This window comes from Neolamprologus multifasciatus, chromosome 3 (genome assembly GCF_963576455.1).
Source record: "Neolamprologus multifasciatus chromosome 3, fNeoMul1.2, whole genome shotgun sequence".
Lineage (NCBI taxonomy): Eukaryota > Metazoa > Chordata > Actinopteri > Cichliformes > Cichlidae > Neolamprologus > Neolamprologus multifasciatus.
The window spans coordinates 38,856,378-39,000,556 of record NC_140441.1 but is presented as its reverse complement, the minus strand read 5'-3'; the positions used below and the strand labels follow the sequence as shown (position 1 = coordinate 39,000,556).

The window sequence follows — 144,179 nt, the reverse complement described above, 5'->3', positions numbered from 1 at the left end:
GATTCATGTGCTGAGGTGGGGTTTTTTTCTGTTCTCAAACTCGTCTCCCTGTTGGAGCTCAGTCTGGGGAGAGCTCTTTTTTCTCCTCGTCTTTCCTCATGTTGTGCATCTTCCATTGTTATACCTCTCTGACTTGTCTTCCCCACGTGATGTTTGTGTAATGTCTGTATGGTCGCAAGGGGAAGATGGCACTGACAAGGCCGGCAGCCTTAACCCAATTTCCTTCGGGGCCAACCTTCGGGATCAATAAAGTTTTTATTGAATTGAATTTACAATTATGGTCAGTTCACTTTCACCATGATATCAAAGCACAACAGCATCATCAAATTTCAACCTTATTCAGGTGTCAGGTTGGAGTATAGGACTCATAAAGCAGCTGACAGGTACCTAAGAGCCAAGCAGGCTGTGACTCAGCAAGGCCATTTTAACACCTCCTCTATGAGAATGACTTTCTAGGTCTGATATGCACACTTTATAATTTATTTCACCACTGCAACTCCTTTTAGGACCCCTTTGTCTTTATGTTGACATAAAAAGCATACAACTACAAATCAATTTGTCTGTCTTTATATGGCATGATCCCAACATCAGCATTGATCCAGAAGTCCAAATGAATTCATGGATGAATGTATTATTCAGCCAGATAACAAATTAAATATTTTATTCAAATGTGGTTATAAAAGTAGTTTCTCTAAGATTAAAACAGAAAAGTTCTATTTTAGCAGCTTTTCCATTTCACTATTTTAAAGATCAAAGATGAAGTAATTTTAACACTGATCAGGCATTCACAAACATTTATGTTTACATGGTGGACACAACGCAACATACTAAGTTAAGCATGAAATATAATTCTTGTGAAATAATTTCTTAACTTCAGTTTTGAAAGCTCTTCCTTCTTCAGAGTGTTACTCAGGCTGTTGGCTAATTGATGATTCCATGATAATGAGTTTTGCTGCCACGAAGATATGCTCTACTTTTATGCTTTGCATGGTAATACTCACGTACTGTAAAAGTGGTTTAAATTTGAACCATTTTGACATTTAAAAGCAGTAAAACGCACCTTAAGTCTATATATATCTCATACTGCCATAATCATGCATATGCTTTGATTTCATTTTTACATGTCTACAAATACAACTACAACTAAGTGCTTGTATAATTTGTGAAAGAGGCATCTCTGACTCTTGGTTCCCAGATACTTTTATTTGACTATCTTTCTGGATTTACCTCGTGGATAAAATGTGGATCTACCAGCACACCTTCTCCTAAGTATACTCTGATCTCTGGACCAACTGTGCTCCACACATTGCATAACTCTTATAATAAACAGTTCAAATTTTGTACAGTTACTGCATTAGAGCCATTTTTTTCTGGAAACCTTAACAGTACCTATTAAATATATTCGTACTGAGATGTAATGCAGATGGATGCTTGCCTAAACTGTCAGATAGACAGAGACCACTTTGCTGTATTAAAAGCATAACTTTTACCGAGCTTGTTCCTCCTTTGTTGTCTACGGACTGAAAACCTCCAAGGTGAAATTATGATTTTCATAGATTTTAACAACTAATTTTGTGCATTCTGGTGAATTTTTATGCTTCACTTTGCATTCTTCCTTAATCCATTTCAGGGAAAATGCCTCTACTAAAGTGGAACAAAACAAGGCATCAAGTAGAATTTCAGTTATACTGGAAATAACTTCACTAAGGCTCTCAGGCATTTTGTACTGCTTTTAAATAATCATTAGCATTTTTTGTCATTTCATGCCTGTGCTGAAATAATTTTTATTGTTTTATTTTTCCCTTTTCCTGTTTTCAGATGTGAAAGTTACCATGTAACTCGTCGACACTTCTACAAAGTCTATAAATGATTAAGACAGCTTGGCTTAACTAATAATCATTATAGGGCTTCTGTTATCAATTATTTTTGCAATTGAGTATTCTATTGATTATTCCACTGAATAATTGAGTACTCAGACAAAAAAATACTTCAACACTTAAAATTTTATTTAAAAAATCTAATCTAAACTAAGACATACAATAAAATTGCCTGTACTCTGTTTTCCTGGAAGGCTTTCTGATATTAATTGGAGGCAAAAAAGGAGTTCTGACAGGTAGGAATGATTTGTGATAATGTGTTTTTTTGCATGTGTGTGTCTAAGTGTGAGTTACCGAGTTTGTCTATAAGCAGCTAAAGGAGTACTGGTGGCTGCAATGAAGAAAAGCGAGCATCCACCTGAGCTGACTGACTCAGTTAGAGCTCCAACTGTTTGTTTGATTTCTGCGTGAAATCGCAGTGTTAGTGTAGCTCCATGCTACAGTATGACAACCATAAATCATCATCTGCTGTTAACAGCACTGTTTATTTAAAAACTGGAGGCTCTGTTGTATTAATGTTGTCACACATTTTATTCACACACACGCTCCTAAATGAATCATGTAATTTAAGGGGTAGTTTAATTGGTTCAGGTAGTTCAAAATTTTGTCAGTAATCACATTTTTCCTGGTTGAGAGCATAGACAGAGTGTGATTAAAAATCACTCAATGACGATGAGATCAGAGTCAGCGCAGACTGTTTTGATTGAGGTTTTTGTTTGATTGAGGTGAAGAAAGCTTAAAAAAGTCCGATCAGACTTGGTTTGCTTGTAGGACTCATGAAGAAGCTGACAACTACTTACAGGCCAAGGCTGTGGTTCAGTGAGGCCATGAAACAAGACATAGAAAGGCAGCGAACCATTATTTCCACTTCCTCTATGAGAATGACTTGATGAGGTCTGACATGTGGTTTTAGCCTCAGTTCTTTTGCACTTTATCATCCATATCATCCATTCTCACGTATTGCTCTCAAATGTCAAAAAGGGTAAAATTTGACATTTGAAAACAGGAAGAAAAAAACTTGGGGGATTTTGATCTTATGGTCAAATGGAAGAAGAGCTCTCTGCTCTAGAAAATTCTGGTTCTGACATTAAATAGATAGAATAATTGGTGTATTTATTGATCAGGAAAATAATTGTACCCTCACTTTTCAAACTTGACACTAATGATGTTGACAGGCCTAAACAGGTCTTTGAATGTACAAATTTTAGCAGTGTTACCAGGGTAACAGCTAATCATGTTTAATGTAACATACAAAACAAAGTTTTTTTCCTCACAGATATTTTTATTGAATTGAAGCAATAAAGAAAAACAGATACATGCTGAATTATTAAACAACAAACACGTAATTTTCACAGTGATTGTTTAAACTGAAATACTAGAATACACATTAATGACACACTCACATATCTTATAATTGCTTTGATCAGTTTATCCCCTAGCCATACCACTTATTACCCCTATCCATCAGGCCAAGTAGGAAAAAACAAACCAACAAACAAACAAAGCAAGAAAAAACAGAAACAAAACACACACACAGACACAAAACATTGCAGATTCAACAGGACAAAGCAGAATGCTGTGACGAGGTCAACCGTGCATCAGCCTCCCCAGTGGTGCCAAAAAGCGCAACTAATGGATTAGGATCCAAGAATTAGGGACAAGGTTTGAAATATATCTCTCCAGAATCCTTCAAGGCTAGGGCATACTCAGAACATATGGATAAGGGACGACTCTGCACTCCCACACTTATCACAAGTAGGGTCAACATTCGGATACATACGAGATAGTTTAACTTTGGAGAGATGGAACCTGTGCACAACCTTAAATTGTAAAAGACAGTGGCGGACACATAGGGATGTGGAGTTAACTAACTTGAGTATTAAGTCCAATGTATCCATAGACAATGACTGATTTAAATCTTGTTCCCAGGCCGTTTTAATCCGATCTATCGAAGAACCGTTCATGCTCACCAGCCTGTCATAGATAAGAGAGATAAACCCTTTATGTGTTGGAACTACGGTAAGGAGCATATCCCCTGGGCTTGCAGCTGGTGCTACTGGGAAGTTTGGAATCTGAGATTGGAGGAATTGTCTGATCTGCAGATATCTGAAAAGATGTGTATGTGGGAGATTAAACTTTTCAGAAAGCTGCCAAAAAACATTTCATTGAAACACAGTAATGCACCTGTCATGCCAATCTCGAAATGTAGGATCAGATAATGATGGCTGAAAAAAGGGTTGGAGAAAATTGGACTCCGAAGGGAGAAGCCTGTTAATCCAAAATGCCTCCTCATCTGAGCCCACTCTCTCACCGTGTGCCAGACAACTGGATTATCGATTGTCTTGTTCGGGGGAAGGGGGAGTGAAGATCCAATCAGGGCCAGGACAGAAGAGCCTGTGGTTGAGTTCAGCTCCATGAGCACCCAGGACGGGCAATTACCTTTGATCTGGAAGTAAAACCAAGATATAATGTAGCGCACATTTTCTGCCCAATAGTAATATCAAAAGTTAGGCAGTGCCAGGCCTCCACAACTCTTGGGTTTTTGCAGTTGAGCTTTGTTCAATCGAGAGTGTTTACCTCTCCATATATAAGATGACAAAATTGAGTCCAAGGAATCAAAGAAGGATTTGGGGATAAATATTGGTAACAATTGGAGGAGATACAAAAATTTAAGAAGTATATTCATTTTGATTGAGTTGATTCATCCCACCAAAGAGGTGGAGAGAGGGGACCACTGTGCTAGATGTTTTTTGTATTATTTAAAAGAGGAAGGAGGTTTGCATTGAAGAGAGCATTGCTTCCTTGTAATTGTTACACCTAGATATGGAAATTGATTTCCTGCTATTTTAAAGGGGAGGGTAGTATAGTCATACCCTGGTGCCCCTCCATCCACAGGAAATAACTCACTTTTATATAGGTTGAGCTTGTATCCTGAAAACTGGCCAAACTGGCGAAGTGTGGATAGCATTGCAGGTATAGATATTTTGGGGTTTCTAATTTTCTGCTTCTAAATTCAGATAAAACTGAGGTTATTGTACTCGGCCCTGAAAATCTTAAAAATATGGTATCTAACCAGATTTTTATTCTAGATGGCATTACCTTGGCCTCCAGTAACACTGACCTTAGAGTCATTTTTGACCAGGATATGTCCTTTAATGCACATATTAAACAAATATATAAGACTGCGTTCTTCCATTTGCACAACATCTCTAAAGTTAGAAATATCCTGTCCCAGAGCGACGCTGAAAAACTATCATGTACTTCTAAGCTTGACTACTGTAATTCATTATTATCAGGATGTCCTAAAACCTCCCTGAAAGCCTTCAGCTAATCCAACACTGATGTCTTTTGGTGGCCCAGATCAGGTTTGCCAGAGGTAATCCACACATGGGCCAGCACAGTACCACCAGTGTCTCTGCAACTGGCCTTGTGTTGGCCCATGTGTGCGCTACCTCTGGCAAACCTGATCTGGGCCACCAAAGGGACGTCATTCTTTGCGCTATGTGGGCCATGTATAAGCACGTTGTGTGGGCCAGATCTGGGCCATACCAGTTTTGCTATGTGGGTATGCAACAAATCATCAGTATGTTACACGTTCCGAGGCATGAGAGCGGGTTGGAATGAAGCTATAAATGTGTTTTCCATGTGACATAAAAATCAACCTAACAAGGTTAAAGTTAGGGTTATGGTTAAGGTTATGGTTAGGGCTGCAATAGAAAGCAGCAAAGAGAATAGAAAGTGAAACGCATAGAAAGCCATCTATTCAATTCAATCAAGAATCCTTGCGTCTCATAAAGACAGGCCATGAGAAATCGTATGTATGTTACATGTTGGGAATGGGAATGCTCTGGTCTTTCAGATTTGGGTCCACAATAATCAGCTCCCACAGCAACACTTGACAGATACTTGTTCATCAGTGTTATTTTCAGTCTTTCTTTAAGTCTTACTTTTATTTAAAAATAAACTCCATCAATACTTTGTACCTCAAGTTCTTATGAGAGAAATGTCATTAAATTTATTGCAGTATGAGACCGTTTTCTAACTAATGTAATTTAATTTAATTGGTTTATTTTTTTTTTTAAAGCTGTACAATTATTTTTTAAATTTTGCAGGGTTTTAAAGATGAAGGAGAAATTAAAGTTAAATACTCATCAGGAATTCAAAAATATTGCACATGGTAGACACAATTGGGCATACTGGGTTAGGCAGTAAACCATACATCTTGTGAAATAATGTTTGAACTTCAGTTTTGAAAGACTTTCCTTCTTCAGAATATGAGTAAGGCTGTTGGCTAATTGATGATGCGATGATAATGTCTTTATCTGCCAGTCACAGGCTTAGATGTGCACTTCTTTTTTTCAACCTAGTTTGACTTTTGAGAACAGTAAATACTTTAAATATAACCTGTTTACACAAAAGTTGATTACATATCCTTACGTGACCAAAATGTACACAAAACAACATGTTCTAAAAGAAAAAAAGACCTTTAAATATTTTTAAATTTGATGCTTTCATAAATGTGTATGTATGTGTTTCATTTTATTTTTCTTTATTTATTTTCCCTTAGATCTGGAAATGTAAGTATAGTTTGGTGCTTGTGTTTTCCTACATGAAGTAGTTTGGGGATTTTGAGCTAAAGGTCAAATGGAAGAAGAGCTGTAGAAAGGTTTGAACAGAACCAGGAAATATTTATGTTTTAGCAAGGTTGGTGAGGTTTTAACAAACACTGATGTGTTTTGAAATTCACAAGGCTTGTGAAATAATGCATGAACTTCAGTTTTGAACAATGTTTGAAAAGTTGTTGCTTCTCCAAAATGCCGATGCTAACCATGAAAATGAGTTTGGCCATTCTTTACTTGGTTATCTGCATGTGTCTGTATGTGTTGTATGGTCAAGAAAACATAAAATACAGAAAGATCCACCAAGCATCAGGTCTACATGACAATTATTTTCAATATTTTTTTTAATATACCAAATAAAACACTCAGGGTTCATAAGAAATCCAAATACCTTCATAAATAAATGTGTTATTCAGCACAGATAACAAATGAAGCATTTTTCAAATGTGGTTATAAAATGTAGTTTACATACATGAATTAAAATGGACTTATATCCTCTAAGTTCAGTATGTTGCCCATGCTCAACATTAATTGTGTTAAACAATTATTTTTATATGAAATTAAAAAATACATTTTTAACAGCACTATGAAAAACATCTGAACTTTTGGTGTTGACTGTCATGTCTATTTTATTTATATTCTATGGAACATTTAAACAACAGAAGTTGGCCCAAAGTGCTTAATAAACAGGCACATTAACATCCCAGGTCCCAAAGAACCCTATATTTAAAATATATGAACTGCCAAAAGTATGGTGTGCATTTAAGGACATCCTAAGGTCTCAGAAAAACATCGTCAAACATCAGATCAAACAACCTCAGACTTCAGACCATAGACAAAATTGCATCATGTTTATCTGAAAAAACAAACAAACAAAAAAACAAAAAGAATAAAGGCATTAGACTAAAAGGTCTCAGGACAAAAGCCATTAGAGTAATTTCATATTTATGTCTAACTCTTATGGTTGTGGGCTTTTAGTCTTAATTTGTTTTGTCTTGATGTTAAATTTAATCTAAATATACCTTATATATTTGTTTTTTATGTAAACATTCATTCAGGTCACAGACTTAAATATGCTCTTCTAGTAAAATACCTTAAATATAATTCTTTTCAATGAAATTATGTATCCTGAAGTGACCCCAAATATACAAAATAATCAATATGGTCTAAAAAACCAAGCAAGGTTATTGGGGTTTTAGTAAACATTGATATGTCTTGAAATTCACATAATGTGAAATAATGTCTGAACTTCAGATTCAGACACTGTTTCAAAAGCTGTCACTTCTGTAACAGCTAGGGCTGATGGTTAATACGGATAATAACCATGATAATGAGTTTATCTGCAATTTAGACTTAGACATCCTCTTCTTGGTTATCTGTTTTCGTTGTATGGTTAAGAAAACATAAGACAAATGAAAGATCCACCAAGCATCAGACATTCATGGTCATTGTTTTCTGAACTGAAACAGGTGGTCCAGTCTTAAAAGATTACTTAAATGCCTATATGACCCATGTAGGATTTACTGATAGGGGACCACTCATAAGTAGCTGATTTTTACTTTGAATCATCTCTGAATCTTGTTTTATTATTGTTTTATTTCCAATACAATACTAAAAAAGAGACAGGACTGGCATATTAGGAATATTGTTGGTGGATACCCACATAGTGAGAGAGTTGAAGAGTGAGTTATTTGGGACTATTGTCTATGGCATTAACTGCCCTATTACAATACCTACTCAATAAACCGTGGTAAGAGCAAAACATCTGGCACTTAAGAGTCTATGTGAATGTTACACTGGTGTCAGATTTTTAAAAGAGAGAGAGAGCTATTGCTAGTGACATTACTTGCTGGTAGAGACACAAGACCCAATGATGTTGACAAGATTAAGAGAGAGGGTTCAGGAGATGGACGGTCAGCCACGTTCACCTACCCATAGAATGAAGGAAATGGCGCTGCAGCTGTCTCTCTGAATTCTCTCCAGCTTTGACTAGACACGTCACGTGATGTAAACAAACATGGCAGTGCACTGGGCAGCTTGCTGTCCCGGTGACTGTCCTGGTAACTAGACCGGAACGTAACGCACACCGCCTGGTGGAGAGGTTTAATAGGACACTGGCCAAGCAGCTAGCCATCCTTACCTCAGAACACCAGTGGGGCATCCATCTTTCCCTCACCCTCATGGCCTACAGGTCAGCAGTCTAAGACTCCACCAAATGCACACCTGCCCTGTTTAGGGAGAGAGCTGAGTATCCCTGCCAGGCTGGCTTTCGTCAAGCCCCCTGACACACTGGAGGCACCACCAGGCCTGGACTACTCGAGGAAGCTGCAGCTGGCAAAGGCAGGACTGCGTCAAAATAGAAATTCCAACAACACTACTAAGGGGAGGCACTTCCATGATGGAGAGCTGGTGTGCGTCCAAAGAGAGGAAAAGGATGTTTTTTTAAACTGGATAGCCACTCAATGGGGCCCTGCAGTGTCCTGGAATGAGTTGGGGAAGTAGTTTACAGGGTGCAGTTGCCTCCTAGAGGTGGAAAGTGGTGTTGCACAGAGACTGAATGGCCCCTTATAGAGGACATTCTCTTCCTCCTTTCCTTGAAGCATTTGTGCAAAGCCCCCATACCCCTCTACAGATGGACTTCCAGCAGGTGCTGCCTTCCCCTCCTTCAGGTTTTCCCCTCTAATCCGTATAGCTATTTCTACCTCTCAGAGACTCAGGAGACCTAAGAGCCAACGCAGACTACACCCCCAGCTCAGAGAATGTGTTTTCACTCGAGGACAAGAACTTATTGTTGGCGAGGCAGTGTAATGATCCTTAAGGTGATTTTCTTGTGATGTGTCCACTATTTCTGTTGCACTGTCTCCACTGCATGAAAAAACACTGAGTGTGTGCTGGATGGGGGGAGAGTTAGTTACTGGAGCTGGAGAGTTAGTTGTTTGGGAGGATTCTCCCCAGCATTAGCTGCCCTCAGTAAATTGTACGACCACAATAAACTGTGGTAAGAGTAAAATGTCTGGTCCTTGAGAGTCTATGCGAACGTTACACTGGTGTCAGATTTAATGCATGTCCATTTGTGTGTCAAACACTGTCAGCTTTTAGATGGTATTTAATGCTTTAGTGTCACAATAAGTATCATTACATGTCCTTTCCTATATCAATTAAATTCAAACCAATTTAATTCAATTCAGCTGTACGTAACACAAATGACTGTACCAGTCACCCTAAGATGATTCAAAACAGCTGTGAACTGCTGAACTTCCATAACTCGTTTTAATTTCCTATTCAGAAACTATCTCAGAATCTACTAACAACGTCTTTGAAAATTTCTAAACTGTTTCTGCCTAAAAAAAAGGAACTTAATGACATCCTGTGGCTTAATGTGGCTTCTGTACATTGTTACCAGTATATACTTGTATATATGAACTTTGGTTGCTTATGTTTATAGGACCACCTTGTGTCTTCCTCTTATATATTGTATTTTCCCTTGCTGTAAGAGCTCTGTAACACCAAAATTTCTCATCCATGGGATAATAAAGGATTATTCTATTCTAATGATAAAAACTTGTATGATGATTTGGAAAAAAAAATGATATTGGCCTAAATTAATCTTAAACTGCTAAAACCCAAAGGTATCCTTTGGTGATCAGTCCTTCAGCAATCCAAAGGAAACATCCACTGACAAATGTGAACGGTTTAACTATTTCTTGAAAGTGGAAAAATGGAAGTACAAAAAAAAAGAACGACAAATTCCTTCACCTTTACTGAACCCTGAGCTGTCTATGTTTTTTTATTTTAAGAGATCACAATTAAAGAATTACATAAGATAACATACCACCTGAATTCCTCCACCTGTCAAATCAACACCACTTCCACTAATTTGTGAAAGATGTACCTCTGATTGTTGGTCTGCAGTTCCCCTATACTGTAAAATTTTCATTGCCTACTGCCTCTGTCTCAGTGTTTTAAAAATGCAATACTTAAACCTTTTCTAAAGAAAACTGCACTGGTGTCAGATTTTATGATTGATATATTATTAGGGACCTTAAAGCTCCCCTAAAATAGGGTGAAATATATTTTTTCCCGAAAATTAAAAAGTCATGCAACATCAACGGCCCCATCATGTGCCCAAATACTGATACTGCAAGTTATCATGCAGGTAAAGTAACAAACTATATATCTTCTACTTAATGGAACAGAAATCTAAGTGAAAATAATGTGGTAGAAATAGTGTTTCCAATGAGCCAATCAAACAGCCAGGTTCAAGACTGTATGAACTATGTAGTTGCAGACATGTTTATTCATTGTGATAGGTAAATATGAAGTTAAGCATTAAGCCAAAGACTAGTGTTGTTGACTAATTTAATTCATAATTTGAATTAACACTAATTGGCCTTACTTCAGTCCTCTTTTGGGAGGACCCAGAAATAGTGATTATGTTGCCAGTCTAGATAGGAGCCAGGAACTGGAGCCATGATATTACATGTGTCTGGATAGTTAAAATATATATTTTAGAAACAGGAGCTCACAAGGAGCTGTATTGCAGTATACTGGTATTTGGGATGAAAAAATGCCCCTGCAACATTTCAGGGGTTAATGACCACTGTCCTTGGTAATGTCCCAAACAGTAACACCAAACTGTACCTTAGGAAAGAGTCTTGTCGTGGCCAGGTTCGTCCAACTGATGCTAAGGTCTTTGAAAACATTGAGGACAGAAAGGTGCGTGTGGAAAACCTAAGAGAAAATTAAAGAAATGAAAGTTCATAAATTCCAAGATTGCAAATTTATCTAAATGTGTTCAAATCTGAGGTTGAACTGTTTTATCGCTGTGGTGTATAAAAACCAACTGTTTATCTTAAACAAAGTTACTGTGACTCTCTGTATGGCCTGTAGGTAAACTTTAAATAAAAAACTAAATATCTGGTCAGGAGCCTTTTTGTCAGTTCCTGCTGCCAACATTTTGGCACTCAGCACCCTCCATACTCTGGCTCCAACATGATTTCTTTTTAACTCTGTTACATAGCAGTACTTTTTTCCTGTGTTTGCAAAATATATTCAATATCATTTTTTTCTCTATTTCCCCTCACCCACAGTTATTTTTAGCACAAACAGACAACTACATGCAGATCATTTTATTATTCAGAATATATTTTCGTATTCATCATATCGGTTAGACTGATATACTAATTAAAGTATTGAGTGTGATTAGTATTATTATTACACATCATATTTAATTATACTTTTGATTAAATTAAAAAAAAAATAATTTAATTTAATTATGAGCAAAAACACATGTAGATAAACTCTCTTTTAACACTCAGCATCACTTTACCCAAGTATGGATGGCATACTTTAAGGTGGCTGCAGTTAAACCTTTACTCAAAAAGCCATCTCTAGACCCAGCAGTCTTAGCTAATTATAGGCCAATCTCCAACCTTCCTTTCATATCAAAAATCCTTGAAAGAGTAGTTGTCAAACAGCTAACAGATCATCTGCAGAGGAATGGTTTATTTGAAGAGTTTCAGTCAGGTTTCAGAGTTCATCACAGCACAGAAACAGCTTTATTGAAGGTTACAAATGATCTTCTTATGGCCTCTGACAGTGGACTCATCTCTGTGCTTGTCCTTCTTGACCTTAGTGCAGCATTCGATACTGTTGACCATAATATTCTATTAGAGCGATTAGAACATGCTGTAGGTATTACAGGTATTGCACTGCAGTGGTTTGTATCATATCTATCTAATAGACTCCAATTTGTGCATGTAAATGGAGAGTCCTCTTCACACACTGAGGTTAATTATGGAGTTCCACAGGGTTCGGTGCTAGGACCAATTCTGTTTACATTATACATGCTTCCCCTAGGCAGCATCATTAGAAGACATAGCATAAATTTTCACTGCTATGCAGATGACACCCAGCTCTATCTGTCCATGAAGCCAGATAACACACACCAATTAGTTAAACTGCAGGAATGTCTTAAAGACATAAAGACTTGGATGGCCACTAACTTTCTGCTTCTTAACTCAGATAAAACTGAGGTCATTGTACTCGGCGCTGAAAAGCTTAGAAATATGGTATCTAACCAGATTCTTACTCTGGATGGCATTACCTTGGCCTCCAGTAACACTGTGAGGAACCTTGGAGTCATTTTTGACCAGGATATGTCCTTCAACGCACATATTAAACAAATATGTAAGACTGCGTTCTTCCATTTGCGCAACATCTCTAAAATTAGAAATATCCTGTCTCAGAGTGACGCTGAAAAACTAGTTCATGCATTTATTACTTCCAGGCTAGACTACTGCAATTCATTATTATCAGGATGTCCAAAAAACTCACTGAAAAGCCTTCAGTTAATCCAAAATGCTGCAGCAAGAGTACTGACAGGGACTAGAAAGAGAGAGCATATTTCTCCTGTTTTGGCTTCCCTTCATTGGCTTCCTGTTAAATCCAGAATTGAATTCAAAATCCTGCTCCTCACATACAAGGTCTTAAATAATCAGGCCCCATCTTATCTTAATGACCTTGTAGTACCATATCACCCTATTAGAGCACTTCGCTCTCGCTCTGCAGGCCTACTTGTTGTTCCTAGAGTATTTAAAAGTAGAATGGGAGGGAGAGCCTTCAGTTTTCAGGCCCCTCTTCTGTGGAACCAGCTTCCAGTTTGGATTCAGGAGACAGACACTATCTCTACTTTTAAGATTAGGCTTAAAACCTTCCTTTTTGCTAAAGCATATAGTTAGGGCTGGACCAGGTGACCCTGAATCCTCCCTTAGTTATGCTGCAATAGATGTAGGCTGCCGGGGGATTCCCATGATGCATTGAGTTTTTCCTTTCCAGTCACTTTTCTCACTCACTATGTATTAACAGACCTCTCTGTATTGAATCGTATCTGTTATTAATCTCTGTCTCTCTTCCACAGCATGTCTTTTATCCTGTCTTCCTTCTCTCACCCCAACCGGTCGCAGCAGATGGCCGCCCCTCCCTGAGCCTGGTTCTGCCGGAGGTTTCTTCCTGTTAAAAGGGAGTTTTTCCTTCCCACTGTCGCCAAAGTGCTTGCTCATAGGGGGTCATATGATTGTTGGGCTTTTCTCTGTATCTATGAAGCGCCTTGAGGCGACATTTGTTGTGATTTGGCGCTATATAAATAAAATTGAATTGAATTGAATTGAATTGAATACTTTAATTTCATTTTTAGATAAAGATGAGTTAGGGCAGTGGTTCCCAAACTTTTTTTGTTAGCCCCCCCGCGTGTCCAAGCGTTTTTCTTTTTTTACCCCCCCCCCCCATGCAATAGCTCTGCTTCTCTAATTTAAAGTAAAGTAATTCAAAATAATACCACAGTTGTGGTACTAGGAGGATGAGGGGTAGCACTGGCAGCCGAAAGTATTTTCATTGACTAGGGAGTTTACAGAAATGGGGATTTTATATTGATTGTTCTCTGTGTGCAGAGTAATTACTCAATATCATCCCCCATGCTAACGCTATCCTCAAAAGTGTGGGATGATTCTCTATGTCCTCATGGGTAAAACCTTAGAATTGAAATAAGGAGTATATTCTGTTTCACATGATCGTATGGAAGGAATGGAGTCACCTTAGACAAGCTTACTTGCTTCTAGTCGCCACTATTTTATGCGCAGAATTAGAGTAAAATCCTTTATTCCCTCAACTATTGTTTCTTGATCTGTGCTTTGACAGGCAGCAGTGTTTTTGATTGGTGTTTAAAAATTGCAGGTTGTATGAGTTACCCCCTCTAACTGCATGTTTGTGAACTTTGGGAGGAAGCTTGAGTACCCAGACAGAACATGCAAACACCACACACGTTATCTGTGCCAGGTGGTGGATTTGAAAGTGGTGAGGCAACAGTGCTAAGCACTGCACCACCATAGTTAGTGAGATCAGGTTGATTGGTTAGTATCACATCAAAATCCTGCTGCTCACCTTCCGAATTATTAACAATACATCTCCAAGCTACCTCATTGAGCTACTTAGATTATACACCCCTACTAGAGCACTAAGATCATCTTCCCAGTCACTTTTGTTCTGTGTTTTTAATGCCATCTAACATGCTAGCATGTTGGTACTTTGCCATAGCCTTCATCCTTCCCTCTTACGTCATCTCACCCTCTTGTATGTTAAGCACTTTTGTACACCACTGGTTTTAAATGTGTTATATAAATAAAGTTTGTTGTTGTTGTTGGTGGTGATTCTAAATTGCCAATAGGTGTGAATGTGAGTGTGAATGGTAGTCTGTCTCTAGCCTTGCGACAGACTAGCAATCTATCCAGGGTGTACCCTGCCTCTGGTAGTTGGGATAGGCTTCAGGCCACCCATGCCCCTGATAAGGATAGCTAATAAGAGAACAGACGGAAATAGGTTTTGTGTTGTTTGATTGTGTAAATAGGTTGTGTGGGTAAGCTGCAAAGAAAGTCACCTAAATCTGAAAAAGGGGTGAATGTTGTTCCATTTAATGAAATATGCACATAAAAATATGCATTTATTTGAAAATCAGGATGTTTACACATGGATTTCTTTCATGTTTGGCAGTAGACCAATGAAAATATAACATACAACAATGACTCACAGGCCAATTTGATTCAATGCTTAAGAGTTTAATAATGGAGGCGAGAAAGAAGAGTTCATGCAGTCGAATGAAGTTTTGCTAAAAGCATTCTTTCCATTACACATTCATTTTGATGCTATTAAAAGAGACAATCCAGCTCCAGGTTACGTCGTTTGCCGATTCATTCCTTATGTAGCATTACAGCAAAATAAAAGGAGTAAAGATATAAAAAGGATTCTTCATTATTATTCAAAAAATGATTTCATATGAAGGCAATAGGCAGAGTGTTACAGGTATAGCTCTAAAGAATGTAGCATCATGGGCAGTGTAGTCCGTGCTGCAGGGAGAATGGGCTGCCATACCCGTTATGTGTCTGTGAGCAAGGGAGGGAGAAAAAGGAGAGTCGAAAAGTACGAGCTGTCACCAACCAGAAACGGGAGCTGGAAGCATGTAAATATAATAATAACCACTGCAGCCAAGAAGAGTGCCTGACGAGCCCAGTTGTAAGTAAGCTATTAAGACTCGACTGTACACCGTGTTCGTGTTTTCCTCCAAAAACAATAAGTTCAGTTGGAGCAGCCTTTCAATGCCTCTCTCTGTCTCTTGCTAGCAAAGTTGACCCAGACAGTAAAGCTAGTTTTCGGCTATGAGCCCGACACAGAACCCAACATATTAGCCAGAGGTCCTTTTACTACGGTTCGGAGCCGCGGACCTGGCCGGGGTAACAAGAGAGTATAAACAAAAAGAAAACAATTTTCATTAGCAGTCAAAAACTAATGTGTACACTTGTGTCTGCATTTTTATTTAATTAAATACAAACAAAATCATAGCAGAAGTGCTGCCAGGTGTCTGGCCAGAAAGAGAGGACCAATTTGTTTATTTGGCAGTTCAATGAAAGGCTTCAGTTGGTTAAGAGTAAGTAAGAAAATTGCGTTAACATTTGCAGTTTTGTCTTGTTATTGTCATATGAAGGCTGTGTGCAGGCAGGAGTGGTGGACCCAAAGTGCAGACTCACGGAAACAAAAGGAGAACTTAAATACAGCTTTAATGCTGAAAACTGGTTGCATAACAATACAAAAATAAACTAATCCGGCAGGCTGACAGACAGAACACACAGTAAAAGATGATGGTAGATCGTGACACTGACACAGAGAAACACAGGGCTAAAATACACAGAGGGAGCAATCAGGGAATGGGTAACAGGAGGGAAACACAGCTGACCTAACAAAACTCAGGCCTAACCAGATGGGGGAAGCAAAACCAAATACATTAACATAAAAAATGGACTTTCAAAGTAAAACAGGAAACATAACACAGAGACACAGACTTGACACGGGGATACAGCAGACAGGGGAGACAGCACGTATGGATCACAGTCAGAAAACCAGAACTCTAAAACTCAAACAAAACCCACACAGAGAACCTAAACTAAGAATAATCCTATAACACATAAGACAAAGCTAGAATATAATGAAATAAACTAAATCAAAGAACCAAAAACCCAAAACACAGGGTGAACGACCCAGGCACCCTAACAATATTTTAAATTTGAAAAAGCAAACAAAACTGATTTTAGGAAATATTAGTGGGTGTTTTCTGTTTTGTTTTGTTTTTTTCTGTACGACTTGAACACTAAAGTGGCCCTCCAATGAGATGAAGGTGCCAGCAGTGGCTCATTTTGAGTTTGAGAGCCCTGGTCTAGAGCATCCAGGAGTGAAAGACATGAGCAATGATTTTAGAGAAGCAGCAATTCTAAACTGAGAAATAAAAAATTGAAGATAGCGTGGACATCCCAAAAAATTCATCCAATATGAGACTGTGCAAAGATCAGTGACACTGCAAAAACGAACAAAACAAATAACTTGAAAGCTTCACTGCAGGCCTCAGTTGGCAAATACACTGAATGGATTGTTTGGCAGAGTTGGCAGGAGAACAATCCCTCTCTACAAAGGATATAGCATCATGCCTTAGATTTGCAAAGTTGTATCTAAACGAACAATAAGATTTCTGGAACACGGTCCATTGGACGGAAAAGAAAAACAATTGCGGGTGTCTTGCCATACTGCACAGCACTATGGTTGGTGAAACCAGCTCCAGGTCCGGGCAACAGCTTTCAGTCTGTAGATCAGATGGAAGAAACTGTAAAAAAATTGAATAATTCTGTTTTCTGTTATTAATTTTACAGGAAAAGAGTACGAACAGTAACAACTTCTGTTTAATCACCTGGCAAAATATTTATTCCATTTACAGATCAAACGGGACCCACAACAATTGAGAAGAGCAATTACCTAAAGTAGGCAGGCGATGTAAATGTTCTTTTATGTCTTTAAGCTTAACCTGGAATTTACTTACAGGTGCATCCTCATTGAGAATACTGTATTAAAAACATGGTTAGCGACAAGACTGATATATATTCAAATAATGTTTGTGGAAATGCACAAAACAGTAATAAACTAAGACAAAAATCTTGTCACATACACTCTTAACCCTAGAACACTATCGCTATAAATAGTAACACCATCACTAACGCCGGGTGATTTTTACCCAATATAATATACCCAACAAAAAGTACTTGTCATCAAAATATATGAAATATATGACAACACATGACAAATTAGAGTGGTTTTTTTTATTTTCAGTGGGCCATATCTAACAAAATGGAAAAAAAGTTTCATGGGGGGACCCTAAAAAATGCTCCAAAATTTCTGGAAAATTAGCAGTTGGAGAACAAAACAAATCCTAAACAAAAATATAATGATGCTGGAAACTTGGTCTTTGGTCCACCCATTCCTGGGATATTTGAGTCTTCCCTGGTGAAGGCACAGTCTCCTTGACACGCGAACAGCTGCAGGAGAGAGAAACAAAAAATGACATTTTTTGAGTGGGTAAAAATGACCAGTTGACTAAAATATTTTTTTTACCATGTGAATTCCCTTGGAAATCACCACTTGTTGATATTTATTCATAACTACTGCACTAAATAAGGATAACATGCAAATTCCAGGACCACTCTTACTTACCTATTCCTTATATGCAGTCAGTACACACAGGGTAGTAATGGCGTGGACACACCGGTCGACGGCAGACATGGCACCTGTATCGTGTCTTCCTGTCCAAGCCTGTGGGGCAGTCAGCACACCTCACTAAGGGACCACTGCTTTCTGCTGCCACTGGTCCTGCCTCACCTTCAAGAGTGCCAGGGGTAGGGATGTCGAGCACGCTACAGATCAGGACTCTGAGTTGACGTGACAGATTTGAAGAGGGGAGCCTCTGCTCTGCCCATGGTTTGATGAGTGCCAATGCCAAAGCCTGCATATAAGGCCTCCTCTGCATTTGGTTTTCACCTCTCTTCATTCCATTCTCATTGTGAATGATCCATGAGTTTATCACACCAGCATTGATCATGCCATAGAACACACAAAGGGGCCATCTCTTGGTTTTTCTTCCACAACCATAGTGAGCGCACATCTGGTCAAAAGTATCGACACCTCCCTTTGTTTTGTTGTAAAATTCAATCACTTCAGGCTTACGAGTGGGTCCTATGCTTGGTTGTGTATGCATGGATGACAGGAGCAGTACAACCTTCTTTTTTGAAGCTTTGTCAGGGAGGAAGGACACCAAGGTTAGTTCTTTGGTAAAGAGAAATGCACTGGAGCCTGGCGCGTGATTTTCTTTAACTTTCACCACTTGTGGGATCTCCCTTTTGTTTGCTTTTATTGTTCCCACTAAGGTCATGCCACAGCTAGCTACATAACATAGCTTTTAGATTAAAAAAAGAAAAGAAAAAGAAATCTAATCAGCTAACAATTGCCAAGTTAAACAAACCTTACCTAGGTGTTACTCACTAGCTGGGATGCCAAAGACACTAAACCTGCAACAGGGTGACAGCTGTAGTTGAAGAGGGACAGTAAATATGGTGAGCCTGAATGTTCTCACCCTTGAAATGTGGCAAGATCACCTGATTTTATACACTAACACTATCACCGGGTGAAATCCACCCAAAACCTACTTTACCCTCTATCACTATTGCTGGGTGAAATTCACCCGAACACATGCCTGTAGGAAAAAGTGGGATTTGGGGTAGGGAAACACCCACGCCTTCAAAGACGTCAAAGACAATGCTGAAGCTACCCAGGGACCCACCACACTCAGAAAAACACAACATATTGAAAATTATGTAAATACATTTGCTCGGGTGAAAATCACTCGGCAATAGTGTTCTAGGGTTAATCTGGCATATCAGATCCAGTGCTTTGTGAACTGTGTGCTGGTTGGAGGCAGAAGCCTTGGCAGAACACAGGGACACAGGGAAGTGGTGAGCCTTCACTTCCACTTCCTCCTTAAGAATGACTTGGTGACTTTCTATATCTGACATGTGGCTTTAGTCTCAGCTGCGATGCATTTAAGCATCGCAGCTAATTTTGGGATGCTTTTGCATTCATGTTGAAAAAGAATTAACAACAAGAAATAATTTTTTTTAGTTTTATATGACATAAAGCAGCCATATCATACTAAAGTAAGGTTCTTTAATGTCCTTCGGAGAGGTTTTAGTTCTTTTCAAAGATTTGGTTCTTTTTGGTCTGCTCCCTTAGAAGAGCCAGCTGGCACAGCTCTCAAATGGCTCTTCATTTAGTATCTCTCAGCGCCTTCAAATACAAAGGATGCATGTGTGACATGTTTATTCAGTGTTTTCATAAATGTCTTACTTTTTGCATTTGCTACTGCTGGTAAGAATAGATATGGTGTTTAAAGATTGGACAAATGTTGTTAGCCATTTTCCATTTTTGGAGGAGTAATTGGCTCCTTACCCAGTTTCTCATTAACACTTATCTGTTTGCCTTGGGTCATTTTTTTTGGAATAAATGCACTCATTTTCCTAAATGTACAATTCTTATTGAATTGCTGAAGGCCAGTGTATACCTGCAGTTTTCGGCAAGACAATGGATACTATAGAAGTAGTCAAAATGGGAAACTGCTCTAGGGTCAGTGGCTGGAGGAAAAGAGCAGATCTCCTCCAGCTGTATGGACGAGTGAGTGTATATGTTTATTGTTGACCCTGCTCTGATTGATTTCAGTTTATACATTTTGCACTCAGCTTTGCAGTCTTTGTCCTTTCTGCAACAACAGAAGGGCAATGTTTTTGAATTGAGTTCCTACTTTCTATTCTCTTAACTTTCTCCTAACGTGGCTGAATTTAAATCCAGGTCCCCAGCTCTCTATCTGTGCTTACCTGGCCTCTACCACTACACTACTTGCATGGATTCTCCACAGAGCTGGCTCACCTCAACGGGAGTCGGCTTTTCTCACACGCTGCAACAACAGAATGGCACATCACTATTTTATGAACCCACATTGAACTTGAAGTAAAGAAGTGGGGAGAAAAAATAAGAAGAAAAAGTGGGAGCAACTGACACAGGCTGCATTCTGGTTGATGCACAAGCACTTACCAAAAGAGAAGAACAGAAGACAGAGAAATGACACAAGACACAATATTGGAAAGCACCAGAGTTTAATAATAACTAATCATGGTAAGCACATCAGCAGCCTATAGTAGCATAACTAAGGGTTGAACTATGATCCCACAATCAAACCTCCAACTGTAAGTTTTACCAAAAATTTGTATTTCAGACTGAATTTAAAATACCTTTCCTCGCATACATTGTTGGGTTTTGGATGGCAGCTAATATGGGAAAAATATTATGTCATTCTTTTGTTCCTGTTAACACTCATTACGATGTTGTGGCTTTTTAGGGAGCTTTTAGTGACCTAATAATAATAATGACTTTTAACAATCTAGAAGTAATGAGTGCATGAAGTAGCTCTTTAGCATCACTGTAAGACAGGGATGGGCAACTCCAGGCCTCAAGGGCCGATGTCCTGCAGGCTTCAATTATCACTCTGGGTCAAGACACCTGAATCAAATGAGTAGTTCATTACCAGGCCTCTGGAGAACATCAAGACATGGGCTGTATCCCAATTCAGGGTCTGCAGCCTTAAAGGCCGCATTTTAAGGCCGATTACGTCACAGTGACGCGACGAAGGCTGTCCCAATTCGAAGGCTGCTCGAAATGCGGCCCTCAAATGCGTCCTTCATTTCCCTGAATTTTAAGGATGTGGCGGTGTAGACTTCGTGGCCCAACATATCCCAGAATGCATAGCGCGGCGGTGGCGATAATTTTGCCGAAAAAAACGGCGGATGAGGGGCACCCGAAGAGTAAACTTTAAGTAAGTACTGAATATTATGTCACTTATTTATGTGCAAATGTTTAATAATGAAGAACATTAAAACATAACTGTTGGCCACATGTCGGCAAAGTTATGTGACATTAGTGATGTTTGTACTAATTTGGTTTTAAAGCCTTTACTTTAAAATATACGCTGTTAAATAGCTGACCTTAATCTTACAGAGAATGATCAAAGCTCATGTAGAAACAAACAAACAAATGAACAAAAGATTTTCTCCTTCATTTCTGTCAAACAAAGCTGTATGAAACGTTTCCAGCTGTTAGTATCATGGTTGCTAGGCAACCTGGGCAGCGCAACGGAGGCTAGACGTCCCATCTCACAAGCCTCGCACTTCTGGCCTTAGCGGTCTTTAAGTACGCGGCCCTTGAGGATCGTTGAGGCTGCGTACTTTAAGGCTGCAGACCCCGAATTGGGAAACAGCCATGGTGAGGAGGTAATTTAGTCATTTAAGTCAGCTGTGTTGGATGAAAGACACATCTAAAACCTGCAGGACACCTGCCCTCGAGGCCTGGAGTTCCCCCACCCCTGCTCTAAGATATTTCAGGATGTGTCTACTATTACTGATATTTGTCAAATGAAGCAGTCCTACATATTTAATGTGTGTGTTGAAGGACACATCTTGGCCAGAAATGACTTCAGGACTTTTCACCCTGTTACTGAAAACCATGGTACTGTTATCTGTATGCAGCTAGATACCATTGCCTCTTTTTCACTCGTACCTACCCAGCTCGACTCGACTCTAATCAGTCATTATAGCAATGCGGCTGAAAGTCCTGTAACATCATTTGTGCGTGACACAAACACAACACAACCACAATGGACATTGACAATAAGTCATAGAGTGAGCAGCAGGTACTATTGCCTCAGAGTTGTAACCACAATGTTTAAGAGGCACAAAAAGAGACACATATGAGTCATCATCTTATCATGGTGGATGGGTTGAGTGTCCCAGTGATTCCAGGGTTATGTTGTCAGGGACGCTCGCCCTGGTCTCCCCAGGTGGATTTGTCCTGTGTGAGGAATCAGAGTGATTCAACTAACCTCTATTAGTCCAAGGGGCCTAGCCAAGTGCAGCCATAAGATAAGGCACAGGCCTGCCCTCCTGAAGGTCAACCACCTGCAAAAGTATATAAAAATCACATTTAGAATAAAATTATTAAAATAAAAAATAAATAAATGAAGCTTAACCCTTTAAAGCCAGTCAGAGCGGCACGCTCCATTTTGTGTAACTATTTTTAAATCCCTGTAGAACCTGAAGCACATAAGCTAGCGCAATAATTTTTTTTGCATATGAAACCGGAGGAGTTGTACTTACATTTTATGCCATCAGCTTGTGCTAGGTCACGGTTTCCTTCCACATATAGCTATGCAAAAATTGCATAAAAAGCGCTTGCAGGAACAAAAACATAATATTCCAGAAACACGCTTTGCCGATCCAATCAGCTGTTCGTAACACTTCCTACATTGAAACAGACGTCAGCGCGAACGATCGCATGTCCACCATTTCCTGGCCGAAACCGGAAGTGACGTCATTTCGTGGAAAATGTAGTTTTTTACTTGTAGGCCTTAAAAGCCTATACTGGTGTTTTTATAAGTCATGTTTGACTTTATGCTTTTCTGAATAGTTTCTGGGATGATTAGAACTCGAATTGCACTGCTGGAAATAGTTTATTTTGATGCACATGCTGTTTTCTTTGCAAATTTGCATCATAGGATTGTTTTTTTGTTTTTCCTGCAGTATATAAAAGTTGATGTATCTGTATTTGCAACTTTTTTGTATTTAAAGTTTTAAGGGATAAGCCTCTTAAATTTCTCTAAGTAGAAATATATGTAAAAAAAACAAAAATGATTTTCAATTTTTTTGTAGTTTATTACACTTTTTTGCAATTAATGTAGTTACCATGCACTTAATGCATACATATTATTAAAATATGGGCTATAACAGTTGTATTGATATAGCAACTTGAAATGCTCCCACAAATGTCACTACAGCATGTAAAAATATAATATAAGCTCTGGCGGACTTGGTTCTATAGTAGGTCTTAAAGGGTTAAAGCCAACTCTCATCCTGTAGCAAATGAAAAGAGGTGGGTTTAAAGAAGTGACTTAAAGTGGACAGTTAGGAAGCCTGTGTAATATGCAGTGGCGGCAAATTCCCCAACTTAGGTGCTGCCACAGCAAAACCTCTGTCCCCTCTGAGCTTTTGTTGTGTCCTCAGCACATTCAGGAGCAGCTGTTCAGTTGACCTGAAGGACTGGGAAAGTACGTGCAAATGTAAGTGCTCAGAGAGATAGGGTCGGGCAAGACATTTTAAAGACTTAAAAACAAAATAATTATAAATGGTAAAACAGAAGAAAACAGGCCAAAACTCTCTTCTGTGTATCAGTTAAAAGTACAGCTGCATTTTGCACCAGCTGCAGACAAGACAGGGAAAATTGGGAGACACCAAAAAAGAGCACAGAGGCACTAATAATGGCAGCACAGGAACAAACTCTGAGCACAAGATCCATAGAGGCTGGGGTCTATCATAGCAGGCAAGACTGTGCAGGCTGTGTAAAGATGCCCCTGAGCCAATCTAGAACATAACAGCACAGTGTTAGATGCCAGCAGTTAGGGTATACATGTAATGCCATAACCAATTGGCTGACATAGTATACAAGAACATCTGTGACGTGTATGGCCTCGATGTCAAAATGGGAAATGCCTCCTAGGGTGGTTGACGTGCAGATACAGACAAACTGGTGATGGCTAACCAACTGGACATAGTAGTTGTGGACAAACAGAGTAGGACAGCTGTAGTTATAGACATAGCGATCCTGAATGACAGCAACATCAGGAAGAAGGCACATGAGAAGCTGTAGAAATACCGAAGGCTCAGAGAAAAGCTTGAGAAGATTTGGAGGGCGAAGGTAATAGCAGTCCCAGTGGTAATCGGAGGTGCGGGGACTCCCAAGCTAGGCGAGTGGCTCCAGCAGATCCCAGGAACAACATCTGAGGTCTTTGTTCAGAAGAGCGCAGTCCTAGGAACAGATAAAGTATACATTATTATTATCATATTATTAGATACTGCGCAGGACCCTCAAACTCCCAGGCCTCTGGTAGAGCCTCGAGCTTGATGGATAAAGACTGCCTACAGCGGTGAGAGGGGGAATTTCTTTTCCTATACTTCTAGGATAAAGTTACTGCTGTTCTGTCCCCTTGATGGTTTTGAATTTGATGCACTACTCAACTGAGTAGAAAGGTGCTATATAAGTACTAGTGCATTTTTATTATAATGACAAATTTCTGAACAATTTTGGTTAATCAGTCATGAAAAACACATGGTTGGAAAGACAAAGGATATTGTAGTTTCCTTAGCACCTCTGCAAACATTAGATAAACTTTACGTTGTGTGAGCCTTATAAAAAAAACCCAACAACAACAAATAAAAATTTCACCTTTCACACTCTGGAAGTGTTTTTACAAACATTTATTTCCTGTGGTTGAATCTTTTAAAGATGATATGTTAGACATGAAGCCACAACTCTTGTGACATAATGTTCGTACTTCAATTTTGAAGGATATTTCTTAAGAATACAACTGCAGCTGTTGGTTAATTAACAATACTATGATAGTGAGGTTATTTGCAAGTAAAAGACTTACATGCTTTCCTTGGGTATTTGTATGAATTTTACATGAACCCTGGCGTATAACTAGGGATGGGTACCGGTATCCGGTGCCATGATGGCACCGGTTCTGACATAAACGGTAGTAACCAGACCGAAAAGCAGCGCACATTTCGGTGCTTTTTTTTCCTGAGATGTGATACGCTTTAGATTCTAGCCAATCATTTTACGTTTCCGAGGATAGTAGGCGGGTCCAGGTACGTACGTTCTTTTAGAGCAGAGCTACAGATTAAAAATGCCAAAGGCGAAGCGGTCAAAAGTCTGGCTGTACTTCACAGCAAAATATGCAAACTCAGCAACAACAAGTGCTTTAGGCTGATACTGTGATACTGTCAAAGGAAGTAACACCTTAAATCCGATGAAACACCTGGCGACGGATAGCGTTTTTTTTAAAAGCCGAGAAATGCGCTGTATTTGATAGCTTGCTGCGAGACCTCACACCGTGCACATCTACTGCGGGTGTGGTGCCTGTTATCGGACCCGGAGTTAGCAACATCCCCCAAAAACCCAAAGAGGAGAGTCCTGGCCCCTAGCCCTGCCAGTGTAGCAGAAATGATGACGGATGATGATGGCAGCAGCAACCGTTCTTCTCTGCGTGAGTAGCTTAATGTTGTTCGTGTGTAATTTACATTGAGTAGGCTAACCACGTTATTACATTAATGCATGTAAGGTGAACTAGCAAACACCGTCGTAGTTACATGCAGCTGTCTTCTTGTCTGATGGCAGATACTCCCTTCACCCTGGCCAAAAAGGTTAAAATGACCAAAGAAAAAGTGGAAAACAGTTAAACATGAGAGGTTTTTGGACAAAGTTTATGTTTTTTCCATTGTTTAAGCACTGCTTCCAGCCAAGAGTGATACCATATATGCCCCATAGCTGCAGAAAAGGCTAACATTGTTATGTTTTTACAAAAAAACAGCTGAACATGAGAGGTTTTTGGACCAATTTTGTGTTCTCCATTCTTTAAGCACCGGTTTGAGCACCGTTTAAGCACCGGCACCGTTTCAAAAATACCGGTTTGGCACCGGTATCGGATAAAACCTAAACGATACCCATCCCTACGTATAACACAGACAGACCTCTAGATGCATTTTAGTGAACTATAGTTAGAGTGTTTGGAGCTGAAGGCTGTTTTTCCGACTCAGACCAGCTCACGTTCAGCTCTCATCTGACACTGCCACTCCAGGCCCCTGCTGCTGCTGGAAAGAGGGAAGACGTGGTTAGCATGATGCAAATCAACTGTACCAGCCAGCCTTCCCCAGCACTGATCCCTCAACCCACTGCTCCACCCCTCCCCTTCGGCTGAGCCACAAACCACAACCCGTCACATTCAACTTTTACATACGTGCTGAATGATAATTGACCTGTTTCATATTTTGATAGCATAAAAATTACCATAATTATTATTACAGTATTTTACCATGAAATGTGATGCCTTTTCCTGAATTGACCCAAACTCCACCATGATAAGCATTTTTTGTAGCTGGTCACCAGGTCTGCACACATGTCGTGAGGCATTTTGGCTCAGTCCTCTTTACAGAAACTCTCTAAATCTTTTAGGTTTCTTGGCTGCTGCTTGGAAACTCCAAGCTTCAGCTCCCTCACCAGAAGTTTTACCAAGTCGAAAGATTAGCTATTCCACTCTATGAGCTTAATGTGATTCATTTTTAGCTACTGCTTACCTTGCCAGTATGTTTTGAGTCATTTTTCCATCTCTGTGTGACTGTGGGGGTGGTCTTCTTTGGGTCACAGTCCACATTACGTTCCCTCCAAAGCTGTTTGGCATGAATTCAACCTGCATTTTTGTCTTCTTCTAACCACAGCATTTTTGATATTCTGTGTCTATCTTAAAATAAGAGAGAGAAATGAATCTACCATAAAATTAGAAACCATAATTATTTCCTCCATTTTAAGGAACTGGATTTTTGTTCATATTCTGGTTCTATCTTAAAAAGAGAGAGAGAGAGAACTGAAACTACCATAAAATTAGAGAGATGAATTATTTTCCCCACTGTAAGGAACAGTGGTTACACACATTAGGAACAATTTATTGTCTGCTACCTGAGAGCTAACTGAGATTAAAACAATACTCAGAAGTGGGATTTGGTTGTGGTTGTTGTTTTGGTGGTGTTGCTGGTTTTCTACTATAGGTCTCGTCCCAAAAGCACACACATTCATGCAGCGCTTTTATCTATGTCTAAGTGCAATCTAGCATTCACACATGCTCTGATGTATGCATCAGAGGCAACTTTGGGTTCAGTATCTTGTCTGTGAATACGTAAAGCGTCATCCACCAACTTTCCAGTTGGCAGATGACCTGCTCTACCACCTTAGCCACAGCTGATCCAATTTTTTTTGGCCCAAATGTTTGCTGGTTGACCAAAAATTCTTTATTGTTAATACTATAACATTTTGTTTGTTTGTTTTCTATTATCTATATGTCTTAGTTTGGACAAAAACATTTTTTTTTGGAGTGGCACAAATAATTTGTGTGCCTTCTGATATGATGCAGCACACCTGATTGTTCTGTAAATAGTTTTAAATGGTTATATAAAAAACGGCTGCATTTTATGCTCTGAGTCAATAAACTTAGCTAGCAAAGGGAGGCATCCACACTGAAGCCGAATCTGGAAGGAGGTGCCCTTACCTCTACCCTTAGCTGTCAGTGGGTTTCTTTGTTTGTTTGTTTTCCAAATAAGATCAAAACTCAAAAATGAAAATCTTTCATCTTGATTTTGCTCCCTGGCAACTGGCAACGACTGCTAGCTACGGAGCCCCGCAAGGGACATGGGAGAAAAAAAAAATTAAGACGGACTTTTGCGAGATCTTGCGAAACAAACTCGGGATCTTGCAAAAGTTTTGCGAGATCTCGCAAAAGTTTTAGCCGCATTCTTCGGAGGCTGCCAGCTCGAAGCCAACCAGGAGGTCGAGGCACGATGTGCCGGGAGAGCGGTGTTCCTCCCAGCTGTAGTAGGTCTTGACCTCCCGTTAGCTTCGAGATGGTGGGTGTCAGATCTCCGAAAACGTCGGAGCACTTTTGCAAATATGTGATGTCTTGTAAACCGAGCAGATATCTGACGTTTACACAACTACATTCACGCCTCAAAATATCTTAAAAGTGTATTTTGTGACCCAGAAAGAGTAATATTACAACTAAGTAGCTGCCGCCATTGTTGGAATTCAACTTTTGTGAGATCCCGACTTAGTTTTGCGAGCTCTCGCAAAAGTCCGTCTTCATTTTTTTCTCTCCCATGTCCCCTGCGGGGCTCCGTAGCTAGCCGACATAAAGCTGTAGGTAGGCTTTAGGTTTTAAGTGAAACTGGAAATTGGTAATTGCTTTGCTTTGGTCAATAGATTGTTGCAGTTCCTTGTTGTTTATAAAATATGTCCACTGACTTGAAAACACTGCAACTACAACCACGAGATCCAGCATTAGAGAAACTGTGAGGCAAACCAGGCTACAGTCCCATCATGTGGTAAGATACCTGTATTGCAAACTACCATGCAGGTATAGTCACAATTTGGATTTTTTAGGAAAATTTAGGGGTGTGTGTCATTGTTCCTCAAATGTTGATTCTGTGTCGAATTTTATTTTTTTTTAGTTTCTGTCTCAATGTTGTTTCCTGTTTTATTCTTTATGTACTTTGTAGTGAATTTAACTTTCGTTGTCTTGTTATTTCTGATGTGTTCCCATTGCATTTTCCACCTTTTCCCTCTGCCCTCATTACCTGGTGTATATTTATTGCCTCCACTTGTCCTTTGTTGCAGTCTCCTTCAGTTCTGTGTGCTCCATTGCTCTGTTTCCCTGGATTCTTAGTTTTGTATTATGAAAGACTCCAGCATGAAAGCTGCTTTGAGTTCATTTCTTGACTCATGAGTCCTGGTCCTAATCCTCCCTGCCACACAGTTGTTTCATGGCATTGTTATTGACACATGTGCTGCTATGGGCAACTGTAGCTAGTCCTCACCTCCAGTAATTTGAGTTACTGTACTGGAATTATTTACCATGTTTGTGCCTTTTTATTGTCTTATGATTTTTCATTTAAATGTGTTAAGCGGCCATTTACATCACTCTGGTTTAAAAAAACAGGTTGTTTCCTGTAATTTTGCTAAACAACATGGAGGATTTTACCAAAAAATGTTGTGGAAATCATGCCAACAAAAAAGAAAGTTTTGAACCCAATCTTAAAAGTAGAGAGGGTGTCTGTCTCAAACTGGGAGCTGGTTGAAAGCAGGCATGAAAACTGAAGGCTCTTCCTCCCATTCTACTTTTAAATACTCTAGGAATAACAAGTCAGCGCCTGCAGTCTGAGCGGGAAGTGCTCTAATAGGGTGATATGGTACTAAAAGGTCATTAAGGATGACCTTATAGTACCTGTTTATTCAAGAGGAGAAGGAGTATACATTCATCTCTGGATTTAGCAGGGAGCCCGTGAAGAAAAGCCAATTGAGGAGACTAACAGGGACTAAATATATATTAGTCCCTGTTAGTATTCTTGCTGCAGCAAATTGGATTAACTGAAGTCTTTTACAGTAGTTCAGCCAAGAAGTAATAAATACATCAACTCCCGAGCCATAAGAGAAAAAAAAGGATATAAATGAATGGTGAATGACCCTGTGTACTGTCATCATCAGTCTCTCAAATTGTTTGTCCCTGTCGACATGGACTGGTGTCAGTTTGAAACGTTGAAACAGATCGCTATGTCTGTTTCCCTACAAGTATGACACAGTGCCCTAGGTTATTTATTAATAAGTAAGCCAAAATGCAGAAGAAGTCTGCGTGAAAAACTAAGTACACCCTTACTGCTGACTGATGATGATGTACAACAGAGCTGCCTGTGTCCCGTTTTTCAGTTTAACTATCATCAGCACTGTGTGAAATCAAAAAATATTTATGCTCGTCTGGCCATTTTTGCAGCGAGCGGTTCGGGTTGAGGGGAGGAAGACAGGACACTGTACACTATAAATATAAAATTTTATTTATTATTTATATGATTACAATTATCTTTATCCAGTAACATCATATTAAAACATAGAGAAGTGCAATTTTAATGTATATATAAATATATATGCTTGCCTACAAACTATGCATGGTAGCTGTTTATGTGTGCCAAAAGGAAACAGGAAATCATGGTCATGGTACTGTGCACACAGCGGTTGAAGCATGTTCTGGAACTGAAACCATGTGCATGATAATAATTTTATAATACTGGTACTTCTCCAGCCAGTTTTTTTTCCTGATAACAAATAGTATATGTGATTAAATTTAAGTTTATTTTTCTCTTGATACAACTTAGCCTAATATAATTTTCCAATTTTAGTTCAGAAAGTCTGAAAACAGTTAAATAGTACATTTGAAATATATTTTTAAACTTTTGCACTCACAAGGTTTCCTCCCAAAGTTCACGCTCACTACCTCTTTTCACACTTGGTTCCAGCTGTCACCCCTGAGATTTATACTTCCTCTTTATGAAGTCATAAAACACTTTAACTCATCCTGTTGTCTTTAATGAGTTTCAGCAGTCAGCTCGGCAAAAATATAAGGTAAGACTTTGACAAACTTCTGACAGAATCCTAAGACAAACCATGAAAAAAACTTTATGCTGTAAAGTTTTGCTGATTTTTACAAGATTGTTTCAGTTTTTATTTTTAATTTTGCAGCAGCAGTGATGATACCATACACTGATTGGCTCTGTCACAGATAGAGAAAAAAGGGGAAGAACTTGGGCTGAGTGCTGTAAAAGGCTCAGTAAAAGCTGTTTGCACACCAAACTAAGGTTTGCTTAATGTCTCATCCACCACCTTCCACCAAAAGATAAATATTAAAAATAATTTTATAGTGACATACTGCAGAGTAGCTGCATTTAATGTGAAAGTTGTGGTTCCGAAAGTGCATTTCTATCACCGGGATTGAAAAAGAATAAGAATAATAATAAATTAGAAATTAATTAGGACTTTATTGTCAATATTCAGTCCTATGCAATGGTTTCTGAGTCACCTCATTTTAAAAAAACAAGAAGAAAAAATGAAGAAGAAACAGGTTCAGGGAAGCAATACTGTATATAATCACTTCTGTTTGTGTGTTTGTCTGTCTGTCAGTTTTTTAGCAGTCTAGCATCCACAGTTTTCAAGATATCGCTCACAAATTTAGTATGGTAGATGGTAGATACCAACAACAGCTCAAGCTAACTGAACTTTGGTGAAAATCGGATAAAGGTCACACCAAATGTGAAAATCAGTATAAATGTTATAATACCCACACCATTTTATGGATCGTCTTCAAAGTTCACGAGCACATGTTTAGTCCTAGGGGACACGAGTCCCTGGGTTGACTAAGCATTTGACCATAACCTTCATTTTTAGCACCCAAAGTCAGAGTTAAACTTGAAAAAAAAAACATGTACAAGAAATGACATTGAGAACTACATCATGTGTAGGGGCATGGGGAGTTATGGTCTACCTGAGTGCTCTTGTTGAAATGTTCAAATACAACTGGAAATACAGTATATTAGGCAAAGACGTTTTAAAAAAAAAACCTTAAAAATTAGTATTTGGCATGACCTTTTCACAGTATCAAAAACAGGAAAAAGTTCCATGTGATGATATCACAAGGTCATTTTTAAAGTCTGCAAGTGAAATCAATAGAGAGCGCTGCAAGTCCTTCTGTGATGAACTCCATGAAGACGGGGCAGATGAGATGAGCTCTGTATGAACAGGTGAATCTAATAAAGTCCTGAGTCATGACTAAACTGCTTCTGTAACATGCAATCTGACAAATAAAAGGGGAGAAAACCAGAAACAGATTAATATATGAAGATATGAATGAACCATCCTGAATAAGGACAGTGGGGACAAGTCAACAGTGGTGTGTTAAAGGTTTACATCTGGTTATAGATTTTAATGCCCCATTATAAACACAATCCAAAGGATGAAGAGAATAAGTAGATATATGTAAATTATATCACCATAATCCAGGAGGGGTAAAAAGTTGGCAGCAACAAGCCTTTGACTTGCAGTGAAAGATTTCATAAAAAGAACTTCAACTTAAGCCTCGGTTTGTTTATCAGGCGGTCAATATGTAGCTTTAAGGAAAAACTATTATCAATCACAATACCTACTGTAAGTATTTGTATGAAGCCACAGTTTCAACACAAATTGTCTTGAGCAAATACAAGAGAGGTAAGTACTGCAGGTATGCTGTTTCTATTTGAGAACAACATGATCTTGTTTTTTTCAGCAATTAAAATCAGTCTGAGCTGACACAGCGGTGACTGTATAAAATCAAAAGCCAGCTGTAATTGTTTAAAAACCATCTTGATGGTTTGAGCACAATAAATAATTGTATCATCTGCATAGAAATGTACAAATGCATTAAAATTATGTCACAAGCCATTAACATAAATAGTAAATAATTCCAGCCCCGGGACAGAATTCAAAGAAACCTCGAATTCCTGCAAAAATCCCCGGCTATGATATTTGTTTTGCTGTGATGAAACATGACCTTCACTGCAGGATGTGAAACAGATTTTTGCCATATTTATGTACATCTGTTCAGATCACATTTAGCCCCGGTTTCCTGTCCACAGCTTTATATCTGTGCTCATCCGTGAATGCAAAATCTTGATACAAATCATATACCTTAAACAGATTGACAGGCCTTTCTTTAGAACCTCACCTTTATGTTTAAGCTGTGGCGGACCACCAGGTGGCTCCACTCACACCCAAGTTGAAGGGAAGTGCTGGGGTGGAGATTTTGGCGCTTACTGTATGTGAAGTTCTGAGAGTCAGTTAATAAAGTTGGAGTGAGACACTGAGACCTCTCCTGTTGTCATTACATACCTCCACAAAGCTAGCTTTTAGGCTTGGTGAAGGTGTTGATCCCTGTTTGTGTGTGTCCGCATTAATTTGCAGAACAAAAAATTGATCCTAATGGGATATGCAGCCTAGTTTAAAATTTGCAGTGGTGTATTTGGCTTTTTGGACCCACCTTTACATCAATTTACATACTACATATTTCTATTGTAACATTTGGAAAATTCCGTATGGAAAAATAACTTTAAAAAACAATTACAAATATCTGTGTTATATTTTATACAATTTTCATTTTACATTGAAACATTACATAATATGTAAAAATGTATGAATCGAGTTGTGATTAATGTATGAAAAATGCACAAATATTAGACAAGCATTTGCAATTTCTGGAGTGAAAAGTGCAAACGTTCTTTTTCCCATGGGATGAACTGCTCTATAAATGTCTAAATATAAAATGCTGACAAGCCAATGCTTTGAGATGATATTTGTTGCTTCCTGCTCTGATTTCAATGCACTGGCTTTGTTCAAAGAAGATCAATACCCTGGAGCCATAAGAATGGAGGCTGTTATTTGCAACATGACTGAAAACTTCATGTGCTTATGCTTTAACGGATGAAACCATTAGGTGTAGGGTGTGTGACAAGCTGAAGACATCTCTGTTTTCTGATAACACCTTTCACTTTGGCAGAATTGTGTTGTGAATGAAACTTTTTAGGCTTCCTCTTTGAAATTGTGCTTCTTCCCTGTTGTTCTTTCACTTCTGTGTGTGGGTCCTCTGCGTTCTGTATGACTCACTTTCTCCCTGATTTATAAATCCTCTCAAACACAACTTCATGTCCTTCACTGATTTCATGCAGCATGAGACGTCCAACCAGCTGCTCCTCTGCTCTCTTCTTCATCCTCGTCCTCCTCTTCCTCTCTGAGAGCTGGGGCCAGAGGTTGAAGACAGACGACAAGAAGCCATCCTGCGATCACTGCAACCAGCAGCTATTCTGTAACTGCTCCCACAGTGGATTCACCAGTGTTCCCACTGTAACAGGCAGTGCCTTGAGTCTTGATCTTTCCTTTAATAAAATAACAGCTGTGACGAACGATGACCTGACGGGCCACATGCAACTGAAGGTTCTTGATCTCCACGGTAACACATAAAGTATTGATTGAGTGGGTGTTGGTGGAGGGGCAAGCTGTGGTGATGAAAAAAAAGTGAGAGGAATACCAACAGCTAACCATAAAAAAAATGTTCTTTTGACAACATTTTATTTTGAAAAGTGAGACTATTTCAACCTTTTTATCTGCTTTTTCTGTAACTAGTAGGATCATCAGCATATCCCAATGGACAAAATACTGGTTTTGTCTACTCACTCTGTATTGTGCAGGTATTGCTGCAAGTTAAAATTTGAGAAAAATCTTCTTTTTTTTTAAATAATGGGAGTCAGTTGGATTTGTGGTTGCATGTTTTAGTCATAAGGGATGTAATTTGAAGCCAGAAGTCATGTTGTAGTGATAGTCCGACTGGGTGAAAGTCTACCAAAGTATATACATTTGGATGTGTAAATTATGCACCATGCCATGAAACCTTGTCCTGAAATTTACTTTAAAACATTGAAAAGGTGATTTCAGGTTAAGTGCATGGCATCATCACACCCATAATTGAAGATAAATCCAAATCCAGTCTTGTTATCCATTTAAATATTTACTTTACAACAAAGTGTGCCATGAACAAGGGCTCCCAATGACATTATGATGTTTTGTAACAAGTCATTACAAATCCTTTATCTGCTACAGTTATTTTTTACTTGTTTGTTTTCCAGTTGCTACAAACAAGACTTGGCCGAGCTCTGGGATTTCAATTCAGTGTTTGATTTTCATCAAAAATGTGTTTACAATTTGTTTTAAGATAGATGTTACTATCCTCCAGGCAATGGCTTAGCTGAGATCCATCCATCAGCTTTTGACTCTCTGTGGAGCCTGGAACAGCTGGATCTCTCTTACAACCAGCTGACCATGCTCAACCACAAATGGTTCAGCAAGCTGGAAGCTCTGCAGCAGCTCAACCTACTCAACAACCCATACAGGTAATAAGCTAAAGGTACCAAAATTGTGACAAGACAAAAAAAAAAACCCCAAAAAAAACGTAAGTTATTATTATCATTATTACATTATGGTTATTTTCTTTTCCTCTGCTCTCATCTAGTTACCTCGGTTCTCCTCCAGTATTTGGGGCCCTAGTCAGACTAAGGAAGCTGGCCCTTGGAGGTCCTTCTCTGGAGGAGCTCAGGAGAGGAGATCTGTCTGGAGTCACCCAGCTGGAGGAGTTAACTGTTCATGCAAACAACCTGACCAGGTTTGCACGGGTTTTGATAGTGGTGTTAAGTTACTGTATTTACTAGTGGTGGTAGCTTCAAATTAGTATCCTTTATTCTAACTGCCTTGAGTCTTTTTTGATTATGGTTAACTGTAGTGAGGCTATGAATACATTTTTTATAGGTGGCTATAGATGGCTTAAAGTAAGTTACTTAGTAGGTTAATGAATCAACACGCTTTATGAAACCGTTTCCATCTCAACTTCAGAAATGTGTGTCAAATTAATGAAGAATAACTAAGAGACATCTTTAAAGACTCCTATTTATGGCATAACTCTTTTATATATAATTTCAGTTATATATAAAAGTTACTTTTTTAAAAAGGTTCTTTAAAATGTGTTGGTTATGGTCTATTTTTATGGATTTTTTATCCTTATTTGGGCTAACAACACAACACTTCTCTATGTGCTTTTACTAAATATACAAATCAATATCTGATGCTGTTATTGTTGTGTATACTGTCTTCCTTTTCACATATCCTCAACATTTAGCTTCTGTATCTTGCTTCTGCAGCTATGACGCTGGTACATTAGCACACATTTGGCCGCTAGGTCATGTCACTTTGAGTCTCCATGGTCCTTTTCTAACAAATGTGACCTTGGCTGGGTCTATGATTGATGATGTGTCATATCCTGAGACACCCATCATTCTGAAAGACATCAATTTGATTGGAGTTCAGTCTGTTCAGCCCTTTAGTAAGGCAGCCAAAAGGAGGATCAGGTATGGACATCACTTCTACTTGGGTAAAACTAATATTCTAACAAACTGGGAAACAAACCAACCTATTCTTCCTCTGTGTTGTAACTCTTCAGGTATTTGACCCTACATAATATTTCTGTGTCTGACGAGGCTATTGTTGACTTCCTGGTGGTATTAGATGGAGTTCCACTGACCAAACTTACCATAGAAGATGTCACACTGATGGGCGAAGGCTGGTAGGAAAAAAAGCACATTATCTTTGTGGCATATGTCCCAGTTAGCAACTTTGGTTCAAAAGAAACGTTTGTGTATTATACAGGAAATTGATAACAATGAACTTGTCTTTTTTGGTTGGGGTTAGGTGGGGGAAAGCTAGCCAAACTGATCACAGAAGCATAGATGAGTTCTACATCCGTAACGTTGTAATTCTGGATGTCTACAAATTTACCTCACTTCTACAATTGGGTTTTCTGCTGGAGTATCCAAGAAGGGTGTCTGTCATAAACGCCAAGGTAAAAATCATTTTCTCAATATGTTACTGTTACTGTTTCCTAACTGCGGAAACAGACAGCTTAAATCTCTGAGACAGCTTTCTGTATCCTTCCCCTAAACCATGATGGTGAACAGTCTTTGTCGTCAGGTCATTTGAGAGTTGTGTTGAGACCCACATGTTGCTATTCTTCAGAGAAAATTAAAAGAGGAGAGAAACTTACGATTGACAATGTTCCCTCTGCAGGCACGGTCTCTGCGCACAGAAAGTCTGCGTTGCGCGAAAGAAAAAATTTAACCTGAATTGAAAATAAAACTTTAACAATTCTGTTTTGCAGTGTTAGTCAGTGAGTGACTGGCTGCTTCTGTATGGGATTAGAACGATGCCACCTTATCCCATAGTCCAGCCAATGATGCAAATCACATTCGTATATACGCAGCTAATCAACATCGACAGGCTATGACAGCATCCTAATGTGCCGACACCGGAGTTTTAGCTAGCAAAGCGGCGTGGCTGATGTGGAGTGAAGCCACGTTAATGACAACGTGTACAACCATTGGAGATGTCGACCAATCAAAAAATGATATGGCAAGTTGTTAAGAAACGGGGGAAGTTTTAGGAGTGACGGTGGTGTTTTGAGATGTGAGAGATTTGCGACGTTTAGCGCAAATCTTGTGTAGTTAGTGTGTAGTGTAGTCAATAGTTTTGTTGTGTGTGTCAGAACAATAAGGCGACTGCTGAATGTTACAGGTGTGATACATCTGCTGTTGTCAGGCCTGCAGGTATCAGGCTGTTGTTCTCCTTTATCTCATAGTGGACAGAAATTATTTTTTGGAGTGGCACAAATAATTTGTGCGGCATCAGATTTGATGCAAAACAGCTGATTGTTCTGTAAATAGTTTGAAATGTTCATTTAAAAAACGCCTTGGCAGCATTTAAAAAAACAATAGCTGCAAAAAACTTTGTTGTTTGCATAATTGAGTTACTTTTTTGAAGAAGTAACTATATAATTAATTGCCCAACATTGGTCTTTATATACTGTATTTTGCAGACAGAGAGTTACAGGACTCTTTCCCAGACCACAGACTCATAATACAAGTCAGAGCTTTATAAAAAAAAAAAAAACGGAAGAAGAAGAAGAAGAAGAAAGTTGTGTTTTCAAAATTCAAAGTTATTTTTACTTCCAATAGTGTTAACATACTACACAGGTCAATGACTACATTTTTGTTTTACATTTTCATTGTCAGTGGGCTAAAGCAGTTAATTAAAAGTAGTCAAACATAAATGTAAATGCTGTAATTTGATTATTTTAATAAACCATGTAACTTTGATGGATTCGATGCTGGCGTGACCACAGTGCACACGTCTGCTGTCGCTCACAGTGGTCCAAGGGACCGCTCAGGGAGTTTGTGTGTTCGCTCAGACACATGAAAAATTAGAGGGAACATTGACGATTGACCCTCTTAAATACTCGTTCTCATTATTGGATTCACCTGTGTATGTAGGTCAGGGGTCACTGAGCTTACCAAGCTAATTTGAGTTCCAATAATTAGTTAAAGGTTTTGGAATCAATAAAATGACACGAGTGCCCAAATTTATGCACCTGCCTGATTTTGTTTAAACATTTATTGCACACTTTCTGTAAATGCAATCAACTTCATTTCACTTCTCAAATATCACTGTGTGTGTCTTCTATATGATATATTTAACCTTCTAGGACCTGGCGTCCACATATGTGGACATCACATTTTGGGATGTCTAGACGAAAATACTTAATTTTTCTCTACAAGGGCCTGATATCCACTTACGATGACATTATACTGCCACTGTTCTATCAAAATTTAAAACCAATGTCCTCATAGGTGGATCTCATTTGTCTCAGAAACAAAAATTAGGTTAAAAAAAAGAATCTGGTAATTCTTTGTTTTTACATTCATCAGGTCCCAATCACCCCAAAAGCAAAGAAAGATTTAAAATGCATGGCATGAAAGAGTTTGGGTCTTAGGAGGTTAACTGACATTTTTAATTGTAACAACCAACAATTTATACAGAAAAATAATGACTATTAACAAGATTTCCCAAACTTTTGCATCCCACTGTAGTATGCTGTGCCAGTCTCTAAAGTGACCAGCTCTGTAATGTATGCTGCTTGTGTAACATTTTGGAGAACAACTCTATGGAAAATATTGATTAGTTTACCCCCTAGAGACATTTTTTCAGGATATCCATACAGTGATCAACTATGATTTTGAAAGCCTTGAGTTCACTGTTTTCAGTTGAAGATGGATTTTTTTAAGCTGACAAAAAAACTAGTCAGATGAAATTAAAACAAATCTGTCTATCGGAACAGACACCTAGATGGTCTGTTTATTTTGTTACGTATCTTTAGGTCATCTGTGAGTTTGGCTTTTGTGGAGTTTGTGTGAAGATGTGGATAATTTTCAGATCAGCATGTATTCAAGATAAAGGTTTTAGCTTACAAGTTTTACTTGTATATACTATTTATACATACCATAGATGAAGATGGCCATTTCATCTTGTTTTTTTTTTTCTCTGACCCTAGTGCAGTTGAAATCAAAGCCAGAGATTTGTTGAACTATTTACTGATATTATAGATTGTATCAACACATCCCTTTCATTTTAAGTTTTCCTTACAGAGTCAACCTCTTCAGGAGACATAAAATCAAATTAAGGATACTTGCAAACATGTTTATAATGGCCTGCAGGGTAGTTGGATGTTCTTTCAAGTTTCTACATGAAACTTTTTTACCTGATAGTTGCTACAATATACTTTGTTCATAGACTGTTTTCTGCATTGTTCATGGAAATGGAAATGATTGCAAAAGATGACCCAAAGATGGCATGCAATATTTACATCTGTCCACCCATTTTCTTTAATTTGGCTAATCCAGGGTCATGCAGGGGCCCGAAGACTATCCCACCTTATAGGGTAGCAGGGTACACCTGAGACAGGTATCCAGTCGGATGCAAGACTAACAAAGAGAGACAGATAACTATTCGTTTTCACAATCAGACCTGTGGCCAAATAAGAATCAACGGTTTACCTAACATGTCTGTGGACAGATGTTGGAGTTGTAATGCAAACTGGAGGAAAATACTAGGGGAGACACTAATGGAACTAGTCTCTCCCCTTACCTTACAGCTTCCCACTTTGCAGTCTTATTAATAATAATAATGGATTGGATTTATATAGCGCTTTTCAAGGCACCCAAAGCGCTTTACAATGCCACTATTCATTCACTCTCACATTCACACACTGGTGGAGGCAAGCTACGGTTGTAGCCACAGCTGCCCTGGGGCAGACTGACAGAAGCGAGGCTGCCATATCGCGCCATCGGCCCCTCTGGCCAACACCAGTAGGCGGTAGGGTAAAGTGTCTTGCCCAAGGACTCAACGACCAGGACAGAGAGCCCGGGGATCGAACCGGCGACCTTCCGGTTACAGATACGCTTCCCAACCCCCTGAGCCATGGTCGCCCCAATTGATGAGTTTTGGTTCTTTCCTTTAGGTGTTTGTGATGCCTTGTCTTACGTCCCATCTGCTGAAGAACCTGCAGTATCTGGACCTGTCTGACAACCTTCTGACGGACCTGACTCTGGAGGAGACGCTTTGTGGTACAACACAAACTTTGAAGGACATTCGAGTTTTAAACTTCAGTGGAAATGCTCTGAAGGTGAAGTATGAAACTGAAAATCTGCGTTACCTACAAGCATTCAAGAATTCTGAGGATTGATGACGACAAGTACTTTCCATCTTTCATTCCCCATTTCTGTCCAGTCTTTGTCCACTGTGAGCCGACTGGTCACAAAGTTCTCTAAACTGACACACCTGGACATTAGTAGGACCGGTTACAGCTTCATGCCCTCAAGCTGTCCTTGGCCTTCCACCCTGCAATTCCTAAACATCTCCGGGGCAAAGTTCACAGCCATTACCCCCTGTCTACCCCAAACCCTGGAGGTATGAAGACCATGTATTGACCTGGCAGATTGACCTGGCAACCTATTTTTTTTCCTTATGCTTTATTCTTTACAGGTGCTGGATTTGAGCAACAACAACCTTAAAGATTTCACTCTACTTCTGCCTGTACTCAGGGAACTGTATCTCTCTGGCAACAAGTTTCTGAGGTTGCCCTCTGGGCTATCCTTCCCTAATCTACAAACCCTGACCATCCAGGTAATAAGTCAGATCATATGTTTATGCTTCTGATCCTCTTAGTGTGTCCATTATGATACACATTTTATTTCCACAGTCAAATACCCTGAACATGTTTGGCAAAACAGACCTCCAGTCATACCAGCGACTCGATAACCTCCAGGCTGGTCAGAACAAGTTTGTCTGCTCCTGTGACTTTGTCAGCTTTGTCCAGTTGGAACTCCGAGGAGGTGGAGGTATACAACTGACAGATGGAGTGGACAGCTACATCTGTGACTCCCCTTTCTATCTACATGGACAGCCAGTGGATCAAGTCCGACTCTCAGTTGTCATGTGCCATCAGGTTTTGTTTGTGTCAGTGAGCTGTGGCTTGGCGTTGTTTGTAGCCACTCTGCTATCTGTGGTGCTGTGGCGCATCCATGCCTTTTGGTACCTCAAGATGATCTGGGCATGGCTCAAGACCAAGCGTAATTCTCGACAACGGCAGCAACGCAGAGATGAGGCAGACACAGAAGCCCTGATATCCTTTGATGCCTTTGTTTCCTACAGTGAAAGAGATGCTGGCTGGGTGGAAAAATTTTTGGTACCTGAGCTAGAGGAACCAAGGTAAGTTCATCAGTTTTTGTGATATTATTTGACATAATTTCAGCCAAAGTGTCCACATTGTCATTACTGTGTTCATCAGTGAATAAAGGTTTCAGTGTAGTTTTTCTGAACAAATACAACTATCTGGCATTTTTAAAAGGGTAGTTCTGACATCTGACAATGAAACTGCTCTCTGTGTAAATGCTGCATGATATAGGTAACTAGAGCTTTGGTTTGTAGCTGGCTATTGTTAATGACGGTTAAGAAGACGAAATTGGGTTTCAAACACAATTTAACCTAAATAAACTGAAACACTTCCAAACTGGGTATATCAACCTCTTTAAAAAGCTTCCATTTTCTAATAACCTAAATTTTGGGGTGATGTAGAACACTTGACATGGAAGATCTTTGATCAAGATCTGAGTCCAAAACAATGTGTTATTAAAGCAAATTTAATCCAGTTTTTAAAATTCTTGCGTTAACCATTTTTTAAATCATACAGATTTAAACTCATGAAATGATTGTAAAACTTTTAAAGTATATTAATTATTTTTGATTGTGCAGTCTCTGGCTTATACGCTGTTTACCAAATTAGAAAGTAGAAAGACTGAAAGCTGCTTTTTTTCTTCACTTCAACAGTGAAGGCAGCTCTGGGACTAGGTCGACATCCCACCGGCCGTTGACTCTCTGCCTTCACAAGCGGGATTTCCTTCCTGGACAATGGATTGTGGACAACATCATGAATGCTATCGAACGCAGTCGGAGAACTGTCTTCATCCTCTCCGAGAATTTTGTGCAGTCTGACTGGTGCCGCTATGAGCTTGACTTCTCTCACTTCTGGCTTTTTGATGGTCATGCCACTGGTGAGGCGGCCATTTTGATCCTACTAGAGCCATTGTCCAAGGATGATGTCCCCAAACGCTTCTACAAACTGCGCAAACTGATGAGTTCCACCACCTACCTAGAGTGGCCACAGGAGGAAGAGAAGAGGGAGGAGTTCTGGAGGAGTCTGCGCAATGCTTTGAGAGGAAATGATAACTAAAAGAGCAGAATATAATAAAGAATGAGAAGAAAAAGAAAGAGTTGGACAATAAGGGATCCAAGAGAGGGATAAATAAAGTCAAAGTAAAGCTGTAGCATTTTAATTCACTGATATCCAAGTCATCATTACTGAAAATCACAACCCTAGCTCCAAACCCCAAATTTATTCCTGTGTTTTGGAGAAAAGCAAAAAGGATGGGGTTGTGGTTGTTATCAGTTTCTGTCAGTCCAAGGAGGTGGCCTCCTCCACCAACTAGGACATCATTGTCACTAGGGATGGGCATTGGTAACAATTTAGCAATCCCAATTCTTGTTTCACTTATCAATCTCATTGTCTCCAATGTGAGAGTCACCACCATCTCTAAGCAGCATATCAAAGACATTAAAATCATACTAATTAATTACATGCTGTATGCTCAAATGTTTGTACATGTCAGAGGCATTTTCCCTCTTTGTTGTGATCAGTTTTGGGATCATTACTCGAAAAAAGTAATTATTGCACATATTGCAAAGAACACTTTTCTTTTAAGTAATGCAGTACATTACTTCATTACAAACAGGATAAAGATGCTATACTACTCATTACTTTAATTTTACTATTTAAAATTATCTGAAAAACACTTTCACATTATTACCGTTCACAATATAAACCTGAGGCTACAGCCCTAAACACCAACACAAATCCCTATCCTCATGACACATGTAAGCTTTCTCTTAGAATTTATGTATGAACACAAAGCAAACAGCACAAATCAAAGATGAAACCAGCACAAAGAGTCTTAAAGTGATCGCCTCAATGATTCTATTTTAGAAACATCAACAGGTAGAAACACTGGGTTTTTTTACCTGTTGAAGTTCAGCAGCAGCTGGCTTCACCGCAAATGACACCTCACTTTAGCATGGTCCTGAGCGTGGGTCAGCATTTACTCAGCTTTAACGTCACTCTGGGTTCTTGCTATCTTAGAGGTAGCATGCTGCCTGTGCAGGTGCATGGGATGAGCCAAAGTTGTGTTAACAGTATAATGCTGTTGTTTCTCTCCTGGAGAAGTCTCCAATTTACCATCGTGCTCTCATCATTGAATGCTATAAAAATAAAAGTAATGCCCATTTCCACACTGTAAACTCCTCTGACATACAAACAGAAATCAGCTGATCGTAGAGAGAGTGCAAGATAAGCAGGATCGATATGCAGGCAGACTAATGATTCAAAGGAATTAGTTTACAAGGAACCGGTTCTTGGTTCTCATCCCTAATTGCCACAATATTCGTCATTTCATCCTGCTGAAGTAGTGCTAGCAGTATTCTGTTCGAAGGTCAAAATTAAAGCAAAAGGCCACAAATAGATGGTGAAGAGATGTCTCAGTGACTCAAATAACATGAGTGGAATACTTGGCCTTTTAAAAATTGTAAACATTTATTACGTTTCTTTTGTTTTTACAATTGTACACATATAGTAATCGATATGTGTACCATGTGTTCCTATTTAAGTCAAGAATCAACATGGACCTTTTGCTTATAATGTGATGAAATAGACACTTGTGAGAGCAGGTGGTTTATTATAGCCTGATGAGTTGCAGATTGCAGCAATAACGTCTGAATCAAACAAAGAAAAGCGACACACACTGTCTTTATAGTTTTGATTTCATTAGATTTTTTATCATATTGTCTTCATTTATGAACCAAGTTTACAGTAATTAAATTCAGGGATGTAATGATAAAAAGATAAAGGTGTCAACAAATATATTTGTTGAATAAACCATTTAGGTCAAATGTCCCAATGTAATCTGTTGTTATTTTTATACAGTACATTTTTTAAGGCCCCCCCCCCCTTTTTTTTTTTTACCAAACCAATACTTTCTTCCTCTACCTTTTTCATATGTCTATAAGTATTGTTTTCAATCATTTTTATTCTGAAAAGAAGTTCAAAACGTACATATTTGCTCGTGAAGAATGTAATTTACTTAGGCAATTGCTTCCCGCAAAACACATTTTCTTCCTCATTTTAAAACTTAAAGCATGCTTGAGTAAATTTTCTATTAAAGTACGATGCTGTCAACTTAACATTAAACACTGAATGAACGTGTGCCTCTGTAATACTTTAATCAACAACAAATTCTAATAAGTCAAAAGCAGGGTGTTTTTTGTTCATTCAGTGCTTAAATTTCAAACTATATCAAATGTTTGGATTGTAGATGTGTAATATTGAAATATTTCATCCAGAAAAACATAAAGTTAAACCTTTTGGAGCTGTAAAGCTTTTAACTGTAGGTGTGTTAACCACGATGCTTTGCCAAACATCACAATAAATTATTTGTAATAAAGACAAATTACAATAAAATGAAACCTATAAAAACATACATCTATTTTCATTATCTTGCTGTTGTTTTTATTCGTCATGTTCATTCATCATCTGTACAATAATTTACAAACAGAATATCAATCAAAATATACTTTAGGAAATTTGGCTCTAACACCAAATGAAAGCAACCTTCCTTTATGAAAAAGAGGAAAAGTCACATGAAAAACATATTTTAAAGGAAGCTCAGCTCAGTGTTCAAACCTAAAGTCCAAAATGAAACAAGAACTGAGCCTAAAATGTCATATTAAAAACAACAAGAACTAAAAAGAGTCATGTTTTCATGGTCCTGGATCTTGGACCCAGGGTTTATGAGCTTCTAAGAATCTGTTTTATTTAATGTATTTATTTATTCATCTATTTATTTATTTTGCTTTTAGTCATCAGTCGTGTTTCTTTATTCTTCTTTCTTTGGTCCAGTTAGTCCAGTTGGTTGTTGTTTGTTAATTAGATTTAGTTTCTTGTGTTTGCTTCTGTTACCTTTAACCTCTGAGATGTGCTTTGTATAATGTTTAATCTTTAATTTGGTTTATTATCAAGTGTCAAGTATTCAGGTTAGTGTTCTTCTCAGGTTGTTTCCTGTTTTACTCTGTAGGTTAGTTTTCTGTGATATCTTGTGTTACTTTACTGCATGTCTGTCATTCACCTGATTGTTTCCAGCTGCTGATAATTAGTCTGAATCTCGTCTCTCACGTGTTGTTGTGTTTACAGCCTTAGTATGTCTCTGTTGTTGTCGTGGCATCTGTCATGCGCCCCTTTTTAAACTTCCTGGAGGAATCTCCTTTTTTTCCTGGATTTTGTTATTGGTGAATTTTTACAGAAGTCTGTCTCCTATGGCTGGCATGTGGATGCTGTCGGTTCACAATCTGTATAATATTTAGTCTCTAACTTGAATACATCACAATCAGACTAACAGCATTTTTGAGCATATATTAAACAGCTTTGGTAAGACAAAAAACAACAACAAGCTTTTAAGCAGATAAACTTAAATATGGAACAAAAATACAATTTATTTTTTCACAGACACAGACTCACAAACTGAGAAGTTCACTATTACAATTTCTTGTGATGACTAAGTTGGTTTGAATAAATCTGTACCAAGGTTGTTATAGCAAACTAAAACTAGGTTTTGGGAATAATTACAATTAAAATTACATCTTTATTGTTGTTGAATATATGTTGAGCTGCTTCTTCCTGGTACAGTTGTTTGGTATGTGGATGGGTATCTGTCGAGAGCCACGTCTTTTAGTGTCCGGGCAAAAATGCGGACTTTGTCTTTCAACAGATGGACTTTATCATAAAGACAATTTATGTTTATGGTAGGGTGTTTGGCGAAGTGGACATTGGGCAGCTTCTCACATTCTTTTTCTAGTCTGCTGTTGATCTTGTTGATGGTGTCACAGTGCATGTTTTTCATTGGAAGCAGGGCTGACATGACCACTCTGCTCTCGGGGAAAGTGTTGGAAGCTTTCTCTATGACTCCTTTCAGAGATTCTGACAGTCTGTCCTGCTCTTGCCTCAGCTGACTGGAGCCAGTGTGGATGATGATGTGGGTTGGAGTTCCCAGATGCTCCTCTGACAGAAGCTCAATGGCTTTTTGAGTGTTTGGACAATCAAATTTAGCCACTTTGTCTCTGGGGAAAAGTTTCTTCTCACGTATAAATCTTCCATTGGAGTCAATAAGGATGACGATGTCATTCTGGGCCCTCTCTTCTGGTTGTGAGGAGTCATGGTTTTGACCTATATGTGACCTTAAGAGCATCTCTCTCAACACCTGGATCTCTCTATCTTTTTCACAAAGCTGTTCTTGTAAAGCTTCTACAGTTTGTTCCTCTGTTTCTTCTTCACTTGAGTCTTCCTCATCAGTCTGGTCAGCATTGCCATTAAATGGAGGGGCAGCTGTGTCTTCACCGCTCTTATGAACAATATACAACAGCATCATTAATATAACATGCAGACGGATAATTACTAATTACTAACACAGTATGTGTGTGCTACAAGGCTGTAGTAAGTAAGGGTTGCTGCAGCACCCCCTGTTGGATTGCAGAGGATTAGCACGGCCACAACTACTTACTATAAAGACTGAATATGGAAAAGCAGTTAGTTTTCTTATCTTATTCTGCTATATAATTTTTTTTTTTAGGTCAGGCATGGTTTGCCTTTTGTCCTCTCTCTCTGCTTTCTCCCCTTCCCTCGTCCCCCACTGGTTGCAGTGATGCCTGCCCCTCCTTAAGCCTACTTTTGTTTTTCCGTTAGAAAGGATGAAAGAGGTTTTAATAGGTTCTATCATTAAGTGTTGATTCATATGGGATTGAGAGATTGTTAGGTTTTGTTTCTAATATTGTCGGTACTTTACCTTACAATAAAAACCACCTTCAGGTGACTGGATTGGTGCCACATAAATAAAATTGAATTTAGATGTTTCTTCATGAAAATATGAGATCATAAACTTAATTTATTGTTTATATTATAATTTTAATTGATTCATTGAGAAATTCTAAATGTCTGTTTACAGCAAATGTGGCACGTGACTGAACACTGTCTAAAGTCTATTTGGCAGTATTACGCTGTTTAATCACAGCCTTTTGGTTAGAAGGAGCTGAATACTGCTGTAATAATCCTCAGTATCTATTTTGCTAAAACATTTGCTATTATTCCTCTTCTGAAGGAGGAATAATATTAAACACTCAACAAAAACCATAAGAAGCTGCTAATACATGATTTAGCACATACAGCCACTTACCGCCATCTTGATGCTTTCCTCTTTTGAGATTTATTCTGAAAGAGAAAAATCATGTTAGAGGACAGCTGGAGATACTCTCTCGTAGTAACACAACACAAGTATAAAATATACTGGAGGAGTTATGTTATAGTACAAAAAAATCCTCCTCTTCAGACTCAATTAGCACGTTTCTGATCAAATTTCAGCCCTTTTAGAAACAGACTGTTCACTAGACTGTGGAACCCACCCCACTTATGTTATTAGTCATTTCGATTTAATGTTAGCTCACTTTACCTTCCTGACATAGACAGATGTGGAATAATAGAGAATAAGGTTCAACTCGGCACACAGTAACACAGAAAACAAGTCATACTTTCTGTTAAATGAAAAAAAAAGGGCTGACAACAGCGAAAGTAACTCAAAGAAAAATATAGCTGGAGGGTTTTTTTCTGCACTGGAGCAAACATTTTTGTTCTATTTTTAGATAACATTTTTGAAGACATTTAGATTCTACACCATCCAATTATTCATTAAAAAAGAAACAACATGAGCGTCTTACCACAGCTTTACTTGAAGAGATCAGACAGGACAAGGCAACCTCAGCTGACACCGCTTGACTGACTTTCAGGTAGTGGTGGTGGATTATTTTACCATTTATCGGCTGATGGCGTGGCCCTGACTTGTTTTGCAGGTTCTTTTGTACTTACCCAAGAATATTTCGTGCGCACGTCTTCAACAAGTTTTTCAGCATACCAACAATAGTTATAGTGACCAAATGCTTAAAAATGAAACTGAATGTGCATTACAGTCACACAAAGCAAGAACTGAACTGAAGAATTGCCTATGGTGGCAACCAGTACATGCCCATGCTACAGTATTGTTTGGCCTGTGATTCCAGTTTATTGCTAGGCAACACGATGATGTCATAATATATAAGACATACAGAAATAAAATTGTCCAAAAAATTGGTCAGTTTAGCAGGCAGATTGCTAAGCAACATGATGATGATGATTTATAAACAATCTGGTTTATAGTGCTCTGCTTTCATTTACATTTGACAAATACTGAAGGTCAAAAGGTCTCTTTTAATGCATGTTACATGTTGATACTCTCTTTAGTCTCAAGTATACTATTGGCAGAAAATCACTTATGTTAATGTTGAAGTGCAAGATTCCTTTACGCCTCTTCTAATTAGCACATTGGGCAACAACAACCTACATTTGTTTTAACATGTGACAAGGTATAAATAAATAACATTACATGAACCTGACCTAAAGTAAAGCAGATCCAGTGTAGCAGGTTTCACAGCTACACTCACAGCAAAGAAATGAACCACATCCTTATTACAGTAACACCAGTGAATTTCCAGTAAATGCCTGTTGAATACTTACAAAATATTTAAAGACCAATCCCTTAATAAAATGTGTTTTAGTTGTAAGATAAAATAAGATGGCCTTTATTAGTCCCAAAGTTGGGAAATTCACATTATTAGAGCAGCAGAGCGGACAGAGCATGAATAAATAGACAAAGGATAATATAAGAACTATCATAACTACACATAAGCAACAGAAGCAACAATTCCAGTAAAGTACCATTCTTCTTTTGTTTTACACTTTCTTATCATCTGTCCTGAGACTCTGCTTTTTTGCAGGTACATTTATTGTAACCCCCCCCCCCCCCCCCCCCAAAAAAAAAAAAAAGTATTATTTTGTTTTGCAGCCCCTCAGTGGGGTTAATTCTGGGAAAGGGAGTCCAGTTCTATTTGGAAAGGTTATAATGTAACATCAAGGCAATGATTGATGTCCACTTTGTTAAGAAAGTGTTTGAAGAGGGAACTGATTGACCCACCACATAAAGAAAAGCTAAGAATGGTCAAGGGAAAATATTGCAGAATTTCGAATCTTGAGAGTTCACCTGAAACCTTGGCTGATTGTGACCTACACCCGTTTTCACACCTTGGCTCGTGTGATTAGGATCATTAAGTCCCTCTTGGGGGCACACTCCCATAGGCCTTAAATCTGGGACTTTCCACTATTTGATCCTGGAACTGAAGAAGGTTCTCGAATGAGAGGTGAAACATCTTCAAGCAACTTAAAGAAGTCCAGACACTTTTCTTTCCAAGCTCCTTAGACTACGATGACCTGGATGACTGAGAACCTTCACAGACATATTGTGGAATCTATTCATCCGGACCTGCAGGTTGGTGAAACCTGCAGGTCCGGATGAGACTGAAGTCACCTGGATGTCTGACGAAACGTTTACCCAATACAAATTATTTTTACTATATCAAATATTTTAGAAGTCAGACAAGTATATCAGAATATCTCATTCTATTCTAATCAGCATTAAGTATAATTAACTATCAACAAAATCACATATGACTTTATGTTTTATAGCTCCAGATTTTGAGTTTTGTGTGATTCTGTATTTAACCACTCTTTCATTTAAAATAATGTATAATGATGGGTTGGTGACACATTTCTTATCTTCATCACATTCCTACAGATGCAAATTCGGACATTAGAACAGTGGTTTTCATTACTCTAACTCATTTCTTATTTCCCATATTCACCAAACTTATAGTTTGACTTTTCTTTGATTAAAAATAAAGATGATTTACAACTAACAGGAAAATTTCTGTTTTAGCACTCTGATCATTTTTACCACATAAGGATGGATGTTAAGATCATCAGATGTGATGTCAGGAGAAAGCCAGGGGGCTTTAATCTCTTTGTCTCACCGCTCTCAACACTTGGGGTTTTCAAATGGTATAGAGGAAGCTGTTGAAATAGTTGAAAAAGTAGTAAACATTGGAAAGTTTGCACTGTCACCTTTTCTCTGTCTACTTCTATTTCATCAGTGAGACAGCAAATTTTAAAAGGAAACTTACTAAGCCCGCTTTTAGCGTCATTCCTTCAGCACTTTGGTGGTGTTTAAGTGAAACCTAAATATATATTAAAAAAATAAATTTACAATGTTTTTGTGCTTTCTCTTTTAGTATTATGTAACAATATAAAGGCACAGAGAGCAGTGAAATAGCTTTGATTGCTTACAATGAGAACATTTTTTTTTGTGAACATCCAAAAGCATTAAGTCCTTTCAGATAGATAGATAGATAGAGAGTGTATACAACTATGTATGATTACATAGTATATTGGAAGCAACATATAAAGGAATTTTTGCATAGAACCTGTATCGTATTTTTCGGACCATAAGGCACACTGTTGATTTTTGAGAAAATGAATGAATAATGTAGCAGCTGAGCGAAAAAAACAAACAAACAAAAGAAATTGCTCAGTGCTCAAAAATACTTCAGGGCATACAAACAGGGTATTTTACTATTAAAATATCCTGTGGTAATAAAGTTTATTCCACAAAGTAGGAAAGTAAAAGAAAACAGAATTAAAAGCCACAAGTAGGTGTGAAAAAAATGAAAGTTTGATTTGATCTTGACATAATTTTCACAAGACATTACACAACATCATATCTTAAAAGCTGTGGATGCTAACAGACAGACAAACAGACAACCTGAACCAATTGGATACCGCTGCCTTCAGCGAGAAAAATACTCTGGTATGTACAAAACAGAAGATAGAATTTTATTATTTCTAATTACTATAATCATTCAGTCTCTTTATAACTATATATGTTTTCCCTCTTGCTGGAGGATTTTTAGATCTGGCTACATAACTAAGCTCCAATGACTCCTCAGAATCTGCTGGCTCAGCCTCGAGTATTTCAGTCTCACTCCATTTTATCCGAGCATTCTTCCAACAGTGCCTCAGGTATGTCTTGCTTTGACCCCACAAAAGATGCAATAATGTTTTCTAGCTGTGGATTTCCCTTTGCCTCCTCCTCAACTCTTTCCACCACCTCCCCATAGCCCTCTTTCTTCAGATTATCCACAAAGTTTTCAAATAGAGTGAGCAGAGGAAAGGCATACTTGAGCACACTCTGATTAGGCTTTAGAAGCCCAAAGAAATATCCACCAGTGTGCAAACCAAACACTTGTCAATGACCATCGAAAACTGGGCAGCCAGAAGAGCTGTGATACATGAAAAAGTTGTAGGTCACATAGATATTTTCAAATGGGTTATTTTTGATCACCTGATTGACTTCATAAAGAGTGATGAAGTATTCCTTGATGTCCTCACAATTTTTATTAACAGCCTCCTCTCGTCTGTCTTTCTCAATGATACATATAGGATCTATTTTTTTCACTCCTCCTCCTGGGTGTCCAACGATACAAGCCTCACCGTCTGAAGGTACAGGTCCAAATCTCTTGAGGAGCCCTGGTGGCACTTCCTCTGTTTCTAGCTTAAGTATGATGTAATCAAACTTCTTGTTGCCAAAAAACACCTTGGCATTAATCTTGTTCTTCTCTGATTCGTGTTTTTCAAAGTTAAAGACAGCAGTAACATTTACAGATTCATGACAATTAGGTAATTTTGATTGAACCCAGTCTTCAAATAAGTGGGCATTCGTCAAGACATAGTTGTCAAAAGGCACAAAGCCTGTGCGATGCTTTATGGAGGAACCAGTTATGAGACAAACTGACTTGCTCAGCTTTAGCAGCTCCCTGACTTTGTGAATTTCACTAAAAGACTCCTGGATCTTTCCAAAGTTCTCCTTCCTCAGGTTAAATGCTTCCTGTAAAGAATTCCCAGGGAATCTACTTTCCATGTGTTGTTTCAGAGGTGGACACTGGGCACGCAGTAGTTCATAAATGCTCTCAATGCTGCTGCTGCTTTATTTGGCTGCTCTTTTTAGACTGATTCCTGTCCGCTGTGCTACATTTAGATATAATTTTAATCCTTGCACTCAACAACAAACAGATTTTCCCCAAAAAAGAAAGTAACTTCAAGAGCCAAAGTTCATTATATTTCTTCAGGTCAATATATAGGAAGCAATTAGGGGTGACGGGAGGGCCACAATTTTGAGACCCCTGATTTAAATGGCCTTTCATGCTCCACAGACTGATGGTTTTGACTCCTCTCAGGAGATTTGTGGAAAAAAAATCCTACACTTTTATATTGATAAAGAATCATCTGTGATAGTTTTAGTATTCAGAGGTCTGAAATAATTATAATTTTTTTCTAATAAAGTACTTTTATTTGCTCTTCTTAAGGTTAATGCCAAATGACTTGAGTTAAAACATTAGTATCCAAAGTGAGGGCAGATTTTTTAATTTCCCAGAAATTCTATAACATCTGGCCCCCAAGATGTCTGATAGTAAACCGAAAGTACATGTGGAATTATTATTTTTTTGGTGGGTTTTCTTCACTTTTATATAATATAATTTAGGCTTTCTGCAACAGTTTGGTTGGATTAAGAACAATAAAAAACTGCTGTTGGAAAACAGTGATTTCCATTAAAATAGAGTGTGTATGTATGTGTATGTATATTTCCTGATATGCAAAGCGATAACATCACAAAAATGTGATTTGTCAGTTGCAGTGATGGTTTATGGCTGTAGCTAAGGTTGGTCACCTACTAATTGGAAGTTTTTTACCTCAAGTTGCTCTCTGATGTATGAATGTGTGTTAATGTTAGATACAAGAACTTGCCTAGAAAGAGCATAGAAAAAAGTGCTTGGAGGCAAGTTGTATGAAATTCTTTGATTGCTCAGAGTAGAAAAGCACTCAATAAGAACCAGTCCATTCAAATTTGCCGTTCAACACCAAAATAATAATCACATAATTCTGAACCTGAGTCTGTTTGGCGCCAAGCCCTTCTGTGTGCAGTCTGGATGTACTTTATTCCCCATTCTTACATGGCTTTCATTTATCCAAAACACACTAGTTTAGTTCACTAGTTTATATATATATATATATATATATATATATATATATATATATATATATATATATATATATATATCAGTTTGTAATAAATTACATGTGACTAAATGACATGTGACTGATTAAATGTACCTTCAAACAAAAGGAAAGCTGCACCAAACTTAAAATCAAAGTACAAGTGTGTAAACAAAGATGGGGAAACATGATGTGTTTGTCCGCTGGAGCTCTCTGCAGAACACAGTAACATGGTTAACTAGTGGAGTGCTTTGATCCCACTCTGTCATGTTGTTGTGTTTTGTGGTTTGAGCATTTGAGATGTAGCACAACAGCTGCTGTTTTAAACATCATATATGGAAAATAAACTTAACTCAACACATAGACAGTAGATTGACACAAACATGTAGTAGATGTCTGATACCACTGGAGTGGAACCTGCCTCTCATCATATAACAGCTGGGATAAACTCCAGTGCCCCTGTGACCCTGATAAGGATAAGTGAAAGAGAATGAATAGAGAGATGGATGTAAGCACATCGCATCAGGCTCCCTCGTGTGGCCATTTAAACACACTGCAAGCAACGTCCTCCATTAAAAGATAAAGCATGAAATGACAAGATGGGACTACACAGAATGATAACCAAACTGTTTACATTGTGTGGATACAATGTTTTAATGTCAAGCATCCATTCAATGATAACAGAAAAAATGTACACGTTGTAATTTCAGAACTTTTCTGAGAATCATCTTTTTTTTAATTTCTTTTCTAACTCAGAAGATAATTTCAACCCAACTTTTTTAGTTTGTTCGCTTCTTGTAGACACTTTTCTTCTATTTTTTCTTCTGCTTTTTATGTGACTCCAGGACATATGAAATATTTTTATAATGAGAAATTGCTGTTACTCAATTTGAAGAAGCACTGACAAAAGGTATATATAAGCAACTGTGTGAAATGTCTAAAATGTTTTGTCTGTCGTTATTTAAACAATATGATGTTTGAAATCTTTATAAAATATTTTTGGTATCGTTTTGCTACTTCCATGCTTCTGCCCTCTGTTTCACACTAATCCAAAGAGGCATTTGGCTTGAAAGTTTATCACAATTTAAATATGTTTTATAGAAACATTTCCCCACCATGGAGCCAATTTCTTTTGAAAAGGCAAAAGTGCGTTGACAAATTACTGGTAAGAAATATTTTAAGATTGAAAGACTCACAAAGACACATAAAAGTCTTTAAATCAGTGCAGACAATATACAGATTTTTATCATGTAAAGAACCTTCCTCATGAAGCGTTGTAGTTTGTCATCGACTTCATCTCAACTTTTTACCACACAGACAAGAAACTGCTCAAACAAATACAAAGCGAAAAAAAGTTATATTTTTTACTGTAACAACCACAAACATGTTTAATGAATCATATTTCATAACTTTAAATGCAAATATTAATTGTCAATTTTAAAATCATATGCACAAGTTTTGCAAACAGTAAAGTTATTTGCAGCCATTTACCTTTGACCCTTTTTAATAACCTTTTCAAACTATTTACAGAACAATCAGCTGTTCTGCATTCAATAAGATGCCACACAAATTATTTGCGCCACTCCAATATAATAATTTCTGTCCACTACAAAGGAGAACATCACAGCCTGATACCTGCAGGTCTGACAGCAGCAGGTGTATCACTCTTGTTTCTACCGGGAGACAGCAGTCACCTCATTGTTCTGACACACAACACAAAACTATCCACAACACTACACACTAACTACACAAGACAACACATTAACTACACACTGCAAACACGCTAAACGTCAATCAATCAGTCTCTCTCAGTCGAAACGAAACGAGACTATTGAGGAAAAAACGCCGCGTATATATTGTTTATCATGACTCTGGTTTTACGTGAACTATCAACACAATTTAAAAACTGGTATATATCACCTTGTTGCTTTGTCATCTTGAAGTGGTCATGTGATTGGCTTACCACGACTACATTATTCTTCCTCAGTCAAACAGCAGCACTCATGCGATTGTTTTGCCGCCTTAGCTCCAGGTGTTGTGCCAAAAAATGATCGTCTGCCAGAAAGTGATTGCCGTCCGCGGGAGTGCGCAGCTGCTTAAAGCTGTAGCGCCCAGATTACTTACGTGCCATAAGCTGAACACAGCTTCAGCCGTCTGTTGAAAAATAGTAATGCGACCGCACCGCATTTTCTTGTTAGTAACGTTAACGGCGTTGTAACGATAGAAATAGTAATTAGTTAGATTACTCGTTACTGAAAAAAGTTACTTGTAACGCCGTTATTCCCATCACTGGTATTTTCCAACATCAAAATAACAAATGAAAAAAGAATATGTATCGAAACGTAATAGCAAAAAGTAATAAAAGACATGCAACTTAAACTAAATGCATAAAATATTGCCCTTATGCTGAAGGATTTTCTAATCTGAAAAACTGTCCTCCATTTGCTCCTCAGGAGCCTCCTGCTTTATGTTGAGCACCTTTGTCAGCAACTGTCTTTTCTTTGTTTGCTTTTGCTGCCTCCTTCACAAATTTTTTCAACAGTTCCTCATTTCTACTGTTCTTTAGATTACTCACAATCCTTTCAAATATCATAGTCAGTGAATGGGCATACTCAATTACACTCTCGACTTCTTTTATAAAACCATAGGTAAATCCTGCAGTGTGCAAACCAAAAACTCTGCCAAGACCGTCAAACACCGGAGAGCCAGAGGCACCGTGATACATGAAAGTGTGGAAGGTCCCTACTTCTCCTGCTTTATGTCCACCCTGCAATATGTTTTCAATGCCTTGCTTTCTGACATGATCACTGAGCGAGTTTATGATAAATGGGTGTTTGTACTGACTTAAATGTTCATCAATAGCCTGCCCTCTCTTCTCTATCTCAATGATAAATGTAGGATCCATTTCTTTCACCCCCCCTGCTGGGTGTCCAATGATGCAGGCTTCACCATTGGCAGGCAGTGGACCAAACTTGCTGAGCAGCCCTGGTGGGACCTTTATCTTCTGTGCTGTCTTTTGCTGGTTTGGTTTTGAGCCTTCAGGGTTGAGCTCCAGAACTGCATAATCTAGCTCAGCATCAAAGTCAATGAATGTATTCTTTGCTCTAAAGTAGTAGAAATTTGCTTGTGGCTCAGGCTCCTCATAGTCAAAAATAGCAAACACTTCTACATCCTGCTGCAGCTCCTTTCCTTCAATGTAACCTTTAAACAAATGTGCGCTAGTCAGGATGAAAGTATCAAACAGCACAAAGCCTGTTCCCACACAAACAGCTTTAAAATTGATTTTGCAAACTGACTTTCCCAGTTCTAGCAGCTTCCTGACTCTGTAAACTTGGCTGAAGGACTGTTGGATCTTTCCAAAGTTTTCCTTCCTGAGATTCAGTTCTTCCTGGAAAGAATCACCAGGGAATCTACTCTCCATCCATCGTTTCAGATCTGGAAACTGCTCACGCAGTTGTTCATAAATATTGTTTCTATCAACATCAATGCTGGTTTCTTTCACTGTGGTTTTTACACGGATTCCCTCCTGTCGTGCTAAATAGATAATCTCTGACCCTGATCTTCTTTCACAAATACTTTGAGAATTATTTGATGGGCTTTCTTCAAGATTTTCATTTTCTTTTCTTTTTTTAACCTTTGGAAGGCGTATCTTAAATTCTTTCTGGTGTAGTTTTTCTACCTTTTGTGTGCATACAGTGAGGCGTTTTGGATCCTGATTGTCAGACAGCTCAAAGTAACCAAGGTCATCAATGAAGCGACCGTCTCTCTTCAGAGCCTCAGCCACAGTTATTCCCTTTTCTCCATAAACACAGAGGTTCTTGAACTGTTTTACATCATTATTTTTAAAAAGTTCCTTTGTTTTAGTGTGTAGCCCACCAACTGTGTCTATAGAGAAGACAGAATAGTGCTCTTTTTGATGCACTATTTTGGGATGTTGGACTTCACCTTCAACTTTTTCTGTTTTGTATAATATGATCAGACACTCACCATCATCAATACAAGAACAAGGGAAATGTGTTGCAACAATTGACTTCTTATCCTCTTTACCTAGCTGAATGATAGTGTTCTCATCTGCCCACGTAATCTTCTCATTGCATTTCTTGTTTGATTTTATGGCTTCTAGAACTGTGCGGAGCTGATCACACTGAACAGTATATTCATAACTATCTTGACCAAATTTCACTGTGAATTCATGTGAGTGTGGGACCTAGAGGAAATTAAAGAGATGGTTAGAAACAGAGTGGTGCTTAAAAAGCAAGGCAGAGCAGAATACTCATGTAATGTAACAGGATATACTTACAATAGAATCACAGTCATTTTCCTTCTTCACACATCGTGAAACTGGTGTAAATCCCTGCACAAATGACCGATATTAAGGTGAAATATAAATGAGGTGAAACGTCTCAATGAAGTCCAGACACTTTTCTTTCCAAAGCTCCTTAGACTATTTCATATTTAGTTGATTTTTTTTTTAATGGAATCATCCAGGAGCTCACCTGGGAGACTGTCACTTCTTCTGGTTCTGTTTTCACTCTGCTGCTGCCACCAGCACTGTCCTGATGAAGAAAGATGCACAAACTTCTTAAGTGGGTTAATGCAAGTGACAAATATCAAGGTAATAAATGACAAAGCAAAACATACTCTGCCTAATAATTCTGTAATGTGTTTGTTGTTACAGAAGAGCATAAGGTGTTACAAGTGTTTTGTTTGATAGAGGAATGTAATGGGTGCAATGTAGACTTTTTCAAATTGCAGTGATTGCAGACATCAACAATTTAGCTTTCTCTATGACTCTTTAGAAATATTCTGACAGTCTGCTCTGCTCTTGCCTCAGCTGACAGCAGCCAGTGTGGATGATGATGATGATGTGGCTCGGGGTTCCCAAATGCTCCTCTGACAGAAGTTCGATGGCTTTTTGAATGTTTGGGCAATCAGGTTTAACCACTTTGTGATTGAGGAAGAGTTTCCTCTCATTTATGAATTTTCCATTGGAGTCAATGAGGATTGTATTCTGGACACGTTGTTCTGGTTGTGATGGGTCCTGGTTTTGCATTCTGTGTGAACTTAAGAGCTGATGTGTCAACTGCTGGGTGTCTGTGTCTTGTCTGCTGACCTGTTCCTGTAAAGCTTGTTGTTCTTGGCTTGAATCTTCCTCCAGGGCCTGGTCAGTGTTGTTGCTAACAGTAGTGGGAGCTATGTCTTCACCGCTCTTATAAACCATATACAGCAGCATCATTAATATAACATTCAAACTGATCATTATGAATTATATGCACTATGACACACAAAACACAAACCATATGTGCGCTGCAAGGCTGTAGAAAGAAAGGATTGCTGCAGCACCCCCTGGTGGATTGCAGAAGACTAGAATGCCCGCAACTACTAAAGGAAAAACTAAAGGGACTAAAGGAAACTATAAAGGAATGAATATGGAAAACAATTTAGTTTTTCTTATCTTCCATATTCTTCTATATAAATTATTTAGTTAGGTCAGGTATAGTTTGTCTTTTGTCCTGTCTCTCTGCTCTCTTCTCTTCCATCGTCCACAACCAGTGGCAGAGATGGCTGCCCCTCCATAAGCCAATTTCTGGAGTTTAATAATTTAATAGGATCTGTCATCGAGTGCTTATTCTTAGGGCATTTGTTGTGATTTGGCTCTATATAAATAAAACTTAACTGAATTTAATTGTTTATTTATGGAAATATAAGATCATAAGATTAATTTATTATTTATAGTCAGGGCTGCACATAAATGGTCCGCAGGTGCGCATTCGCCATCAAAATAAAAGAGGCGCACCAGATAAGAAGTTGGAACGCGCGTTTGCGAGGTTCTGGAGGAGGACAGACATTTGTTCAGAACTCTTAAAGATGTCGAAGAAGCAAGCTCCATAAGCAATTACTTTGGTGTTCCTCCATCGAAAAAGAAGCGTGCATTCCCGGAAATTCTGAGAATACCCGCTTCTTTTGCGCGTATTCCGAGAAAAGATGAAAACAATTTTTTCTTCTCTGTCCCTGAACTGCAATTTGAGCTGAAACTGCTGGGTAAACAGTTTGGCTGTATTTGCCATCATACAAGGGTTTTGCCAAAGACTGGGAAATGGTCTACCTTTGAGTTTGAGATCTGTGGACTCAGTTGTCCACTCTTTTAAGAAACAACTAAAAACTCATCTTTTTAGACTTTCAGAAAACACTTTTTTTATGGTGCTGGGGGGAGCTACGCACTTTGTTATTACTGTATTAAAGGTGCTACATAAATAAAATTTACTTATTTTAATGCACAACCACTTTTTGTTTCAGCTTCATCATACGAAACTACTAATACATGATTTAGTATATACAGCTACTTACCGCCATCTTGATGCTTTTCTCTTTTCTGATTGTTTTCTGAAAGGGAATAATCATCTAATGAGGATATGTGGGATACTAAAATATTAACACAACACATTTCAAAAGTAAAAAACAATCTCATTCTCTTCATAATTACACTGAATCACTTCCTTTCTAATCAAATTTCCTCCCTTTTGGTAACACATGTACAGATTGGTCTATGGCAGGTTATTACCTTCATACTTTTTACAAGACTGTGGAGCTCTTGTAAAAAGTTTTTTAGTCATCTCCATTTTAGTGGACCTCTTTGCTAAACACAGCAATAGAATATTTATTTGCAGATGGAAGAAAATCTAACTTCAATGAATGAGGGCTGTTATGTTGGTTGCACACAAAGTTTTATTAACTTTGTAACAGCAAATAGTTTTGAGTATTATAACAATGCAAGCTCACTTTGCCTTCCTGAAATAGACAGATATGTAATAGCAGAGAATAAGGTTCAACAGGGAATGGGAAGGACAGCTACAGGCAGAAGATGGAGAACCGGCTTCAGCAAAACAACGTTGGTCTGGAGAGGCCTTAGTACCATCTTGGGCCACAAACATCAGAACTCTCTGCCCAGGAGGGATGTGATGTGGGCAAATGAACTGAATCATTTCTTCAAGAGATTTGATTCATCCATGAGGCAGTCTCCAACATCGGCTGCAGACTTACCCGCCCCCACTGCTGCTGTTCCACCTCTGACACCTCAGCCACTTCACACCTCTTGATTTTTCAATCATGCGACCGTTTTGGTGATTGGCCCGATTTTGGCCTTCATCGTGTGTCGTGCATCGTGTAGTATATGTGGGTTAATGAGAAGCGATTAACACCTCACGACCAGCTCCCGATCATCAATCGCTTGGCCGGGAGGATTTCCTCATTATGACCGTCGTAAGGGTGTCACCGCAGCTGCTCACACTGCGCACGCGCAAACACATAAATGTCGGTGAAAACTCTAACAGCACTGAGCAGCTCCTTCAGTGGCTGCGGCACCCACGATGTGGGACGGAGAGATTTCGCAGGTCTTTCCTCCCCACTGCTGTCAGACTCCACAACAAAGACTTTTGCAGCTGATCAAACACACACAACCCCACACATGTGCAATAAGACTAAGTGCAATACTCTTTTTCTGACAAAGTTGTATTTTTACTCAGTTGTATACAGCATTTGTATTCTGTTTTTATCCTATCGTATATATTATTTTATTCTATACAGTTGTGTACAGTATATTACTCTTATTGTATTCCAGTTTTCTCTAAATTTTGCTATATAACTTTGCACTGTCCACTTTATGCTGTGACAAGACGAATTTCCCACGTGTGGGACTATAAAAGATTATCTTATCTTATCTAACTCAGCCCACAGTAATACAAACCCCCCGCAAAAAAGTCAGTTTATGTTAAATGAAAAAAAAAGGCTGACAACATTTTTAAAGAGAACGTAACTCCAATATATAACTGGAGGGTTTATTCTTTGTTACAAAAAACTTTTTTTTTTTTAGTTTTAAGATAACATTTTTGAAGATATGCAGATTCTCCACCATCCAATTATTCCTAAAGAAAGAACATGAGCATCTTACCTCAGCTTCACTCGAGGAGATCACACAGGACAAGGCAGCTTCAGTTGACACGGCTTGACTGACTTTCAGGTTGTGGTGGTGGACTATTAAACCGTTTTCGTCACGCCTTTCTAAATGTTTCCACAGACTTTTCCTGTTGTCCACAAGTAGAGCTATGAGCTATGACCCAACTCGTTTTGCAGGTTTTCCTGTACTTACCCAAGAATGTTTTCTTGCACGCACCTTATCCAAGTCTTTCAGCATACCAACAATAGTTAAAACCTTTCAGTCTATTCATAGGTGGTTGCTAGGCAACATCATAAAATTAGTACCTGTAGGGATCATCTCCGATGCAGCTGTGAGTCAAGGTAGTGAGACGATTAAGTGCTAGTTAGATGTAGCTACCTGGATCTAGCTGCAGTTGGGTTCGTCATTGTGTTGTTTTGATGCCTTTAAAGCGTCGGTCTAAGATTACGGTGAATTTAGCCAGTGGTTAAGCACAGGCTACAGCTAACTGGTGCCTAAGCTAACCAGCTGCTGCTGTAGGGGCCGTTTTTGCCTGGTTTAATACCAGCATCCGCCTCCGATTATAAATACTGGACTCGATCTTGGACTATGACAAATGTAGCAGCGGATGAAAAGACCAAACAGGCCCTTGTCATGATATGAGTGAACAGTAGACTATGTGCACGTTAGCGTATGCTACTTCCGGTGCGGAAACTCCTGTGGGGAGCTTTGTTTCCAGTGTCCTATTCGCGCCCTGTTTACGGTCCAAAACAAGTTAAGCAAATGAATGAATCAAGCGGCGATTTGAAATACAAAAAGAAAAGTTTTGTTTTGGAGTTCATTGTCGTAAAATCAGAAACCAAGCCAATTCTGGGAATTCAAACATGTGAAGAAATGGGACTCATCAAGAGAGTGATGGCACTGAATAAAAGTGATGAAATGGACATCTTCAAAGAATTTTCTGATGTGTTTGAGGGCATAGGTTGCCTTGAGGGAGAACACACCATTCAAATTATTGATGGTGTGGCACCAAAAGTTCATCCACCGAGAAAAATCCCTGTCACAAAAACTCAAAGTAGAACTGGACAGAATGGAAAAAATGGAGGTGATTACAAAAATTGAAGAACCTACCCAGTGGGTGAATCCAATCGTCATTGTGGAAAAGGCAACTGGACGACTGAGAGTCTGCCTAGATCTACGTGATCTCAATACAGCAGTCATGAGAGAGCACTACCAGTTGCCAACAGTTGAAGAGATAACGAGCCGACTGGCAAAGGCCAAATACTTCACTGTGCTGGACGCAAGCTCAGGATTTTGGCAACTTAAATTGATTGAAGCCAGCTCTCGTCTCTGTACATTCAACACACCTTTTGGTCGTTACAGATTCCTTCGCCTGCCTTTTTCGAATTAATTCAGCTCCAGAAGTATTCCACAGGACGGTGAGGCAGCTGTTTGAGGGGATTGATGGCGTCGAGACGTACATAGACGACCTTTTGATCTGGGGAGAGACGACAGACTGAGGCAAGTGCTTGAGAGAGCAAGAGCAAAAAAAATTAAGCTGAACAAGGACAAATGCAAGGGCCTGGAGGAAATTAAATACCTTGGCCACATCTTCTTGGCAGATGGTTTGAAACCAGATCAGAGCAAGATAGAGGCAGTAAAGAAAATGCCTACACCAGAGTGCAAAAAAGATGTGGAGCGATTTCTGGGTATGGTGACATACCTAGCAAAGTTCATTCTAAACATATCACAACACACAGAGGCATTACGTGGCCTTACCAGAGATGATGTTGCATGGCAGTGGGAAGGTGAGCATCAGCACGCATTCAACAAATGGAAAACAATTCTTACTGAAGCTCCTGTGCTCAGATACTATGATGTACAGCTTCCAGTAACACTATCTGTTGATGCTTTTTTTTTCTTTTCTTTTTGAAGTCCCTAGAATAAATGTATGGTGGATTTCTATCAGATTTAGAGGCATTTAGGTTCGACAATGACCCTCCAGGGCACCTCAGCATTTTTTGAATCGTCCTTCTTTATTACATATCTGCCTCTAGTGGTTGGATCGGGAACTTCCATCTGCAATTATCAGTTGTAATGGCAACCGGCACACATCATCTCTTACTGGCCAAAAAATACTTGTTGCCAAGTCATAAGGATGTATAAATTGAATTAAAACATCTGGCTTTGGTTCTCAAACAGCCTTCTACTTGATCCAAATTTTAAATGTCTCCTCAAATAGTGATGTTCGAAAACACAAACACTTCAATGTCCAACAAGAATAGAAGGGAGGAGCTGTAAAGGTTTTTTATGTGTGTGTGACTGCTGTTTAAAGTAAATCTAAAGTGAAATATTTTGGCCAGTGAGATCGAAATATGTCAGTACAACACAAATGGGAACAAATAAAGCACCTGCAGCTCACGGACAGATCAGGGTTTTTCTAATCTAGATTGTTCTCTCGTTGCTCCCCTCGATTATGTTCACATAATGTCATAAAAAGTATGTCATATTAGCTGTTCCTGATTTCAAAAATACCCACAGATGCATTAGTGGATTACTTTGAAACTGAAGAAAACTCAAAGTAGGATGTTTTTTTCTTAACGTTTGTGGGACAGATTAATACGAACCACCCAAGAAGCATACTGGGAATATTTTTCTCCATCTTCCACTGCGATGTTAAACCTGACCAAATGGGCCTGTAGTCACATTTTCCATGTTTAAAAAACAATAATAGCCTGCTAAATCGTACAAACTAGCATCGATTTATTATATTTATGCCTTCCATGTTTACACTGACAACAGAATCTATTGCTTTCTAAACCAAGCACACATCCACACATACACAGAGGCATACTGTAATCACAGAAGACAGTAAAATGGCAGGGCTGCATTCTTCCTGCCCTGCTGAGCAGAGCAGCAGAAAAATGTCTTAGATCACTGTACTCTGACATGTTTGGCTGACCCGATAGGAATCCGCTGATAAGAGAGGAAAGATGCAACACACTGAGAGCGCAAAGCCAACGGTGTGCAAAAACACAAGTGTCACGTTAAACAGAAACGGCACAAATAAGCCTCTGTGTCTAGCACGTTAGAACTAAAATCTCCTACGTGTGATGCTATTCCGCCACGTGAGCTACCACATGCTATGCTATGTTGCATTCTGCACAGTTTTTCCTGAGGGCTATCTGTGCGAGATAAGGCCAAATGGCAGTCAGGGGATGGTGAGTGATTGAATGTGTGCTTATCTTTTTACATGAACAGTGTGTGAGGATGTAGAGAGCAGTGAGGGTTGAGAATGATGATGGGATATGTCAACACAGTCAGCTGCCGACAGGGAGGCGCAGACCTGCCCAGTGAGACGTGGCTCCTCAGTGTCTCCTCAACTCAAATTCCAGCCAGCTCAGATTGTTATCAGATCTGAAGATACCCTCCTACTCAGCCTTTTTCTTTTCTTTTTATTCCTGAGCAAGATATGCCATGCATAGAAGACATGTTAATCATAAATAGTTCTTTGAGTTTTAAAAATATTGGAATTTAACAGAAGAACAAGTTTTGGTGTGAACCTTACAAACAATGTTTGTTATCCAGGTAAAGAAAATGTTCTTAATACTCCACCTGTCATGTGGATCTGAAAGATCAGACCTTATTGAACTTGCCTGAACTGTCCAAACTGATCACCAGCATGAGGAAGTGATCATCAGCCTCTCTAAATGCTTTTCAATTCAATTCAATTTAATTTATAAAGTTCCAAATCAACAGTCGCCTCAAGGCGCTTTATATTCTAAGGTTGAGATGCTACAACAACACAAAGGAAACTGAGAAAGCCCCAACAATCATATGACCCCCTGTGAGCAAGTGCTTTGGCAACAGTGGGAAGGAAAAACTCCCTTTGAACAGGAAGAAACCTCCGGCAGAACCAGGCTCAGGGAGGGGCCTTCCTGGGGTGAGAGGAAAGAGAAGAGAGCAGAGCCAGAGATGAATAATTGTGTATAAGCGCACAAATTGAAGACATGACTGAAGAAGAAACATTCAGCGCCTAGACCTTATGCAGAGTAACTAAGGGAAGATTCAGGGTCACCTTTTTGATAAATTATAACTTTATGCTTTATCAAAAAGGAAAGTTCTAAGTCTACTGTTAGAAGTAGAGAGAGTGTTCCGAATTCAAAGGTTCCACTGAACCTGAAGCTGAAGGCTCTGACTGAAATCTGGAGCAAACACAAGCACGCCCGAAGTGCTCTATTAGGATAATATGGAGCTATGAGGTCTTTAAGATAGGGAAAGTCCTGATTATTCAAAACAAATCTAAATAAAAGTATCTTATGCCACATGTCATTCATTATTTTTAAGAAACTTGGAAAAATATTATTAATTATTAATAGGGATTAATAACCAGTGTTGGGAAGGTTACTTTTAAAATGTATTCCATTACAGATTACAGAATACATGCCCCAAAATGTATTCTGTAACGTATTCCGTTATGTTACTCAATGAGAGTAACGTATTCTGAATACTTTGGATTACTTAATATATTATCATGCTGTTTACAACTACATGAATGTACTATTGCTGTAATTTATTACTGTTACTGAAGGTCCGCGGCTCCGAACCGTAGTAAAGGGACCTCTGGCTAATACGTCGGGTTCGTGTCGGCTCGTAGCCGAAAACTTTACTTTGTTGTCTGGGTCAACTTTGCTTGCAAGAGACAAAGAGAGGCGTTGAAAGGCTGTTCCAACGGAACTTATTGTTTTTGGAGGAAAACACGAACACGGTGTACAGTCGAGTCTTAATAGCTTACTTACAACTGGGCTCGTCAGGCACTCTTCTTGGCTGCAGTGGTTATTATTATATTTACATGCTTCCAGCTCCCGTTTTTGCTCGATGACAGCTCGTACTTTTCCTTTTTCTCTCTCCCTTGCTCACAGACACATAACGTGTATGGCAGTCCATTCTCCCTGCAGCACGGACTACACTGCCTATGATGCTACATTCTTTAGAGCCTGTAGCATTCTGCCTGTTAGCTTAGCACAGCAACAACAACAAAAAGGCACTCTCTCACCAGGAAACACGCAGAGAGAGAGCGTCACCCTGTAACCATGGCAACCATAACGCTGCCACCTGGAACAACAGAACGTAGCTGTCAAACAAAACCCAAACAGTCCTGACCCGCCACAATATGAAACAGGGAAGTACCGCCCTGTAATCCATTTATTTCAACAAAGTAACTGTATTCTAAATACCACCTTTTTAAACTGTAACTGTAACGGAATACAGTTACTCATATTTTGTATTTTAAATACGTAACGGCGGTACATGTATTCCGTTACTCCCCAACACTGTTAATAAGTGACGTCATATTCAGTACTTACTTTTGACAGTTCACTCTTGGCTGCTCCCTTCTGCCGTATTTTGCGGCAAAATTATCCACACCCACCACCGCGCTATGAATTGTGGGATATATGGGACCACGAAGCGTGCACCGGACCACGCTTGATATTTGGGGAAATCGACGGCGCATTTGGAGTATGCATTTGAAGTACACTTCAAGCACAATGAACATGGAAACAGACTTTCAAAATAGACCAGGAAATATGGAGAGACATAGACATGACAACACCGGCTTGACAACAAGAAATACAAGTCATACTGAGACAGAGGACAAGAACAGACTCACACAAGGGGACATAGATGAAAACCTAAACTAGAATAACAATTAACTAAATCTTAATTGATAATGATAATACCAATGCAAGACTTAAAGTATTTTCATTTCAGCTCACAAATTCAAATCAAAAACATGACTGATGCTAACAAAATCTATGAGGAGGGAAGTATGAGGGGAAAGTGGTCCACCATGTAAAGAACAGCAAAGAAAAGGTCAAGAGAAAATATTATCATATCTAACATTCACTTGGATCAGGCAAGTCACCAACTCTTGACATGAGTGTTTGTCAATCAAAATTTATCCAAATTCTTTAAAAAAAAAAATTAAATGAAGTCAAACATACCTCGTGACTAATGGCTCCTCTGTGTCGCCCACTCACTACCCCTCCAATATTACCAGTGTTGGGGAGTAACGGAATACATGTACCGCCGTTACGTATTTAAAATACAAAACATGAGTAACTGTATTCAGTTACAGTTACCGTTTAAAAAGGTGGTATTTAGAATACAGTTACTTTGTTGAAATAAATGGATTACACGGCGGTACTTTCCTGTTTCATGTTGTGGCGGATCAGGACTGTTTGGGTTTTGTTTGACAGCTACGTTCTGTTGTTCCAGACGGCAGCGTTGCGGTTGCCATGGTTACAGGGTGACGTTCTCGCTCTGCGTGTTTCCTGGGTGAGAGAGGCCTTTTTGTTGTTGTTGTGCTAAGCTAATAGGCAGAATGCTACAGCTCTAAAGAATGTAGCATCATAGGCAGCGTAGTCCGTGCTGCAGGGAGAATGGACTGCCATACACGTTATGTGTCTGTGAGCGAGGGAGGGAGAAAAAGGAATGTAAACATAGTTTATTTTCGAGTTAAACATCTAAGTGGTTCAGAGAGTGTAGCAAACTGTGGTATGAACCTGCTACTGAAACCTACCAGTCCCAGAAAGCTTCTCACCTCAGTAGCATTCTTCAGTTTTCGGGCTTCCACCACAGCTCTCACTCTTTCTTCAGTTGGGCCGATGCCTTTCTGTGTCAGCAGTATTCCCATGAACACGAGTCTGTCCATGTTGAACTGACACTTCTCTGAGTTTAGTGTCAGGCCACAGTCAGAGAGTCTCTTCATCACAGCATGCAGGCGCTTATCATGGGTTTCCTGGTCTGGCGCGTGTATGATTACATCATCTGAAATGTTCTCAACTCCTTCAATGCCAGCTAGTGCATTGGCAATCTCATGCTGATATTGCTCACTAGCTGATGAGACTCCAAATATTAGCCTTTTGTACCGGTATACTCCGTTGTGCACTGCAAATGTAGTTATCTCTCTTGACTCCGGGGTAAGCTCTAGCTGATGGTATCCCCACTTGAGATCGAGTTTGGTGAAGATTGCAGAGCCGTTTAGTCCTTGCAAGATTTCATCCACAGTGGGTATGGGGTATCTTTCCCTGATTATTGCCTCGTTTGCTTTTCTCATGTCTAAGCACATTCTGATATCATTGTCACATTTCTTTGGGAGTACCACTACAGGATTTACCCAAGGTGTAGGTCCTTCTACACGTTCTATAATGTCCATGTCGATTAGTTCATTAATCTTTTTCTCCACTGCATCCCTCAAATGATAAGGTATGCGCCTCAGTGGCTGTGCTACTGGTTTCACATTTGGATCAATGTACAGGCTGATCTGTTTGGTGTTTAGCTTTCCTACTCCTTTGAACACTTTTGGATACTTTTCTTTAAGAGTGTGCTTTAAATCTGTGACAGCCGCCACATTTTCACCTATTTTCAACACTCCTAACTTTATGGCAGTCTTTTTCCCCAGGAGTGGTTCACCATTACCTCTAATCACAATAAATTCAGCCTCTTCAGTCCTGTCACCAATCTTGATTTCACATCTGAATGCACCTTTAACCGTGAGTGCCTGTGCTGAGGAATATGCATATAAATTCCTCTGCTCTTTGGGTACATATGAGTGACATTTTATCTTTTCAGCTTTTAGCTTTTCCCATATGTTTTCTCCCATCACATTACTTGTAGCTCCAGAGTCAACTAACATTTTCAACTCTATTTCCCCAACAGAAAAGGTAAGTTTCTCAGGTACATTATCATCATTTACAGTAAATGCATAATCATCTTGCTCAACAGCATTCACATTTTGTTTCTTTTGTCTTTTGGTACGACACATTTTTGAAAAGTGGTCCTTACCATTACACTTGTGACATGTTTGTCCTCGTGCTGGGCATTTGGGATCTTTGCCCATGTGGTCAGTATAACCACACCTGTAACATTGTCTGTCTGTTTTATTATCATCTCTCATTTTTCCTTTTGGTCTGTTGTTCTTCTCTTTCTTTGCTGTAAAAATCCGGCTGACCGTGTCCTCTCCTTTCTTTTCCCCGGCGACACTCATCGCCGCCATCTGCTCCTCCACGCGTTCGCAGTGTGAAGCCACCTCCAATATGCGAGTTAGGGTTAAGCCTGGACCCTCCTCAAGCAGCTTTCTCCGTACATATTCAGAAGTGCATATACTCAGGATAGCGTCCCGTATCTGGTTATCATTGTCACCTTGAAAGTCACAGTCTTTTGCAGCTCGCCTTAAACGTGTACAAAATTGTTGCACAGTCTCACCTGCTGTTTGGGACAATTTGTGGAAAGTTTGGCGTGCGTATGCTGCATTCACTTGAGGAACAAAATAAGTGTTGAGTGCAGTCACTGCAGCGGTGTAATCCTTTGCCTCTCCCGTCTGTGGTAGAGTGGAGAAGACGTCCTGCACGTCTTGTCCGGCCAAGTGCAGTAGAAGAGCGCGTCTCCGCTGTCTGATTGCGTCTGTAGCATTATCCGTCAAAATAAGACCTTTCCCATCAGCAAACAACTCGAAGGATGTTAACCACCGCTTCCATCTCGGTCCGAGCGTAGCTGGATCAGTGTAGCAGGCGAACGGTTGAATACCCGACTTTTCCATGTTAGCCCACAAGTTTTTCGCTAACACCGTGCCGCCGCTGGGTCTACTTCTCACAAAAACAAATCCAGGTCCGTGTCATCCTCGTCGCCATTGTTGTGTGCCCACCTTATTACTAAATTAGGTAGAGCACTCTGAATTGAATCAGGACATAAAGCACGGTCTTTATCTTGCTTTATTGAATACTGTCCATCTAACAACTAGCCACTTAACGGGGCCTCCTTCGGACAACAACATCCGGTTCAAAGGTCATCACATTAAGACATAGCCATATCAATACATGACAGCATTTAGTTGTCAAGAAACAGGAGGAAGTTTTAGGAGTGACAGCGGTTTTGAGATGTGAGAGATTTGCGACGTTTAGCGCAAATCTTGTGTAGTTAGTGTGTAGTGTAGTCAATAGTTTTGTTGTGTGTGTCAGAGCAATGAGGCGACTGCTGAATGTTACAGGAGTTACAGCAGTGATACATCTGCTGTTGTCAGGCCTTCAGGTATCAGGCTGTTTTGTACATACATTAGCCGCACCTGACTAAAGGCCGCAGGTGTTTCAATGTTGACTTATCATATGTAAGAGAATATGCACAAAGGGAATTGTCAGGAAAGAGATGGCTGTTTGGAGACACACCCCTTTTACTAATATTTTGAAAAACAAGTTATGGGTACATATTTGCATAACTTTTTAGGTATATGTACAAGTAGCGGTAATTACAAGTACGAAACATGTACTGGGCTTCATAAACGAGTAACAAATGTAGTATAACATTAAAGAAAAATAGATTCGGCCTACCTTTTAGGCTCAGGTGCAGTGACACGGCTTTAACAAGAAGAAAAGTCAGTCATTCACCACCATCTTTCTCTTCTTCCTGCGCACTAAAACCACCAAAGTTCTCTTCTCCAGTGTCGGAAACGAACAGGCTCAGGGTGGCTTCGTCATCCACTCTCAGCTTCTCTCCTTCGTTGTCACTTTCAAAACCAAACAAATCCTCGTTGTCAGTGTCAGAGTCGAACACCCTCTGAAGGGCCGTGGCGGTGTCCTGCTCTCCATCATGCAGCAGTCCAGCCCTTCGAAATCCGTTGGTGATCATGGATGTTTTCACACTTTTCCACGCTGTCAGAATCCACTGGTGGAGTTGAGCATAACTTGCTTTTCGCAAGTTTATCGCCGCTCGTCATCCACGCCTCCCGCTGAACGCGTAGCGCTACTTTGAAGTTTGTTTTTCGCGCTACTTCGTACGGCACTATGTTGCCTGGCGGACGGACATGTGACCAACATACCACTCTTGACACTGTGGGTCTGATCACATGCCCTTCCGCCAGGCAACGTAGTGCCGTACAACAGCGGAACAAATAAAACAAATCCTCTTACGATATCACAAAAATCATGGACAATCCATAGAAAAGCCGCAGGGTTCAAAGCTTGTGCAAAAAGTAGCTGCTTATAGCCCGACAATTACGGTATATAATTAATTGCCCAACATTGGTCTTTATATACTGTATTTTGCAGACAGAGAGTTACAGGACTCTCTCCCAGACCACAGACTCATAATACAAGTCAGAGTTTTATTAAAAAAAGAAAGAAAGAAAGTTGTGTTTTCAAAATTGGAGTTCAAGTTATTTTTACTTCCAATTGTGTTAACATACTACACAGGTCATGAAGATTTTTAAAAATTTCATTGTAAGTGGGCTAAAGCAGTTAATTAAATGTAGTCTAACATAAATGTAAATGCTGTAATTTGATTATTTTAATAAACCATGTAACTTGGATGGATTAGATGCTGGCGTGACCACAGTGCACACGTCTGCTGTCGCTCACAGTGGTCCAAGGGATCGCTCAGGGAGTTTGTGTGTTTGCTCAGACACATGAAAAATTAGAGGGAACATTGATGGGGTGGATGCATCCATTATAAACAACTTTTGTTCTTTAGTGAGTGAAATTGCAAGCACAGCTAATGTAAAGCTCCAAAATAAGCATTTCACAGTTAGTTTATCATTTTCAACTCTGCACCACTCCTCATGTCTCTCATCAGGGCCCTGTGAAGCAGTGAGAAGTGCAGTGCAGGCCCTGCCTCCAGCCAAAGCAGGCATCTGGAGCCATGCAGTCACGTGCGGTTTGTAAAAAAAAAAAAAAAAAAAAAAAACTTTCAGTGAACGGCTCTGCCCCCAGCCAGCATTCATACACAAAGGCAGGGGTCACAGGGCTGTATTTCACCATTGCATAGTCACATTCTGACTATGTGATTGTAATGCCATCGTGGCAGGAGATCAAATTTATGTAAAACTATGTTTTAACTTTTGGCCCTGACCGTATATACAGGACAGGGGAACGGCGAAATTCTCCCTTTGAACATGTCCTGCTGCAGAGACAGAGTGGGTGTACCTTCTAATGTTGGCTGGAATTTCAGGGAGGGTGAGAGCGTAACACAGAGTGGCTCCGGAGTCTACAAGAAATTCCACATTCTCACCGCTCACAGACATTGCATACATAGGCAGAGATTTAAATGTACATATTTTTGATGTGTTTTTGATGTGTTTAAAAAAAATGATGTGTTGCTTGCTGTGTTCTACGGAGAGGGGAGGGGAGCTGCTTTCTCTTCTCTCCACCCACACTTTCAAACACCTTTCTTTTATCATTCATCCAATGCTCATCAACCGACTTAACCCCTTTATTTGTCAACATTTCTTTTTCTTTCTCACAACTTCATGCCTTCTTTCCACATTTTTTACCATCAAGTCAAAGATTGGGTTCTCTCCTTGGCCACCCGGTGGAGCGTGCGCCACAGTCCACGCCCCAGCCCTTAACTCCGCCGTGCTGATTGTCTTGGGATCCCATGTTATTCGCCAAGCATCCTTTGCCTTCCACGGACGAAAAGTGCTAAAACACCTCCACCCACCGCCTTCATCGGCGCTTAAGTGTCCTTCTGCAACTCAGCTGACGTCCCGTGAGCCACTGCACCAGGGGCCATTAAATCCTTTATCTAGTTAAGACGTCAGGAAATTGCTGCGCTCTTTAAGCCCAGCCCTTCTCACAACTCACCTACCCCTTGGCCAAACAAAGAAATCTAGTGACCTATAGACATACACAAATACACACATAGGTTGGACACAGCTCACCGGTGCAGATTCTCCCCTAGTTCTATAGGATGATCTTGGTGTGTCACTAGGGTTGCCAACCGTCCCTTAAAAAACGGAATCGTCCCGTATTTAGAAACAAAAGTACACGTCCCGTATTGAGCTGAAAAGGGACGCACTTTGTCCCGTAATACAGTGAGAATCAAAAGTAGTCTATAAGTTTTAATGTAATTAACGCTTTGTTTGAAAACATAATTCCCAGCCCCGCTCCTGCTTTGTGACCAATGAGCTGACAGCACACTTATGACAATTCGAGTATGACAATTCAGATTACCGCTCATCTCATTGGTTGAGGAAAGGTCGCTTGCGGAGAAAATACCGGAAGACAACAGATGACCACAACAAAACGCATGGCTGACAGGGAAACAAACGCCGACACTGCGGTGCAAGTCTCAGACGACAGTACACCTGAAGCTGGGCAAACACTGTGCGATTTTCAAACTGCACGATTGGCTCGCATGGGTTATAAGTTCGTAGGTCACGATGCAGGGTCTCACACTATACCGCCCGATGCTCTGATGCGACCTGAGTGCTCACACTGTGCCTCCATAAAATGAAGGTTATAACAGAAATTCTGTCGCTCGTTCTCCCTCTTTGTCTTTCACTCACACAGACACACACCACCATCAACTTTGCTAAATTGCTAATGAAAAACACTGATCAGGCAGCTGTGATTGAGCAGCAATGTAAATCCGACTATTTTCACGGTTGTTGTGGTCGTGATAATTTGGTGATGCCACTTTGAAAAGGCTCGGATGAGCTTTCCAAAGTTCTACAAGTTGTGCCTCCATCGCTTGTGTCCAGATCACACGCCGCACAGCCGTGCTGCTCCGTCTTTTTCACCGACGTTTACGTGTTTGCGTGTGAGCAGTGTGAGCGGCTGCGGTGACACCCTCACGAGCGATTGATGATCGGGAGCTGGTCGTGAGGTGTTAATCGCTTCTCGTTACCCCACGTATACTACACGATGCACGATGAAGGCCAAAATCCGGCCGATCACCAAATCGGTCGCACGACTCAAAAATCGGCTCAAAATGGGCCAAAAATCACACAGTGTGAGCCAGGCATTAGACCAGCAATGTTTGTTCCTCTCAGAGAAAAAAAAAAAGGCTACAAAAGTACAGGGAAGAATGGGAAAAGGAAAACACCTGGCTGGAAAAGTGCACGATAACACCTATAAAGCGCACTGCACTGTGTGCCGGCGCACTTTTTCCATAGGCATGCTTCTAATGGTGGGCACATGAAGAACATGAGGGGCGTGAAAGCTCGGGGAACCCTTAACCAATTTTTGTCCACCAGTCCACGGCAGAAGCAGATATGGTATGTAAACACTGGTTTGTTTGTTTTTAAACCCTCTGGTTAAGGTTAAAATGGGCATGTGCAGTGAATATCAGCGCTATGTGGCCAGAAGTGTGATAATATAATTTATTTTGTGTAATAAACAACTGCAAGGATAGATGATTACAACAAATAGATGAGTAATACATAAAAGTAATACATAGATGAATAATGATGATGAGTTTTGATGCGTAATCATGGGAACAAGTGGGTTTACAAACGGGAGCAAAAGCTGAAATAATGCCTCTGCTGAAGCCAATTGCACTAAATGCACTAAATGTGCACTGTTACAAGAATATTTTTCTTTCTATTGTTTTCTATTGATTTATATAATTTTAAGTTAAGCAGGACAGAGTTCTTTTAAAGAAAGATTTACTTTTATTCTCAAAAGTTAAGCATGACAGGCTTCTGTTTAAGAAAGAGACCTGTTTTATTGTGTTAATGTTGTCATTTTGAGCTAAAAATAAATGGCTAAAAGATTTTAGTTTCCCATGTGTTGATATCACAAAGAATATGCATCTACTTAAATCAAATTCAAGTCAAATGGTTAAAAAAATAATTTCACACACAAAAAAAGAGCTAAAAAATTCACCACACTGGGAAGGGTGAAGACAACTGGGTCGCCCGGCCTTGGCCACGAGGTGTCCCTTATTTATTTCTCAGGGAGTTGGCAACCCTATGTGTCACTGAGGACTTGCCCCACAACTCCCCCTTTTTGAAGTTTTGGTGAGACTGAGCATTGACTTTGTTCCTCTGGGTGATCAGCCGTCTTTGGGGTCAATCCTCAGTGCCCACTCTCGGAGCATCCCGTTCGTGAAACCAAGCTGGTTGTGGAATTTTGTAAATAAAGTCTGCAACACGGAAAGAGCTGTGATCAAGCCATTTATTACTGTGCAGGAGAGCCAACACACACATCAAACATCACAGTTCAAATTCATGCCAGCTCTGCCCTTGGGATGTCTCAGCTCCTATTTTATACCTCCTCCCCACACACAACTCTCTGTATCTTTTAGTTACAACAGGTTTCTTTCCCACAGGCTGTGGCTGGGCAGAGAGCAACTCCCACTATTGTTTCCCAGGAAGCTCCTGGCACCAGTCATCTTGGGAATTTCGTCCTTCCATGCCCTAACAGTTAGCAGATAACATAGCAAAACATCATTAGGCCTAGCTAAGCAGTTCTTTATGAGGTCATACTGACACACACACACACACACACACACACACACACACACACACACACACACACTCCTAAGCATCTCATCTAAGCAAACAAAGGTTATACCAAATCCTTCAGTGAGATTCTAAACGCATAAATATAAATTTAAGGATAATCTAGAATTTTCCCAACAATTGAAAACTTCAAATGTTTAAAAAGGTAAAAATTAACTGACAAAATTATTGTCAGGAAACATTTTAAGATAGAGAGTGGAACTGTTTTACACCCTGTGTTGCTTCACTTCTCATTTATTAACAACCAAAATCTTTACAAAAACATTCAATTTCAATTCAATTTCCAAATTAAAGCAAACATAACAAATAATGAATATTGTCCAACATCAAAACAGAATATTAAAGTCTAACTTCACTTGAATACATACCAGTCAGGTTACAAGCATTAAGAATTACAGCATCTTAAACATCTACAGTAATGCCAAAAAAGCAGAAAAACAGTTTTTCATTACAGTAGCTGAGCAATAAAACAAACAAACAAACAAAACAAAAAAAACATGCTCACAGCCACTCAAATAATCTTAAAGGGTCATAAAAGCAAAAAGTTTACCATTTAAATTTGTTATGATGACAAAGGTACATTTATTGATTCTGTCTTAAGATTATTATAAGAAAGTAAAATTAATTTAAAAAACTAAAAAAATAGGCATGAAAACAACAAGGTTATCAAGACTTTAGATGTCTAACAGAGTACTCACCACCTATGTAATAGTAATAATAATAATAACTGATACTGAAAGCTAAACAGAATTAAAAATAAGAGTTCAAATCAACTCAATTACTCCATTTCCTCCTCAGAATCTGCTGTATTACCCTGAACACACTGCAACAGCTCCTCAGGCATGTCTTGCTTTGGCTCACACAACAGACGCAATAATGTTTTCTAGGTGTGGATTTCCCTTTGCCTCCTCCTCAACTCTTTCCAACACCTTCCCATAGGTTCCGTCTTTCTTCAGATTATACACAAAGTTTTCAAATATAGTGAGCAGAGGAAAGGAATACTCAATCACACTCTGTTCAGTCTTTGGAAATCCATAGAAAAATCCACCACTGTGCAAACCAAACACTTGTCCATGAGCATCAAATACTGGGGAGCCAGAAGAGCCGTGATACATGAAAGAGTTGTAGGTCACATAGATATTTTCATACGGGTCATTTTTGATCGCCTGATTGATTACACAAAGAGTGATGATGTATTCCTTGATGTCGTCTAAATTTTTATGAACAGCCTCCTCTCGTCCCTCTTTCACAATGATACACGTAGGATCCATTTTTTTCACTCCTTGTCCTGGGTGTCCAACAACACAGGCTGCACCATCTAAAGGTACAGGTCCAAATCTCTTGAGGAGCCCTGGTGGAACCTGGCTCTCTGTTTCTAGCTTAAGTATGACGTAATCTAACTTATCATTGCCAACAAACACCTTGGCATTAATCTTGTTCTTGTCTGATTCTTGTTTTTCAAAGTTAAAGACAGCAGTAATGTTTACATGTTCATGCCAATTAGGTAATTTTGAATCAATCCAGTATTTGAATAAGTGGGCATTTGTCAAGACAAAGTTGTCAAACAGCACAAAGCCTGTGCCCTGCTTTATGAAAGAACCAGTTATAAAACAAACTGACTCGCTCAGTTCAAGCAGCAACCTGACTTGGTGAATTTCACTAAAAGACTGTTGGATCTTTCCAAAGTTTTCCTTCCTCAGTTTCAGTGTTTTCTGGAAAGAATTTTCAGGGAATCTACTTTCCATCCATTGTTTCAGATGTAGAAACTGCTCACACAGTAGCTCATAAACCTCCTTATGTCAATGCTGCAGCCTGTTTCTTTCGCTGCCGTTGTTATACTGATTCCCTTCTGCTGTGCAAGAGTTAAGACTGATCTTGTTTCTCTTGTGCGCTCTGCATTATTTGATGCATGTGGAGGATTTTGCAGTTTCTGTTGCCCAGGGATGGCTACTTGATTTACATCTTGTGTTTCTGCATTGGCTTTCTGTAGACGATATATCTGGAATTTCTTCTTGTCCAGTCTATCAATTTTGTCTGTGCACTCAGTCTTACATTTGTCAGTGATGTTGATCAATTCAAAGGAGCCGCGGTCATCAGTGAAGCGGCCATCTCTTTTCAGAGCCTCTTCCACAGTTATCCCGTTCTCTCCGTAAACACAAAGATACTTGAACTGATTTAGTATTGTGAATTTGAGATGCTTGTTTGGTTTTAGGTTTTTCCCTCCGGTTGTATCAATGTAAAAGACAGAATAGGAATCTTTTGGACGTATATCTCTGACATCTTTGGGCTCCCCTACCTGTTTATTATTTATACTTGATATGTTTAGGATTTCACCATCACTGATACAAGAACAAGGAAAATGTGTTGGAATAATTGTAATAATAATAATAATCATAATAATCATAGTAGATGTTGTTGTTATACTGGACAAGGGCCGTGCAGAGATGTTTAAAGGGCCGGGTGCTCAAAGTTAAAAGGGGCACACAAGAATCTAATATGGAATCAAATCATACTATATCACTGTGATTAGGTGGGGATAATGCAAAGTAAATGTAGCCTGTGTTTTACCTGATGGGGTACAATATTGTTGTTGAGCGGCTGCTGCTGCTCCTGCTCCTGCTGCTGGAGGGCAGGGCTGTGTTCATCTGAGACTGTAGACATTAAAAGGTCCATAGGAGAGATGGTAGCTGATTAAACAGGTGTTATGAGATAAAAATAAAATGCAAAGATTGGTAACACTCTTTTCCTCTCTTCCTCCTTCTCCTCATTTCATCTATCACTCTCCACTTGCTGTCCAACTGAGAACAAGGCACAGTTTGCTAATGCATTTATCTATTATTTTATTATCCACACTTAAAAACTCTCGCACCTAATTCGAGTGTATTATAAACAGATAAATATGAAGGCATGCCGGCTCGGACGTCGCCCGGATCAACAAGGTCCGCGTCAGGTGTTGAGGAACCAGGGCACCCTGACGAGAAGTGGGCTACTGGAACAAGAAGGCATCGGTGGGCAAGAGACGAAAACAGGGCGTTGTTGGAATGCTACTACGCAAGTAACCCCGGCGGAAGGGGCTACATGAATAGGATGAGGGACCTATGGATTCTTCGATACCCAACATCCACAATGACGGCGAAACAACTAGTAGCTCAGTGTTCCAACATTCGAAAGAAGGGACTGAGATTGACGAGGTACAACATAAATGCTACGGCAAGGAGGAGTCAGGACGCCAGGTCAGGGGGGAGATATCATCACCACCACCCGAGATTGGGTACATAGCCCCAAGTGCGACAGGAGAAGGATCGTTGAGTGCGAGAGGAACTGACCTGAAAGATAGGATCATTGCCAAGCTTGAAACCTGGACCCCCCGTAGCCGGTTACCAAGATTGCGTGAAGTACCCTCAGAAGGTCTGCTAGATGATGTTAATGCAGCACTACGGACGATACCTACAGCCACGATTACCGACACTAACAAGCTGATCTACAATACGGCAGCAGTGATCAGTGAGATGCTTGGCTACAAGTTGAACAGCCACAAGGGAGTGGAGGCAGTACCCTCCATGGAGAAGGAGGCTAGACTAACTAACGGAAAGGTGCGACAAAGAAGGTGCATAAGAAATACCTGAGGCCTTGGAAACTGCCAAGCAAAGACTCACAGCCTTGGCCAGCCGCTTGAGGAGGTACACCAGAGAGATAGAAGGAAGGAAGGAAGAATAAACCAGCAAAGGTGTACTCTCAGTGGCAAGGGAACAATAATAAGAGAACAGCACCACCAAGGCTGGAGACGGAGCAATACTGGAAGAGCATATGGGAAGCTAGTGGATCTGAGGGCAGACCATAGCGACCTCCCTGAACAGGGTCCAGTAACCATCACAGTGGCAGATATCCAAGAAAGGGTCTCCAGTATGAAGAGCTACTGGTAGACAGAACAGTCAGCCGAGACTGCAAGACCAGACTAACCAACCTGTGCACTGCCTGGATTGATTACAAGAAGGCCTATGACTCAATGCCCCACAGCTGGATACTGGAATGCCTAGAATTGTACAAGATCAATGGGACCCTAAGAGCCTTCATCAGGAACTCAATGGGGATGTGGCGTACAACACTAGAGGCCAACTCCAAGCCCATAGCACAAGTCACCATCAAGTGCGGGATCTACCAAGGAGATGCTCTGTCCCCACTGCTGTTCTGCATAGGCCTGAACCCCCTCAGTGAGATCATTAACAAGACTGGCTACGGATACCGACTACGGAACGGAGCAGTTGTCAGCCACCTCCTGTACATGGATGATATCAAGCTGTATGCCAAGAGTGAACGAGACATCGATTCACTGATCCACACTACCAGGCTATACAGCAATGACATTGGAATGTCGTTCGGGCTGGAGAAGTGTAGTCGGATGGTAACAAAGAGAAGGAAGGTAGTCAGAACTGAGGGGATTGAACTACCAGAAGGCAACATTGCAGACATAGAGGACAGTTACAAGTACCTGGGGATCCCGCAGGCGAATGGGAACCATGAAGAGGCCGCTAGGAAAGCTGCAACCACCAAGTACCTGCAGAGGGTCAGGCAAGTCCTGAGGAGTCAGTTGAACGGTAAGAACAAGATCCGGGCCATCAACACGTACGCCCTGCCCATGATCAGGTACCCTGCTGGAGTAATAGGCTGGCCAAAGGAGGAGATAGAAGCCACTGACATAAAGACAAGAAAGCTCCTTACCATGCATGGAGGGTTTCACCCCAAGTCCAGCACCCTCAGGCTGTACGCTAAGCGGAAGGAAGGGGGTCGGGGACTGGTGAGTGTCAGCACCACAGTCCAGGATGAGACAACGAACATCCAAGAATACATCACGAAGATGGCCCCAACTGACAGCGTGCTCAGTGAATACCTCAGGCAGCAGAAACCCAAGAAAGAGGAGGGAGACAGGCCCCTGCACGGTATGTACCACCGGCAGATAGAGGAGGTGGCTGATATCCAGAAATCCTACCAGTGGCTGGACAAAGCTGGACTGAAAGATAGCACAGAGGCACTAATCATGGCAGCACAAGAACAAGCTCTGAGTACAAGATCCATAGAGGCTGGGGTCTATCACACCAGGCAAGACCCCAGGTGCAGGCTGTGTAAAGATGCCCCAGAGACAATCCAGCACATAACAGCAGGATGCAAGATGCTAGCAGGCAAGGCATACATGGAACGCCATAACCAAGTGGCCGGCATAGTGTACAGGAACATCTGTGCCGAGTATAACCTGGAAGTCCCGAGGTCAAATGGGAAATGCCCCCAAGGGTGGTGGAGAATGACCGAGCTAAGATCCTGTGGGACTTCCAGATACAGACGGACAAAATGGTGGTGGCTAACCAACCGGACATAGTGGTGGTAGACAAACAGAAGAAGACGGCCGTAGTGATCGATGTAGCGGTTCCGAATGACAGCAATATCAGGAAGAAGGAACACGAGAAGCTGGAGAAATACCAGGGGCTCAGAGAAGAGCTCGAGAGGATGTGGAGGGTGAAGGTAACGGTGGTCCCCGTGGTAATCGGAGCACTAGGTGCGGTGACTCCCAAGCTAGGCGAGTGGCTCCAGCAGATCCCGGGAATAACATCGGAGATCTCTGTCCAGAAGAGCGCAGTCCTGGGAACAGCTAAGATACTGCGCAGGACCCTCAAGCTCCCAGGCCTCTGGTAGAGGACCCGAGCTTGAAGGATAAACCGCCCGCAGGGGCGTGCTGGGTGTATATATATATATATATAGAGAGAGAGAGATATATATATAGTAATAATTTTTTAAAAAATCTATACACATAAAACACACACATTTATAGCTCATCCAGAATACTGTAAATACTATGGCCACAAGTTTGCATCATGGTGCTGATCTGGAATCCTTCCTTATTATTTAGTCCTAGTGCTATAATAATAAAGTAAAAATAATACAAAAAGTATTTTTGATGATGCAGTTTCTTTGACTATCCACTCTGTGCAGGCAGAAAGCCTATTAAATGTTAGAAATGTAGAGTTATAGTAATCAGCATTTTGTCATATTTGAAATATAAATCTAATATAATGTACATACTGTACAGACTTAATGTACAGTCTGTTTTTTATATCATAATTACAATAATTCATAATTATGTGATATGCATTTTAAATAGTTTTTAGTAAAATATAAGCCCCCCAGAAAGGCAGGGAAAGCTGTGTAACCTGCTTTAAAACTAAATATATCCCCTAAAACAGTGGACAGAGCTACAGACCCATGACAGTCCTACCCAGTTAGCTAGCAGCTATGACCAGCACTACTTGTGTAGATAAATAAAAAGACAAGTAATGTTTTTCGCGCTGCTCATTTGTTTCAATTCATTAGGCCCTGATGAATCTTCACGTGGCATATTACAAAGTCTGTATTATTAACTCTGTAATTAGGCGCCATTCTTCTTATTTTGCGGCACTGTTGTTCAATCGGGGAACGCTCTCTGTTGAGGAGAAAAGCATGAATTTGTTTGTATACGGATTATCCATTGTTTAAATGTCCCGGTAGTCGAAAAGGAGGCACAGCTGTTGAGAAATGCTAGGAGCTAACTGGGCGCTAACCGTATGTCGCAATGTTGGCAAAGAGAGGAAGTGACGTAACATTTGCGCATGCGGGGTACCGATCGGGTAGTGGCCCAATGGACGCCGCGTACAGTATTAACAATTTGAACCATTGACGGTAGAAAATACGTTTTCTACCGTCAATGGTTTGAACGCGGCACACAATGACGTGTCCTTGGGCGACGAATTGAAACAAAGGTCGTGTCCAAATTCATGGGCTGCATCCTCCTGAGGCCGCATTTGTAGACCGATTACGTCACAGCGACGCGCCGAAGGCTGTCCAAATTCGTAGACTCCTCCGAATGCAGCCAACAAATGCGTCCTCCTTTTCCCCAAATTTGAAGGATGGGTCGGGTGTGTCCTTCTTGGCCCACCATATCCCAGAATTCATAGCGCGGCCCAGCCAAGCTCCAGTTTCCGGCAATGGCGGCCGCTACTAAGTTTTAAAATTACTCTTATTAATCTTTCTGGGTCACAAAATAAACTTTAAACATATTTTCAGGCGAGAATGTGGGTTAGCTCGTTGATAATTAAAAATGAACACAAAAAACGGAGAAAGATTTCGGGGTCCATTTTCGATTTTCCTGCCGTGGCGCTGACAACCGGAAATACTCTGAATTAAGGGCGGGAGTAGATCGAGAAGGCTAGACTGTCCAATTCCATAGCCGTTTACTTCCGGCTATGGACCCGACCTCCTGAGGACCCGGCCCACGTAGACCGCGAAGGCCGGGTCCTCAGGAGGATGCAGCCCATGAATTTGGACACGACCAAAGCCACACTCATCACTGGTCGGGATCGTTACCACGCTTTCTTCTTTATGGATGAGCGATACATTTTTTTTTTCAAATCCTAGAAGACCGATTGAAGAGCTCGGGCTCGTCTTACGCTCAGATCCTAGTTCACTTTGACTTCATCTGAAACTTGTAAACGTAAAATTTGCTTCTTTTTTTTTTTAAAGCTAATAATTCTAAAACAAAAACAATAAACAAAACTATAACAATTGGTTATATCAGATGTAATTTATCTGACTTTATAACAGAGGATAATATCCAGCATAGTAAAATAAACTGAGTGAGTTTGTGTCTGGTAGAAAGGCACAATAGCAGCTAAACTTCCATGCATGATCGGTTCCTACTCACCAAACTACTGCTGGGACAGAGATCTGCTGACATCTGGAAGGAAGCAGAAAGCAACTGAATGATACTGAGCGGAATGAATCCGTGACCAAGAAAGACTTACTCACATGGTAACCTATTAGCCAACCACATGTGAACATGTGTTTTGGGGGCGTTTTTAGTTAGCATGTTAAAAGCTGGATGGGTGTAGGAATAATCCCACAGTTGAGTTAAATAGGTCACGAAACTTTCGTGACGAAAGTAATTTAAGCTTCTTACTATTTGCACATGTTGGTGTCTCTTAGAACCATTGGTCTGTAGTCCTGTGTGCGGACAGGGGTGAAGGAAGAGAGGGAGATATTGCATGATATTATAATGTATAACCCTCTGTAATAGGAATAAATGAATCAGTATGGTATTTTCCCTCATTTACATGCTGTTTGATTGGCTGCAGTGTCCTGAGAGAACCTGGCACTCTGTGTACATATTTCCCTTGGATGTGCTTGAACCCTTTAAAGCCTGGTGTATTAAATTTGATACAAGTTTTTTGTGACTTTGAATAAATTGCAATACATTTTGAAGGAAATGTTATTTTAAATTCTAGATTTAGCAAATATGATACAAATTAAAAGTACATTAACTAAAATGAACAAAAGTATAGTAATTACAATTTAGAGAGTGCCAAGATGAGTAAACCTGATGAAACTTTACACCAAAACAAATAATGTATTAAGAGCAGAAGGAAGCATGTTGCTGGGTTTCGTAACAGTCCCTAGTCACACGTATTCAACAAAAATACAAAAGTAAAAATACAAAAAGTGTGTAAACAAAGATGGGGAAACATGATGTGTTTGTCCGCTGGAGCTCTCTGCAGAACACAGTAACATGGTTAACTAGTGGAGTGCTTTGATCCCACTCTGTCATCTTGTTGTGTTTTGTGGTTTGAGCATTTGAGATGAAGCACAACAGCTGCTGTTTTAAACATCATATATGGAAAATAAACTTAACTCAAAACATAGACAGTAGATTGACACAAACATGTAGTAGATGTCTGATACCACTGGAGTGGAACCTGCCTCTCATCATATAACAGCTGGGATAAACTCCAGTGCCCCTGTGACCTTGATAAGGATAAGTGAAAGAGAATGAATAGAGAGATGGATGTAAGCACATCGCATCAGGCTCCCTCGTGTGGCCATTTAAACACACTGCAAGCAACGTCCTCCATTAAAAGATAAAGCATGAAATGACAAGATGGGACTACACAGAATGATAACCAAACTGTTTACAATGTGTGGATACAATGTTTTAATGTCAAGCATCCATTCAATGATAACAGAAAAAATGTACACGTTGTAATTTCAGAACTTTTCTGAGAATCATCTTTTTTTTAATTTCTTTTCTAACTCAGAAGATAATTTCAACCCAACTTTTTTAGTTTGTTCGCTTCTTGTAGACACTTTTCTTCTATTTTTTATTCTGCTTTTTATGTGACTCCAGGACATATGAAATATTTTTATAATGAGAAATTGCTGTTACTCAATTTGAAGAAGCACTGACAAAAGGTATATATAAGCAACTGTGTGAAATGTCTAAAATGTTTTGTCTGTCGTTATTTAAACAATATGATGTTTGAAATCTTTATAAAATATTTTTGGTATCGTTTTGCTACTTCCATGCTTCTGCCCTCTGTTTCACACTAATCCAAAGAAGCATTTGGCTTGAAAGTTTATCATAATTTAAATATGTTTTATAGAAACTTTTCCCCACCATGGAGCCAATTCCTTTTGAAAGGGTAAAAGTGCGTTGACAAATTACTGGTAAGTAACATTTTAAGATTGAAAGACTACAAAGACACATAAAAGTCTTTAAATCAGTGCAGACAAAAATACAGATTTTGAACATATAAAGAACCTTCCTCGTGAAGCGTTGTAGCTTGTCATCGACTTCATCTCAACTTTTTACCACACAGACAAGGAACTGCTGCGATGCTTCACTTCCCATTTATTATCAACCAAATATTGTTTAATGGTGACTTTTCAAAATGAACTCAAACAAATACAAAGAAAAAAATTAATCTGTATTTTCCAACATCAAAATAACAAATGAAAAAAGAATATGTATCGAAACGTAATAGCGAAAAGTAATGAAAGAAATGCAAATTAAACTAAATGCATGAAGTCTGTCATTGAACACGGTGTGACCCAGGACCACGACACAGTCTTTATGAAAGAAAGGAAAATTTGCACTTTTGAACTTGTGTTCAAAAATGTGGTAACTTTATGTTTAGACTTACTGAATGAAACGCGAGTGAGTTTTAAAAACATGCAGGAAGTTTAAAATCAAAAATAAATTCCATTTTCAAACATCAACAAAAATCAAAAACTGTAAAACTGACAGTCTCTGAGTACATCACAACCACATTAGTTTCATCTTCAGAAGCAGAAACATTTTCTGTTATTACTAACTACTGAAATCCTGTTTAGAATTTATTGATTTTATCAACCACAAGTTAAGAGCTAACAATCATATTGCCCTTATGCTGAAGGATTCTCTAACCTGAAGGACTGACTTCCATTTGCTCCACAGGATCCTCCTGCTTTATGTTGAGTACGTCTGTCAGTAACTTGTTTCCCTTTGCCTCCTCCTCAACTCTTTTCAACAGTTCCTCATTTTTACTTTCCTTCAGAGTATTCACAAACTTTTCAAATATCATAGTCAGCGAATGGGCATACTCAATTACACTCTCGACTTCTTTTGTAAAACCATAGGTATATCCTCCAGTGTGCAAACCAAAAACTTTGCCAAGTCCATTAAACACCGGAGAGCCAGAGGCACCGTGATACATGAAAGTGTGGTAGGTCCCTACTTTTCCTGCTTTATGTCCACCCTGCAATATTTTTTCAATGCCTTTCTTTCTGACATGATCACTGAGCGAGTTTATGATTAATGGCTTTTTGTACTGACTTAAATAATCAGCAGCAGCCTGCTCTCTCTTCTCTATCTCAATGATAAATGTAGGATCCATTTCTTTCACTCGCCCTGCTGGGTGTCCAATGATGCAGGCTTCACCATTATCAGGCAGTGGACCAAACTTGCTGAGCAGCCCTCGTGGGACCTTTATCTTCTGTGCTGTCTTTTGCTGGTTTGGTTTTGATCCTTCAGGGTTGAGCTCCAGAACTGCATAATCTAGCTCAGCATCAAAGTCAATGAATGTATTCTCTGCTCTAAAGCAGTAGAAATTTGCTTCTGGCTCAGGCTCCTCATAGTCAAAAATAGCAAACACTTCTACATCCTGCTGCAGCTCCTTTCCTTCAACGTAACCTTTAAACAAATGTGCGCTAGTCAGGATGAAAGTATCAAACAGCACAAAGCCTGTTCCCGTAGAAACATCCTTAATAAAGAGTTTGCAAACTGACTTTCCCAGTTCTAGCAGCTTCCTGACTCTGTAAACTTGGCTGAAGGACTGCTGGATCTTTCCAAAGTTCTCCTTCCTGAGATTCAGTTCTTTCTGGAAAGAATCACCAGGGAATCTACTCTTCATCAATCGTTTCAGATCTGGACACTGGTCACGCAGTAGTTCATAAATCTCGTCTCTATCAACATCACTGCTGGTTTCTATCACTGTTTTTACACGGATTCCCTCCTGTCGTGCTAAATAGATAATCTCTGACTCTGATCTTCTTTCACATTTCCTTTGAGAATTATTTGATGGGCTTTCTTGCAGCTTTTCATGTTTTATTTTTTTTTTATCTTTTGGAAGGCGTATCTTAAATTCTTTCTGGTGTAGTTCTTTCACCTTTTGTGTGCATACAGTGAGGCGTTTTGGATTATTATTGTCAGACAGCTTAAAGTTGCCAAGGTCATCAATGAAGCGACCGTCTCTCTTCAGAGCCTCAGCCACAGTTATTCCCTTTTCTCCATAAACACAGAGGTTCTTGAACTGTTTTACATCATTATTTTTAAAAAGTTCCTTTGTTTTAGTGTGTAGCCCACCAACTGTGTCTATAGAGAAGACAGAATAGTGCTCTTTTTGATGCACTATTTTGGAATGTTGGACTTTACCTTCAACTTTTTCTGTTTTGTATAATATGATCAGACACTCACCATCATCAATACAAGAACAAGGGAAATGTGTTGCAACAATTGACTTCTTATCCTCTTTACCTAGCTGAATGATAATGTTCTCATCTGCACACTTAATCTTCTCATTGCATTCCTCATTTGATTTTATGGCTTCTAGAACTGTGCGGAGCTGATCACACTGAACAGTGTATTCATAACTATCTTGACCAAATTTCACTGTGAATTCATGTGAGTGTTGGACCTAGAGGAAATTAAAGAGATGGTTAGAAACAGAGTGGTGCTTAAAAAGCAAGGCAGAGCAGAATACTCATGTAATGTAACAGGATATACTTACAATGGAATCACTGTCATTTTCCTTCTTCACACATCGTGTAAATCCCTGCACAAATGACAGATATTAAGGTGAAATATAAATGAGGTGACATGTCTCAAAAAAGTCCAGACGCTTTTCTTTCCAAAGCTCCTTAGACTACGATGACCTGGATGACTGATAAGCTACACGGACATCTCAAAAACTTACAAGCGTATTTATTACTCCATTAGCTATTTTCACATCGACATAAGACCTCACCTGAGGGGATTTAGGTCCCTCTGGCTGCATGCTTGCGCTGCTGCTGCCACTGGGACTATCCTGATGAAAAACAAAAACAAAAAAAGAAAAGCACAGATAAAATTATTTGGCTGATAGATACAGAGTATAAATGGGGAAGCGATAACACTGCAGCATTGTTAGCTTTTACTTACCCTTTGCTTAGCCAAAAAGTCCCTAATATCACCTGTGTTCTTTGGCCGTTTGGGAGGCATTTTCTCCTGAAATCATGACCATAAAAGCAGAGTATGTCAAGTGCTTGTTCTTAATGGGGGAAGCAAGTCTCTGTTTTCTACTCTATTCTTCAAGGAGTGATGAGTTCAGAAAAATAATTAATATCTAAAAATATCCAGAAATGAAAAATGATGAAAATGCCTGTTGACACATATCATGAGCAAATACTTAGAAAATGTCACAATGCAATCAAACTCAGTTGAAGCAAACTCAGTTGGTTTTTTCTCCAACTTTCTCCAAGCTCAGGCTTGGCTGCTTTTGGAAAATACACTACACAAGTAGCAACAAATTGCCCGCCAAAAGTCAAAGCTATGTCACACTTCTAGTTACTCTTGAGCCATGCCTCTAAACTAATCAATATAGAGCCCTGCCCAGCAGCTTAATATGGTTGCTTAGAAGGACTTACACGAAAAGAGGTACCTTTTTGTTTCTCCCAAAAAGGCCTAACAGGAACATTTCTTGCTCTAGGAAACCAAAATACGGCATCTTCATACTCATTTTTGCAAGTGTTGAATTTTATTTTTTAACAAACTAGATGTAGCCTGTCTGTATATGGGTATTATATACCCATATAATTTATATGGGTATATATGGTATACATATACTCCAACAGGTATAATTTCAAAATTACAAGCAGAAAAAACCTGGACTAGCTGGCTCATTGATTTTTCCTGTGATTAGCATGTTTTAGCATGTTAAGACAAGACTGGTCTAATAACTTTATGTATACAGATGTCCCTGGTGAGTGTGTTTGATGAATGAATGAATGAATGAATGAAAGCTTTATTTGTCACACACAGGTTGCCCTGCTGCGAAATGGGGACCCCCCCCGACCTTACACACAAGACACAAACATTACATGGGGTTACAAGTTGGAGATTGGTAGCGTTACAGAAAAACACCGAAATGTCCACACAACGGGGAGGTACAAGAGGAAAAAAAGAGACCTCCACTCATGCTGTGCTTCCATGGTAGGACAGCACGAGAACAGGAAACAAAAAAAACTCCTCTGCACAAAAAAAGCACATGAATGTCCACGTCACAACATTATTAAGACATAACAAGCCACAGGGTTGGGTAGGGGATGAGGAGTAATCCCAGGCAACACAGCAGCAATCCTGCAACGGCGCCGTCTCTGCAGCGTGGGCCCAGACCCGCCTCGTGTTCCCGGGGGACAACAAGCATCGAAGGCGTTGGAAAGGGGGGGGGGGGGGGGGGGGGGGGGAGATGAGTGAGTGCTTATCAGTGTAAGTGTGTGTGTGTGCGTGTCCATAGTTCAGCTGAGACAGTGTCCTTCGCCCTATCAGGCTAAGTAAACAGTCCTCCAGCCAATCCAGGTGGCCTTGCATGGGATGGGGAGAATAGTCATCACACAGTCGTTATCAGGGAGTGTTTGTCCGGCTTCAGCCTTGGGCCTGCAGCTGGCGCCGTGGTGGTGTCTGCATTTTGATCCCGAATTCGTTGATTTTCTTTCCAAACGAGCAGCTCACGAGAATTTTCAAAGCTGATCTTTAACACTCTGATGCTGGTCTCTCGATCTCCCGTTGGAGAGCCGCGAGCCTCCCCATGATGGTATCAAACTTCTGATCCGTGGTGTTGTCATTCTTTTGATTCTGAGACCTCACAACTGCAGTGATCCGTTCTGTGATGTGATCCAACTTTCGCTCAAGGTTGTCATTTTGAGCAGGGCCCTCTCTGATGTATCCCACCATACGCTCAATGGAGTTGTTTTGAACCTTCACAGCAGCTGTAAGCGTCTCCAAGGTGTTAACCATGCTGCGTTCGTTGTGAGAGGTCGCGCCTCGATTCCAGCGGGCAGCCTTGGGGGGGTTTGAACAGCCGGTTCCGCTCTCTTATTTCTCCGATAAGTTAGGGCCATGCCAGCTCCGATCAGCAAGAACCCCGTTATCATGGTTCCGAATAGCTAGATATCTTCAGCGTCCTCGATCGACAGTCCCGCCAGGCACACGAGCCTCCATTTCTGCCACCCGTCCATCGTGTAACCGGCAGGGAAAGTCCCTCCAGGGCACTCGGGCTCTCCCGAGCCCAGACTTCTCGTTGAGAAGAGGGTGTCAATAGCATTCAGACCAGTTGATCAAATCCATAATTCTCTTTTAGGTTTTAGAGAACGACAGTGAGAGACTGTTCCAGGGAAAGTAATACACATGAGACAGACAAGGACACAAGAGGCTAAGCAGGGAAGATAAGGGTAAGGAGGAGAGGAGAAAAATGCGACCGCCTTCGCTGAGAGCCAAGAGAAGCAAGTAAAACAAACGGCTGAAGGAAGCTCTTTGTTCTTTATCGTCTCAATGGTTTGGTTTAAAAAAAAAAAAAAAAGAATGCCCCAGTCAGTTATTATCATGAATAGTCATGCAGATAGCTTAGGTTTACTGGCAAAGGTTTTGGGTGAGCTCATTGTGAAACCTGGCCCCATCCTATCATGCGAATTCCTGAGGTCAGATGGTCCAGGATGTGAGTGGGCGTTAAGGCGTCTGGGAAGGGATCTCAAAACTGGTTTATAGATGGCAGAGAGTTGGTGTCGTAAACCACCGCCTCTGTTCAAAGATGGTCGCTCACAGTGGACATAAATGGCTTCTTTTACACGAACACCAACTGCCTGCCTTGTTTGTAATCTCATCACTAAATCCAGCATCAGTGCATTCATATGCATAAGATGGAAAACAATTAATTCTTACAAATGCAGGCCAAGAGTTGTCTGCTGATAGTAAAAATAGTTTTATTAACCTTTTACTACCCACTGGGTCCCTGGTGACGTATCTAGCCAACTCAGGTGCCAGTGATTCTAAAAATCAAGCATGTAAATTCTGCTAACTCATTTTGCCTTCCAGACACTATTTTTTAAAGACATGCAAATTCTTCAACTTTCTATTAATCATTAACAAAAACATAAAGAAATTTAATATTTAAGTAACTTTTCTTTAAGTTTTCTTAAAAATATATAACTTTAAGTTATTGTGGTGAATGGTTTTTCCAAATCTCGCTTCCCCAGCAGTGTAACAATGAGGGACATTTTGATATTAGGACCAACTTGTTATGCTAAATATTGTAGTGATCTATAACGGTCAGCATCAGCAAGTCATAACTTACACTGAATAAATGCTAAAACTTGAATAATAAATGTGCATTAGTCACTCAGGATGGAAGAACTACGTATTCTAGAAATAAAGAGACAAAATAAAAGACAATAATAATGACAGGTTTTTTGTCTGTTTGTGTGATTTCTGGCTTTAACATTACGGGGTTTTCTGTCTTTTCTTCTTTTTTTTAATATGCAGAGATAGTTTAACATATTTCCTAGAATAGGGTCCTGTTTATTTGTGAAGTGTCAAAAAAACTACAGCAAAAACATAATAAATGCGATGAATATCAAACAAAACCTCAGTGTCGACTATATACATTTAATTTTGTGAAATATACTGGAATATTTATAATTAGATTTATTTGTATTTATTAGAGATATTTTGTTATATTTTGTAACTGTATCAATTAACTAATGATTAATTATTATTAATAATAATGAATCCTAAAAATAATAATTACACATGGAATTATTTGGTACAGTTTTTTTGTGCGGCTCCTGGAAAATGTGAAACTTCCCAGAGTTTTGGATGCCAGGGGTTTAACAGCCATCTGTATGTGCTTATAATGACAAAATTAGAATAGCTATTTGCTTAAAAGAGATTTGCTAAGCGCTAAGGTATTACTGAGGTCATAGTAGGCGGTGTTGTTATACCAGACCTCAGATATCAAAAACATTAAAAACCTAAAGATTCATAAGGGTTCACCTGAGAGTTAGTATCTCCTCGTGGCTGCGTGCACACTCTGCTGCTTCCAGGAATGTACTATAAAAAGATACACATAAAAATGAACTCAACCAGAATGTTAAGATCATATATTAAGAAGTATAAACCAGCAGAATTATTAGCCAAGATGTTACATTTTTCTTTATGTATGTAATGCATGTGTTAAGTTGGAGTTTCATTTCACAGACATTTTATTGACTTCCTGGTTGACACTCCAAAGGCACACAGTGAGCAAACAGACTGCTATAGCCCCTCCTCTCAAACCTAAAGGACTGTTTGAAGAGCTCAGATGTGTCTTACACATAAAAGCAACTCAGATCCAAGTTCACTTGGACTTCATCTGAAATTTGTAAACTTGACAGTTTTTTCTTAGAGGTAATAATCCTTAAAAAACAACAACAACAAAAAACTATAATAACTGGTTACTGGTGACTTTATAACAGAGGAAATTAGATGACCAAAATAGTAACACTAACTCTCTGAGTGAGTTTGTGTCTGGTAGAAAGGCACAACAGCAGCTACACATCCACAGACGATTGTTTTTTACTCACCAAACTACTGCTGCGTTGGAGAGATCTGCTGACTTCTGGAAGGAAGCAGAAAGCAACTGAATGATACTGAGCGGGAGGAACTTGTGACCAAGAGAGACTTGATCTCATGGTAACCTATTAACCAATCACATGTGAAGAGGTCTTTTGGGGGCGTTTTTACTTTGTGTGTTAAAAGCTGGATGGGTGTAAGCCCACAGTTGAGTTAAATGAATCACAAAAGTAATTTCTACTTCTTACTATTGGCACATGTCTGTGGCTTTTACAACGACTGGTCTGTAGTCCTGTGTGCGGACAGGGGTGAAGAAAGAGAGGGAGATATTGCATGATATTATAATGTATAACCCTCTGTAATAGGAATAAATGAATCAGTATGGTGTTTTCCTTCATTTACATGCTGTTTGATTGGCTGCAGTGTCCTGAGAGAGAACCTGGCACTCTGTGTACATATTTCCCTTGGATGTGCTTGAACCCTTTAAAGCCCGGTGTATTAAATTTGATACAAGTTTTTTGTGACTTTGAATAAATTGCAATACATTTTGAAGGAAATGTTATTTTAAATTCTAGATTTAGCAAATATGATACAAATTAAAAGTACATTAACTAAAATGAACAAAAGTATAGTAATTAAAATTTAGAGAGTGCCAAGATGAGTAAACCTGATGAAACTTTACACCAAAACAAATAATGTATTAAGAGCAGAAGGAAGCATGTTGCTGGGTTTCGTCACAGTCCCTAGTCACACGTATTCAACAAAAATACAAAAGACTTATTCATCAAGATACTGATCAAGCGGCAAGTTTATTGCAAAGGTTTGCTTTTTATTGCAACAATAAAAGACCTCCTTATCTTGAAAAAAGACATTTGAGGCACTGAAATATGGACTTCACAGGACCAGGGGTTTACTATCTGGCGTGGCAACACGTTCTCACTCCCAAAGCATAACATTTTACACTAGGTGACAAATCGTCAACATATTAAGTTTTCGGGCACCCAACGCGTTCCTACATGAGGACATGGGAAAAGTGAGGAAACGTGAGAACCGTTTGGACTCAATCCACACATCTTTGCTCTTTTCCTTAAAATCGCTTGGGACAAAACGGGCTCGGCGTGGGCAATGACTCCAAGGAGTTATTAAAAGTGAGAAACATTTACTGTAAGCTTTAAAATATGTACTTTTAGAACGTGAATAAAGGGTTGTTTTTTAAGATATTAAAAGCATCACCACAGGTGAGTAATCTGGAGGGTTTTCCATTTTCCTTTAAATACAATCATGAAAAATCTCATAAGTGAGCAAAGGTAAACAGGTAAGAAGGTAAATTATTAGCTGCTCTTTTTAACTTTCTCCATTTCCAAGCTAACGTTTGAAAATCAAAAGCTCTTAAGGGAAACTGTGAGAGTCAGCCACAGTCTAAATTTTCTAAGCACATTACCAATAAACAGCATTTACTACAATGAAAAAAGCTGCCCAACACACATTTATATAGTAAATGAACTATATAAATCTTAATTATGCCAATGGGAACGAACCTTTTGGCATAATTAATATTTCAAACATGCAAAAGAATTTTCTTAATGAATTCACATGTCCATTAAAAAAATAAATTTCCATAATTTTAAGCTCCTTTTGTTGTTTTTATTACTTAATTAATACAAAGTGATCAGCAGCAGACAAAACACAATAGAAGTAAAAAAACAAACAAACAAATAACCAAAAAAAACCCAAACCCGGCAACACATTAGGCAACACAAAATAGAGTGTTTTTTGGGGAGACATTAAGGTGACAAAACAGCTGTGGGAGCGCCAGAAACCAAAGTATGCAAAGAACTGCACTAAGAGATGCAAGAAGCAAAGGGTTCATCAGTGTTGTGAGGAATAAAATGATGCTGGTAATGTGCTGTTTAATGATATTCATATAATACTGTAGATAAATATTCACCATTAGCTATTTACTGCTAGCCTGTCCCTTCCACAGCTGTTCCATCACATTATAATCTCCCCCAAAACACTTCAGTTGAATAAAACACAATGCAACTCAACTGAAATTGCAGTGTGTTTGACCTCTCAGGACCACTGTAGATTAGCATCTGTGGGCAGGCAGACTATGAGGACTGACTTGTTTGTAGAACCATTAAAGAAACTATAGTGTTTGGCACTTGGTCACTTGATTCATTTTAGTTCTGGAGTTTAATGCACCTAACATCTCATCAGGCTTTATATTCACTGGCACTGGCACCTGTATTTATATACATTTGTGCTGAATAAAAGAAGAATCTATGTCTTTATGCAAATATAAACCAATGGTAATATCTTTGTTTCTACATTGTGATTACATGTGGAATCGACTGGTTATTCTTAAATAACTCAAATTTGTAACTGTGTTCCTGTTCAGTAAGCATTAATGTTCTGAATTAACCTCCAAACGAATGGAGTGACTGTGGTTATGTGTCAGACTGGAACTGGGCATTTAAATGACCCTGTTCTGCTCGTCCATGGAGGTTTTGCTGCATAAGTCTATTCATTCATAAACACACATGTAACAAGTTGACACCTACTGCTACATTAAATTAACTACTTACCAACTTCAGCTTCATATAAATTACAACAACAGACACTCAAATTATTTTCAAAAACAAAAGAGTACATTAAATGTAAACGGTGTAATGTGTACAACAACAATTTAGACTGGACTGGGTAACACTTTATAGTAAATAGTAGGGAAATTTACTTTAATGTTTATGATAATGTTTACTTATTAAAAACTGATTTGAAACCCAATCTGTGAACATTATCCAACTGAGGGCTGTCGAGGTGCCATGTGCTGAATCTAGTAATAGTTTTTATTCACGTGCGTTCCTAAACTCAGTTTACAGGCCAAACCAAAGACTATTAAATGCAAGTGAAACACTCAAACCTCTAAGCCCTACCACCAGCATTAACTTACTCCTTTCCATGACAACAGAAAAAAAAGGTTTTCTTTCAATAACCAAAATCTTTCTTTAATATGAAAATCCTGAATCCAAGAAAACAACTTTTCAGTTGGTTTTACAGGTGAACTGGTGGTTGATGGAAACAGTATCACCGCTCCAAGTAAACAAATATACAATATAAAGTAGTTTGTGTGGCAAAGTTTATCTAGAAAAAAAAATTAGGATATTTTGAATGTGCCAGTGCAATTCGTATTATATAGCTAGACCACATACTAATTTTTCATGGTCCTGGAGATATTTATATGGACACAGTTGCAGGAAAGAGATCCTATTCTTCAGATTTTCAGCTGAAATTTGGAAACCGTTTATAATGGGCCTCACTAGAAGAGAACCTGGAGGACACAATAAGCTCTGAGGTGATTTTTATCACAACAAGAGTAACATTAGGTGAAAGCATCATAGAAATCCCAACATTTAAGTGTGCACTTTGTGAATATAGAGGCATGAAACAACCAGAAGACCATGTCATAAATCCAGGCTGAGATTTCAGAGTGATCCGGCTGTGGCTGCACAGTTAAGGGAAAACTATTTTTCATCAAACCTGAACTGTGACTTTGATAAACATGTACTCATCATGATTCAGTTATTACAAGTCTAACAGCTGTTAAGACCTGTTTAAACTTGGAATGGCATTCACATGATCAAATATGCCAGAGAGTTAGTGCATAAGAGCAGATTTATTTTCACTTTCATTAACATGGCAGGATAAATTACAACATCTTATGAATTCTATGAAAACTGTGCAACAAATTGCTACCGAGAGTCACACCGGACCTTTGTGTTTTATCAATGCTGTGGGAGACGTATTCTTTCATTTCTACCACAGTTCAGCATAACAAAAAGAATCAACATTACACATAGTACACAGCGTAGTTCAGTAATTTGCATTGGCACAGTCAAATACTGTCATGTTACAATTAATCAATGTGTCCAAGTGTTACCCAGAGCTGTCCTTATTATAAGCAATGTGCAAAGAGCTGCAACAATCCAATACAGATAAAGTCTAATGAGAAAGATAAATGTTTTATTAAAAAAAAAAAAAGAAGAAACAAAAAAAGGGGAGTGTGAAAATTAAACACAAAAATCTGTAAGACAGAACAAAGTAAAGCATCTTTCAGCTCAACAGAAACAGCATACATGACAGCAAAACTTCCAGACCAAACTAGATTGATCTGTCAAAATACTGGCTCTGTGCTCCAATCACTCTGTTTGGGTTGGCAGCAAGTTTGAGGTCGTGTTGAGACTCTGACGCTTTCCGTTTACTCTGCAGTAAACCATGCGAGAGTTTAGTCCGAGAACACGAAACAAAAGACTTTGAAAGCAGCTGCATTCGGTTCCTTGTAGCGCCTACTGTGACAGTTTGCTATCACACGTGTCCTGAGTGTAACTCAACTCCAGCCGTACTTACGGCGGTGTTCCTCTGGGCTTTACTCGAGGCCCAGGGAGAAATTAATGCCGTGAACGATACCAATGATGATGGGTTGCCAAGCAACCAAATATCTGAGCCAGTCGAGAAGCTGCCCGTAAAGGACATGCGTCTTCTCCCAGCTGGAAATTGAGGAATTAAGGACAAAAATCATGTTTTCTAGACAAATGTCAGGGGTGCACTGTACTGATAAAGAACAGTGAAATCAAACAGGTAAAAGCACATTATGTTGAATGTTACAAGGGCAATGTTAATACTTTATGCTTTTTCAGTTATTTTGAGATCACTTAGAAATCACTTTCTATGAAGATCTTAAGAAGTCTCTACGTTTTTGTTCATTAATTCTCTTTCTAAAGAAAAACAACAACAACAACATATAACAAAAAACCCCGAGCAATACTTCAATTGTCAGCCCTTAATGGAGCGCAAAAGGATACGGGTTGTTCATCATCCTCTTCAAGTCAACCTTCTCATTGCAGTAAGGACACGTCTGCTTTTTACCCACAATGCACCAGCCACGGATGCAGAACTCGTGGAACCTATTGGTTGAGGATCGAGTTAAGGCCGAAAGAGCAACCTGTTTACTGAAATAAATCATCATCATCATATAAACTCCATCTGGGTAACTAAAGCCATTTTGATTTACAGGCGGCTCCCTGACATAGGCAGCTGTAGCTGCTACTTCTCTGCTAAGCTTGGCTAACTAAAGTCACTGAACAGACCTCGAGTGTGTTTTTTCACGTTTGAAGCATTTTAATGTAATCGTATATCAAATAATATCACTTACTGTGCGGTTAAGAGGCCATCCAATAAATTTGTCCTTGAAGCTAGCAAGCATGAAAGTTAGCGTAACACTCCACCTCTAATATTCTTCAGTTCAAAAAGATGATGAGACGATGATGGAGGACTCAATCCTACCTTTGCCCCATGTGACCTAACAATTCACATGTGAATGGGGCAGGTTAGGGTCTCTCAGGAACACCTCCACGGATGGTTAAATAACTGTTGGAACCGAAGAAGCCTTTCAGATTAGAGGTGAAATGTCTTCAAGAACCTTAAAAGAAGTCGAGCTGCCATCAATTTAAGCACTTAACCAGACCTGAAGCACTGGACCTGCGGATCTATGCAGACATACGTCAAGATCTCTCCACTCAGTTAGGAACCTTCCTATGAAAAGCTGACTGTTTGACCACAATCCTGGTCACCTCCAGAGCCGCAACATGACTATAGCCAAAATGTAACCATATTACATCAACATCACTAACTTAAAACACAATATTAATTGAAATTATAAAAAGCCTTTGGACCTGTAGGAAACAACAGGGCTTTAGGATACAAGTGTCCACAGGAGAGCTGGTAGGTGTCTTCTATAAATCCTTCCTCCTCCACGTTCACCAGGATCCTCTGACCACAGACCGCACAGATATCATTGGTTAGGCTCCTGCTGGGCATGCCACCCTTGTTGTAGTACTGAAAACACACAGGTGCAACATCAGCAGGCATACACATAAATGTTGTTATTGTTTTGCGTTTTACTTTTATTGATTTATATACACAAAAAACAGTCAAGTTTCTGTAGCCATTTTCTTTCAAAACTGTTTTTTGATTGTGTTTGTGTTAAACTTCAAAAATGATGACAGACTCTAAGACTATTTATACTGTTTGCAAACACTTAAGCTTAATTTAATTGTACTTTAAAACACTGTTAGCTTTATTTATTCACAAACTACCTCAAGGCTGCCATGTTAAACTAGGAGGGCAAAAAAAGTTTTACCCCGATTGTAGAAGCCATGCAGTCCGAGCAGATTTCAGCAAAGTCTCTGCCCATGACGCCGTAGTAAAGTCCATAAAACAGCATAATCACGCCGACATCCATCGAGTCCTCTGCTTTGATCCTGTACAAAGAGAAAAAGGAATAACTCAGTTATTTAGCTGTACTCATGTCAGGACAGCTAATTTAACTGTGCTCAATGGAACTGAGAGACATTTAAATGGAGTTATATAACTATCACTTAGTATCCAAAAAGCCACTAAAGAGGCGTTACACTGTATCTGAAGGTATTCTGTCCTGGACATGTAAAAGGTGAAAGGTCAACTGTTTGACAGCTCACTCAGCCAAAATCATATTTAAGATGTTAAGACCACAGTTTAATCAAATTAACCATATCTTCAACTCTTGACCCCTCAGTCACCTGATTTATTAAACTTTAATCTGTTTAAAACATGCAAACATTTACCTTCACAGCATGAATATTTTCTAAGCCAGTTAACCTAGACAAGAGGTGGATTAGCATTTTGTTGCTTTTAATTATGTTATGTTTCCTGTATCCTTTGGCCTGCTGGATATCTTAAGCAAGGGGATACCCACATCTGGACTGAAAGTATGTCTGAGGTCTGTTAAAAACCACGAGCACATCAACTGCAAAATCTAGTTTGTATCAGGATCAATGGATGCTCTCTTCATGATTTGTTTACCTGCCTGTTCAACTTGTGATAAATGTATGGGGACATGAAGGGACATTTATATCCACTGTATCGTCCTCATATACTGGTTCAGAACTGATTTTTCATGGAGTGACTCTGAAATAAAACTTTTCAATACTTCCATTGAAACAGGTTTATTTGTGTTTTGTCCCACTATCTTAAACTCTTCCAGGCAATTGAAATCTCAAATAAAACATAACTCAGGGAAACTCAACCAGAAGTCAACACTTTAGCACCCTCTACAGTTCACTGCTACACTTGAGTGGCACTGGTAGCTTTCTGCATGTTTAGCCCGTTCTGGAAATGAAACTCAGTGCAAGAGAAACTTAATGAAGTGAAACTTAATGAAGTGAAACTTAGTGAAATGAAACTTAGTGAAGTGAAACTTAATGAAGTGAAACTCAGTGAAAACAGAAAGCTCAAAAATAAAATGTATTTACAAAGTACACAACTCCAATAACTTGAGTTTCTGACAGTGTGTGAAGCAGACTGTGTCTCTACATTTGGATTTCTGAATGCTTTTTGTTTTAATACTTTCAGTGTTTAACAGCCACTATTGTATGAACAGTGGCTCCATTGTGTAACATGGTTTTGTCAGGAAAGGCTCTCAATTCAATTTTATTTCTATAGCCCCAAATTACACACAACAGTTGCCTCAAGGCACTTAATATAGTAAAGTAAAGATCCTACAAGAATACAAAAACCAGAAAAAAGCCAGCAATTATATGACACCCTATTAGCAAGCGTTGGAGACAGTGGGAATGAAAAACTCCCTTATATCAGGTGAAAAAAATCTGCCAGAACTACGCAGATCTACCTGCTGTGGTAACTGCTTGTGAATAAGGGAACAGCCCAAATTAGCTTTGAATGAACTCTGTGTGATTAAACAAGCTCATTAAGAGCTGAGCTGTCAGCACTGACTCACCTGAAGAAGACGTTGAAGCCGAACATGGTGAACATGATGGCCATGTAGCCCAGAACCCCGACTGCATAACTCAGCTTGTAGATGAGCAGAAACCACTTGTAGACCATCCTGGAAATTCAAAGAGACAAAGACAATAGTTGTCCTGTTAGTCATCATTCACCATGACACACTGTCATGTGTCACTGGACACATCTGCTTTAAATAAAAGGGTTTTAAAATTAGGAGCTAATTGGTTTTGCTTTGTTAAATTTTATGTGTGTATATCTTTTTATTTGCCTTTGTTTTGTAGTTTTCTGTTGGTTTTCTGTTTTTCATCTTATTATAAAGTATTAACAAGGCCAAAAAGGGCTCACAAGTGTATAAACAGAAAATACTTAATTTTAAAGCTTGAGTTCTATATTATTTATAAACATAATGACCCAGATGTCTACAACTGTAATGGGTCTCTATTTCTAATCTGTATAATAATTAGCCAAACGATAAAATACGGTGTAATTGTATGCAAGTTGCCATACCCCAGATCCATTGTGAAATCTTCGGTCTTTCCTTTATTTCAGTAAAATAAACTCTTTAGTTTGTCTCCACTGTTCCCCTTACCTCGGCGTCCTGCAGGACAGCGGCTTGCGGGTGGCTCTGAAGATGACGTAGCTAGTGATGACGGAGAACATCCCCCACATCGACAGAAAACGCCACCAGTACAGTTTGATGGTGAAGTAAAGAGGAACCACCCACATCTGGACCAGAGTCACCAGCTGTTGAGGACAGAGACAGTCCGTATTCAGTATCAGACTAAGCCTGCTACATACAGTGGTGCGAATGGTAAACGAAAATAGCACGTTTCTTCTCTCCCAGAGGTCCAAGTACTTTATACAACATCCTTCATTCACCCAGTCACACAAACTAAACTTTAGCTGCTTTTTCACTAACATTCACACACATTAACAGCAGTTTGGAGTCACCATCTTTCCCAAGGATAATTGCCTGAAGCAGAGTAAATACAACATGAATTATTTTAATTAAGTTTCCAAAACTAATTGCCCCTAATCCACATAACTGGTTGTGCGACCCTTGTGGGAAGAAAAAAAAACTGCAAACAACTAACTAACAATGAGCACCATGGAGGAATTTTGGCCCACTCATCTTTGCAGAATTGTTTTAAATCAGCCATAATGGTGGGGTTTTGAGCATGACCTGTTTAAGGTGAGGCCAAAGCATCATGTCCAGACTTTCACTGAGCCACCCCAAAATCTTCAATTTGGTGTTTTTGAATCAGTCACTTGTGGATTTGTTCTGCTGCATAATTGAACTAAGCTTAACTGGACATTATCCTTCAGGATTTTCACCTGCAGATGGGGAAACAGCATTGTTGTACATCACTGCTAGCAGGAGTGAGTATATGCTAACAGCTGCAGTTAAGCTTACATGTGCAGAATGACACTGACAATGACACAATAAATGCTTGTAAACAAGTGTAAGGTGACTTGTTTCCTCTAAAGGATTTCCTTTGTGAGAAAATAACATCAGTAATGTAGTTCAGGCCATAAAACAGGCAAAAAGAACTTCTGTAAGTTTTCTCAGGAGCCTGAGAAAACTTAGTCTTCAATATTAAAATATAAAAAAATAGTTTTATTTTAAACCTATTCAGCATTACTTTGTACTTACACGAATAACAATGGCACCAGGCCAATAAAGACAAACATCCTGTGCATAAAACCTTGCAGCTTCTAACCACAGCTGATGCCAACTTTATAATAGGTTTCACACAGGAAAAGGTACAGCAGAAACGTTCAGGACGTGGCCAAATTTCTTCTCAAACCGCCTCCTCTAGCTTCTTTCCATCATCAGAGGACAAGAAACTTTTGATCGTTTCTACAACTGAAAATCTGACATTTGGCTTTACAGAAACCTCACCATGTGACCTGTGCTTACCAAAATTATTGGGCCATATTCAACCTTACAACTTCCACTGCATGCTTAAACTTTTGTTAGTATGGTCATGATGCACATGGTTAAAGCTGTTAACACTCCATACTTTAACTGCTCAAATGATTACGCAGAAATCAATTTGATATACAGCACCATCGCAACAACAGTCGGCTCAGAGCACCTTATACTGTATTGTAAAGACCCCACAATAACACAGGGAAACCCCCAACAATCAGAGAACCTCCTATGAGCAAGAACTTTGGCGACAGCAGGAAGGAAATTCTTCCTTTAAACAGGAAGTAACCTCAGACAGAACCAGACTCAGGGAGGGTTTTTTTTTTTTATTTGGTTTTTCTTTTTTGGCTGTTGTACATTGTAGATGGTTCCTTTCCAGATAGAGATCAGTGCCGTTTGTTCAGGTGGGATTCACATGAGCTTGTACCTCACTGTCTGAAACTAAAACTAGTGCACAGACTGCTCTCTCAGAAATTTTTAACCCCATCCCCAAAATTTAAATGTATTATTTAACCCTCTGGGGTTAACAGACGCGGCGGCACGTCATAATGGCGATTTAAGATGACAGCGAGACAGAGCCTGAGATCAGTTTCAATTTGTGTTGGAAGTGCAAACTTCAAACTACTTACCAGTTTTTAAATTGTGTTGATAGGCCAAGAAAAAGTTATGATTAATAATATTCGCATACTCCCCGTTTACTGCAAGAAGAGACGATAAACACCAAACTTTCTAAAGACAGCGCTCGCGTTGCAAGCGAAACCCCACCCCACAAAACAGCATCCCCTTTCTTACTGGTGAAAAATTAACCACATCAATCAATCAAATAAATAAATAAATAAATATGGCAACCCACGACATTTGGTTGCTGAGGCTGAGGGGAAGATTGTGGGAGCTATGGCGGCAAGTGATTGACAGTAATATTGATAGTGAGTTTTGAAAATTTGTTGTTGTTTTAAGTGTCACAACAATGAGACGGCTACTTAATGTGGATCAGGCATTGAAACCTTTTTTAGGCTGGAAGTAGTTTCGGAGCCAGACTTTGAGCCGGAGAAGGATGAGTATGACAATGAAGTGGAAGATACACTTTTTGTTCTACAAGAGGTAAAGAGGGGAAGAGGAGGGGAGGAAGAAGAGCCTCTCACATCCACACATAGGCTGTATCCCAATTCAGGGTCTGCAGCCTTAAAGTACGCAGCCTCAACAATCCTCAAGGGCCGCGTACTTAAAGACCGCTAAGGCCAGAAGTGCGAGGCTTGTGAAATGGGACGGTCTAGCCTCTGTTGCGCTGCCCAGGTTGCCTAGCAACCATAATACTAACAGCTGGAAACGTTTCATACAGCTTTGTTTGACAGAAAAGGAGAAAATCTTTTGTTCATTTGTTTGTTTGTTTCTACATGAGCTTTGATCATTCTCTGTAAGATTAAGATCAGCGTATATTTTAAAGTAAAGGCTTTAAAACCAAGTTAGTACAAACGTCACTAATGTCACATAACTTTGCTGACATGTGGCCAACAGTAATGTTTTAATGTTCTTCGTTATTAAACATTTGCACATAAATAAGTGACATAATATTCAGTACATACTTAAAGTTTACTCTTCGGGTGCCCCTCATCCGCCGTTTTTTTTCGGCAAATTATCCACACTGACCGCCGCGCTATGCATTCTGGGATATGTTGGGCCACAAAGTCTACACCGCCACGTCCTTAAAATTCAGGGAAATGAAGGACGCATTTGAGGGCCGCATTTCGAGCAGCCTTCGAATTGGGACAGCCTTCGTCGCGTTGCGGTGACTTAATCGGCCTTAAAATGCGGCCTTTAAGGCTGCAGACCCTGAATTGGGATACAGCCAGAGTGCGCTAGGAGGTCTGCAGAGAGAGGGAAGGTGTGACACACCCACCAGGTCCAGATCTCCACTGGCCCAGGCAGCAGAGCCACACCTCAGCTCAGAGTCCTGGAAGTCAGAGAAGGATGCTGACATGGCCCCAGAATTTAGCAGAACACCAGGAGTCCAGATAGAGACACTTTGCCCTCATAGCCCAACAGACTTTTTCTTATTGTTTTTTGCTACTGACACAGTCGATACAAATTTGTGCAAACACGAACAAAAATGCTGCAAATAAATAAATAAAAAATAAATAAACAAAAATCATAATTTAGGCAAAAAATACAAATGCACTGAGACAGAACATCTCTATCAGTTTTTGCTCTCCTGATTTACATGTCACTTGTGTCACTTCCAATCTCAGAGATTACTGGAGACTAGGGCTGGGCCATATCATACCGTTCACAGTAATACCGGTGTAATGTTGGGCAATGATAAGAAAATGAAATATCGCGATAGAATATGGGTAAAACGTGCATGCGCAGTGCCTTTGTTTACATACGCACATGGCTGCGACGCAGAATTAGAAGAGCGAAAGTGGATCGTTGAATGAAACGGATGAACCAGAATTGGTTTGTAAAAATGCTGCAACTTCAGTGGTGTGGAACTGGTTTAGCTTTCGTCCGTCAGATACACAACAAAGCACTATTTTTGGTAGAGCATGCTAGCGGGCCGTCGTTATTACCGTGTTGTTTGGAAAATACGGCACACTTAAAATCAATCCTTTGATTTTTCTGAAAGTCGACAGTGTCCCTTATAATCCTTTGTGCCTTATGTATGAATTCTGGTTGTGTTTACTGACCTCGAAACGATTTTATGTCGTACACGGTGCTCAAAAATCTGTCAAATGTTTCAGTACGACTTTGCTAAGCTACGAAGCCGCACCGTTTGATGGATTGTCGGAGCATTACGGCTATCGTAGGCAGGAGCCTCGTGGAGTGATACGCACTGTGCTTCAACATAATATTACCATATTGTGTGTGTATAACCTCTTTTTAAGTTTTGTGGATATTATACATGGTTATGATCAGGATATGTCGACCAATTTCCACTGGAAATACCTTTTGGTTAAACTGTCAGCAAGGAATTTGCACTGTTAAATTTTTATATAACTTTAATGCACTTAAAAAGCTGCTTGTTTAAGTGAAAATACATTGATGGGTTTTTTTTTGCACTAATAAAGTTGTGGAGTTGTAAAGTATTTTGTCTAGTGTCAATTATATCGTCAGTTATATCGTTATCGCAAATTTTCAAATGTATATCGTGATAAATATTTTTGGTGATATCGCCCTGCTCTACTTGAGACTGAATCATATCTTGTCTGTGCCTCTTCCATCCATAGTGATGATGAGAGACAGATTCTTCACCATATTTTGGAACATCCACCTCAGTGATCCTGAGGTGGATTTTAAAAAAATGACGCAAAGAAGGGAACACCAGGCCATGACAAGCTTTTTAGAGTCAGACCTCTAAATGATGAGACCCTCAGTGCCTGCCAGGCTCATTACCAAAAAGGAGGGAGTTGTCAGTAGATGAAAGGATGAAAGGTGGCAACCAACGCAAAAACTGGGATGACACAATATATGAAAGACAAACCAACTAAATGGGGGATGAAAATGTTTATATTGGCTGAATCAAGAAGTGGCTACACCATCAGCTTTACCATATACACTGGCAAGAATCAAACTTCAAGTGAGCATGGGCTGGCCTATGATGTGGTGATGAACCTCATTCGGCTTTTTTGTCTTGGCACTGGATACCATGTTTACATAGACAATTTTTATACCAGTCCCAGACTGTTCCTGGACCTGACCAGCATGAGGTTTGGTGCATGTGGTACCTACAACAGAAAAGGATGTCCCAAAGACAGGGCGAATGTCAGAGGATCTGAGATAGATCAAGGCCCACTTGTTTTTGTGAAGTGGATGGACACACGGGAGGTGTCCGTGTGCTCCACCATCCATCCCTGCATTTTCAGGGGAGACGGTGAAGAGAAAGGTGAAGGATGGACACTTAGCTATCGGAGAAATCCCCTGTCCCACACCAATCATGGCATATAATAAAAATATGGATAGGATTGACCTGTCTGACCAGCTCACTCAGTATTATTTCACTCACAGAAAAACTGCCTGCTGGCACAGGACCATGTTGCTGCATTTTGTGGACATTGCGACAACAAATGCATTCACCTTGCATCATGAGATATGCAGTGCCAACCAGGTTCAGTCCATAGCGCACAAAGCTTCTATAGTGTGCGTCAGCTTTGTGGGATGGACAAGACAGGTGTTCCCCACAGCAGGAGAGCTGAACACATTCCTGCTCAAACTGTCACCGACACAGATGCTGCCCAAAAAGCCACTAAAGGGAGACTCAAATGTAAGCGCTGTCTCCAGGAGGACAACAGGTGGAGTGACACACCCTTAAAGTGTCAAGCCTGTGGTGTGCCCCTGTCTTGTGGTGAAGAGTTGTTTGAAAAATTCTACATAGGTTTTTAAAAATTTACTATTTATATTAAACATGATTTGTTAAACATGTTTGTGGTTTTTACCATAAAAAAGAGGCAAATCAGTGCCTTTAGCCTCCCAGCTGGCAGCACTCACATTGTAGGAGCGATGGTGCCTCTGCTTCCACTGCACCAGGACTATCTGAGCCACTACGAGCGTGGCGATGAGGATCAGCACCATCTCTGCGTGCATGGCCTCATGTCCTCTGTGCTTCATGTGCAGGTGCTCGTGTTGCACCCTGTAAAGTTGAAGAAGAGGAGGATTAAGAAAGGAGTGAAGCATGTGCCGGAGAGTCAGGACTAAACATGAATTTGTGGGGGGCAAAAGCTGCATTTATTTTCATATTTGTTAAAAAAAAAAAGTATATGTTTTTGGGTATAACGTGTAAAGAAAATACAGAAGAGGGTGTACTCACTTCCAGTTTTCTCTGTGTGTCATTTTCAGCAGGTCGTCCTGGAATGAGGGACAGAAATAGCAGCTGGGAGCTTTGTGGGTCTCACTGGACACTAATGTAGGTTAACACAACTTCCTAAACTGAGAGACAAGCTATTTGATGAACTGTGTTTCCTGCCTCTACTATAACAACATAAGACCTAATGTTTCTGTAATAAGAAAGGCGTTTCCTTAAACATGCCTCTGTTGTGCCACGTCGAAGCCACAGTATTCACAGCTCACCTGAACTACGGAGCTAATTAGCCTCAGTTAGCCGCTGTTTTCTTCACTTGCCACGGACAGTAACGGTCGTTAAAGTTTATAAACAGCTAGACTGAAGAGTTTAGTTCACTCACCTGGGGATGTACACCCGCCATCGTGTTGCTTTCTGTGCGCTTCTGGTGCAAGCTATCCGGCAACCAGCAGCTAGCTTAGCCCGGTCCCTACTGACCGAGTAAGGAAGGCCAAGGGTGCCAAAATCAAACGCGATTCAGAGCGACCCCTCCTTGTCAGCTATGAACAAACCTATTTTAGTTTCATTTTTAAATCAGATATTATTTAACACTTTTCCAATTCAGTTTAGCTTGAGTAAGTTTCCAGAGTGGGTGAAGTTACTAAATTGTGAGAATTATTTTTCTGTCAATCCTAATTTCAATTATTTGCCTGCATGTATCAGGACATATATTGTTAAATTGAATGTTTGTTTTTCCCCAAGGTAACATAAGATAACTCTTTATTGTCATTGCACAGTCATACATAGTACAGTAGTACAATGAAATTGGAAAACTGTCCTACGTTGGCACTACATATAACACAACACGATATCACACATCACAACGCAACACAAACAACACAACACAGTATATTATAGAATAAGTGTATGTGTATTGTTTATATATTATTATTGTTACCTCCACCACCCCTAAAAAAGTCCAGGGAGGTAGCCAGTCAGGTCAGCTATTTGCATTGATCAGGGCTATTGCCCTGTTGTAAAAGCATCTCTTTGAGTAAGACAAACTCAACACAGGTGGTTTATGCTTGAAGTACCCCGAGTTGTGTTCAATTTTGTATCCATAACAAATCCTCAACTGGGGTGCCATAAGGAGGACCCACAGGAAAAATACAGTAAAGCAAAACTGTCATTATAAAAAAAAACAAAACAAAAAAAACAAGCTTTTAATAATAGTAATTAATAATAACCCATTAGCATTATATAAAAACGTGGTACTGCATAACAGTGTAAAAGTCAGTTGCTTAGAAATATGTAACTGTTTTACCAAGTAGAAAATCAGGTACACCCATTTACCTTCTTGTTAATACGAAGAACTTCTCTGCCAACTCAACATTTCATGTATAGCCTGATTTATTCCCAAAATAGTCCTCGACACACTGGGTTTTCACAGTATTGTGAATTAATATAGTTGTTTAATGTCTGAAAACATTTTCCAAATGTTATTCTCTAGTGTTAAAATTTACATGATGCAATTTACGTTCTCTGGGATTCTTCTTCATGTCACTGAGTTAGATGTTGAATAGTTTTCACCAGTTACAATCAAATATTTAAACATTTGCCCAAGCAATGCAGCCCAACGAGAAGCAACAGTGTACAGTCTAAAACCCCTTATTTGAATGACAATTTCAGCAAGAGAAGACAGATTAAAAACCAAAACAAAATCTTTCCACACCTATTGGATCTTTATTACTTTAAAAAGTTATGTACAAGTAAAAATACAAAAAACTAATTAACTTTGCCAGCATGTATGGAAAGCAAAAATCAGTTATTTCAAATCTAAGAACATCTCATTTACAGTCACAAAACTGCTAGCTTGTTTTCTGTTTAAGATTCATTTTATTTTTAAGATTAGATGACAGCCATCTTTCAAACTTCAACCTACAAAACAAACAAACAAACAAAAAAAAAACCTACACAGCTGACTCATGTTTGATTGCAGGTCCATCAACGTTGACGTCCGGCCTGAAAGTGAGATAAAGTTAGATCTGGAAGAGAAGAGTTCACAAGCAAAGCTGCAATCTAATGTTCGCTCAGACATCCAAGGAAGATTTGAACCATCTTTGGTGTTTAAACCTCTGGTGGAAACTACGAATGGCAGGAAAAATCATCATCACAGCGATAAACTCTTCAAAGATGTAAGACTTCAACAAGTAACCGTACATACCAGCTTTAACAGCCTGGAGAATCCACAGAGTAGCCTTGTATCCGTGGCAATTATCTCCCTGAAAGGGAGAATACAATTTAGCTCTTAGAACAAAGACATTCAAAAGTAGAGCTACAATCCTCTAATGTTCGCTCAGACATCCAAGGAAGACTTGAACCATCTTCGGTGTTTAAACCTCTGGTGGAAACTACGAATGGCAGGAAAAATCATCATCACAGCGAACATTACCCTTCCACGTTTTAATAAAGACTGTAGCTTCACGGGCATTTAAGGGGAAAACAAACAAACAAAAAAAGTCTATATGTGATTGCTATCACATGTACTTTTTTGGGGGGAGAAACTCAAGAGTTAAATGGCTACAGTTAAAGTTAAAGGGGACACATCTACAACACCCCAGGACTTTAAAGCAGAGTACAAACTTACAAACTTGCACATATAAAGAAGTAATGTGACCCAATTTTGTCAATGTTCAAATGGTGATAATTATAACCAAAAAAAAAAAAAGGATCCAATATCTGTTTTTGTAACTACAGTGTCATACATCTCCATCATAGTCAAGAACAGCTTGTAATACGTACCATCTTCAGGAACTCTGACCACCAACACCGGTGCTGGAGAGTCTGCAGGTTGATCCTTTACAGAAACATCCATTCAGCCTGAAAGTGAGATCCAGTTTAGGTCAGTACATAAGGCAGAAAGACACAAGATACAACAGGAATTAAATGTTCGCTCAGACATCCAAGGAAGACTTGAACCATCTTCGGTGTTTAAACCTCTGGTGGAAACTACGAATGGCAGGAAAATCATCATCACAGCGAAACAATTTCAAAAGGTAAAGTTGAAAATATTAACAAATACATACCGGGAGCAGCTTTGGTGATGCAACAGGTTTACAGCTGATGGGCATAACTGAAGACGTACATCCTGAAACAGAGATTGAGGCAGAGTCAGTTCTGAAAGAAGACGTGTCAATAACAAGAGTTGCCTGTGAAGGTTCTCAGTCATCAACAAGAGTTAAACTTCAAAGTGTTCGCTCAGACATCCAAGGAAGACTTGAACCATCTTTGGTGTTTAAACCTCTGGTGGAAACTACGAATGGCAGGAAAAGCGTCATCACAGCGAACTGTAAACTCCTCAGAGCAGCTGTACCGCGATCAAATGACCTTTAATAACTTACCCAGAATCAGGTGCAGTGATGCTGATCCACATCTGCTCCTCTCTGTCCAGAACTCCCTGAACCCAGCATGCTAACACAGCTGCAGCTTCATGACTTTTACTGAAGGCCATTCTCTGCAACGACTGGCAGAAACAGAAAATATGAATAGTTAGGAGCAAGAAGTGACAATCTGATTTAAAACAATATATATAAATAAAAAATTCCTTCAGTCGCTCAGACATCCAAGGAAGACTTGAACCATCTTTGGTGTTTAAACCTCTGGTGGAAACTACGAATGGCAGGAAAAATCATCATCACAGCGACTGAAGGTTTACAGATTTAAGACACTTTTCCAGGGGAAAAAAAGATTTAGATTTCCTCCGTATTTCAGAGAAAATATAAATTAAAATTTGCGTTCTCAATTTGTATGTCTTGAAATTAAAGACGTACACTGTACAGTCTGTACCCTGGAAAAAGTAGTTCAAAGAAATCCTTAAAAGCTGAAAATCACTATGCCCATGATGAGTGGGCTAGAGACCAGGCACAGATTTAACTGGTCTGCAAGTATTTTCTTACACTGTTTTAGTTAATGCATCAGTGGGTAACTTAACTGATAAACTCACCTGCAGATTTTAGTTCTTGAGGAATTCACCCCATCTCGCATCCTGACGCACCAGAGCACCTTCTGCACAGTGTTGTCCCCGTTAAGCTCATTCTCTGTGGCTGATGGGAACCTGTGGAGACAGTTGCTGCATTAGAAAGCCAGCATGTTAGCAGTAGCTGCTAATTAGGAACAGCTAGTAACGCTCAGACATCCAAGGAAGATTTGAACCATCTTTGGTGTTTAAACCTCTGGTGGAAACTACGAATGGCAGGAAAAACATCATCACAGCGCAGGAAGACGCTTCATATGCATAACAAAAAGCACAAAGGAAAACTTACCTAGACTGTGCTGGAGACAAACTGGAGTGCGTGTCATCCTCGTCAAAAAGAACGCTTGTTGAAGCGTCAACATTAAACTGAAAGAAGAAAACACCATTCAGTTAATAGTTCAAGGCCACAGTGACCAGAGTAACTGGATCTCAAGAGAGTTAAATCAGTACAATTACTACACATTAGCTTTTACACCAGTCTGTCTACAGATCTGTGCATCTACAAAAAGGCCAAAATCTTGACACCTTTAGCCTTTACGATCTTGTTTTACTTAATTTATAAATACAGATTAGGCATAAAATGTTTTCTATGATTTAGTCGTTTCTATGACAATTTAGTAGGTGTGTGCATACCATGTATTTTCTTTTAAAGAGTTCTTGTTTGATTTTATTCAAGTGGGTATTTTACTGACACCGACAATTTGTAACTTTGCTATGAAAACTACATTTCATTCTTATTAGTCTTAAATAAGTAACTGATTTCAAATCTGATTACGGCATACATTTTTTTATTATATCATGTAAATTAGTCAAAACCTTAGAAGAAGAAAAAAGCCTGCATCTAGTTAATGTTTAAACAGTTTCTTTTAATACAGGTTTGCTCTAAATCCATACTTTTGCACTTTTTGTACTTAGGGGAATTTTTTAAAATCATTATATTTTTCATGCATTTTTAGTAAGTAACCCATTCATTAATCGTATACCTAAAATAACTGAGCTTAATGCTGTTTCACCATATCTGATACCAAAGGTGATTATAATTTGTGCAACACCCCCACCACGTGTTCAGCTGATGGAAATTTCTGGATGCTCGTTGCTTATCGTTTTAAATAAAGGGCGAGTTAAAAAAAATAGTAATAAAATTGTAAAAATTACAAAACAATTGAGCTATTATTGACATGCCTATTGATAAAACTTAAAATTATTACATCTTCAGTCACATTTTAGACCCTCTTCATGCCACCACATGGTTTTAATTTATATATCACTTGTATGTATGACCAATGCAGCGGTGTAACTCTAACTGAAGTGTAATTAACTCTGAATAAACTCTACAGACGTGATGTTACGAGAAAACCACGTGACAAGTTTACAACGACTCCCGCACAATCTGCCGCCATCCGTGAAATAAACGCCTCATCGCTGGTAAATATCGGCACGTTACATCTCAACACAAAGTAATTAATAAATACAACGTTACATTTGTTAAATAAAATAAAGATTAAACGCATATTTACCCAGACGCAGACCAACACCCTCCACCTCGACTGCAGGCTCAAATGACGGAACACAGAGTTCCTCACCCTTTTATCTACAGGCGGCGACTAAATGGTGTAATTCAGTTTTATCGCCACCTGCTGGACCGGAGGCGGAACTGACACACTGTTAGTTAGTGCCTTCTTTTTAAAAGTTATGTATTAATTTCACGTAAATAAATAACTAATGCATTTCATATAAACAATAATTTCATATTATATTTCTATTTATTGATGGAATACATGGCACATGGTTTCAAAAATATTTAACTCTGGTTAAATGGTGACATATCCTGCTGGAAACAGCCATCAGAAAATGGGTACACTGTAGTCATAAAGGGATGGACAGGGTCAGCAACAATACTCAGGTCAGCACAGGCCTGTGGTGTTTAAATGATGTTTAGGTTGTATTAACACCATACTTGCACCACCTGCAGCAGCCTGAACCATTGATATCAGACAAGATAGAACCATGCTTTCATATTCCAGCCCTACCGTCACAGCAGAGATTGAGTTTTGTGAATTTAGCCTCAGTTTCCACCAAGTGTGGCCTTCTGCTGCTGTAGCCTTCCTATCAGATTGAAGCAGTCTGACCATTCTCCTCTGACCTGGATATTGTTCTCTTTTTCAAACCCTATTGATGAGTGTGGAGGAAAATCCCAGATCAGCCATTTCTGAAATACTCAGACCAGTCTGTCTGGCAACAACAACCATGCTCAAAGTCACTTTAATCACATTTTTTTAAAATGTGATTTTAATCACTCGTTTCGATGTTTGGATTGAACTTCAGCAGGACATCTTGACTATGTCTTCGTAGCTAAATCATTGCGTTGCTGCTGTGTGATTGACTCATTAGATATTTGCATTAAGGCAGAAACTTACATAATGAACCAGACAGAAATAAACACATAAAAAAACATGATAATTAGAATATATGATGAATAAATAAAACCAGCAAAACTTGACTTCTCTTTAATTTAATATTTGATTAAAAACACAATTCTGTTAAACGTATTTTTCTAAAACAATTTTGAGTGAATTAAAGGTTGATCAGAGGGAGAGAGACACAGAGATAAAGGGAGAGAGAGAGCCTCCCTCGCTGCCACTGAATAACTGACTAACAGAACAGCCAATCACCTCTGCCCTGTACTCTCCATCTCGCTCCTGATTGGTGGATGCTGCAAAGATGACTGTTTGGTGCGTTCCTCCTCTTCCCCTCCTCTTCATCCCCTCCCTCCTCCGTGTGGTGGTGGTGCTGCTGCTGCAAGCTGCTGGTGTTGCCGTGACGATGATATCCTCCCCCTCCCACACACACACACACTAAGAGGACAGGCAGCAAACAAGACGCTCTCGTGACGCGATGGCTTCAGGCTGGAGAACAGACAGCAGTGATCGGCTGCGTCTGAGGAAATCATGGTGAGTGCTCTCTTTAATTTCCAAGATGAGAGGACAGACGGACGACTGCGCGGACAGATGGGTGGCTGGATGATTGATGGGTGGAGGAATGTGTGAGGATGACAGCAGCAGCAGCAGCTGTAGCATGCTGTGTTTTCTTGATAGGGAGAGAGAGAGGGAAGAGGGGAGGATGGACAGACTGCAGATGGATGAAGGTGGAGGACTGAATGAATGAATGAATGCAGGAACAAACTGATCAGCTTTAAAGCACATACAAGCCTGTGTGTGTGTGAGTGCGTATGTGTTTGTGTGTGTGTGTGTGTTGCCAGGCCTGTAAATGCAGGTTAGCATCCTGAGTGCTAACAGTAACAGTAGGTACGTCACTCCTGTGAACCAAAACTGGGCTGATCTGCTTTCATTTCTACAGCCACATATAAACAGACAAACACATACAGATATGGATGGATTAGCAAACAGACAGCAGGGGCAGGGAGCAGCAGGTCAGAGCTTGTTTGATGTTTGAAGTTAATGTTTCTTCATTTAAAGTCAGTCGAGTGACTACAAAAAATAAACTGACCACAGAGATGAAGAGAAGATGGCACAAAGGCACAAAATCGCTGCAAAGAGACCCAAAACTGAAAGTTAAAAGCAAAACAAAATAACAGACACAAAACTACAAAGAAAATCAAACCGACTGCAAAAGAAATGCAACAGTTAAAAATGTGCAAAATCTCCCCAAAGATGCATGGAGTCACCACAAAGCGAAGCAAAGCAATCAAAAATGCAAAAAAAAAAACCATATGCAAAGGAATAAAAAAGTACTCTGAAAGAAGAAAAACAACTGAAAAAATCACTAAAGAGATGCTAAATAACTTTTAACAGATGCAAACATTCAACAAACAAATAACAAATATAAAGAGATAGTAAATTAAAAAGACAAGACACATCTGACTATTCTCTTCTGCTTATCCAACACCAAGATAAAAATCTAACATTATAAAAAACACAAAGATTTATAAAATGAAAATAAAAGAAACATTGTAAAATTACTATAAAGAGACAGAAAATTAGCATGAAAAGATGCAAAACAGCTACAATGACACACAAAACGACCACGACAGATTTCACACACACAAAAATCATGTCCACACAGAAAAAAACCCCCTGAATAGGAAACAAAAACCGTAAATCACTACACAGACACACCAGCGACCAGAACAGAGGCAAAATGCTACAAAGAAGAGAAGCAAAAATACTGCAGAGGACATGAAACAAGAAGAGAAATAAAATATATGAGATAAGACGAGCATTAAAAGATGCAAAATCACTGCAAAGGCGAACAAAATAAATAAGAGTCACAAAACATTAAGGATGGACCAGGACTTCATTATCATCACAGTTATTGTGTTACATTTAAGTTTGTAACTAAATAGTTAGAGGTTTTGTAAATGGTCGTATCCAGGACAATCTAACCCTGATAACTGAGCTTAAGTGTTTGAGTTCAAGTATGTTATGACCACATGGTCAGTAGTGACAAGCATGAAAATATATGTCTGCAGGATGAACTGGATGAACTACAAATTACTAAAGAAGGAGCAAAGCTACTAGAAAACACGTCAAAATGATTACTAATCATCAATTTACTTAATAGCTCATCCAATATAGTCTATCCTAGCTGAGTGCAGAGTGACACGCTGGGTCACAGCAAAGACCGGATGACTATGACGAGATAAAGAACAACTTTAAAGAAAAACAAGATGAGAGAAGGAGCCAGAAAACTAAGAAACAAAAACAGAAAATTGACTATAAAAAGAAAAAAAATGCACGAAGAAGTGCAAATTGCAAACTAGCATAAAGATAGTGAAAAAGAGGTGCTTTGATGAAATCTGTAAACTGGGCACAAAATTAAAAAAGCCTACAAAGACAAATAAATAGATGAAGTGATAAAACATTTTCAATAGAAACCATGGAAAAAGAAAAAGGTAATTACAAGATAGAAGAGACAGAGGAGTGATTAAAACAAAGAGAAAAACAGAAACATTCCCACGGGAATACAAAGGGAGACAGATCAGATTACCTGACTCTGTGTGTATGTGTGTGATGCCACACTGTATATTTACTGGCAAGCTCTTCAGAAACTGGTTCCACTGGTACGTTTCTCAGGCTGCAGGCAGGATGTTTTTTTTTTTTTTCTTTTGACTTCGAAAGAAATCTCACAATCCTCTAATGGACGCTGCTCTGCTGAGCCAACATGATGTAAGTCTCTCTCTAATTAAATCAAAGTATTTTGTTTGTAATAACCAGACTTTTGTTTAACCGGCATTCAAAATCAAGTGAAATTAATGTATTACTATGTCAGGTGCCTGTGATGTCTATCTTTTAATGAATACAACAACTTTGATTACTTACTATTTCTGATTTAAATGATGACTTTTCCATTCGGCGCGTGCTGTTAGCTTATAAAATGTTCATATATATGTAATTAGTTAAGAGTTTCAGTTTCTTCCTTTGGAGTTACTGCACTGAATCATTCACTTCCATCCTTCTATGTCCTCCATAAATCTCTTGAATGCCAAGCAGTAACTTAGGCTACGTCCACACGTACACGGGTATTTTTGAATACCCGGAGATTTTCCGTTTTCATTTTAAAAAATAATCCCGTCCACACGTAAAGGCAGAAATGAAGGAAAACGCTGCTAGGAACATGCCAAAGCAACAGGTGGCGATATATTCCTAACGTGCAGAAATGTTGGCCAATCAGAAGTCTAGAAGCCTGGGTGGGAAAAAGTAGACAAAGCTGGGACATAGAAGCAGAACCGAGTCGTATGTGTGGAGGGACAGTAACTGTGTGTGTATATGTAAACATTTAAACACTGCAGAGAGTACAATTAACAGTAACAGTATTGTAGAAATTCATTTCACCGAAACAATAATGTGGCGCACAGTGTGACGTCAAAAAATGCGCACACCTTTGATGCTGCGTTTTCTGCATTTTCTCCGTTTTTCTCGTCCACACGTAAATACAAAAACAGAGTTTTCAAAAATATCCACCCTGGTCGGAGTTTTTAAAAATCTCAGTTTTCGGTGACCAAAAACGCCGTTTACGTGTGGACGGAAGGTGCAAACGCATAGAAAAATCTGCGTTTTCAAAAATACCCGGGTACGTGTGGACGTAGCCTTAGAGTCGCCTTACTTCTAACTTTAAGCCTCAACACAATCCAAACAAATAAGCTATTAAAAACAAACAAACTTGCAAACAAAAGTTTATGGAAGCTATACAAAATTTGTACAGCTTCCATAAAGAGAGAAACTAGAGAAACACACAGACGAAAGCATTCTTTGTAGCAGGCTGTAAATATTTCTGATGTACACATGGAATTTTAACAGAGCTGTCTATGGAGATCTACTCATGTTTGGAGCCTCTAGTGGTCCATAGAGGAACTGCAGATTTTTGGACTTGAGCATGAACTTTTAACCCCTGACACTGTAGATGCTTTATCAGCATATTTAGTTTATAGACAGTGAGCGGTCCAAGTTGATCACAATTTAGCTTTAAATGGTAAGACTGTGAATGCAGATGAGTTAACAGCAGTTTGAGCTCATCTGGCCAAAGAACCATTGAGGTGAGGCATCCGTCCTTCCACAGTTCACAAGAATCATTATTCCTCCTACAGTATTTGTCAGATTTTGGTGAAACTTGCACACAATGATCACCTAATAGGTCTTCACCCAAAGCCAAGGTCAAAGTTAAGGTTACATTTATTTACAGGCAATAACCTGTGAATAGTGATGAACTGTGAGATCGATGAACTACTACATTGTTGATGTTACTGTTTATAATCTCTTTGAAGAGAGCAAAGTGACTCCTACAGAATTACTTTTACAATGAAACTGTCCATGATAGATATATTTTGGGTTTTTAGTTGCATTATTTAGACTTTAATAGTGCTGTACCTCTACTAAAGTGGGGAACGACGAGAAAATATCTCAGTTCTAGACCACTGTGATCAAAAGATGACGATGATTTTCTTCTGCAGTAATTTACATTTGCTGGGAGTTCCCGGCCCATTCATTAAGATACAGGGAAAAGCAGAAGCAGGGAGATGAACAGCATGACAAAACATGGCCCGTATTTGTATAGCGCTTTACACATCCAGTCATTCACCCATTCACACACTGGTGATGGCAATCTACATTGTAGCCACAGCCACCCTGGGGCGCACTGACAGAGGCGAGGCTGCCGAACACTGGCGCCCGGTAGCAACCTTCCGGTTACAAGGCAAACTCCCAACTCTTGAGCCACGGTCGCCCCATAAAACATAAACACTAGGAGCTGAAATGGAGGTGGGTTGAAAGCAGCTTGCAGATGTGCACCAACAGCAACTGTGGGCAGGTTAAAGCAACTTATATAGCATCCTGTGTGAAATTTACCAGCTGGAATTGTGGATGGGTTTGACTTGTAGCTGATATAGATCTGAGCAATATAGTGTAGCTATTCCTCAAAATAGTGTGAGAAGATTAAACACAGACATCAGTGTGAACCCGTGTATGGGAGAACGTGCAGATACATTCAAAGCATTGATGGATCGCCGACTCTTCTTTATGAATCTGCGAGGAAAGAAAACAAAACAGAGAGAAAGGGTTCGATTGTCTCTTTGCACTGTGACAGTTACAGGCAGCCACCACACACAAGTGCACACAAACACCCAAACACAGCAAAAGCATTGTAGAGCAAAGAAGGACTGAGAAGAGAGAAGAGTGGAAAGAAGGGAAATAATAATAATTTCCTTCAATGTGCCACGTTTGTGTGTGTGTTTCAGACAGACATAAAGTGTGAGCTTGTCTGTGTAAGGTTGCTTTCACATCAGTCGAGGTCGTGTTTTCTGGGGGAGGAGGCGTTAAAACAGGATTATATACAAGATCACAGAGAACTCGTAACCATAATCCCTCCTCTTTATGAATTATTCATGAAAATATTCCTTTTTATATTTTACACACAGATATGGGAGTGTATATGCTTTGGCTGAGCAAAGACACCTAAACCTAGACACCAGACACAAAGAGAGAAGGAAAACAGTCAGGCTTCCAAAAACAGCACTGCTCATAACCTTGTTTTGTCAACTAGTTTAAATCTACATGGATTTACAGCAAAAGAAAAGCAGCCAATTACTTAAAACTGAAAACATAAAAACAACATTTTCTCTTATATATGATTGTTTATCTAATGTAATTATATTTTATGTAAAAAGGAGAGGGAGAGGAAGGAAGGGAAAGGGAATAAAAAATAAAAAAAAGGGAAAAAAAATGATATTATTTATGGCTTTTACACTTACCTGTTTTTATTTACATACATGTTAATTCATAGTAATATGGTAATTTCACTTACTTTTATTAAAAAGTCAAGTGAGTTTATTTTCTTTAATTCTAGCAATTAAAGAAAAATGTTAAATTTACAAGAAAGAGAAAAAAAAGAAAAATCAAAAACATTTGCAAACTATAATTAAGAACACAATTATTAATGCAAAAACAACATTTACTGTTCACAAAAGCACACAATTAGTTATTCTTCACATGTGTAACAAAATATGACATTAATTTTATTTTTATTGTATTTTGATTTATTTGCAGTGGTGTAGAGTATACACACAGTAGTTAGTATTGTAAATGTAAAGTTATTTTAATCCTTGCATATGAAACACTTAATATGTTTCATTAGATGCCCCCTTAACCCACAGGCAGTGATCCTGCATCTGTTATGGGGTTTCCTGTTTTATGTATACAGTGCACTGTGCACTGGTAGTGTGTATTTAGTTAAAGTGTTGTTGTTTTTAAAGAACTGACAGATTAATGTTTTTTTCTTCATTTTCAGAGGAACAAATTGAGCTTTTTTCTATCAGTTGTGGGACCATAGCTAAAAGTCTATTTTAGGCGTTCACACTGATTCAGCATTATTACCACCATCTCTGTGACTTTAACATGATAGTAAAAAGCAAAAGCAAAAACAAATAATTTTTATCAAAAAAACAGACCTGGAACACTTTGTGAACCGCGCCATAATCATTGCAGCTCTCAGCACACTGCCAGCTAAATTTAGACTAAATTTCTGGGATTATAGAGGACATGATTGCTTCACTTTTTGGTGTATTTCCTCCTAGCTGGTGAACCCCCTCACCCCAGTCCTATGCAGCCTGTTACTATGGAAACCAGAACCTCCCTCCCCACCCGGCTCCCTCTCTGTTCTCCATCACTTTGAAGACATTTTGTTGACCTACATTACTGCTTCCAGAAGCTCTTCATAGTATTTTACACCACATTTGCTGTTCCTAGTGGTCCAACAAGCAACAACATGCAGTCATCCTCCTGTTTGTGGCATCTGTCCATGGGCTTCCTCTACAGGTTAAGCTTGATGTACCGTACCATTTGGGAGGCTATCCAGTCAGGTGAAATATTAAACCCACCTTTAATGCATTATGTTTACATGATAGAGGGTGAGTAACAACCAGGTGCAGCCAATCAAATGCATGGGGTTAACTGCTTATCAACACCTCTATAAAACTGAAATTTTGATAGTCGTCAAATAGCTGGGGTGGGTGTAGCTCAGGTGGCAGAGCAGGTCAGCCACTAACCAGAAGGTTGGTGGTTCGATCCCAGGCTGCTCCAGTCTGCATGCCAAATATCCTTGGGCAAGATACTAACCCCGCGTTGCTCTCCGATGCATCCATCGGAGTGTGAATGTGTATGAATGCTAGACTACTTAGCACTTAGGTCAGAAAAAAGTGCTTGTGTGAATGGGTGTGATTGGGTGAATGAATTAGTTGTATAAAGCGCTTTGAGTGCTCAGACAGAGTAGAAAAGCGCTATATAAGAACCAGTCCATTTTACCAAGTCCAAGTCCATGTGAAGCCATGGTCCAAATTGGGTCATGCAAAAGGAAAATTATCCCAAGCACACAAGTGAATGTTTAGCAGAATGGCTGAAAAAGAAAAGAACCAAGATGCTGCAATGGCCTACTCACGTCCAGATGTCACCCTGACTGAAATGCAGTGGTGGGACATTAAGGGAGCTGTGCATAGATGAACTCTAGCAAACCTCAAACAGCTGAGGCAATGTTGTAAAGACATAAAACGTGTAAAGAAGAGCGGCCATAATTCCTCCACAACAATGTGAGAGACTGATAAAGTCATGGTTCTTTAATGTGCTGAATCATGCAGTGTCATTTTAAAAGAGTTTTTCACCAGACAACATAGAGTCCTGTGAAAAAACCCTCTTTTTCAAGTGAATATATCAGCATTTGTGTATTTTTTCCAGCTAGTACACATAGTACTATAAACACACGTTTATATTGGCAACTGGAAAAACTTTGTCGATATTAATTAGCAGTTCCCTGGAAAGTTGGAAGAGTTATTAGAGGCAAATAGTAGCATTTTAACAATAAACCAGTGGACATGTACAGTGGGGCAAAAAAGTATTTAGTCAGCCACCGATTGTGCAAGTTCCCCCACTTAAAATGATGACAGAGGTCAGTAATTTGCACCAGAGGTACACTTCAACTGTGAGAGACAGAATGTGAAAAAAAAAAAATCCATGAATTCACATGGTAGGATTTGTAAAGAATTTATTCGTAAATCAGGGTGGAAAATAAGTATTTGGTCAATAACAAAAATACAACTCAATACTTTGTAACATAACCTTTGTTGGCAATAACAGAGGTCAAACGTTTACTATAGGTCTTTACCAGGTTTGCACACACAGTAGCTGGTATTTTGGCCCATTCCTCCATGCAGATCTTCTCAAGAGCAGTGATGTTTTGGGGCTGTCGCCGAGCAACACGGACTTTCAACTCCCGCCACAGATTTTCTATGGGGTTGAGGTCTGGAGACTGGCTAGGCCACTCCAGGACTTTCAAATGCTTCTTACGGAGCCACTCCTTTGTTGCCCGGGCGGTGTGTTTTGGATCATTGTCATGTTGGAAGACCCAGCCTCGTTTCATCTTCAAAGTTCTCACTGATGGAAGGAGGTTTTGGCTCAAAATCTCACGATACTTGGCCCCATTCATTCTGTCCTTAACACGGATCAGTCGTCCTGTCCCCTTGGCAGAAAAACAGCCCCATAGCATGATGTTTCCACCCCCATGCTTCACAGTAGGTATGGTGTTCTTGGGATGCAACTCAGTATTCTTCTTCCTCCAAACACGACGAGTTGAGTTTATACCAAAAAGTTCTACTTTGGTTTCATCTGACCACATGACATTCTCCCAATCCTCTGCTGTATCATCCATGTGCTCTCTGGCAAACTTCAGACGGGCCTGGACATGCACTGGCTTCAGCAGCGGAACACGTCTGGCACTGCGGGATTTGATTCCCTGCCGTTGTAGTGTGTTACTGATGGTGACCTTTGTTACTTTGGTCCAGCTCTCTGCAGGTCATTCACCAGGTCCCCCCGTGTGGTTCTGGGATCTTTGCTCACCGTTCTCATGATCATTTTGACCCCACGGGATGAGATCTTGCGTGGAGCCCCAGATCGAGGGAGATTATCAGTGGTCTTGTATGTCTTCCATTTTCTGATGATTGCTCCCACAGTTGATTTTTTCACACCAAGCTGCTTGCCTATTGTAGATTCACTCTTCCCAGTCTGGTGCAGGTCTACAATTCTTTTCCTGGTGTCCTTCGAAAGCTCTTTGGTCTTGGCCATGGCGGAGTTTGGAGTCTGACTGGTTGAGGCTGTGGACAGGTGTCTTTTATACAGATGATGAGGTCAAACAGGTGCCATTCATACAGGTAACGAGTGGGGGACAGAAAAGCTTCTTACAGAAGACGTTACAGGTCTGTGAGAGCCAGGGATTTTCCTTGTTTGAGGTGACCAAATACTTATTTTCCACCCTGATTTACGAATAAATTCTTTACAAATCCTACCATGTGAATTCATGGATTTTTTTTTCACATTCTGTCTCTCACAGTTGAAGTGTACCTCTGGTGCAAATTACTGACCTCTGTCATCATTTTAAGTGGGGGAACTTGCACAATCGGTGGCTGACTAAATACTTTTTTGCCCCACTGTATGTTACCTCTCGTAAAACCTCTCAAACGCAGCATTAATTAAATGCATTTGAAATATGGAATCCAATCCAATTTAAGAGCAACTTAAAGCCAGGAAATATCAACATAAATCAAACAGCGTCATATCTAAATATTAAAGCGAGACTATGCCAAACAAAGCCGACAGTACTAAAGCTTGATTCATTAGCTAACATTAAGAAAGGCCAGAAAGAGGACCAAGCTGGCTAGACAAGACAATTTAAACCACTTTTATCTACATGTAAATCAAATATGTCAAATTTGATTTACATGTAGAAATAATTTTACAGTTTACCAATATTTGTTTTTCCTAAAAAACATTATACAATCTATCTGTAACACAAATCTAAGAAATTAAGTAAAACAAAGAAAAAACAAATGTTATCAGATCCAACGAATAATGAATTTTATAAGTTACAAACACAGTTACGAAGTGTAGTTCAGTGAATATAATGGAATAACATATGCCAAGTTTCATTGACTACAAACTCACTAGCCTGGATAATTGTCAGTCAGCTAGCCAAAACTGATTGGAAACTAGTTCCTCACAACAAATATTATTTGTCAGAAAATAGCATTAAAAATGCTTTGAAAGGGACCAATGTCTCAAACATGGTTGAGAAGTCAAATTCAGTGACTCAGCTCAGAGCAGGTGAAACTGAGCAGACAACTATCTGCTCTGGCCGATAATTACTTTATAAGTAAGTTGGCCCTTACTTTATACCATCAACAGGCTAAACTGCTGAGTTATATATAAATTGTATCTTTTAGTTGTCATAAAGGGGGAATTAGCTACAGAGACCAATGATGTATTTCATACCAGACGTTTTAATGGAATAAAATGGTAATTTAGCTCACATATGGAGACAGGCTCAAGTGGCCACTGGAGGAACTGCAGTTTTTGGAACTTCTTATGTTTCATTTTTAAACTGGTGACATTGCTGCTTGGTGCTCTTTAAAAGAAAAGCACTCTATACTGTTGCTTGTGATTAGATACAATTTCTGAAATGAAAATATAGAAAAGAAACTTTGGGAGCATGAGAAATAACTTTTTTTTTTTTTTAATTACTTTCATTCTGACCGAATTTGCTTTGTCCTATAGCGTGTTTGCAGACTGTAACCAAGACAACTCAGCTCCACTTTATGGCCAGTAAAAGCAGATCACTGGCTGGTTCATTCAGAGGGAAACTCATACATGACACTTGGTCAAGTAACTGCAGGATTTTGTGATTCCGTGAATGCCTGAAAAGATAAAAGGCATCGCACACTCATTACCCATGGAAGTACAGTTTTCCTAATGCCATAAAGGTTTTTCATTTAGTCGCAGCGAGAAGAACAACAATTTGAGGTACTTTAACTCATCCATCCATTCGCTTCCATTTATCCTTTTTAGGGTGACACTGGAGCCTATCCCAGCAGTCACAGGGCGAGAGGCAGGGTACACCTTGGACAGGTCGCCAGTTTGTCGCAGGGCTAACACACAGAGACTGACAACCATTCGCACTCACATTCACACTTATGGGCAATTTAGATTGATCAATCCACATTAACTGCATATCTTTGGACTGTGGGAGGGCGTCGGGCGTACCCAGGGAGAACCCACGCAAGCACGGGGAGAACATGCAAACCCCACACAGAACTCATTGAACTCATGACCTTCTTGCTGTCTGGCAACAGTGCTAACCGCCGTGCCACCGTGCTGCCATTATAACCCACATTTATTAATCAAATTTAATCTACCTGATTTAATCTTAAGACTGAGACAAAGGCAAAATGACAAAGTATGAAGGAACACAGTCAAGAGTTCGAAGCTTAAGTAAATAATCTCTCTTGTCTCCGTGTTTATCTGCTTTTCCAACTAATCCTCATCCCTCTCTCTGTCTCATTTCTGCAGGACACAGTGTGATTTGCCCTCAGCTTGAACCCTATGTGAATCAAATTAACACCATAGTTCATTGCTTTTCACCCAATAAGACCTAAAGAGGATTGACTACTTTCATTCACTCGGTTTATGTGCTTGAAGAAACAACACATGGAAGCAGAAAGATGTTTTAAATGGGATATGTACCTAAATGTGGACACCTGGACACTCTTTCCCCCCATAGTGGAATAACCTATGCCAAGTTTCATTGACTACAAGCTCACAAGCCTGGATTACTGTGCCCTGAAATTACAGAAAAACCAAACCTGCATCTGGATTTCTGGCATTCTTCTTTGCGTGTGAAATGTTGATGTGCTTTTCCAGAGATCTAGCATCCGCCAAGAGTTATCACAAGGAGTTCATATGAACATTTGATCCTTTTTATGTTGAATACACAATGGAATAAAAGGGTGAGACAAGGAGCTTACAAAGACAAACAGTACAAAAATACATCTGGAACCTTGTATCGGAACATAAAGCCCCTTCCCCTGGCTGCAGAGTGGAAAAAGGGGTGTGTTTGGAGGTTTACCCTCACCAGGCTGCCACTTGCAGATGGAGGCCCACCAACACTCCCCAGATAGCAGCAGTGAGGAGTGCACCGTCCTGGAGGCTCCACCTGGCAAAAACGCCTGCCCACAACATGCAGGGAAGGTAGGTATTCAATAGGTGTGCAAATGTTCTGAACTACATGTGAAAAGTGACATGAAAGCAAGCAAAAACTTGTCCACATATCGCACAAAGCCAAAATCAGCTTAAACCTTGGAGGTAAATTTCAGTTGGCTAAGAATAAACGTTTCTGTTAAACATCAGTGGTACAAAAGGAAACCAGAAGTCTTCCAATACCATACAAAGTTATGCCTCGCCTGTAATTCTGTTCATATCCATTTATGTTTATGCTTAACCTCCATATTATAATCCTTATTTATTTTTATATTCAATCCATATTTATTTATTTTTATTACCTCCAATATAGACTGTCCCTGCCAGCTAAACTGAAACTGAAGCCAAAGATAGGACATCTACCTACAACACATGACAAGCGTCTCGAGTTTTACACAAACAAACGATAACTCTTTGATTTTTTCGGACTTGGGTTTGGTAGTATATGCCTATATGAACAAAATGAGAATAATTCAAACGCCATTTAACTTGAATATCGGATGTTTTCACAGATTATGTGTGCTGATGACATCAGGAGTTTTTGTAGATCGTTTATGCTGATGTTAGCATTATTCATATGGAAATTTAGTAAAGCGTATTAATCTTTTGTGTCATTGTGAATTCAAGTAATACTGTATTTTTTTTTTAAAGAGCTCAAACAAAGAAAGTTTCTAGGTCCCCCAGGGTTTTTCTTGATTCGTGTGACCCAGACCTTTGACCTATGGCCTTGAAGCATTGCATACTAAAACAGTGTATTTTACTACCTTTGCCCACATGGTGGGAGCAGAATCTGCAAAAATCATTGGTTTTTATCATGTAAAAACTCGAGATTTTAACATATATTTTTATATTTTTACGCAGTTCGTGATTCTACAAAACTCTATGGTTTCATTGTAATATCGTATGGAATAGTATTGCAAAAAAAGTGTATGGTACAGCACACTCTATGCCCTTTCATTGTGTATATATCACACTCAATATAGTTTCTTTAAATCTTCTCTTCTATGTCAACTTTGACCTTTGGCACTAACAATGAAGGTCTAAGTCAAATGCTTAGCCATCCTAGGTACTCATGTCGCCCAAGGCCTAGTACAGGCTATACCTGTAAAGTTTGAAGATGAGCCATAAAAAAATTGGGGGTAATATAACATTTTTACTGATTTTCACTTTTGGTGTGACCTTGAACTGATTTTCAGCAAAAAATAAAATCAGCTTGAGCCTTTATTGGTATCTACCATCAGACTAAATTTGAACATGATATCTTGAAAACTGTGGCAACTAGCCTGCTAAAACACGGCCAGATAAACAGACCAATGGAACCAATTACATACTTAGTAAAGACTGGACTCTTACACTGGCTGTAGCTCATTAAGTAGAGCAGGTTGTCTACAAACTAGAAGGTTTAAAAAGTTGCAGTTTTACAGGAGGTATGTGTGCTGCTATTTCTTGGACAGTTTAAGTGACTATAACAGAAAATAAAACTGTGCACTGTTAAGAAATATGATGCATAAACACAAGTTTATAGGACAGATATGAGCAAGTTATGGTTCTCAACAGTAAATTCTGAATTCACATTAGAGATTAGATAAAACTTTATCAATCCCTTGGGTGGGTTCCTCCGGGAATTTCTGTAACATGTATTTTCAGATTCAGATTCAGTCATACATATAGAAATGACTGAATCATGTACTGCAAAGTGTAAGCCCAAAGCCTAATCCATGTTATCTATATGTTGTTCCTATTTAATCCAGTTACTGATTAGCAACTGTGCAACAATGAGACTAAACTAAAGACAAACAATATATCTAGGTTATCATGGGGCATTCAATTCTTAATAGTGTAGCTTCTCTCTCCTCTTTCCTCCGTTCACGTAAACCTTTCAATTTGCAGGTTGCTGACTTGTACTGCTCTTCCTGCAAGTGCGCTCTGTGTGAGGACTGTCTTCCCAACCATGCAGAACACCCTAAGGTGGCCCTCAGCCAGGCCCTCGAGCAGCACCGCAACAACCTGCAGGAAAGACTGGGCACTGTTCAGGACAGGTACAGGTTGAAATACTTGATACAACATTAAGAAACTTTATTCAGTCCATTAATCTGTGCCCCCAATAAACCCTTCTGTTAAACTGTTGTTCAGTGGTGCTATTTTCCATTTATCAACAAAAACACACACAAAACCCCTCCAAAAATTTTAATGCTGAATTACTTTTAAAAAAATATATATATTATAAACTGCAGAAGTAAGCCAATGATAAATATCAGCTGGAGTTTATCAGGATTTTATTATTTTTATATATTGTATATTTGTTAGTAATTCCCAAAGACCAGGAGAGGGCTCTCTCATTAAGCAAGATTCATTTAAGAGTCACTTGGGCAATGCTCATTGATTGTTTGTTGCAGCAAAACACAGATGTTCCCTAAATGCCTCACATTTGTTAAGAAAAAAAAAAAGATAGAAGAATAAATTAGAAGAGTGACACTGTGTCTGGGCCAATGACTTTTCTCAAGAAAGACAAATAATCTCTGGAATTTAATTTAAATGCTACTGTGGGAATGAGATAGTCAAAAGATTTCTTAAAATACATACGGGCTTGGGTAGAAAGTTAAAGAAGTTACTAAGTATTTATATTGAAAATACCCATCCATTCATGTATGGAATTATTAGTAAACAGGGAGTAGTAAGGTCCCACATTCAAATTGCGCTTAAAATACTAAAAGTCACATTTTGCATTTTGTAAAATTGGAAAAAAGCATTTAATTCTTGTAGTTCCAACAGGTACAAATTTATTTGCTGTGGAGAACAAGTTGCATAACAACTGACATATTCAGTTAAAGTATAATGTAGGCATACTTAATATAACTCAGTCACAAGTAACTATTAACAGACAGTGGCTGGAGGAAAGAAGAGATGCTGACATCTGGTGGACAGTGAGCAAAATACAGTACAAATTATTTACCAGGCTATAAAATCTTGACATTAACAATAACATGTTATTAATCTTTCTCAATTAAAGTTACAGGTTGCATATGCAAACATTTAACAACATAAATGTAGCATAAAGAAAGCTTGCTATTGTTGTTTTGCAAAATAGATATGTAACTGCCTTTCTCTTTTGTGCGTGTCCTCTCTAGACTTCCTCAGATTTCAGATGTACTGTCCTTTGTTAAAGAGATCCACCAGCAGCTGACCAATCAGAGGGCTTCCATTGAAGAGGACATTCAATCGAGCTTCGAGGACTTACACAAGCAGCTGGATGTTCGAAAGAGTGTACTGCTGATGGAGCTGGAAGTTACATACGGACTCAAACAGAAGGTGAACAGAGTTTGTTCAATTTTCCTTTGATTCTTTGGTAAAAGTACAACCTCCTCAGTCACTGGTATACTTTTTTAAATAAAACAAATCAAAAGAAAAAGTTTGAAACAGTCTAATGAAACTTTTCTTTTTCTGTCTCCAGGTTCTCCAAGCCCAGATAGACAGCCTTCTACGGGGAGAGGGAGACATCACAGCCACCTGTACTCAGGCAGAGGAGGCTCTGGCTGGAGATCCCTGTGTGGCGAGCCTGCAGGTGGAACGAGAGCTGTGGGAGAGGCTGGGTGAGCTTGCTGGTCTTGGTTTGCCATGCCAGCCGGAAGAGAACGACCAGCTGGATCTGGTGATGGAGACAGATGGGCTGAGGAAGTCCATACACAACCTGGGGACTATTGTTACAACCAGGTGAGACAATTCAAATCAATTTCAACTCAGTTTTACTTATTTAATGCCAAATCACAATAACAACTGCCTCAAAGCAATTTATATTGTAAAGTAAAGATCCTACAATAATATAGAAAAACAGAATAAATCCAAAAGTCAGGCTTTTGAGTATGAGCAAGCATAGGGGAAGGAAATGGAAAGGAAAAACTGCCTTTTAACAGGAAGAAACCTCTGGCAGAAGCAGGCTTAGAGAGGGTCAGCCATCTGCCATAACTGGTTATGACTGTGGAAGAGAGCCAGAGATTAATACTAACTAATGATTACATGCAGAGTGGTGTGTAAACACATAGTGAATAAAAAAGGTGAGTGGAAAAAAACAAAACAGAAACACTCAGTGCATCATGGGAACACCCCAGCAGCCTAGACCTACTGCAGTGTAAAACTTAAAAGGTTTTAAGCCTAATCCTAAAATCAGAGAAGCTCATTGAGACTTGTTTGTATCATTTATGCACAGCTCCCTATAAGGTCCCACCACAGGATTTCAGTCTGGCTGAAGACTGAAATGGGCCATTGCATCACCTTGATCCTTTTCATTTACAGCCATTCTGTTGTACATTTGCTGCTGTGCTTGGGAACATTGCCTTTTTGCATGACCCAATTTGGCCCAAGTTTTGCAGACAGCCTCAACTGACTCTGAGGAAAATAAGAGCAATCTATAAAATCCGCTGTATACCAAAGTATTCCAATCAGTGATAAATAGCAAGATGTTTTAGCTGTATGAAGGTCTTTTTTTTTAGAGAACAACAAACTGTTTTTCCAGGCTAAATTGTCATCATCTAAATTATTAAAGATTATTAAGCACCCCAGCTTATCAGCTATCTGCTTTAAGGTGCATTTTTGAAAGTTATACCAGGAAGGCAATAAATTCTGATTTAAGTCTTTTTTTGTCAGAGGAGCTACAGTATCCAGAGTCGTACGCAGTGACGATATAAAACTATTAACAAGATAACAAACTCTGTAAAAGCAGAGTTCAGGTAACTGCTCTGCACTGTGTTGGTATAAGGCACCGAAGAAGATGCAGCTGAGGAATTATATATTATATGGCCGACACAGTCGGATGGGGTTTTGGGGCATTTCAATGATGATGAAACATATTGAACCCTGTGGTTTTGGATTTAATGCCATTTCATTAACACTCGTCTTTCTTCTCATCCTCAGTGCGGTGGCAAGCCAGAGCGAAGCCATGGGTGCAGGTCTTGAGCAATGCATTGTTGGGCATCCTGCCTCTGTTACTATTGTAACAAGAGACAAGTCAGGGGGAGCCTGCAAGAGTGGAAATGCGATCCTCTCTGCTGAGGTTCATTCTACACCTAAACTCCATAAAATTAAGTACTACTCTGTGTTCACACTTCAATGCAAACAGTGACAAAACGTTATGATGTGTCGATGTAGGTATTCACACCAGACGGCAGCATAGTAGATGGTGAGATAGTGGACCACAAGAACGGGACATATGAATTTGTGTACACGGTGCCAAAGGAGGGTGACTTCTCACTGGCTCTCCGTTTGTACGACCAGCACATCAAAGGAAGTCCCTTCAAACTGACTGTCACCAAGACTCTAGAGGCTGAACTAGACGTAGGTGGATCTTTCTTTCAATATTAGTGAATTTCTACTGTCCATTTGGCAAATAATGTCTAAATTCCTTTACTATCAACTGTGATATACACCAACAGCCTATGTACGGCTCATTCATGTCCAGTGTCCTTTAGCATCTGTGCTGAAGGACACTGGACATCAGGACCTGAAACATCAGCTTATGACATTACTAAGAGGAATCTGACACTCACTTTTTAACTATTGTTATGAAGGCCTAGTCAAGTACTTTTGCCTAAACCTAAGAGGTTGTTAATTCTCTTCCCATCAAACAAAACTTGCATTCAAATATGTCCAATCTCACTGCAAAACTTTGTGCTAATGTCCTCACACAACACAGAAAATCTCATATTGTTGACCACGTCGTGCTTGTCTCTTGAAGTTCAGAGTTCTTGAGCAACAATGATTCAAGCAACATGACTTAAGCAATTATAAAACCTAAATTTATTTGATTGAGCTTACCCTAAATTCATCGATACATTGACTTTGGCAAAGGATGTAGGAAGCTTTCCAAACAAAAACCATATAACCTTCATAGTTACTGTGTATTGTGTTTCCCTTTTTGCTCTCTCTCCAGGTTTCTCCCTCTACAACAACGGCAACCAACTCAGCAGCCAATGCTACGCCGTCGACTGGCTCATCTGAAGGAGCAAAGAGACGAGGAAAGTCACCTGGTCAGAAGAAGAAAGGCTCAAAGAGGGCCAGCAGTGCCCTTGGTACCCCACGGCGCAAAACTCAGAACCCCATTGAGGACGACCTCATTTTTAGGATCGGTGAGACATTTAGCTGGAAGAAACGAATCGTACAGACAGGCTAGGATATTGTACACTTGCTTTTTAAAAGTTAATATATCCTCATTTTTGTGACACTGAAAGGCCTTTTTAATGCTTCAGTCAATTTGGGCTTATTTCTCCCCATCATATGCATCATTTTTTCCAACATGGTGGAATTTTCATCTGGCTGATTCCAGTGTCTGTTACTTGTTTTATGTTACAGTTTATGAAGGGACTAAAGTAATGCATTGTGAATTTTAAAAGCTCAGATTCACCAAATTGTCAGTATTGTAGTATTGTTTTGTTTTTTTATCTTAGCACACAAGTATGATGGGACTGTCAGAATAATTCTAGTATTGACATCATAGCTAATCTCAGATTCTCCTACCTTAAACACTTCATAAATTTGACCTGGAATTGCACCACACATATGAACATTTTTGTTTCAGAATAATCCAAATTAATTTGTAATAGCAAGAACAATAAAACAATATGAATCTTCCCACAAATAAACAAGTCATTTCAACAAAAAGGACAGGGTTTGAGACAGTTAACATCATCCCATAGTGTCTGACTGTAAAAAATATAATTGCCTCCCTGTATCATCCTATCAATCCAACAAGCAAAACGTTGTTGAAAACATGTTGAAGACGACTTTGATATTCAGCTAAAATGATAAAGGTGAAATGCCCAGTTTTAGTCTTTTAGACCTCGTTTCAATTCTTTCAAAACTTAGGTAAATGTGAAATGGTCTTCCCATAGAAAGCCTTTCTTCAAAGTCAGTAACACAAAAAGAAAACATGAATTTTCACCTTTTACTTTCAACAAAATTTACACAAACGAGCCTTCTTTTTAAAATAGAAAACACAATCCATTGTGCTTGAGGGGGTAGGTCTAGTCCAAATGTATGTTCAAGGAAACTTGAACTCAAATTGAAGCTTCATGCAAAAGGTTAGTGTCTCAGTTGTTTATGAAAACATTTCTATGTATAATGGAATTTAAAATCATATTTTGCACTATTCAGGAACAAAGGGAAGGAATAAAGGAGAGTTCACCAATCTTCAAGGAGTAGCTGCCTCTTCCAATGGTAGGATACTGATCGCTGACAGCAACAATCAGTGTGTCCAGGTATGGCCTTCGAAAAGCTGCAGGGTTCATATAAAAACCCCAAATTTATATGGAAAGTTAAACAATGTATATATGTCCAGATTTTCAGCAATGAGGGAGAATTCAAGAATCGTTTTGGAGTGCGGGGACGATCGCCAGGTCAGCTACAGCGTCCGACTGGTGTAGCCGTGCACCCCAGTGGTGACATCATTATTGCTGACTACGACAATAAGTGGGTCAGCATTTTCTCCTGTGAGGGCAAATTCAAGGTATGTGTGCTGATATGTCAGGGTTGAAGGGGTATTGTACTTTATTGCAAACAAACCCTCATTCTAATGTTTTCAGTGTTGTTGATCTATGCAGCAATCTTATTGCTTGTATTTGTTGTTCACCAGGCAAAACTTGGCTCTGGCAGACTCATGGGACCAAAGGGCGTGTCTGTGGACCAAGACGGTCATGTTATTGTGGTTGACAACAAAGCTTGTACTGTCTTCATCTTTCAGCTGACTGGAAAGCTTATTACCAAGTTTGGAAGCAGGGGCAATGGTGACAAGCAGTTTGCAGGTAATGTGGACTAAATTATATTATTTCACGTAATTTAATTCCCAAAAATCTACTATGGGCTGTTCATTAAAGAATAAATATATATAAAGAAGAAAAGGCAAATATATGAAGAGAAAATGTTTAATTCTGGATTGTCTTGAGATTAACGGCTCTTTAAAAAGTTAGTACTATATAGAAAACATTGATATTTTTAACCCCATGAGGTCTGAGTCATCACTGGTAATGAAAGCAGTACTAGCTGCCCTAACCCCATTTTTTGGTGACCAGCACAAAGTATAAGAAATATAAATAGTCAGTTAGAGCAATTAGATTGCGTACCCTTTTGTCCCCTGACTGCCAAAACAATGAAAATGATACATCCTAAAAGATAAGGATTGGAACAATCACCACCGATGGCTTAGATCTGAGAGGGTTAAAACATTTACCCCACAACTTTTGGCAATAAGGGAACAAACAACATTTTAACTTGCATTTCTTGTTTGTCCCAGGCTTTGAGGCTAGGGTTGTAGTTATCACTGATGACCTCAGAAGGTTTACATGCGCTAATAAAAGTACTTAGGTGATGGTTGGCAGTTGAATAATTAACTTGCTAAGTCTGAAAATTGATTTAAGAACTGAGTGCACTTGAAATTCTGTTTAAAGTTTAACCCTATGACATTTAAATCACCTTTAACTGTAAAATATTGTACATTTTGTTTTTTCTTTTCTTTTTTCCCCTTTTTCTTTTCATTCTAAGAGACTTCAAAAACTATTCAGATATACAAATACCAGTGTTACCTTTCTCTAAAATACTTGCGAATTGAAAGTGTTAAAAGAGGCTAAAGCTAATTGAAAATACATTGTTTGTTGTACAATGTACAACCTATTTTTTTGTTCCTGTTTTTCTTTCCTAAAGGTCCACACTTTGCAGCAGTGAACAAAAACAATGAAATCATTGTGACAGACTTCCATAACCACTCTGTTAAGGTACAGCAGTTTACTGAGCTTAAAGGATAGTTTTAGTGCAATGTTATGGTAAAACAAGCTAATATTTCATGTCAAGTCCAAGTATGGTTTCAGAGGATTCAAAATAATATATCTTTATCATTATTTCTCTGATTAGGTTTTCACGCTTGAAGGAGAGCTTGTACTGAAATTTGGTTCAAATGGGGAAGGAAACGGCCAGTTCAATGCTCCCACTGGTGTAGCGGTGGATATTAATGGGAACATCATTGTAGCTGACTGGGGCAATAGCAGAATACAGGTAAAACGTTAAAATATGAACCTTTTATATATGAAAGCCCTACTGTGTAAGGTTTTTATATATAAATAATACATATCTTCGACATTTTCAGGTGTTTGATGGCAGTGGCTCCTTCCTGTCCTATATCAACACATCAGCAGACCCTCTTTATGGACCCCAAGGTCTGGCTCTGACTTCAGATGGACACGTTGTAGTGGCTGACTCTGGCAATCATTGCTTTAAAGTCTACCGCTACCTACAATGATGGAGGCTTGGATGATGATGGGGGATGGTGACGTGGACGCGATAGACAAGTTGAGGTTTAAATGAAGCGATAGAGTGAGCACTGTCAAATAATATGAATTACTGCATGAGCCTCTAACTGCTCCCTGTGAATGTTGAAAATGGGATAGAAGGGATGAAAAAGTCAGTGACAAAGTGTTCAGTTCCCATTCTGCGTTCCAACCAGAACTCATGACGGAAGTACCTAATTTGAAGATTTTTGGTGATTATTATTATTAGGTAAGATCATAAAAAAATAAAATGAAAACAAAACATTGATAGCAGATGAGTCTCAAGAGGGCTTAAGATCGGCTCACGTGAAAATCTCAATAATTTCCAGCTGTCATACAGACATTGCAGAATGGGATGTAGATAAAAGTTATGCAATACTGGTTCAGAGATGTCAAATTTGAGAGGTTCAGTGTCTATAAACGGACTAATGAGGAAAGCTTTAGATAATAAAATGAAAACCAAAACCAAACAAAGGCTGCAAGAGAGATGACAATGATTTCTTCAGAAACAACTGCTTACTAAATTTATGATGTGGTCAATGAGACATAAAAAGGAGCAAAGGCATTAATATGGACACAAAGGGACATAATAATAATGTGGAGAGAATGAAATGAAAGACTGAAAGTTTTCTAATGTTCTGCCTTCTTGTGCTGTATGTAATACACAAAATAATCGATTATGAGCTAAAAGAGACCTATGTCTTCCAATTTCATTACATAATTAGAGACTTCCACTGTGGATTTGGTGCCACACTTTAACATCCCTTGAGCAAAGCACTTAACTTAAAGGTAGCGCAGCTGGAGAGGACAGCAATTGTGCTGAAGCATACAAGATTTTATTTCTAAATACGACAAAAAAATTCCAAATTTATAAGACATAGACCACTTTTAGTCCAAAGTGCATTGTTTGTACATTAGGATTGTTTGAACATGGAATGTTATTTTGATCCCATATAACAGTATTCTTTACAAATCTTAGGTAATAGATTCATTATTAGAAATGATTGCTTGACTCTAATTCTGACTGTCTGAATTAATGACTGATTGACTTGATTTGACAAAAAGCATTGTGTGTCTATGCTTGGTTTGAGTGTTCAGATGTTTTTTTTCCTGATAAACCTGTTGCAATGAGAAAAAAGTGAAAAATTTATCCTATATATTTGTGAAGATACGTTTAATAATATTGCATAAGCTGTAATCAACATATTTGGACTCCGTAACAGCAGCCGTCTTTTGCAGGAACATTTACAGGTCTGGCGCCCTCATGAGCCCTTTGAGCCATTTTGTTTCCATTGCATTGTAGGATCAGTTGATTTTATGATGTGAACAAACCAGTTTTACAATGTCAAGGTCTGTGATACCAATTCACAACGCATAAGTTAACAGAACTGATGTCCCATGAAATCAAAACAACAACAACAGTGACAACAATGGAGGGGACCAGGATGGCTGTTGCATTTACATTTGGTGTGCTCCCCAGAACTCCTCGCTATGTCCTGCAGTTGAAATGCCCTATTTTTACATATTTCTCTATGCTTGTCACCATGGCAACAAAATATCAGCAGGATATTTTGGGGGAAGGAATTCTAGAATGTCTCTATTCATTCTTCCTTATTGACAAGGATACAAGAATGCTTTAAGAATTCTGAAAAACTGCTGTTGCCCGCTTGTAAAATTCCACATATTCTGTCAAAAAAGAGAATACCTCAGTGTTCTAGAAGCATGCCTCTGTTGTTATGTAACTGTTGACACCAAACATATCAGACATCTACTGCGAACTCCCATTTTACAAGTCTAGCCTAAAAGACAATTTACATTAACATCAGTAAAGTATAGTTAAAGTAATGTTAAAGTCTCAAGCATTAGCCATTTACATTTGGAAAAGTGCTATATGCCAGTAATAAAGACACTACAAAGCATTTACATAAACTGTTGAATAGGTAAGAGAAAAATTTATGTTATTTCCATCCGCGATGAGTTGGGGAGATTTAACATGCACTATTAATATACTGCAAACTTCTTTGTTGATTGTGGTAGTTTAAGTGGCATCACATCAATTACTTACACATTTAGTCTTTACTGAAACAGGAATTGAGAAACTCATCATTATGTTCACAGTTGGTCAGAGATTCTCTAAGTTATATATTTTACTACTTCTATTTATTGCTTATTATTTATTTATCTAATTATTTATTTTCATCTTGCCATTTGATTGTGTTACACCATGTGCATTTAAATTCATAAGTGCCCGTTACATTTCGTCTTACTAGACATTTCAGTCTTTAGGCTGTATTGAAATGGGACTGGGATTAGAACTGCTGTTAATATTTTGTCAAGTTTCCTTATTTTTTTTTAATCTTTTGTTAAATTAAAAAAAAATCAAGCTCATCAGTTAGCAAAAATAGCTCATTAGCACCTCATTTTGGGATCAACAACACTTTTAACTCAAAACTAATAAGTTAGTTGTAAAAACAGTGCAGTACAATGACCGACCTTATGAAAACATTAGCTTTAAATGGCTAATACTGCTTTTTTCTTACATAACTGATTACAAGCTAACTTATTAATTTTGACTTGTTTGTAGCCGTCCGTTTTGATGTTGAATGTTGATCATTTTTTCCACATAGAAACAACAAAATCACTTTTAATAACAATGAAACAACTTCATCTTCAATACAATGACAGTAATCAATATTCAGTCCAGTAAAAAAAAAGGTTGGCACCTCCTCGTTTGTGTAATTTGTTAGTCTTTTCATGGATTTGCTAAGACTATATTTTCTAACATAAGCATCCTGTAATGCTGCTAAGTGTCAGATTTTGCTCATCAACTTGAAATAAGATCTTTTGATTTGTTGGTACTATTGATTGTTTTAAAGAAATTCGACTGTGTTTCCTAATGTAACCCTGGGCTTTGTTTACTGGATATTGAGCCTTAATGTTGGTATTACATAAGAATGTTGTTTGATCGGGTAGAATTGCCTTCTCAGTAATTTTGGAGTAATGATTGTTTTGGAAAAATACAGTAAAGAAGATTTAATTACAATTTCAGACACAAACAGCTCATTTGTAGCCAACACAACCATTGCAAATTTTCTTTTGGAAACCTGAAAAATAAAAAATGCCATTGCTATATGTACAAATGTGGGTGTTTTACGTGTAAGATTTTTAGCAGAAAATGCAACAGCATTGTGTATTGCACTGGTTTGATTTTTTCCCCCTGCAATCCTATTATGGTGTTTTAGAAGACAGCTTTTAAAATACTGATCGCTTTCATACAGTGTCACTTTCAAGGTCTTTCTTGCTCTGTAACTGCTGTCATGTCTGTTCACTGTTATGGGCTATGACTTAATATTCACATACACTCAACACTGAAAATAAAGCATTGATTCCTGAATAGCAGCTGTTACTATGGCTTGGTTTTGTCCAAAATGTGAGCAATGTCAACTAATTTACCATCTATATACTTGGAGAGCCTTAGTCACAAATGTTAGAAAATATTAAAGGTTTACATGATGGCATGGGAAAGTATAATGCCTGTCATATTAAGAAAGCAGTGTTAAATATCTCTACACTAATGACAGTCTTGTATTCTCATTTCTTTGAACAACTGCAAAATGTTTATATAACATTCTTCATCACTTAGTCTATTTTTTTAAGATATGACTACTCTGTGCTTGGAATGGTTCACAGCCGAGTGTGAAGCGGTGGGAATGAGAATCAGCACCTCCAAATCTGAGGCCATGGTCCTCAGCTGGAAAAGGGTGGATTGCCCACTCCGGGGGCAGACCGGGGCAGACCCAGGACACGCTGGAGAGGTTATATCTCTTGGCTGGCCTGGGAACACCTTGGTGTTCCCCTGGACAAGCTGGAGGAGGTGGCTGGGAAGAGGGAGGTCTGCGCTTCTCTGCTTGGGCTGCTGCCCCGCAACCCGACGCCGGATAAATGGAAGAAAATGGATGGATGGATGGATACTCTGTGCCTGTGACAAAACTGGAAGGTTAAAAATTGACTGTTGCTCTTTTGAGCATTTGAGTACAAGGGCATCACAGTTAATATTTGGCTCACTCTTAATATGCATATAAGGGCACTCAGTGATGAATATGAATCAACTTTACAAATTTAAGCAGTTTATTTATTTATTTTTTTTACTTTTTGATTCAGTTATTTTTTGCTAAATACCTGACTACCTGATTTACCTTTAGATGTCAGCCTAACATTGAATACAAGATGTAAAGATGCACTGAATTACATTTGGTGTTTGTCATTCATGATTTCATCTGGTTGCCTCTCGAATTCTACACTGCAGCACTGTTTAAAATATTAATATACATACATTACATTTTACGAATACATGTTGTAAGCAGTTCATTACATATTTTAATGCATGCATTTTTCACACAGGCAACTATAATGCTCAATGACATGGACATAGACTATGTTCCCCAAAGGACCACAGTTTACATTCATTTGTGCTATAGATAAACATCATGGAAACCAGAGGGTGATTCCTACATTTTTTACTAACATAAATTTAAATAAATAATCTACTAATGATGAAATGAATTTTAACTGGCATCATGAAGATGCTGCATGTCTCAGCTAAACATACTTTTGAACTTGCAATTGAACCTAATCAAAACGGTCAGAAAAAAATCATGAATATAAATATAATATAATAATAAATATCATAAACATACACAAATTATTTGCTATTATTATTATTTTACAAAATCTGAATGTGAAGAAAATTATATAGGAGCTAAACCCCATTAATTATTTAAAAGCTTAATAAAATAAAATTAAAAAGTTATGATTACTTTACTTTTCTCATGTATGTGTGCTTACAGTACAGGTAAAATGTATATGTTTATATATACAAACACACACAAAGCAAAAACAAGCATTGTACGAATAATAAAGACAATTTCTGCTGTCATTTGGATTTCTGTTATTCTGTATTGGAAATGTATACTTTTGAAAAACAAATAATTTATTCTGTGTTGCATCCATCGTTCCCCTGCTTTAAAAGGCAGTCTAAACACATTGGCATTAGCTCTGATCAGTCAAACTTCATCAGTGTGGACAAATGCAGAATAAATTTTGTGTCCTTTGTTAAATATATATAAAAAAAAGTTTTGTTAAATATAAATAAATAAAATAAAATAAAAATCAGTTTGATCATCATTATCTTTTAGACACAAGGCAGTGTCAACTCCAAAACCTCTTGTTAAAAAGAATTCACTAAACATCATGATAGAAATCACCTACTTTTGACAGCTGGTCTGTCACTTAAGCTTACAAAGGTGCATTAAATTACCACTTAAGACTTATTCTCTTTTGTTTCTTAATTTTCTTGGTGTCAATACTTGTTGTTACTTGTTGTTATAACAGGGTTTTCCTGCCCTATGCAGATACAGCAGAGGTAACACCAAACAGCTGGGCAAGTTAAACCAGATGAGACACATTAACGCCAAACATTTCACAGTGCTGCTCACCAGAGGGGAGTCGTTAAGAGCATTTGATACAAGCAACCCAACAAACCATAGCCACACAGCACAGCTTATAGCCATGACAGTGTAGAAAGCTCTCAGCTTAGATTTTTTAACCATCTCCTTTTCCCTACCTCCTTCCCCTGGCCCTGGGCGAATCAGAACAAAGAGAACAGAGAGGCTGCAGAAAGATATGATTATAATGGAGGGAGCCAAAAGGCAGAACAGTGGGGCAGATTTGTGGTTAGGAGGTAATAAGAGTACAACACCCATCAGTCCAAAGCTCAGCAGCCAAGCACAGCCGATGGTGATGTTTCTTATCTTGACCCCACGAGCATTTCTTAGACTCATGTAGGTGATGGGATGAACAACAGCCAGATAACGCTCTACACAGGTCAGGACGTGGAACAATAACTCTCCATAATAAGCAGTAATAGAAGCAGATGATCCTACAGTCACACTCACTGAGTGATTAGTGTATGTGCCACAATACATGACCAAACACCCTAAGATCCAGATCAGCTCCATGGCAGCTATATGGTAGGTGAAGATGTCAGAGTGACTCGCTGTTTTAAAGAAGCGCTGCTGCCGCCATCTTTGGTGACCAGAAAAAAAGACGAGAACAAAGACAGTGAGGAGGAGGACGATTCTCAATGTATGGAAGGGAATCAATTTGGATGGATTCATGGGGCAGGAATTGTCCAGAAGATCGCTGGAGGTGGAGTTAAGTGACATAACTACTGTATGATGTAGGTCTGAGGAGAAAAAGAAACAGTCAGTGGGACAGACTGTGGAAGTGCTGATAGTTCACAGTTATAATGCACCTTATTAAGGAAATGTTAGAGAAGAATTCTGATTACTACAGTGCCAGATGTGACAGGCAAAAATGTAGCTTAATACAGCCCTTAGTTAGTGTAGCTTTGGGAGTAATAGTGGGAGTAATGACTGGTCATTGAAATAGTTTTTTTCTGTCAAAAAACACTCTGACATGGAATGTTAATTGTAAACCAACATTATATTACAAAATCAAAATGAGATGCATAGGAAATTTGTAACAGTAGAAAAAATATTTTCAGAAACTAAGAAAAACAAGATGCCAGTGTGTTGCTCACGCGTAATATCCTATTATCAGGCTGATGGAGTACAAAAACAAAGAACTTATCATTATCCTCCGTTATCTAAAATGTTATAAAATTGTGGATTTTTTCACACTGGGAAAAACATAAATCAAAGCAAACGTCTATAAATGATACTTAAACAAAAGTTCATCTCTCACTGACTATAAATATTCTCAAATTCAAAACACATTTTTTTTCTCTTATCCTTGAAATTCTATAATTCTGTAATCCCAGGAAATTGTCTCTGATTTATCAGAGACTATCTTGTTTCACAATAGTTGCCAAGTGGGAGCAGTTATGAGTCCAGGCAGAATATACTATGTTTGCTTCATCACTAAAAATCAACTGATTCCCTAAATTAATCTAGTGAGGATTACTGCTCAAAGCTGTAATAAAACAACAGCGCTGTGACTTGGACCAAAGCAAAGTGGGGCTTTTTAGAGTAATGCTGAAAAAAAAGTTCCAAAATTGTCCCTGAATTAGTTTTTACAACACTTTTAATAACAAGCACCTAACATATAAAGGAAGTGATTTAATCACAGAAAAAGGAAAGCAAAAAAGTAGATCATCCATTGAATAATAAATTAATGTTAATTAACACAGATTAAAACACTTTCATCTCCCTGGCATCAGTATAAAAAGATAAATAACAGATCAAATATTTGTGAAAAACGGCATTTAAAAAATAATCTTAATATAATCAAATATTAAATAGCACCTCTATGGTTGAATTGTTTCCTCTGGTTTGCGTCTCCAAACTGACCGACTGCTCTTCACTCTAAACGTGCTCTGATGCTTCTGCCGGGGTTCAGGTTGCTCACAGTTCACACAGCAGGACTTTTGCATAATTCAATAGGTGGTACTTACTGTAAAATACACCATTAAATTATACTTCAGCATTTGGGTCATAGTGCTGCATTACAGGGTACATATTTATTTTCTAACAATTATAGATAATATATGTAGCAGAAATCAAATTCTTATTTCCACCCCAACATGTAGGAAACCAAACTAACATGGAGTTTGTCTAATTAGTGCAACTGGTTTAGGTTGAGTTTTTTGTATGTGACAGAAAATAGCATACGGTTTAGGACTTAAAGAATTTTAATGTCCATTTTTTACTCTATCAGTTCATTACATGAGACAGTATTCAAATAGGTTGTAATCTAAGACAGGTGTTCATTCAAATTAAGCAATGCCATGCCGCATGTGTATACTAAGAGCAGTTTGATGGGATCTAGTTTACAGCATGTGCGTGAGGATTTTACAATGCATAACTCTAGCTTCCATTATTATTAGAAGAGTTACTGTGACCCTGATACATACTGCAACACATAATAGTGAAATACAATGTATATCCATGGTTAGATCATGCTTGCACAAACACTAGTTTCATTCACTAGACCCGACTTTGAGTTTAGATAAAAATAAAAAGAGCTTTTGTGTGTTTGTTTTTAATGTGAAGCAGTTACGATGATTATTTTATTTGTTCTCTTTTTCCTATGTCAATAGGAAAAAGAGATCTATCATCCCATTTTCTTTCACTCATCCAGGGGGCAGCAGTCTAAGTATAGAAGCCCAGACATTTCTCTCTCCAGCCACTGGCTTCAAGTTATTAGGGAGAACACTGAGGCATTTCCAGACTATTCATGAGATGTAATCTTCTTACTGTGTCCAGGTTCTGCCCGCAGCCTCCCTCTGGTGGGACACACCCTCTCCCAGAAGGCCCCCTAGTCAGATGCCTGAAGCACCTGAACTGGCTCCTTTCGATGTGGTCAACATCTCACCGTATCTCTAGCGGAGAGGTCAGCCACCATTCAGAGAAAGTACATTATTGCCACTTGTATCTGTTTTTAGTAGCATGGAAAACGAAACCCCAAGGGTCTGTTAGTTATAAAGGACTGGAGTAACCTCTAAGTACTATTACTGTTGCTGAGTAATACTCAGTTTTTTACCTATAATCTTTGATGAAGGGTTAAAAAGAGAATATCCACAATGTCCAAGACTCAGAATGTCTCATATTTATGTTCTCCTTGTGTATATATGTCTATTTATATATGCTTTTCACAGCTTAACTGTTTATTCTATCATTACATATATAATTCATTAGATAATAAGTCAAGTACCATTTGGAAACAGCATTCAAATCTAATGTTTATTTACTGTGTGTGATGCTGTTTTTCTGAGGACTAATTTAAGTCTTCATAGTGGGGATATAGTGGTATTTTGGAGGTATGTAAGGACGACACGAGAGCTTATCACATTTATTCTAACTTTGATCTCAGCTTCACTCACTCAGCTTTCACAAGACGGCAAAATATCTCCTAGAACCCAGAAATATTACTCCTCTCACTTCCCTTCTTTCTGGGTGTGAAAGAAGCAATGACAAACAGCAATGAAAAACTTATTTTTAATGACAATGAAAAAACTGTTCAATACAAGACAGTAAACATTGAGTCCATATAAAAACCCATGCCATCTTCCCATTCATGTAATTTGTCAAGGATCTGTTAACAGTATATTTTCTGAGTTTTACGCTACGTTCACACTGCAGGCGAAAGCGCATGAAATCCGATTTATTTGACCCTATGCGACCCATATCCGATTATGCTATGACAGAGTGAACGGCACAAATCCGATATTTTCAAATCTGATCTGGGGCACTTTCGTATGTGATACTGAATCTGATACATATCTGATGTTTTAGAAAGCGACTGCTGTTTGAACGGTCATGTCACATCCGTCTTTTACGTCACTGACACAAGACAGACGCCAATTATCAGCGCCGGAGAAGACATCGCGAATGCTTCCTGGCCTTCCAGTGTAGATGTTAGTGAAACTGTTGGGAAGACAACGTGAACAAATACTCTTC

General features: G+C 39.1%; 6 protein-coding genes, 1 long non-coding RNA gene, 6 other non-coding genes and 2 pseudogenes across 14 annotated transcripts; 2 read left to right on the top strand and 13 right to left on the bottom strand.

Moving 5' to 3' along the window:
- Nucleotides 1-30,416: 30,416 nt before the first annotated feature.
- Nucleotides 30,417-42,134, top strand: LOC146523105 (toll-like receptor 2). Its single transcript, XM_085153856.1, has 12 exons — nucleotides 30,417-30,511; nucleotides 33,640-33,920; nucleotides 34,701-34,857; nucleotides 34,977-35,126; nucleotides 35,659-35,865; nucleotides 35,958-36,080; nucleotides 36,206-36,356; nucleotides 39,864-40,028; nucleotides 40,133-40,312; nucleotides 40,388-40,528; nucleotides 40,605-41,113; nucleotides 41,732-42,134. Exons 1-12 carry the CDS (start codon nucleotides 30,477-30,479, stop codon nucleotides 42,132-42,134), a joined length of 2,502 nt encoding a protein of 833 aa, XP_085009982.1. The 5' UTR covers nucleotides 30,417-30,476.
- LOC146523104 (uncharacterized) lies at nucleotides 39,530-48,083 on the bottom strand. The gene is made up of 3 exons (XM_085153857.1): nucleotides 47,771-48,083; nucleotides 47,233-47,267; nucleotides 39,530-46,404 (listed from the first exon to the last, which is right to left on the bottom strand). Exons 2-3 carry the CDS (start codon nucleotides 47,236-47,238, stop codon nucleotides 45,649-45,651), a joined length of 762 nt encoding a protein of 253 aa, XP_085009983.1. The 5' UTR covers nucleotides 47,239-47,267; nucleotides 47,771-48,083; the 3' UTR covers nucleotides 39,530-45,648.
- A 1,479-nt stretch (nucleotides 48,084-49,562) lies between these two features.
- On the bottom strand, nucleotides 49,563-53,455 carry LOC146523103 (serine protease FAM111A-like; annotated as a pseudogene).
- Nucleotides 53,456-53,751: 296 nt separating this feature from the next.
- LOC146523102 (serine protease FAM111A-like) lies at nucleotides 53,752-61,213 on the bottom strand. The gene is given in 7 exon segments (XM_085154642.1): nucleotides 53,752-55,529; nucleotides 55,531-57,234; nucleotides 57,328-57,381; nucleotides 57,524-57,583; nucleotides 58,141-58,236; nucleotides 59,376-59,411; nucleotides 60,976-61,213. Coding segments are annotated over 6 exon segments (2,004 nt in total). The 5' UTR covers nucleotides 59,382-59,411; nucleotides 60,976-61,213; the 3' UTR covers nucleotides 53,752-55,445.
- Nucleotides 61,214-74,711: 13,498 nt separating this feature from the next.
- LOC146523101 (serine protease FAM111A-like) lies at nucleotides 74,712-77,660 on the bottom strand (annotated as a pseudogene).
- Nucleotides 77,661-84,337: 6,677 nt separating this feature from the next.
- On the bottom strand, nucleotides 84,338-92,326 carry LOC146523100 (serine protease FAM111A-like). Its single transcript, XM_085154640.1, has 6 exons — nucleotides 92,243-92,326; nucleotides 91,674-91,730; nucleotides 87,789-87,854; nucleotides 87,616-87,675; nucleotides 87,379-87,423; nucleotides 84,338-87,285 (listed from the first exon to the last, which is right to left on the bottom strand). The coding sequence occupies exons 3-6, from the start codon at nucleotides 87,846-87,848 to the stop codon at nucleotides 85,513-85,515; spliced, it is 1,938 nt and encodes a 645-aa protein (XP_085010766.1). The 5' UTR covers nucleotides 87,849-87,854; nucleotides 91,674-91,730; nucleotides 92,243-92,326; the 3' UTR covers nucleotides 84,338-85,512.
- Nucleotides 92,327-95,388: 3,062 nt separating this feature from the next.
- Nucleotides 95,389-107,515, bottom strand: LOC146523099 (RING finger protein 175-like). Of its 2 annotated transcripts, XM_085154679.1 has the most exons (9): nucleotides 107,181-107,507; nucleotides 106,808-106,845; nucleotides 106,489-106,630; nucleotides 100,663-100,817; nucleotides 100,066-100,173; nucleotides 98,431-98,551; nucleotides 97,993-98,126; nucleotides 97,094-97,195; nucleotides 95,389-96,778 (listed from the first exon to the last, which is right to left on the bottom strand). In XM_085154679.1, exons 1-9 carry the CDS (start codon nucleotides 107,199-107,201, stop codon nucleotides 96,658-96,660), a joined length of 942 nt encoding a protein of 313 aa, XP_085010805.1. In that variant the 5' UTR covers nucleotides 107,202-107,507; the 3' UTR covers nucleotides 95,389-96,657. The 2 variants fall into 2 exon arrangements, with proteins under 2 accessions (XP_085010805.1, XP_085010806.1); XM_085154680.1 differs by lacking the exon at nucleotides 97,094-97,195 and having other exon boundaries at nucleotides 107,181-107,515.
- A 1,348-nt stretch (nucleotides 107,516-108,863) lies between these two features.
- On the bottom strand, nucleotides 108,864-108,956 carry LOC146523098 (small nucleolar RNA SNORD14). Its single transcript, XR_014873492.1, has one exon. It is a non-coding gene; the product is annotated as a small nucleolar RNA SNORD14 (small nucleolar RNA).
- Nucleotides 108,957-109,129: 173 nt separating this feature from the next.
- Nucleotides 109,130-109,222, bottom strand: LOC146523097 (small nucleolar RNA SNORD14). Its single transcript, XR_014873515.1, has one exon. It is a non-coding gene; the product is annotated as a small nucleolar RNA SNORD14 (small nucleolar RNA).
- Nucleotides 109,223-109,663: 441 nt separating this feature from the next.
- LOC146523092 (uncharacterized) lies at nucleotides 109,664-112,321 on the bottom strand. Its single transcript, XR_014873266.1, has 4 exons — nucleotides 111,100-112,321; nucleotides 110,781-110,891; nucleotides 110,179-110,300; nucleotides 109,664-109,925 (listed from the first exon to the last, which is right to left on the bottom strand). It is a non-coding gene; the product is annotated as an uncharacterized LOC146523092 (long non-coding RNA).
- LOC146523096 (small nucleolar RNA SNORD14) lies at nucleotides 109,728-109,819 on the bottom strand. The gene has a single exon (XR_014873537.1). It is a non-coding gene; the product is annotated as a small nucleolar RNA SNORD14 (small nucleolar RNA).
- Nucleotides 110,032-110,123, bottom strand: LOC146523095 (small nucleolar RNA SNORD14). The gene has a single exon (XR_014873483.1). It is a non-coding gene; the product is annotated as a small nucleolar RNA SNORD14 (small nucleolar RNA).
- Nucleotides 110,388-110,480, bottom strand: LOC146523094 (small nucleolar RNA SNORD14). The gene has a single exon (XR_014873526.1). It is a non-coding gene; the product is annotated as a small nucleolar RNA SNORD14 (small nucleolar RNA).
- LOC146523093 (small nucleolar RNA SNORD14) lies at nucleotides 110,961-111,052 on the bottom strand. Its single transcript, XR_014873472.1, has one exon. It is a non-coding gene; the product is annotated as a small nucleolar RNA SNORD14 (small nucleolar RNA).
- Nucleotides 112,322-113,578: 1,257 nt separating the features above from the next.
- Nucleotides 113,579-134,814, top strand: LOC146523091 (tripartite motif-containing protein 2-like). The gene is made up of 14 exons (XM_085154641.1): nucleotides 113,579-113,761; nucleotides 124,709-125,386; nucleotides 127,286-127,434; nucleotides 128,524-128,704; nucleotides 128,847-129,106; nucleotides 130,304-130,442; nucleotides 130,538-130,723; nucleotides 131,319-131,514; nucleotides 132,539-132,642; nucleotides 132,723-132,890; nucleotides 133,017-133,185; nucleotides 134,081-134,151; nucleotides 134,288-134,428; nucleotides 134,520-134,814. The coding sequence occupies exons 2-14, from the start codon at nucleotides 125,288-125,290 to the stop codon at nucleotides 134,670-134,672; spliced, it is 2,016 nt and encodes a 671-aa protein (XP_085010767.1). The 5' UTR covers nucleotides 113,579-113,761; nucleotides 124,709-125,287; the 3' UTR covers nucleotides 134,673-134,814.
- The last annotated feature ends 9,365 nt before the right edge of the window (nucleotides 134,815-144,179 follow it).

Excerpts from the sequence above, each read along its gene's own strand:
- LOC146523105 (XM_085153856.1), top strand. The coding sequence starts at position 30,477 with ATGAGTTTCAGCAGTCAGCTCGGCAAAAATATAAG. Across the intron at positions 36,081-36,205 it reads ACACTGATGGGCGAAGGCTG|GTGGGGGAAAGCTAGCCAAA; the intron begins GTAGGAAAAAAA and ends GGTTGGGGTTAG. Across the intron at positions 40,029-40,132 it reads TCAGTGGAAATGCTCTGAAG|TCTTTGTCCACTGTGAGCCG; the intron begins GTGAAGTATGAA and ends ATTTCTGTCCAG.
- LOC146523100 (XM_085154640.1), bottom strand. The coding sequence starts at position 87,848 with ATGCCTCCCAAACGGCCAAAGAACACAGGTGATATTAGGGACTTTTTG. Across the intron at positions 87,676-87,788 it reads ACTTTTTGGCTAAGCAAAGG|GATAGTCCCAGTGGCAGCAG; the intron begins GTAAGTAAAAGC and ends GTTTTTCATCAG. Across the intron at positions 87,286-87,378 it reads AAAATGACAGTGATTCCATT|GTCCAACACTCACATGAATT; the intron begins GTAAGTATATCC and ends AATTTCCTCTAG.
- LOC146523099 (XM_085154679.1), bottom strand. The coding sequence starts at position 107,201 with ATGGCGGGTGTACATCCCCAG. Across the intron at positions 100,174-100,662 it reads CTGTCCTGCAGGACGCCGAG|GATGGTCTACAAGTGGTTTC; the intron begins GTAAGGGGAACA and ends TTGAATTTCCAG. Across the intron at positions 96,779-97,093 it reads AAGAGGATGATGAACAACCC|CTGGGAGAAGACGCATGTCC; the intron begins GTATCCTTTTGC and ends CTCAATTTCCAG.
- LOC146523091 (XM_085154641.1), top strand. The coding sequence starts at position 125,288 with ATGGAGGCCCACCAACACTCCCCAGATAGCAGCAGTGAGGAGTGCACC. Across the intron at positions 127,435-128,523 it reads CTGGGCACTGTTCAGGACAG|ACTTCCTCAGATTTCAGATG; the intron begins GTACAGGTTGAA and ends TGTCCTCTCTAG. Across the intron at positions 128,705-128,846 it reads CATACGGACTCAAACAGAAG|GTTCTCCAAGCCCAGATAGA; the intron begins GTGAACAGAGTT and ends TTCTGTCTCCAG.